At 50.8% G+C, this 142,799-nt stretch overlaps 2 protein-coding genes and 2 pseudogenes across 2 annotated transcripts; 1 reads left to right on the top strand and 3 right to left on the bottom strand.

Annotated features, from left to right (window-relative positions):
- Nucleotides 1–25,539: 25,539 nt before the first annotated feature.
- LOC144247286 (uncharacterized) lies at nt 25,540–67,131 on the bottom strand (annotated as a pseudogene).
- A 3,244-nt stretch (nt 67,132–70,375) lies between these two features.
- LOC144247285 (olfactory receptor 14A16-like) lies at nt 70,376–71,308 on the top strand. Its single transcript, XM_077787699.1, has one exon. It carries the CDS (start codon nt 70,376–70,378, stop codon nt 71,306–71,308), a length of 933 nt encoding a protein of 310 aa, XP_077643825.1.
- Nucleotides 71,309–82,614: 11,306 nt separating this feature from the next.
- On the bottom strand, nt 82,615–127,661 carry LOC110479977 (uncharacterized). The gene is made up of 3 exons (XM_077787698.1): nt 127,631–127,661; nt 125,132–125,887; nt 82,615–83,093 (listed from the first exon to the last, which is right to left on the bottom strand). Exons 1-3 carry the CDS (start codon nt 127,659–127,661, stop codon nt 82,615–82,617), a joined length of 1,266 nt encoding a protein of 421 aa, XP_077643824.1.
- Nucleotides 116,134–116,899, bottom strand: LOC144247302 (olfactory receptor 14C36-like; annotated as a pseudogene).
- Nucleotides 127,662–142,799: the final 15,138 nt, after the last annotated feature.

Below are 142,799 nucleotides of genomic sequence, written 5' to 3'. Positions count from 1 at the left end.
CAGTCCCGATCCCACACCCTCAAATTTGGATCTCACTTCTTCTGATCTCCTTCCAACTACATCTCATCCTGGAGGCTGTGGAATCATGTAATTTTGGCATGGGAGTGAGGTGGGAACCAGCCATTTTGAGGTGGGTTGTAGCCAGTTTGGGGTAAGACTGTGGGGCTTCCAGGGGGATTGAGTCATTTTGAGGTGAAAGAGCAACCCACCTTGGATTTTGGAGTGCAAAGATATGGAGAATACTGCCATATATCCTCCAAGAACACACAAATCCTCCAGAATACATTTCCAAACAGTAAATTCCACCTCAAATACCTCTTAATTGGTGGGACTTTTGACATCTCTGGTCAATACTCTTGTTAGTAATTTTTCAGGTGTTTTTAAGTAATAAAGACAAATCAGTAGAAAATTAGGGCCAAACCAAAACCAGAGACCCCTTGAGCATCCCTCGGGCACTGGACAAAACAAACTCAGCAGAAATGAAACTTAACCCTCTATAAAATGCCTTGAGGAAGATTTGCTCTTCCCACAAGTCTCTTGTGATGGCAGCACAAACAAATCCCAAACATTAATAAACCAAAAGCAGAAGCAACTCTGTGGCAATTCCAAATTCTGTCAGTTCCAGCAGAGCTCCAATTCAGATGCTGGCAGATTCCAAAGAGGAAACGTGGAAATTTGGCCCCATACAGATTATTAAAAGAAAAGGAAAGGTCGTGTAGCTGTCACAAAGGTGACAGAGACAAAGAAAATAATGATTCTCATATTTGGAAAAGCACCCAAGCCTCTGAAATCAGGAGTTATTTGAGATTTAGCTACTTGAGCTGGGCTTCCTGTAGGACTTTTGGTAGCCTTGTATTTCTCACCTTGGGGTGAATCATCCTTGTCAGTCTTGCTGGTATTATTTGGCTCCTTTCTTCCAGTGATTTTAACAGACTTTTCAAGGTATGACAAGAAAATACTTCCTTTACACTGGCCACCCATAACAGCCATTTTCCTCATAAGTTCTCCCAAAATTTGCTCAGAGGAAGCTGCATCCAAGTTTCCAAGAGTTCCTCCAGAAAGAGGCAGAACCTCCTCAGAGGAGGGAACCAGGCTGTTGTCAAAGACACTTGGGGTCAGACAACAGTGCCCTGAACTCACTGTGCAAAATAATATTGCAATCTGGGTAATAAAATTGTTAAAGAGATGCCTCTGCCCCAATTAAGGTGCTCAGGCGACCAAATCCAAAGTGGATTTTATTGAACAGTAAATGTGAGGTAGAGAGAGATGCAAAGAAAGAGAAAAGGGGGGAGAGCAAGGGAGTGACATGGACAGAGATGTCCCCTGGGGCAGGGCAAGTGTGACATTGTCCCCTGTGTGCGTGGCCTTCCCAGGGTGGGGGTTTTATACAGGAGTCAGTTTGGGTAAGGGGGGTGGTGTTCACCCCCCACCCCGAGCAGGGATTGCCTCACTGTTTCAGGTTACAGTGTCAGATGTAACCAAAAGTGTTTTCAGTCCCCATCTCCAAAAACTGTTATCAACAGGTGGGGCAGTGTTCTTTATCTCTTCCATGGCTCAACCCTGATAACGCTCTCCAGGGGCCATCTTTTCTTAATGGGCCATTGAGTGTCACTGCAGGACTGATAAAATTACATCATCCCATTGTGGGATGCTCCGCCCAGGGGGAGGAACCAAGCATTCCTACCTGGATATAATCTCACCATTTGCAATACCACAACCACCTTTTCAACTGCATTCCCAGAGGACAAGAGCTCCATAACCACCACTGGACCTTCAGAGGAAGACCAGACCCTTCTACAGGATCACTGCTTTGACAGAATCACGTTCATCACTCCAGCTGGACTGCAGCCACCATTTCATCAGACTGCTACCACCACCCTGAGCAACGGGGTGTCAGGTTATATCCTGACTCTGTGAGTTTAAAGCAGGGTTTCTGTATCATTGCCTTGATCTTAATTTTCTTACTCAATTGTCATTCTGGCTTAGACTCTCTCCCTGGTTTGCCTTCAAACCAGTACAAAACTCACTGTGCTCATCCCTTGTTTTCCTCCCAAAACAGGATTTCCCATACCCAAATATTCACCAGATAGAGAAGAAGGTTGGAAGGAAGAGGAAGATGCCCTGGGACACCGAGGCAGGTGAGGAGGAAGTCAGTGCCCCTTTCCCCCTCTCTCCTGCTCCATCTCCCAGCCCAGCCTGCCCCCCGGCTGCAGGACAGCCCCGCTGCCGGTGCCCTCCTGCCGGGGACGCACTGGGGGGATCTCCTTGCCCTTCCCTGTGGCATGGAGGCAAATCCCATCCTCTCCTTGTCCTTCCTCCTCCAGACAAGGAGCTGAGAATGGAGAGCAGGAAGGAGAAATCCCCACGGCAGAACCTCATGGAAGAGGCCATTTTGAGCAACTCCACAGCGCAGGAATCCAACAGGGAGGAAAATCCCTGGAGATCTCACAGGAGGAGGGGCTGCAAGCCCAGTCCAGGATGCTCTGAGGAGGAAAGACCCACTCTGTGTCAGGAAGGTGGGCAGAGCTTCAGCCAGAGCTCGGAGCTGGTCGTCCCTGTGAGGCTTCCTGATGGGGAGAAGCCCTACAAGTGCTTGGAGTGTGGGAAGAGCTTCAGGAAGAGCAACAGTCTGAAACTGCACATGATGATCCACACCATGGAATGGGCCTACGAGTGTGGGGAGTGTGGGAAGGGATTCAGCTGCAGCTCTGCCCTTATCAAGCACCAACGCATCCACTGGGGAGAGGCCCTATGAGTGTCCTTAGTGTCAGAAGAGGTTTCAGACCAGCTCCAATCTCTTTGTACATCATCGGATTCACACGGATGAATGGCCCTTCCGCTGCCCTGACTGCGGGAAGGGCTTCAAGCGCAACTCCGACCTCATCACACACCAGTGCATCCACACTGGGGAGAGGTCCTACATGTGCCCCACTTGTGGGAAGAGGTTTCAGAGCAGCTCAAATCTCCTCCTCCATGAGCGGATTCACACCGAGGAGAGGCGCTTCCTCTGCCCCGACTGTGGCAAGGGCTTCAAACACAAGTGCAACCTTGTCAGCCACCAACGCATCCACACTGGGGAGAGGCCCTACTTGTGTCCCCAGTGTGGGAAGAGCTTCACCCAAAGCTCTCACTTGACCAAACACCAACAGAGCCACCAGTAAAGGAGGCCCTGCAAATTCCCCAGCTGCAGGAAGAGCTTTGTGCACTGCTCCAGCTTCATCCCCCATTGGAGGACCATGTTGGGAAGAGCCCTGGTGATCCATGTTCCCTGTGATCCATGCTGGGAAGACACCTGTCCCTTTTCCTGCCCCTGCCAATGACCTGATGTGGGATTGAAGGACATGAGGGTATGGCCATGGCCCTGTCACTACATTCACTCCCACCTCAGGTCATTGCCAGGGGCAGGAAAGGGACTCTCCCCCTGGGGAGAAGGGTGTACTTTCCATGCAGGAGGAAACACGTGGCCAGGAAGATACAATTGATGGTGATGTGGTTTTCTCTGTAAATAGTTTTTCTTATCCCTTCTGTTGCCAATATTTTTTCTGTTTCTGTTTGTTCCTTATCTCATTGCTGTTCCCAGTAAATTGTTCTTATCCTAGCCTGGGATCTTTCCCTTTTTTCCTTCAATGGATGGTGGGAAGGCAACAAGCGCCAGCAGGGTTTTAGTGAGAGCAGGAAATTGGGGAATCCCATTCCTGAACCCCGGCCCCTGGAAATGGAGCATCCCAGCTGGTGCCAGCCCTGGTGGCCATGGCAGCAGCCTTGGGAGCGGGTCCCTGGCTGGGGCTGAGGGAACCTCTTCACTCTGGTGCCCAGGGACAGGAGTGGAGGGAGCGGCTGCAGCTGAGTCGGGGCAGGCTGAGGTTGGATCTCAGGAAAAGGTTTTTGCCCAGAGGCTGCTGGGGCACTGCCCAGGCTCCCCAGGGAAGGGTCACAGCTCCAGGGCTCTCTGAGCTCCAGCAGCGTTTGGACAGCGCTGCCAGGCCCGGGCTGGCTGTGTTGGGGTGTCCTGTGCAGGGCCAGCAGTTGGACTCGAGGATCCTGATGGGTCCCTCCCAGCTCAGCCAATTCTGTGGTTCTGGGATCCCATGAGCCTGGGGATGGGAGTGCCAATGGTTTCCATGGCAACGGGCTCCAGGCCTGAGCTGGTGTCCATGGCAACCACCCCTGGCATGGGGTCTCCATGGAGCTGCCCAGGGACTGACCATAGCAACAGGGGCCTGGGGATGGTTGTCATGGAAACTGACCATAGCAACAGGGTTTCCTGGTGATGGTTGCCTGCTTAGGATGAGATTTGTCACTGGACCTCAGAGGGGTTCCATGGGGACTTTCCAAGAGTCTCCAGGCTGTTCAAGAGCTGGAATGTCACACACAGAGCCAGGGGCTCCATGGAGACCTCCCAAGGGTTTCTGGGGATGGCAAGAACCGTGTGGTCAGAGGCAGTCACAGTCATTCCATGGTGACATCCCAGGGCACCTTGGGCTGCAAAGGCACTGATCTGTCACAGGCACTCATGGAAGCTCCACAGTGACATCCCAGGAGTCCCCAGGCTGCCAAAGAGCTGGGATGTCACAGGTACTCACAGGGGTTCCTGTCATGTGCAGAGTGGGAGCTTCAGGCAAAAGCTTTATTTCTTTATTGGAGAAACTCCTGCTGAGTCATGAGATGGAGACACCCAGCAGCCACCATGGGTTCTAAAAGCCCTGAAGAGCCCCCAGACTTCTAAAATTCCTTTTAAGAGAGGAGACTGGGAGTGACTGGATCCAATCCCGGCCCCAGAATTTGTCAAAGGTTTATGTATAAACGATTGGACAGGTAGAATTGAACAATTTGTCAATGCAATTTTTCCTACAGGATAAATGATGGAATACCAGATGTATTTATATAAATACAATCAGATCATGACTGGACAGTAAGCTCTAAACCAGAGTTATTTACTCCCCAGTCCAGAAGCTACAACACCTATAGGATATTCTGCTCTAGGAAGCAATTTTGAAGTCAAGAGGTCCTTGGTGGAGTGGTTTGAGCCCATTGCAGGCAGAGCCTCCTGCTCCAGCAGGAACTGCTTTTCCTGTGCCAGGAGCAGGGCAGGTCCCGCTGCAGGAACAGCCCCAGGCCAGCCCCAGCACAGGGAAGGCCTCGGGCACAAGGGCAGAGTGCCGTGCTGGGAGCTGTGCCAGGGACAGCCCCAGGCACCAAAGGCACCTTGGCAGCAGCAGCTGCTTGCAGGGCATGGCCAGAAGCCTCCCTTGCAACCCGGCCTGGTGGCCAGCGCTGCAGAGCTGCTGCCTCAGGGCTCATTTCTGGCTGGGCTCTGAAAAGCCACTTCTGCTCCAGGAGCCTGACGGGGAAGCCATTGGCCCAGCACCTTGGGGACAAGATATTATCAACAAAACTCTTCATGCCAGCAGACACAAGGCAGGGGCAGAGGAAAGGGGAGAGCCAGGCCCAGGGGACAGGGCTGCCATGGTGATGGCTGTGAGGTCACTGCCCCTGCAGCAGCCTGGCTGCCCTCAGCAGACATTCTGGCCAGAAGTGTTGTGTGGGTACCCAGCACATCCGAGATCCCACACAACAGGAATTCCAGCCTTGGGGAGGGGAGGGGATTTCACTGGGTCAGGTTGCACACACTCCCTGATTTTTGAGCATTCCTGGGATGGGAAATCCACTTCTCTGGAAAAACAGTTGATGTTTTGTTCCACTCTCATCACTGTAAAATATTTCCTCCTTCTGACAAATTTAAATCCACTCTCATTCAGTTTAAAGATATTGACCATTGTTCTGTCACTGCTAGACTTGGGAGAAAATAACTTTGATAACTATTTTTCCATTTTCACAGATCTTGGGGAGGACCCAAATATCTCCCAATATGGGGTTTGAAGGCTTCATCACATAACCAGCAGGTAGAGGCTGCAGGCTCTGGGCTCAGTTGTGTGCAGACTGAGGACAGAACAGAAGTAGCCCGGGAGGGATTGAAGGGTGGTTCCACAGATGCTGGAGTTTTATTTCATTGTATAAAACAGCCGGAGAAAGAAATAATGGCACCAAAGGTGTAGAGTGCCCCTGCCCAATGAGGTGGGGATTCTACCCAGACACAGCATCCGGTGAGAGCGTGACTTAAAGAAGATTCCACCCCTCCATGCTGTGGGGTGTGCCCCTGAAAGCCTGGGAAAAGACACTCCACCCTATCTGATCAAATGAGGAATGGCCCCGGAATGTTCTTCTTTTTTCTGTAACCTTATTGGCTTAAATTGTGCTGCAATTCCCCCACTGTAGTTTTTTCCATTGATTGTCCTCCTCGATCCACCCCTTTGCAGTCTCCTTCTCTTAATATTGGACCTTGATCTTAAACTCCACCCCTACCCTGTAATATAAAAGTCTTGACCCTACCACCTTGTTTCTTGTGTTGGTCCCTGGGAAAATGAAGAATCCTCGGTTTTCTAAACCAAGACCTGTCCTGTTGCCTTCCTTTCCCTGTTGGTCATTGGTGTCTGCCTGAGGTCTGAGACTCTGGGGCCTGGGGCAGTTGTTGTGCCCTTTGCAGTGGCAGAACACAACAGTGCTTTCCTCCCTATGGAAAAGAGCCGTCCTTATCTATGCAGAAATTGCGGGAATTGGGCTTCCAACTCCCAAATTCCCTATTGTGGAGTTGTGTTATTTGTATGTTTTATTATCCCTGTATTATGTATTGGTTTATTCCTTTGTACCCCCATATACAACTTGGTTTACCCCCAGTTTTCCTGCCTTGTCCCCCCTTCCCGCCTTTCCAGTATCTATCCATCACCCTGGAAGGGGCACTTTACCCCCCCCACCCCCCCCCCCCCGGTGCCTTGTCTGTCACTCGGTGCCCCTTCCCATCCATCCAGAAGCTTCCACTCAGGGCACCGGGTGATTGGGCGAGGACCTGGGGCTCCCCCCATATCCTTCCCCCATTGGACCCCATCATATCCCCCCATCCCGGAGCCACCCCCTATCCCTATCCCCATTGGTTGTTGAATACCCCTCCCTTACAGTTTATAAGCCAGTGCAAGCACCTTGTGCTTGTTCCTGTTGGCTGGCACCGTTCTAGGATATTTGGCCCCGTTGGGCTACAATAAACTCGGACTTAGCCCCCGGCAGGATCCGCTCTTCATTTACCACTGCGAGGCTTGCTAGCGCTGCCCGGAACCCACAAAGGCACTCTCCAAACCCCAGCTGGGAGCGGCGGAGGGTGCCTCAATCGCCCACTCTCGCCCCAGACTGAGAGCTAGCCGGGGTGGAGGAAAAGGGAACCGGGGCGGGAGCGCGGCACCCTATATCCAAGGGTTGCTTTCAGACAAAAGCTACCAGGAAAGAGAGGTCTGGCTGCCATTGGCCTCTGACGGCCGCCTTTCATCTGCCCCTCAAACACCGGTATTCCGTCTTTTCCTTCCTATGGAAAGAACCATCCTCCTTCAACAGTCCATGTCTGAAATTGGGATTTCACCTCTAAAATTCCCTATATCCAAGGGCTGCTCCCAGCCAAAATCTTCCAGTACTGTCAAGTCTGGCTGGCCTTGGCCTCTGGTGGCTGCCCCTGCCACACTGGGGCTCGGTTCTTTCCTTCCCATGGAGATCACTGTGACACTGTGGGCACCTCATGGAACCAAGGGGATCCTTGTGGCACCACTGGAGCCCATGGAACCAAGGGGCCATGGTGACACCACCGGGCTTCATGGACTCAGAGACCATTATGACTCTGTGGGGCCTGATGGAACCATGGAGACCATTCCAACCCTTCAGGGCCTGGTGTCACCAAGGGGGCATTGTGACACCTCAGGGCCTCCTGTAAGCAAGGGACCATTTGGACACACTGGGGCCCCATGGAAGCGAGGTTTACATGGAACAGGTCTGTCTGGCTTGGCCTCCCAAGGGCCACCTGACGGGTCTGGCTGACTTTGGGATGTCAAGGGCTGCCTCTCATCAGCTCCTGGAGCAAAGGGTCTCCCTGCTTTCCTTGGTATGGAAAAGAACTGTCCCTCTCTTAACATGCCCATTGTCAAAATTGGTACTCTCCATAAAAAATTTCCTATATGCAAGGTATCTTGCAGAAAGAAACCTGCCAGTTCTGGCTGGCCATGTCCTCTGGTGATCATCTCTCATCCACCCAGGGAAACACTAGGGCTCTGTTCCTCTATTCCTATGGAAAAGAATGGGGTCTTCATGTCCAGGAACCATGGCCAAAATTAGAATTTGCCTCCCAAATTCCATATATCCAAGGATTGCTCCCAGACAAAAGTAGCCAGGACAGACAGGTCAGGCTGGCCCTGTCCTCTGGTGATTTTCTTAGACTCTGAGCTGAATATTTTCATTTCAAAACACCTTGGAGAGGGCCCAGACATCTCCCAAGGAGGGGTTCTGAGGCCTCGGGCACATGACCACTACATATGGACAAAGGAGCTCTGTGCTCTGTGCTGCTGTGGTGGTTTTGCATCACAGAAGTGATGTCCTGAGAGAAGCTGCTAGCAGTTTCCTCCGTGTCTGACAAAAACCAATCAGTAATTAGCTTTGAGAGCTGACAGTCTGTTAAAGCACTAAGGAAGCTGCAGACGCCTCTGTGCAGACACAAGTTCCAGATGAGAAAGCCTGGCTGGGTCTCTCTCCCTTCTGGCCCCACAGAGGTGCCGAGGCCGGCCCAGCCCCGTCTCGGCCGTGGGGCCGGGCGGCTCCTGCCGTGGGGCCGGGCCCCTTCCCAGGGAGCCGCCAGGCACCATCGGCTGCCGGGCAGGGCAGGGGAGGCCACGGGGCCGAGGCCGGGCTATGGCTGCGGGGGCTGACATCTGGCCCTGCCGAGCCCTGCCCCGCCGCCAGCCCGGGCCCGGCCAGGATCCGCCGGGCCCCAGGAGCAGCCCCGGGCCGGGCCGGATCGGCCAAGGCTCTGCCGCCCTTGGGCTTCGCCCGCAGCCGGCGGGCAGGGCAGGAGAAGCCATCGGCCCCGGCCGTGCTGCTGCTGGGCTCTGGCCTGGCTGCTGAGATCCTGGCCCTGCCCCAGCACGGCCCAGCCTGACACAGCCCCAGCGCAGCCGCTGCAGAAACCTCCATGGGAAAACAGCTCCGGCCGCAAGCACCGAGCCCGGCCGGGCTCATGGAACCATCTGCAGCCCCGGGGGATATTGACTCTGCCAGTGCTGCCATCCTCCCTCCAGTGAGAGAAAAGGACACAGGGCAGGCACACAGAGGAGTAACATGAACACACCGAGGGCAGGGAAGAGGAAGTTGAGTCCCAGATGGGAGGGATGAGGAGATGCCTTGATCTTGGGGCTGAAATCCTCTGGTAAAGCTGTGGAGAAGGATGTCACTGATGCATCAGACTATCTTTTTCCCTATAATGCATTGAAATTACGGGGAGATGACTTGTTTCAGCAAAGGCCTCCATGCTAAAGTGAGCAAATGTTGCAGTAGCTGTGATCCAATGAGAGGTTTGAACAGAGAAAGGGAGAACAGTGATGAGACCCTGTGCGCTCACGGAGAGAAGAAGACCTCTGTTCCCAGAGATGAAGATGATTTCAGAAACATATGAAGAGAACCTTTGCTCTTAAACAGCTCATCTTGAAACTAATACCCCATAACTTGGCCTGGCCAATAAACACAGCTGTGGGAAAAAGTGGGAAAAGATGGGAGGGAGTTCACGATTGCAGATTTCTCCAGGCCACTGCTATTTGTGAAAATGAAAACTCATGAGATAACTGTTTTCTTGTGGATAAGTCCCATAACATTAACAAGAGGAACTTCTCTCCCTAAGTGAAGTGAAAAAAGACTATTTTAGAGGTGGTAAACTGACTGAAAATTTTAGGTTTTGTCTCTTTACATTGTCAGGTTTTATGGAGAGAGGAAGTGTTCTGAAAGTTTTGTTCTGATTCTTATTACTATTTCTTTAGTTATTGTTAATACAATTTTATTTTTACCCTTTTAAAATTTTGAAACCACTTTCCCTTTCTTCTAATCCTATCTCACAGCAGGAAATGAGTAAGTATATTCTAGTGAGTGCACTGGTAATTAGCCAACACTGAATACAACACACGCATTGAAGCATTGGCTGAGAAATCTCAAAATGGTGAACCAAAACCACTACAGAAACTTCCTGACAAACTGCACGAGAGCAGAGAGAAATTGAGGCAGAGCCATGGTTTGTCAGGACTTGCTTGATCCTAATGAGCCCCGTGGTGCATTTGGAGCTGAGCCCTGGAACCTCAGAGCCTGAGAGGAGATTGCACAAACCTTTCCAGGAGTCAAAGTCAGAGGAAAACCCCAAAGTGGTTGGAGTCTAAAGCATTAATGGGAACCACAAAGGTCCATCTATAACACAGGCTCTTCATGGAGTCCTTGGAGGAGAGAATTGGAGGGCAGGATGGCACAAAAACTTCTCAGAGACTGAAAATGGCACAAATAACTCTCAATGTGGAAAGGAAAATCCGAATTAAGATAAGTGGAAAATAATTTGTTCACTGTGATATACTCGCTTACCTTGGTTTGCATAAGAATGTACTAGTGTGTCTTTGAAATGCTTATTTGCTTACAAGGTGATAAGGAGGTTGAGATTAGAGCCCTGGGTGTGTGTATCTGGTCTGCTCGCTGTATCTCAAAAGAAGAGACTTGGAAGCTATCACAACGACCAGACTCAGACTACATCTGGAGAGTCACGCCTGCAAGGAGAAGGGGGGGGGATAAAAGGAAGGTTGGGACAGAACATTTTTGCGCGCCGTTAGTGGAGCAGGAGACTCCCCGGCCGCCCAGCGCTGTGCTTTGCCTGCCTTACTCGCTTGCTATTTTCAATAAAATTGCTTTATTAGATTAAGACACTTCAAATTGTCGTGTCACAATTTATAACAATTTGGTGCCGTGACTCGGATGGAGAAGTAAATCAGTCGCTACGGGACGATCGGGAGGCGCCCCGCCCTTATGGCGGCCCGGCTGCCCCAGGCTTTCTGATCACTCTCCACCGACGAACCTAAATTGAGTAACGGGCAAAGGAGAACCGGTTACCCCTGTAATCTTTGTGCACAAAGAACCAGCGAAGACGCAGGACGCGTGAGTATAGGCCGGTTTCCCGCTCGGTTTGGGGTGGTTTTCCCGGAGTGCTGTGTGTGAGAGGTCTCGTAGAGACCAAGTGAGTGCGGACTCTGTATTAGTGCGTTTTCCATTCCCCGCGAGGGGCTGGGCCACGAACCAGGGGAGCACGTGTGTGAGAAATTGAGTGCACTCCGGAAGATGGGACAGAGGAAAAGCAAGCCCTCTGGTCCCATGGGAGAGGGGACCCATGCTAAGCTTCCCCAGATTCCCAAGCCCCTTGGGTTTGATGATAATTAATTGGGATGCTTTCCCATCTAGAAAAGGGAAAGACAAAGTTAAAATGATACATTATTGTATGGAAGTGTGCGGGAAGGGCCTAACCCTAATTCCCATGCAAGGAATGTAGAACAAAGGGAGAATCGGGAGCAGAGTTATATTTCTAGGGAAGGAAAAGGAAGAGGTCGTGAAATTGTCTGCTTCTACTGTGGAAAGAAGGGACATATGAAGAGGGGATGCAGACAACCGATAGTGGATGAGAAGGCCTTTAAGGAAGATTAGGGGTGTGAGGCCCCAGGCCAGCAGAGAAGCAGCAAGGTCCCTTCACTGCCAGCCCCAGAGGTGGCAGTGGGGTTAGAAATGTCAACCTGATGGAGCTTATGGTGTAAACCACCCTTGTTTGGACAGCTGCACTCTTGCATTACTCTCCAGTGCCAAAATTTCTGCTTCCACCCACACTGCAGTGTAGCTGCTCAGCCTTTTCAAGATTTTGGAACATGCTGTGGAGCCTGTATGGGGTGAGATGCTGGCAGTGCTTTTATCTTGCCCTCCTTAAGAAGCCTTTTGCTTCTGCAGCTTCAATTCTTAAATGCAAAAGTATTGTTATTGTCATTTACAGTTGTCACATAACTTACTGTTCAAACATGGTCCTACCTCCACCCTTTCAGGACACTTCCCACACTGCTGCTGCTACTGTCTGGGGGAACAGAAATTGAGGTTGGGAAGCCGCTTTTTGAAGTTCTTAGATTAGTCAATTCATTCTGAGCTCTGCTTAACTTGTTTTCTTAGGTACACAGTGAAGTAAGTATTGAGGTAAGTCTCCCTAGCAGGGAGCATAGTCCAGGGAAGTGTACTATAGAAAGAGCTCCCTTTCAATAACCAGTACTTTGATATCATCACTGGAAATCACTGTCTGCTAATGACAGATGATGGGGTTTTGTGCCTAGAGACATTGTAAACAACTGTTAGTTACAGCACAAATAACTTCTTCTAAGCAGTTCTTCCTTATTACTTTCAAAATACTGAAATTGCTATCAGCCAGAGCATTATGTCTATTTTAAGTAGGTCTGAGATTCAGGGAAACAATGTGTGCAAGAATAGTTTTCACAAGTAATTGCAGACATTGTCAGAACTGCATGTGTTGAAGCCTTGGTGCCTGCACTGGTAAAATCAGCCGGAGTGCAAAACATAACCTGAGTAATTCAGCTCATTTGCTTCTGAAAGGCAAAAAGCCCTTTCCTTTCAATGCATTTTGGATGTAAACACAGTTAATGAGCTTGTAACAACTTCTTAGTAAGGCTGTTCATTCGTTTAATACTTATTTTCTGCATTTAAGGGAAGACACTAAAAAAAAAAGTGTTCTTAATCAGAAACTGGTTGATCCTTTGTATGATCTTCAAATGCGGTCTCTGCTTTCCTGCTGTATGCTGTGAAACCTCGTGCATTTAAAAATGACAGCAGCCACATCAATGATGTTGTGGACTCCATCCTCTCCCCCTAAGCTGGAATAATGCCAGGACAATCTAAACTCAGAAGAGTGAATTCCTGCCTCAGCTTATACAAATTCAGTTTGGTGTGCAGTCATTTTATGAAATGTCTACTACAAAAACTATTCTTCCCCCTTGCATTTCTGTGGAAGTAATTTGAAATCATTGTGTACACACTATTATTTAAGCTATGATATTTTAAAATAGGTGGGTTATTTACGTATGTAAAGAAACATCATAAGGAGCCCTTGGTAAAGCTTAAAGTGGGACCCCAACAACAAGAGATGGAATTTTTAGTGGATACCGGGGCTGAAAGATCCACGGTGCAAGCCTTGCCGCTTAGATGTAAAAAGTCATCTGACACTGTACATGTAATTGGGGCAAAAGGAGAGCCCTTTGAGGTATCTGTTATCAAGGATGTGATGGTAGAAACTGATTCCAAATGTGGTATAGGTTCTTTACTACTGGTACCTGAAGCAGATTACAATTTATTAGGGAGAGATCTGATAATAGAATTGGGTATTAATTTAGAAGTTGTAAATAAAGAATTACAGATAAAGCTCTGCCCTTTAAGGGTGGAGGATGAAAAGAAAATTAATCCTGAGGTGTGGTATACCCCAGAAACGGTGGGGAAATTGCAGATTAAGCCTTTCTCAGTGGAAATAAGTAATCCTGGCAAACCCGTAAGAATAAAACAATACCCTATCCCTAGGGAGGAAAAATTAAAACTAAAACCTAAAATAGATAGGTTATTGGAAAAAGGGCTTTTTAGAGCCCTGTATGTCTCCCTTCAATACTCCCATCCTGCCTGTAAAGAAGTCAGATGGGTCCTACAGATTGGTGCACGATTTAAGAGAAATAAATAAGAGGACTTTGGCCCGGTTTCCAGTAGTTGCAAATCCATAAAAAGATTTAAAGGTAATTGAATCCGGACCACTAAGTAACTCCTGGTCTGCACAAGCTTGTAAATTATATGCAGTACTCAGGGCTTTAAGGTTATTAAAAAGAAAAATTGGAACAATATACACAGACTCTAAATATGCATATGGAATAGTGCACACATTTGGAAAATTTGGGAAGAGAGGGGACTTATAAACTCACAAGGAAAAGATCTAATTCATCAAGAGCTAATTGTCCAAGTTTTAAATGCCTTAAGGGGCCCGGCTCAAATTGCTGTGGTCCACTTAAGGGGACACCAGAGAGGATTAGACTTTAGAAACAGGGGAAATAATTTAGCTGACCAAGAAGCCAAGAAAGCAGCCCTACGAACTCGCGGGGACATGGGGCAGAGCGACACTGTATCTGTGGACTCCCCCAAAGAAAAATAGCAAATATATAGTTTTACCACTCAAGAAAAGGAAAAATTACAAAAGATGGGAATTGAGGAGGGGTCTGAAGGGCAATGGAAGCTCCCAGATGGGAGAACTGTTTTACCTAAAAGCAAGGCCTCAGAAATTTTGCAAAGATTGCATGATCAGACTCATTGGGGAACTCAGGCATTAGTAGATCAATTTGCCACTAAATATATGAGTATTGGAATCTATGATTTGGCTAAAAGAGTAGTGGGAGATTGTCTGATCTGTCAAAAAGTAAACAGAAAACATCTTAGGGAAAGGCCCATGGGAGGAAGGGAATTAGCTCACAGGCCTTTTGCCAAAATAAAAATAGACTTCACTGAATTGCCTAAAGTGGGTAGATATAAATATTTGTTAGTAATAGTAGATCATCTCACCCATTTTGTAGAGGCTTACCCCACTACTCGGACTACTGCTCAGACAGTGGTCAGAATATTATTAGAAGAAATAATCCCTAGATATGGGATAGTAAAAACAATAGATTCTGATAGGGGACCCCACATGCCATATAATTTGGAGGAACCCCGAGACCACCCCCAGTTGAAGGACTATAAAATAACCTCATATATTATTGCCTTAATGAAACGCCGCAATGAACTTTGGGAAAAAGGAATCATTACGCAAAGACCCCCTTTAGATTTAAAAATACATAAAATATACCCAGGAGACCATGTGTTAATAAAATCCTGGAAAGAATCTACACTAACCCCACAATGGGAAGGTCCTTATCTTGTGTTACTCACTACAGAAACTGCAATTCGGACTGCAGAAAGAGGATGGACACATGCCAGTCGAGTAAAAGGACCAGTTAACAACACTGTGTGGCAAGTAACCAGTCCTCCCGGGAACCTGAAATTGAAGTTACAGAGAAACTAATGGATTCTTATCAGATTGAATACACATCAGACTTATATTACTTAGATAGTGGACTAATTAGTAATTCAAGTGTTAGAGTAAAGTGTAAAAATCAAAATTGTAATTACTATCCTTTTGTATGCTATATCTGTAAGGTGTGTGGGGAACGGTGGTGGTCACATTGCAACAGAGGGTATCCTCCACGAGGAACTTGCAATTCCTGTTGGAACGTACAAAGAGAGATTACAGCTTGGGTACTGACCTGTAAAGTGACTAGAGGGGAAATCCGATTGGAATCTAAAGAGTGGTGAGAAATTTTCTCAAAGGGCATTCACCTAGACTATTACTGCTACCATACAAATGAGCCGAGCCCATTTGTGGCAGAGATCATAGAAGGCCTTTGTAGGAAAGACCTAAAAGGGGTCAGTTATACCGCACCAGAGGTAAAAGATCAGAATTGGCGTTCTTATTGCATGCGGCAAGGCACCAGAGGGCATAAATCCCCTCCTGAAGAATACTCTTGCTGCCGAGAAGATGGTACACCCTGTGGCTCGAAGCACCCGAGTCGACGGGCGAGGCAGAGGAGTAAACAGCTGTGGAGGAAGGAGCCCTCAGGATGGAATACGCAAGCAATATTTGCGGAACTACCCCGGGACTGGGAGTAACAAAGGCAGAAATAGTTTTTGGGCTCAAGGGTATTTTGGTGATAACCAGCTAATAGAGGGAAAGAAGTCACAAAAGTATAATTGTTGCAGTGTGAGAAACCAGACCCCACATGCCATTTGCTTACTGCTTGTGATTTTCCTTTGTATATCTTGTAATACTGCGGAAATAACAACTCATGAACCTTTCAAGTGGACTTTAGGAAGATGGGAGGATTCACGAGTTATAAGGAGCAATACTACAGCTGGAGCTCCCACTTTCCAGTTACCTGTAGCATCCTTAGGTACTCGTTGGGGTTCCCATTGGGTTTCATCGTTTTATATGTGTCCTGCTTCGAATCTTGGTAAAGGGTATTGCAATAGTCCTGGACAATATTACTGTGCATATTGGGGTTGTGAAACAATAGCTGGTACATGGGACCCCCCCACTCCTGATCCATACATTAAAGTGGTCTGGAAGCCAGATGGTTGTATTCCTCCCGGCTACTGGACAGGTCATAAACCCCCAGAAAATATTTGCAAGAATATACAAATTACTGCATTAAGGCCAGAGGATAGTATATGGTTAATTGGAAAAACTTGGGGCGTTCGTTTATATTCGGCTGATTTTGGCAATTTTAGTAGCTTAATATTTATAAAGAAGGAAATTGTGCCCCCTGATCCTGAACCTGTAGGGCCAAACCCAGTGTTATTAGAAAAGGAGGTTGTTTTAGCCAACCAAACAAAAGAAAGGGATCAGACCCAGAATAAAATTCAGAATGAAAACACTTCAGGAGACAAACAGGAAAAAACCCAGGAGCGTAATATACTCTAGAAGATTATGAAAGCGAGTTATGGTGTCCTAAATAGAACCAACCCAAAACTGACGGAAGACTGTTGGCTGTGCTATAATTTAAGACCCCCATTTTATGAAGCCATAGGGGTCACTGCAAAGCCCAGAAGAGTGAATGGAACTAATCCGAATCAGTGTTTGTGGAAAAAGGGTAAAGAGACAACACCGGGGCTTACCTTGGCTCAGGTAACAGGGAAAGGGAGATGCATAGGAAAAATCCCAACACAAAGAGAATACCTTTGTGGAGTAATAGAAACAGGTGGGAAGAAACCGGCTGACTGGCTATTGCCAGCAGCTAACACTAAGTGGGTATGTAACACTCTGGGTGTCACACCGTGCATCTCACTGAAACTGTTTAATCCAAGCCAAGACTACTGCATCCAGATAACGATTATGCCCAGAATTACCTACCATACAAGTGACTACATATATGAACAACAAACTGTGCCAGAACACCATCTAATGAAAAGGGAACCCCTCACTGCCTTAACTATTGCAACTCTCCTTACCATCGGGGGAATAGGAGCTAGAACTGGGGTGGCATCCCTAGTAAATCAACAAAAGAAATTTAAAGCATTAAGAATTTCAGTAGATGAAGATCTAAGTAAAATTGAGCAGGCCATCGATGGATTGGTAAAATCATTAAGGTCCCTATCTGAGGTGGTGTTGCAGAACAGAAGGGGTTTAGACTTGCTATTATTACAACAAGGGGGATTGTGTGTAGCCCTGAAGGAGGAATGCTGTGCATACGCTGATCATACTGGAGTTGTTACAGACACCATGGCAGAATTAAGGAGAAGATTAGAGCAGAGAAAGAGGGAAAGAGAGGCACAGCAAAGTTGGTATGAATCATGGTTCAATCAATCTCCTTGGTTAACTACCTTGCTATCCACCCTTGCAGGACCTCTGATACTGATAATATTGGGACTGACCTTTGGGCCATGCATCTTCAATAAAGCAATAAAAATAGTAAAAGGACGATTAGAAGCAGCACATTTAATGCTCATTAGGGCAAAATATGAACCCATACACAATGTAAATGAGACCCTAATACTAAGTCACCAAGAGTTACAAAGATTCAGTGAACAAAATAAAGATGAACAAGAAAAAGGGGGGGAATTAAGATAAGTGGAAAATAATTTGTTCACTGTGATATACTCGCTTACCTTGGTTTGCATAAGAATGTACTAGTGTGTCTTTGAAATGCTTATTTGCTTACAAGGTGATAAGGAGGTTGAGATTAGAGCCCTGGGTGTGTGTATCTGGTCTGCTCGCTGTATCTCAAAAGAAGAGACTTGGAAGCTATCACAACGACCAGACTCAGACTACATCTGGAGAGTCACGCCTGCAAGGAGAAGGGGGGGGATAAAAGGAAGGTTGGGACAGAACATTTTTGCGCGCCGTTAGTGGAGCAGGAGACTCCCCGGCCGCCCAGCGCTGTGCTTTGCCTGCCTTACTCGCTTGCTATTTTCAATAAAATTGCTTTATTAGATTAAGACACTTCAAATTGTCGTGTCACAATTTATAACACAAAGAACCTTACAAAAGTTAAGAATCTCATAGTATTCACGAGCCCAACTGAGTGCCTCTACAAAGCTCTCAAGGGACTCATTAAAGAAAATAATTGGGGCCATGATTGCACAAACCTCTCACAGAGTCTGTAGCAAAAGGGAAACACCAAGTACCTTAAAACAACTGAAGTACCTTGAAGCATTAATGAGCCCCTATGAGTGTTGTTCCTGACAAAGCCTCTCCAGGGACTAATTACAGCAGAATATTGGAGGCCAGGATTGCAGAAAGCTCTCAGAGACCGCAAGGCAAAAGCAAAAGCCAAAGTCCTTTGAAAAACCTGCAGTCTCTTGGAGCATGAAGGAGCCCCCAGGGCCATTCCTGACCAAGGCTCCCCAAGGACTCCTTCCAGCAGATCCTTGAGGCCACTGGGATGTGGGCTAGGGGGGGATGCTGAGGGCAGGACCAGGGGCTGACAGTGCCCAGCCTGGCTGGGGCTGTGCCAGGAGGCCCCAGGGCCTCAGGACAAGGTGTCTCCTCACAGCCCTTGGTGGCACAGACCCTGCTGTGCCCCAGGGCACCAAGACTCGGCTTCTCTTTGTCCCCACCTGGCATAAGTGCCTCCAGTTCTCTGCTCTGTCTGGGGCCTGGGGACACTTTCTCAGTCGTGTCCCTCAGTGGGACCCATTAAAAGTCCAAGAAACTTTGGAGTTGGATTCTGACTTGGAGTTCTGAAGAGGTTTCTGCACCTCCTTCTCAGGGCCTGATGTTCAGGGCCTGAGCACAAAGCCCCAGAGGGTCATTAAAGTCCTTGTGCTGTGTCTGTGCTGCTGAGCTGGGCCGGGCTCCTGGCACAGAGGGTGATCCTGGTGTCGACTCACTTGGTGGAGACAATTTATCATCTGGTTACATGAGGTCAAAGAGTGGGCTATGACATCACATGAGTGATCTATGACAGAATGGTCCATGACATCACAGAGTGGTCTATGTGAGGCCATCAAGGGGTTATGACATCATAGGCCAGCTCTGTGACATCCCAGAGCAGGCTTAGAGATCACAGGACAGAGCTCTGAAATTGCAGAGCAGACTGTGACGTCACAGAGTTGGCTGTGACATCAGAGACAAGCTGTGTGACATTACAGATTGGGCTGTGATATCTCAGAGAGGCTGTGTGACATCCCAAAGGGGCTCTGTGACATCCCAGGCGGGCTCTGTGAGGTCACTGGGTTGGTCACTCAGCCCCAGATCCCCCTCACATTTTCTCCCAACAGGTCCAATGCTGTTCATCCCCAGCAGGGTCCCTGTCCCCCAGTATCCCCCTGGTCCACCTGGAGCCACAGCCTCCACCAAAGGATGTTCCACAGGATCCACCCCAGAGCCTGACATGAGGACAAGGGGCCAGGGCTGTGTGACCAGGAAATCAAGGACGTGGATTATCCAGGTCCCTGTGGCCTGGGTTGGGTTCCCCAGGGCAGGAAAGATGTCTGGCAGCTGGAGCAGGGTTAGGGAAGGGCCTCCAAGGTGGGGCTGGAGCCCTTGGGCTGTGAGCAGAGGCTGAGGGAGCTAGGCTTGTCCAGCCCAGAGCAGGGAAGGCTGAGGGGCTCTTAATCCCAGCCTGACAGTGCCAGCGAGGAGGGGATGGAGAACACAGAGCCAGGCTCTTCACCAGGGTGCCTGGTGGGAGACAGAAGCCAATGGGTGGAAGGGGAAAGAGGGGAGATCAGCCAGGGCAGGAGGAGATGAAATGAGTCAGGCGGGTTTCAGCATTTCCTCAACACCAAAAGCAACCTGACCTCCCTTCTTCATCCACCACTGACAGCTTTGCACATCAGGAATTGTTTGAGCTATTTTTCCCCCACTTCAGGATGAGCATCCTGATACAAGAATGTAATTGTGTTTATATCTATCACAGAACCACGTTTGTCTGAAATTAATTCTAACATGGAAATCATTAGTGGATGGTGGACTCATCAGATGCTGCTAGAACATCGCACATAGCTCATGGCAGAGCATGGTTGTTATTAAATTGTGTCCTGTTCAACTATGGTCCTTTGGCCATGGAGAGAAACTTTCTGTGCCTCTGACTCTGACCAGTTCCTGACCCCCAAAGGGCACAAGCCTGATGAGTTGTGGTTCCCACTCCAGTGGTGGCACTTGGAGCTCCCTCCATAGCCAGAGCAGAGCTCCCTTGTCCCAGAAAGTCCCTAGTAATGCAGGGATGAAGGAAACAGGACAGGCTGTGGGGATCAGGGGCAGGGCATTGCCAGGGATTTGGGGTGGTTGTGAGCCCAGGGCAGGACCCGGCCCTTGGCCTTGGTGAACCTCATCCCATTGTCCTGGGCCCATGGCTCCAGCCTGTCCAGATCCCTCTGCAGAGCTTCCTGCCCTCCAGCACAGCTACACTCCCACCCAGCCTGGGCTCACCTGGAACTGCCTGAGGGTGCCCTCGATGGCCTCGTCCAGATCAGCAATAAAGAGATTTCACTGACCTGGACCCAGTCCTGTGCCCTGGGGACACCCCTGGATGTGACTCCATTCCTCAGCTGCTCTGAGTGCCAGGGCTTGGATGGGGGAATTGGTAGGTATGGGGTAGGGACAAAGTGTGATTGATTGTCAGCTATGAAGGGTCTTGATTTTCATGTCTATTCCAACTGCATGCGAAGTTTGATTCAGTGTCATCTGGACATTGAACATATCAATAAATTAACAGAAAAAAACCCCATCTAAACAGGACCTACAAAATATTTTTTCACTGTCTTTTTAAATATAATGTATTCACTTTGAATAGGCTTCTGAAACTTGTCTAATCAACCACAAAAAATTTCAAAACTTAAATTATTCCTTGAGGCTTAGCTTGTTAAGGTGTTCTGAATGTTAATGAGCCCTGGAGCACTGAATTCCTGAACTGAAGAGCTGAAGGCTGAAGAAGCCTCAGGAGCTGTAAAATTCAGCAGCAGCCTCCAAGTTGCTGAGGATGTCAGCAGCCCCCACTGAGGCCATCCCTGCCCAGAGGCCCTGGAGGAATGGGCAGACAAGGAGAGCATCCCTGGGTTTGGGGCAGCAGAACTCAGAGGCACCAGCGGCTCCAGCTGGGAAATGGAGTGTGGGATGGGGCTGTGAAAGCCCTGCCTGGGCTGTGCCAAGTAGGACACACAAGCCCTGATCCCCAACCACTAAAAAACTCTCTCAAGAAGATATTTAAAAGGAATGACAATAACTGGTGTCCTCTGAGTTGGATGCACTGCAGCAATACTATCAAGAGATACTCAGGAGCTCTAAACAACAGAACAGCCTTTACCGGGAAATTTAGAAAAATCAGAGAAACTTTGACAAACGTTTTAATACGGCATTCAATCAACAAAAAAAACTTCTTTAACTTGGCCCATTCAACTTCACAAACTCTAAGCCTGTTCAATTTTAAGTTAATCAATATTTGCAAGAGGACAGAAACAGAAGAAGTAGATACAGAGAGAGAGAAAAATAAGATACAGAGAGAGAAGCACACACTCAGCTACCACCTCCTGGATTCCAGCAATGTTCAGATGGAAATTCCAAGAGGAGGAAGGGTCAAGATGTGTGCTTGCCTTGTGGTCAGCCTTAAATACCCCTTGGTCCTCCTGGGCCCTTCCCCCAGGTGGGACTTGGGGTCATTTGGTCACTCAGGAGCTGGGCTGGGGCTCCAGAGGTGGCTGTGCAGCATTGCCTGTGCTGTGCCAGGGACTGGCAGACACTGCTGGGCTGGGATAGAGGCTCTGGGGGGATTGGGGTTCCAGGGCAGGGCAGTGCTGGGGTTCCAGGGCAGGGCAAGGCTGGACCTGCCCCTTCCTCCCCCACACTGAAATGTTTCCAGCCAGCAATCTCCTCCAGTCTGTCACAACAGTCAACATTGGTGGTGAAATCCCAATATGGCCATTGACACCTGCAGGAGAAGGACAGTTGTTTTCTATAGGAAGGAAAACCCCAAGCCCCAGTGAGAAGAGACCCTGCAGGTGCCAAGCTGTCAGGCAGCCCCTGGAGGTCAAACCAGCCAGACCTGTTCCATGTTCCCTTGGATCCTTGGGACCCCACAGTGTCCCAGTGGTCTCCGTGGTTCCCAGGCCCCACAATGTCAAGTGACTCCTCTGTTCCATGAGGCCCAAAATGTCATGATGGACCTTTGGACCCTGGGGGTTTGTGGTGTCACAATGGCCTCCTTTGGCTCCACAGGGTCACAATGGAACACTGATGACACGAGACCCTGCAGTGTCACAATGGACCTTTGGTTCCCTGCAACCCTGCAGTGCCACAAAGGCCTCTTGGTTTCACGAGGCCCCACAGTGTCACAATGGTCCTCTTGGTTCTGTGGGGACCTCCAGGGTCACAATGGTCTCACTGGTGCTGTGAGGCCGCACAGTGTCACAATGCTTTGCTTATTCCGTGGGGCCTCATAGTATCCCAATGGTCTCCATGATTCCATGGTGCCCCACGGTGTCACAATGGGCCCTTGGTTCCATGAAGCTGTGAAGTCTCTTAATGGTGTCTCCATGATTCCATGTGGCCTTCCAATGTCACAATGGACCTTTGGCTCCCTGGGGTCTCACCATATCACAACTGTCCCTTGGTCCCATGACACCCCAAAGTGTCATAAGGGTCTCCACGGTTCCATGAGGCCCCACGGTGTCACAATGGCCCCTTGGTCCCACAGGCCCCACAGTGTCACAATGGTCCCTTGGTTCCATGGTGCCCCACAGTGTCACAATGGTCCCTTGGTTCCATGGTTCCTGTGCTGGTGCATTCCCCCCTCCCCTTCTCAGGCCGCCCTGCCAGATGAGAAATGCTCACTGGGCCTCGGCCTTGGCCAGCAGCCTCTGGGCTCAGCTCCTCTGGAGCTCAGCACAAACACGCTCTGCTCCAGGCACTGCTGCTGCCCAGCCAGCTCCTGGCTGCTTTAGGAGCAGCCCTGGGAACTGTTTGTGTTCCCTCAGTGGCACAACATCCCTGTTCTCACCCTGCCAAAGAAAGCTGCTGATGCCAAGTGTGGCCAGGATGAAACATGGCTGGGACTGCAGCCCCTCTCTTGGGGCCCTACAAAGAGTGCTCCAAAAGGAGCCCTTGGAGTTCTCCTGGGCCAGCGACTCCCTCTGAGTGGGGCCTCTCCGAGCCGGGAACTCTCCCGTTTGCTGCACTCGGGGATCCCCAACAACGAGGGAGCCTGGGCCGATCCCCCCACTCCTCCAGGCTCAACCCTTCCCTGCTGGGGAGATGCCAAAGCATCTCCAGGGAGCATTTCCCTTTGCTCAGGGGAATTTCTCACAGGTGCCCTGCACTGACTCTCTGTGTCTGTGTGCACACAGGAGTGCCTGTGCTGGGGAAATGTGGCAGGAATGCTGCTCCCTGAGGGGTCTGACTGCCTTGGATAGCAGAGCCAGTCAGGCCTGTAGGTAAGGCTAAATCACGAGGTCTAAGCTAAGTTAAACGCTGCTAAGAGTTGTTCTTTTGCTAAGTTCATATGTTTAATATAAGTTATATGTTAAGTTAAATATTGTTAAATGTTATTCCTGTTTTAAATTGCATAGTTATAGGTTATAAGTTAGGTTAAATACTGTTAAGCTCTGTTCTTTTGCTAAATTGTTAAGTTTAATGTAGAAATTAAGGTAAAGGTATAAGGTAACTCCTATTAGGTTTTAGGTCTGTTAAGGTTTTGGGCCATATTCCTTTTATCCTTGCCCTCATTTTTTTTGTGTCACACACACAGGGACAGTTCTTGGTTCATTTCTGGTTTGATTGCCTGGATTTTGTTTGGTTTTGTTGTTGCTTTGTTTCCTTGCTGTGTCTGAAGTGTCCAGTCAGGAGCAGAGTGACTCTTGCCAAGGAACTTTGTGCTGCTGTCACTTTAATATTAAATCTGGTTTTGGCTGGGGATTTTTTCAGCGCTCTCAAACCCCCATTGGTCACAGGGTGAAGGAGCCCTGGCCCAGGCTCTGGCCCTGGGGGACACGGGGACACTGCCGGGGGGTCCCTGTCCCCCTGTCCCACCCCCCCGGGGCTCCCAAAACACCCCACGGCCAGGCTGGGCCCAGAGTGTCACAATGTCCCCTTGGATCCATCAGGCCCCGCAGTGTCACAATGCTCCCTGCGCTCTCTGAGGCCCCACATCACCCAGCCCAGGCCATTGCTGTGGTTCCAGTCCCTCCCAGTATGATCCCAGTGATTCCCAGTCTCTCTCAGTATATCCCACTTGATCCCAGCATGCTCCCAGTCACTCCCACTTCCTCCCAGTTGCTTCCAGCATAATTCCAGTTGCCCAGAACCACTTCTAGCCACCCTCATTGCAGTACCAGTTGCTCCCAGTATATCCCAGTTGCACTGACCATGGTCCAAACTGCCCTCAGAATGTTCCTGGTCACTCCCAGTATGATTCCAGTCCCCCTCAGTGTTGTTCCAGTTCCACCCAGTATGTTCCCAGTTGCACCTAGTCACCCCTAGTACAGTCCCGCTCACTGCCAGTATGACCTCAGTGGCCCCCATTACAGACACAGTCACTCGCAGTTGCCCTCACTTGCCCCCAAAATGGTCCCAGCTGTTCCCAGTGTTGTCCCCTCCAGTATGGTGCCAGACACTTCCAGTATATTCCAATTGCCCCCAGCATGCTCGATCCCAGTCACCCCAGAGTCCCCAGTATGGTTCCAGTTGCCCCCAGGATGACCTCACTCATTCCCAGTATATCCCAGTTACCTCCAGCAGGCCCCCAAACCCCCTCCCAGCACCACAAATGGCCCCAAGAGCCACAACAGCCTCTCTCAGTCCCACCAGGAGTCCCTAAAACCCCTCCCAGCCCTCCATGGAGCTGAGCGGGAAAGGTTGGTGGACAGGAACATCCCCAGCAAGGGTCAGCTAGGACACTTCAGCAGCAATTTGGGCATTTTGTGGGGAACACTTGGACTGGGCAGACGCAGGCCAGGGACTGGGACAGACAGCCGGAATTCCGGGAGAACAGATGAGGTTAGATGGACCCGTTCTGCTGGAACAACTACAAGAACATGGCCATGTCCCTTGGCTTGGATGGTCCCAGAAGAACCAAATCCTCCCCTTAACCTCAAATTCACATTCAAATCCCAGTAAAATGATTCAGCTTTAGATCTCTTTACTTGATTTCTTTATTTTTACCCCAATTCTAGGTGTTTTGATGGGATAAATAAGGAGATTATTCAGGTGGGAAAAGATCTCCATGATCATCCATTATTGCTTGATGCCACCAGAAGAAAAAGTGACACAGCAGGTAAGAATTTCTTGGGCTTTAAAGTCAAAGAAACAGCTCTTCCCAATTAATTTTCAATGTTGATCAGAGTCCCGATGGATTTTCCTGGTCTGTGTTCATCCAGGTGTCTATGGGCATCCAGGAGGATTTGAAGACCACTTTCCAGGTGTCTTCTCATCAGAGATCACAAGGAATGTGGGTCACCAAGGCTCTGACCAACATGGGTCTTCTAAAGGGGGATGGAGTGGGAGCAGCGCATGAAGCTCTTCCTGCAGTCGGGGCAGTCACAGGGCTTCCCTTACCTGTGCCTAAGTTGGTGTCGAGTCAAGTGAAAGCTCCTGGAGAAGCTCTTCCCACACAGGGGACACTCATAGGGCCTCTGCCTGGTGTGGATGTGCCGGTGCCGGACAAGGTGGGAGTTTTGCTTGAAGCCCCTCCTGCAGTCAGGGCAGCGGAAGGGCCTATCCCCGTTGTGAATCCGCTGGTGCTTGCAGAGAGCAGAGCTCCACCTAAACCTCTTCTGACACTCGGGACACTCATAGGGCCTCTCCCCAGTGTGGATGCATTGGTGGATGATGAGTTCTGAGCTCCAGCCGAAGCCCTTCCCACACTCCCCACACTTGTAGGGCCATTCCCCGGTGTGGATCATCTGGTGGCGGATCAGGTGGGATTTCCGCCTGAAGCTCTTCCCACACTCCGAGCACTTGTACGGCTTCTCCCCATCATGAAGCTGCTCATGGACCACCAGCTCTGAGCTCTGGCTGAAGCTCTGCCCACCTTCCTGACACTGGGTGTGTCTTTCCTCCTCAGATGACCTTGGGCTGGTTTTGCAGCCCCTCCTCCTGCGGGATCTCTGGGGCTTTTCCTCCCTGTTGGGTTCCTGTGCTGTGGAGCCAGTCAAAATGGCCTCTTCCATGAGGTTCTGCTGCGGGGATTTGTCCTTCCTGGTCTCCATCTGCAGCTCCTGCTCTGGGGGAGGAAGGACAAGGAGAGGATGGGATTTGCCAGAGGGAAGGGCAGGGAGATCCCCCGAGTGCGTCCCCAGCAGGAGGACACCGGTAGCAGGGCTGTCCTGCAGCCGGGGGCCAGGCTGGGCTGGGAGATGGAGCACGAGAGAGGTGGAAAGGGGCACTGACTTCCTCCTCACCTGCCTGGGCATCCCAGGGCATCTTCCTCTTCCTTGCAGCCTCCTCCTCCATCTGGAAGATATTTGGAGATGGGAAATCCTGTTTTGAAAGGAAAACAAGGGATGAGCACAGTGAGTTTTGTACTGGTTTCAAAGCAAACCTGGGAGATAGTCTAAGCCAGAAGGACAATTTAATAGGAAAATTAAGATCAAAGCTATGATACAGAAAGACTGGTTTAAACTCACAGAGTCAGGATATAACCTGACACCCCGTTGCTCAGGGTGGTGGTAGCAGTCTGATGAAATGGTGGCTGCAGTCCAGCTGGAGTGATGAACGTGATTCTGTCAAAGCAGTGATCCTGTAGAAGGGTCTGGTCTTCCTCTGAAGGTCCAGTGGTGGTTATGGAGTTCTTGTCCTCTGGGAATGCAGCAGGCAAGGTGATCGTGGTGTTGCAAGGGTGAGATTATATCCAGGTAGGAATGCTTGGTTCCTCCCCCTGGGCGGAGCATCCCACAATGGGATGATGTAATTTTATCAGTCCTGCAGTGACACTCAATGGCCCATTAAGAGAAGATGGCCCCTGGAGGGCGTTATCAGGGCTGAGCCATGGAAGAGATAAAGAACACTGCCCCATCTGTTGATAACAGTTTTTGGAGATGGGGACTGAAAACACTTTTGGTTACATCTGACACTGTAACCTGAAACAGTGAGGCAATCCCTGCTCGGGGTGGGGGGTGAACACCACCCCCGTTACCCAAACTGGCTCAGGTGTAAAACCCCCACCCTGGGAAGGCCACGCACACAGGGGACAATGTCACACTTGCCCTGCCCCAGGGGAGATCTCTGTTCCTGTCAGTCCCTTGCTCTCTCCCCTTTTCTCTTTCTTTCCATCTCCCTCTCTACCTCACATTTACTGTCAATAAAATCCACTTTGGATTTGGTCTCCTTAGCAGCTTAATTGCGGCAGAGGCATCTCTCCAACAATTTTGTTAACCAGATTGTGACATTATTTTTGCACAGTGAGTTCAAGGCACTGTTGTCTGACCCCAAGCGTGTTTGACAGCAGCGTGGTTCCCTCCTCTGAGAAGGTTTTGCCACTTTCTGGAGGATCTCTTGGAAACTTGGATGCAGCTTCCTCTGAGTGACTTTTGGGAGAATTTATGAGGAAAATGGCTCTTGTGGGTGGCCAGTGTAGAGAAAATATTTAGTTTTCCTTCTTTGAAAATTCTATTAAAATCACTGGAAGAAAGGGATAAAATCATACCAGCAAGACTGGCAAGGATCATTCACCACGCAGTGAGGAACAAAAGGTTACTAACGTCCCACAAGAAGTCCTGCTAAAGTAGCTAAATGCCAAATAACTCCTGAATACACAAGCTTTGGGGCTTTGCCAAATGTGAGAATCATTTTCTCTTGCTACCTGTCTCCTTTGTGACAGCTACACTGAGCTTTCCCTCCCATTTAATAACCTGTATTGGGCGAAATGTCCACTTTTATCACAACCTGCCAGCAGCTGAGCTGGAGTTGTGCCGGAAGTGGTGAAATTTGAAATTGCCACAGAATTGCTTCTATTGTCAGTTTATTAATGTTTGGGATTTGTTTGCATTTTCATCACAAGTGACTTGTGGGAAGAGCAAATATTCCTCAAGGCATTTTTTGTAGGGTTAAGTTTGATTTTTGGCAAGTTTGTTTAATCTGGTCCCCAGGGGATGCTCGAGTGATCTCTGTGCTTCTCACCCTGGGGGATGCTTGGGAGGGGCTTGGATGGGTTGTCCCTTTCCCTGTCACTCCAGGCCATTCCCCAGGGGTGTCCCTGGCCCTGTTACCCCAGGGCATTCCCTGAGGGGTTGTCCCCATCTCTTTCACCCCAGGCTATTCCACAGGAGCTGTCCCTGTCCCTATCCCTGTTACCCCAGGCCATTCCTGAGGAGGTGTCTCTCTCCCCGTCACCCCAAGCCATTCCCCAGGGGGTCTCCATCATTCTCACCCCTGTGCCAGGGGAGTGCTCTGTCCCTCTCAGCCAAGATGTGCTTGGGCGTTGAAACAGGGTATTTTACAGGTTAAATTTAACAGGGTAGAAATCCATTTGGATTTAGGTGAAATGTGCTGTTTTGAAGTATTAGCAGCTTGCTAACATAGGTAAAATGTGCTGTTTAGTCTGCTGAAACGCAGATAGAAAATCAATCCCCACAAATCCTGTAAGGAGTTGCAGAGATGGTATGTTTATTGCAGCGCTGGACGCATGTGGGGATCGTTCCCCTTCAAAGGACATCAGCACCCTGTGTAAGAGACGGTCCCAAGTTCCCCTCATTTTTGCCTCATGTTTGCCGCAATGGCAGAGACTGAGATCCTGGAGACCCTGATTGGAGTTCCGGCTTGGAGAGGTTATTTTTGCAGGTGTATTTGCTGTACCACCACAGACCACTGCTTCGAGCAGGGCCTGCCAAGGACCTGGCAAGGAGTGGCTTATTCTACGCACTCACACCGGCTTCATGATACCTGCTCAACCCACGGATTTTCCCACCTCTTGGCCAAATGAACTTTGGGGTAACTCTGGTGATCTCTCATGGAAGACCCCTCATCTCTCTCGTGACCACTGTGACAGACAGAGATCGAAGCCCCTCCCAAGGACTGAGACTGAGACCACCACCACAGGGAGGAGGGCTGGCCTGATCAATGTGAGATGTTTCCCAGGTGTGGTTGATGGACTAAGAAGACAATGTCTCTCTTTCACAGCTGAAAACATGACCTGTTCCTCCTCGGTGGCTTCAATGGACTTATTCTTCATTCTACCTGTTCCCCCTCAATGACTTCAATAGACTTTCATTTTCTTTTGCCTGTTTCCCCCACTTAGACAGAGGACCATAAAAGACCCCTGAGATTACCAAGATTTTGAGATTCTCCCTGACACAAGAAAATAGATTGTCATTGTCTGGACCAGAGAGGATTTTGTCTGCCTTGGAACCTATAATCCCCTTTCCCCTCCTTTTCTTTCTATCCTTTATTTCCTTTCTGTCCCCTCCATTGCATTTGCTGTTGGCACTCTATAATAAAGGTGCATTTGTTGTGATTAAAGTGATGGTCCCTTGCTGTTTGCCTTTTTGCATTTTGGGGATTAGTAAATGAAACATCATGACACCCTGCTCCTCCAAACAGATCTTGACACTCCCTCACGGGATTGGGACCTGCAGGCAGGGTCCCTTCCTACCCCAATAGTTCCGGGATTCTGTCAGGGACTCGCTTCCTTTTCCTTCTTCCCTCTGCTTCCAGCTGTGAATGTGCCAGAAAATGCCCAGCAAATCCACCTTTGCTGTGTGCTTTGGGAGCTCACACAGCTGCTGCACCTTGTCCCCTGCCCTGCACAGCTCCTTGGGAGGCACAGCAGGAGCAGCACCCTGAGAGCCTCAGAAATGCCCCTCTGGGATCCATGTCACACACTCCCAGGGGCTGGAATTCCAGTTCCCAGCCAGGAAAAGATGTTCCTGCCCTTGAAGGAAAAGCTCTTAACAAGGACCCAAAAGCCAAGTGGAGCAAGATCCTACAGTGACATTTCACTGCCAGCCTTCATAACTTCACCCATGGTTGTTGTAGCTCATGGATTGGGAATGAAATCAGGGCATGGTCTATGGTGGGAGCTGCCCTAGGTCAAGGGAGACACTGAGAGAGAAACAGAGCAGGTGAAGGAAGGCAGGAGAGAAAGGAGGACACAAACACAATCAACTGAGAAGGTAGCACTCTGAAAACAGAAATGCCATGGACTGAAAATGAATGGGATGAAAATAAATAATTTTGTATCTTGTATTTCCAATCAAAACACAATTTCCTCATTTTTTCACCAACCTCCTCCTGGTGTCATTCAGCAGGGCTTTCAGAAAGTTCTTCATTCTGAGAGGATGCTCCAGGCTGCAGCCACAAGGAAACAGGGAATGGGGATTTTCCTACTCCTGGGGAGTTTGACATCCTCAGCTGAGGAGAGAAGGAGGCAGCAGCAGAAAAGGACAGCTGGGCTTCACCCTTCCACAAGAAAGAGGAGGGGAAAAATCTCTCATCATGTTTGCAGCTGCTCCCACAGAGATGTGAGGGCTGATCCCAGAGCCCCAAGGATCACATTCAGGGCAGCCCTCAGGGAATGTTCACCTGGTATTGGGGGGCTGCATGGGAGCACCTGGATCTTGGAGCACCCAGCTGCCCCCTATGTTTGGAGGTGCCTGAGGAGGGCTGGGACGATGCCAGGGACATCCTGCAGTGACATCCCCCCTGTCCCACTCTGTGTGTGCTCAGTCCCAACCCTGACCCTGATCCTGGTCTCAATCTCACTCCACGGTTAGACACACTCAGAGTTCCGTATTTAATCTCAGCCCAGTGCCAAACTTATCTAGGCCCAGACCCAATCCCAGCCTCAGCCCTAAAGCCAATCCCATGTTTTGCCTTAACCCCAATCCCAGCTCTAATCCAAATCTCAGCCCCAACTCCAACCCCAGACCCAATTCCAGCCCTTTCCTAAATCCTCGGCCCCAAACCAAATCCCAGGTTCAGCCCTTCTGGGGGTTTGGGGGTGTCTCTGTCCCTCTGATCCCAATGATGTTTGGGTGGGGTCACACCAGGGCTGAGAGGGACAGAGACCCCCCAGCCTCCCCAAGGATGAGAAGGTCGGAGAGCCCCCCCAGCCCTGAGCACCCTCAGCGGTGAGAGGGACACAGAGCCCCTGGTCCCCAGCCCTGCACAAACTTTCCCGGAGGTCAGAGGGATGAAGACCCCCTGAGCATCCCCCAGGGTGAGGGGACAGAGACCCCTTGAATATCCCCTGGGAACCAGACAAAATAAACTTGCAGAAATCAAACATAACTCTGCATAAAGTACTTTGATGAATATTTCATTTTCCCACAAGTCACTTGTGATGGAATTGCAAACAATTCCCAAACATGAATAAACCAAGAATAGAAGTGATTCTGTGGCAATTCCAAGTTTCATAAGTTCCCATGCAGCTTCAGCTCAGCTGCTGGCAGGTTCAAATAAAAGAAAAGTGAAAATTTGGCCCAATACAGATTATTAAAAGGAAGGGACTGTGCTGTGTAGCTATGACAAAGGTGACAGGGAGGAAAAAGATATTGATTCTCATATTTGGACAAAACATTCAAACCTGTGAATTTGGGAGTTATTCAGGAATTTAGTTAGAGCTGGGCTTCTTGTAGGACTTGTCAGTCTTGCTGGTATCATTTGTTACCTTTCTTTCAGTGATTTTAACAAACTTTGCAGGGAAGGACAAGAAAATATTATCTTTACACTGGCCACCCACAAGAGCCATTTTCCTCATAAATTCTCCCAAAAGTCACTCAGAGGAAGCTGCATCCAAGTTTCCAAGAGATCCTCCAGAAAGAGGCAAAACCTTCTCAGAGGAGGGAACCACGCTGCTGTCAAACACGCTTGGGGTCAGATAACAGTGCCCTGAACTCACTGTGCAAAAATAATGTCACAATCTGGTTAACAAAATTGTTGGAGAGATGCCTCTGCCGCAATTAAGCTGCTAAGGAGACCAAATCCAAAGTGGATTTTATTGACAGTAAATGTGAGGTAGAGAGAGAGATGGAAAGAAAGAGAAAAGGGGAGAGAGCAAGGGACTGACAGGAACAGAGATCTCCCCTGGGGCAGGGCAAGTGTGACATTGTCCCCTGTGTGCGTGGCCTTCCCAGGGTGGGGGTTTTACACCTGAGCCAGTTTGGGTAACGGGGGTGGTGTTCACCCCCCACCCCGAGCAGGGATTGCCTCACTGTTTCAGGTTACAGTGTCAGATGTAACCAAAAGTGTTTTCAGTCCCCATCTCCAAAAACTGTTATCAACAGGTGGGGCAGTGTTCTTTATCTCTTCCATGGCTCAGCCCTGATAACGCCCTTCAGGGCCATCTTCTCTTAATGGGCCATTGAGTGTCACTGCAGGACTGATAAAATTACATCATCCCATTGTGGGATGCTCCGCCCAGGGGGAGGAACCAAGCATTCCTACCTGGATATAATCTCACCCTTGCAACACCACGATCACCTTGCCTGCTGCATTCCCAGAGGACAAGAACTCCATAACCACCACTGGACTTTCAGAGGAAGACCAGACCCTTCTACAGGATCACTGCTTTGACAGAATCACGTTCATCACTCCAGCTGGACTGCAGCCACCATTTCATCAGCCTGCTACCACCACCCTGATTATCAGGGTGTCAGGTTATATCCTGACTCTGTGAGTTTAAACCAGTCTTTCTGTATCATAGCTTTGATCTTAATTTTCCTATTAAATTGTCCTTCTGGCTTAGACTATCTCCCAGGTTTGCTTTGAAACCAGTACAAAACTCACTGTGCTCATCCCTTGTTTTCCTTTCAAAACAGGATTTCCCATCTCCAAATATCTTCCAGATGGAGGAGGAGGCTGCAAGGAAGAGGAAGATGCCCTGGGATGCCCAGGCAGGTGAGGAGGAAGTCAGTGCCCCTTTCCACCTCTCTCGTGCTCCATCTCCCAGCCCAGCCTGGCCCCCGGCTGCAGGACAGCCCTGCTACCGGTGTCCTCCTGCTGGGGACGCACTCGGGGGATCTCCCTGCCCTTCCCTCTGGCAAATCCCATCCTCTCCTTGTCCTTCCTCCCCCAGAGCAGGAGCTGCAGATGGAGACCAGGAAGGACAAATCCCCGCAGCAGAACCTCATGGAAGAGGCCATTTTGACTGGCTCCACAGCACAGGAACCCAACGGGGAGGAAAAGCCCCAGAGATCCCGCAGGAGGAGGGGCTGCAAAACCAGCCCAAGGTCATCTGAGGAGGAAAGACACACCCAGTGTCAGGAAGGTGGGCAGAGCTTCAGCCAGAGCTCAGAGCTGGTGGTCCATGAGCAGCTTCATGATGGGGAGAAGCCGTACAAGTGCTCGGAGTGTGGGAAGAGCTTCAGGCGGAAATCCCACCTGATCCGCCACCAGATGATCCACACCGGGGAATGGCCCTACAAGTGTGGGGAGTGTGGGAAGGGCTTCGGCTGGAGCTCAGAACTCATCATCCACCAATGCATCCACACTGGGGAGAGGCCCTATGAGTGTCCCGAGTGTCAGAAGAGGTTTAGGTGGAGCTCTGCTCTCTGCAAGCACCAGCGGATTCACAACGGGGATAGGCCCTTCCGCTGCCCTGACTGCAGGAGGGGCTTCAAGCAAAACTCCCACCTTGTCCGGCACCGGCACATCCACACCAGGCAGAGGCCCTATGAGTGTCCCCTGTGTGGGAAGAGCTTCTCCAGGAGCTTTCACTTGACTCGACACCAACTTAGGCACAGGTAAGGGAAGCCCTGTGACTGCCCCGACTGCAGGAAGAGCTTCATGCGCTGCTCCCACTCCATCCCCCTTTAGAAGACCCATGTTGGTCAGAGCCTTGGTGACCCACATTCCTTGTGATCTCTGATGAGAAGACACCTGGAAAGTGGTCTTCAAATCCTCCTGGATGCCCATAGACACCTGGATGAACACAGACCAGGAAAATCCATCGGGACTCTGATCAACATTGAAAATTAATTGGGAAGAGCTGTTTCTTTGACTTTAAAGCCCAAGAAATTCTTACCTGCTGTGTCACTTTTTCTTCTGGTGGCATCAAGCAATAATGGATGATCATGGAGATCTTTTCCCACCTGAATAATCTCCTTATTTATCCCATCAAAACACCTAGAATTGGGGTAAAAATAAAGAAATCAAGTAAAGAGATCTAAAGCTGAATCATTTTACTGGGATTTGAATGTGAATTTGAGGTTAAGGGGAGGATTTGGTTCTTCTGGGACCATCCAAGCCAAGGGACATGGCCATGTTCTTGTAGTTGTTCCAGCAGAACGGGTCCATCTAACCTCATCTGTTCTCCCGGAATTCCGGCTGTCTGTCCCAGTCCCTGGCCTGCGTCTGCCCAGTCCAAGTGTTCCCCACAAAATGCCCAAATTGCTGCTGAAGTGTCCTAGCTGACCCTTGCTGGGGATGTTCCTGTCCACCAACCTTTCCCGCTCAGCTCCATGGAGGGCTGGGAGGGGTTTTAGGGACTCCTGGTGGGACTGAGAGAGGCTGTTGTGGCTCTTGGGGCCATTTGTGGTGCTGGGAGGGGGTTTGGGGGCCTGCTGGAGGTAACTGGGATATACTGGGAATGAGTGAGGTCATCCTGGGGGCAACTGGAACCATACTGGGGACTCTGGGGTGACTGGGATTGAGCATGCTGGGGGCAATTGGAATATACTGGAAGTGTCTGGCACCATACTGGAGGGGACAACACTGGGAACAGCTGGGACCATTTTGGGGGCAAGTGAGGGCAACTGCGAGTGACTGTGTCTGTAATGGGGGCCACTGAGGTCATACTGGCAGTGAGCGGGACTGTACTAGGGGTGACTAGGTGCAACTGGGAACATACTGGGTGGAACTGGAACAACACTGAGGGGGACTGGAATCATACTGGGAGTGACCAGGAACATTCTGAGGGCAGTTTGGACCATGGTCAGTGCAACTGGGATATACTGGGAGCAACTGGTACTGCAATGAGGGTGGCTAGAAGTGGTTCTGGGCAACTGGAATTATGCTGGAAGCAACTGGGAGGAAGTGGGAGTGACTGGGAGCATGCTGGGATCAAGTGGGATATACTGAGAGAGACTGGGAATCACTGGGATCATACTGGGAGGGACTGGAACCACAGCAATGGCCTGGGCTGGGTGATGTGGGGCCTCAGAGAGCGCAGGGAGCATTGTGACACTGCGGGGCCTGATGGATCCAAGGGGACATTGTGACACTCTGGGCCCAGCCTGGCCGTGGGGTGTTTTGGGAGCCCCGGGGTACCCAGGGCAGCAGAGCAGAGCCTCTGGCTCAGGGGCAGCAGCTCCTCGGGAAAACCTGGGCGGGCAGCAGGGGATGCCCAGGGAGAAGAAGCCATAGCCCAGAGCCCCAAGGGTGGCACTGGCTGAGGGACGGGGCAGGAGGGAGAGGCCACTGCTGGGATGGCGCCGGAACTGCCCAGCATCACAGGGCCTGTATGACATTACAGACTGGGCTGTGTGACATCACAGAGATGGCTATGTGACATCTGAGAGGCTGTGTGAGTTCACCGGGGAGGTCACTCTGCCCCAGCCCCCTCCCAGTTCCCCTAGAGAAGTCCAACGCTGCTCGTGCACAGCGGGGTCCCCTGTCCCCCCAAGTCCCCCTGCCCCTGGCGCCGCAGCCTCCCCCAGAGGATGTTCCACGAGATCGACCCCAGAGCCTGACACGGGGACGGGGGCTGGAGCCATGGGGGGTGGGACAGGGGGACAGGGACCCCCCGGCAGTGTCCCCGTGTCCCCCAGGGCCAGAGCCTGGGCCAGGGCTCCTTCACCCTGTGACCAATGAGGGTTTGAGAGCGCTGAAAAAATCCCCAGCCAAAACCAGATTTAATATTAAAGTGACAGCAGCACAAAGTTCCTTGGCAAGAGTCACTCTGCTCCTGACTGGACACTTCAGACACAGCAAGGAAACAAAGCAACAACAAAACCAAACAAAATCCAGGCAATCAAACCAGAAATGAACCAAGAACTGTCCCTGTGTGTGTGACACAAAAAAAATGAGGGCAAGGATAAAAGGAATATGGCCCAAAACCTTAACAGACCTAAAACCTAATAGGAGTTACCTTATACCTTTACCTTAATTTCTACATTAAACTTAACAATTTAGCAAAAGAACAGAGCTTAACAGTATTTAACCTAACTTATAACCTATAACTATGCAATTTAAAACAGGAATAACATTTAACAATATTTAACTTAACATATAACTTATATTAAACATATGAACTTAGCAAAAGAACAACTCTTAGCAGCGTTTAACTTAGCTTAGACCTCGTGATTTAGCCTTACCTACAGGCCTGACTGGCTCTGCTATCCAAGGCAGTCAGACCCCTCAGGGAGCAGCATTCCTGCCACATTTCCCCAGCACAGGCACTCCTGTGTGCACACAGACACAGAGAGTCAGTGCAGGGCACCTGTGAGAAATTCCCCTGAGCAAAGGGAAATGCTCCCTGGAGATGCTTTGGCATCTCCCCAGCAGGGAAGGGTTGAGCCTGGAGGAGTGGGGGGATCGGCCCAGGCTCCCTCGTTGTTGGGGATCCCCGAGTGCAGCAAACGGGAGAGTTCCCGGCTCGGAGAGGCCCCACTCAGAGGGAGTCGCTGGCCCAGGAGAACTCCAAGGGCTCCTTTTGGAGCACTCTTTGTAGGGCCCCAAGAGAGGGGCTGCAGTCCCAGCCATGTTTCATCCTGGCCACACTTGGCATCAGCAGCTTTCTTTGGCAGGGTGAGAACAGGGATGTTGTGCCACTGAGGGAACACAAACAGTTCCCAGGGCTGCTCCTAAAGCAGCCAGGAGCTGGCTGGGCAGCAGCAGTGCCTGGAGCAGAGCGTGTTTGTGCTGAGCTCCAGAGGAGCTGAGCCCAGAGGCTGCTGGCCAAGGCCGAGGCCCAGTGAGCATTTCTCATCTGGCAGGGCGGCCTGAGAAGGGGAGGGGGGAATGCACCAGCACAGGAACCATGGAACCAAGGGACCATTGTGACACTGTGGGGCACCATGGAACCAAGGGACCATTGTGACACTGTGGGGCCTGTGGGACCAAGGGGCCATTGTGACACCGTGGGGCCTCATGGAACCGTGGAGACCCTTATGACACTTTGGGGTGTCATGGGACCAAGGGACAGTTGTGATATGGTGAGACCCCAGGGAGCCAAAGGTCCATTGTGACATTGGAAGGCCACATGGAATCATGGAGACACCATTAAGAGACTTCACAGCTTCATGGAACCAAGGGCCCATTGTGACACCGTGGGGCACCATGGAATCATGGAGACCATTGGGATACTATGAGGCCCCACGGAATAAGCAAAGCATTGTGACACTGTGCGGCCTCACAGCACCAGTGAGACCATTGTGACCCTGGAGGTCCCCACAGAACCAAGAGGACCATTGTGACACTGTGGGGCCTCGTGAAACCAAGAGGCCTTTGTGGCACTGCAGGGTTGCAGGGAACCAAAGGTCCATTGTGACACTGCAGGGTCTCGTGTCATCAGTGTTCCATTGTGACCCTGTGGAGCCAAAGGAGGCCATTGTGACACCACAAACCCCCAGGGTCCAAAGGTCCATCATGACATTTTGGGCCTCATGGAACAGAGGAGTCACTTGACATTGTGGGGCCTGGGAACCACGGAGACCACTGGGACACTGTGGGGTCCCAAGGATCCAAGGGAACATGGAACAGGTCTGGCTGGTTTGACCTCCAGGGGCTGCCTGACAGCTTGGCACCTGCAGGGTCTCTTCTCACTGGGGCTTGGGGTTTTCCTTCCTATAGAAAACAACTGTCCTTCTCCTGCAGGTGTCAATGGCCATATTGGGATTTCACCACCAATGTTGACTGTTGTGACAGACTGGAGGAGATTGCTGGCTGGAAACATTTCAGTGTGGGGGAGGAAGGGGCAGGTCCAGCCTTGCCCTGCCCTGGAACCCCAGCACTGCCCTGCCCTGGAACCCCAATCCCCCCAGAGCCTCTATCCCAGCCCAGCAGTGTCTGCCAGTCCCTGGCACAGCACAGGCAATGCTGCACAGCCACCTCTGGAGCCCCAGCCCAGCTCCTGAGTGACCAAATGACCCCAAGTCCCACCTGGGGGAAGGGCCCAGGAGGACCAAGGGGTATTTAAGGCTGACCACAAGGCAAGCACACATCTTGACCCTTCCTCCTCTTGGAATTTCCATCTGAACATTGCTGGAATCCAGGAGGTGGTAGCTGAGTGTGTGCTTCTCTCTCTGTATCTTATTTTTCTCTCTCTCTGTATCTACTTCTTCTGTTTCTGTCCTCTTGCAAATATTGATTAACTTAAAATTGAACAGGCTTAGAGTTTGTGAAGTTGAATGGGCCAAGTTAAAGAAGTTTTTTTTGTTGATTGAATGCCGTATTAAAACGTTTGTCAAAGTTTCTCTGATTTTTCTAAATTTCCCGGTAAAGGCTGTTCTGTTGTTTAGAGCTCCTGAGTATCTCTTGATAGTATTGCTGCAGTGCATCCAACTCAGAGGACACCAGTTATTGTCATTCCTTTTAAATATCTTCTTGAGAGAGTTTTTTAGTGGTTGGGGATCAGGGCTTGTGTGTCCTACTTGGCACAGCCCAGGCAGGGCTTTCACAGCCCCATCCCACACTCCATTTCCCAGCTGGAGCCGCTGGTGCCTCTGAGTTCTGCTGCCCCAAACCCAGGGATGCTCTCCTTGTCTGCCCATTCCTCCAGGGCCTCTGGGCAGGGATGGCCTCAGTGGGGGCTGCTGACATCCTCAGCAACTTGGAGGCTGCTGCTGAATTTTACAGCTCCTGAGGCTTCTTCAGCCTTCAGCTCTTCAGTTCAGGAATTCAGTGCTCCAGGGCTCATTAACATTCAGAACACCTTAACAAGCTAAGCCTCAAGGAATAATTTAAGTTTTGAAATTTTTTGTGGTTGATTAGACAAGTTTCAGAAGCCTATTCAAAGTGAATACATTATATTTAAAAAGACAGTGAAAAAATATTTTGTAGGTCCTGTTTAGATGGGGTTTTTTTCTGTTAATTTATTGATATGTTCAATGTCCAGATGACACTGAATCAAACTTCGCATGCAGTTGGAATAGACATGAAAATCAAGACCCTTCATAGCTGACAATCAATCACACTTTGTCCCTACCCCATACCTACCAATTCCCCCATCCAAGCCCTGGCACTCAGAGCAGCTGAGGAATGGAGTCACATCCAGGGGTGTCCCCAGGGCACAGGACTGGGTCCAGGTCAGTGAAATCTCTTTATTGCTGATCTGGACGAGGCCATCGAGGGCACCCTCAGGCAGTTCCAGGTGAGCCCAGGCTGGGTGGGAGTGTAGCTGTGCTGGAGGGCAGGAAGCTCTGCAGAGGGATCTGGACAGGCTGGAGCCATGGGCCCAGGACAATGGGATGAGGTTCACCAAGGCCAAGGGCCGGGTCCTGCCCTGGGCTCACAACCACCCCAAATCCCTGGCAATGCCCTGCCCCTGATCCCCACAGCCTGTCCTGTTTCCTTCATCCCTGCATTACTAGGGACTTTCTGGGACAAGGGAGCTCTGCTCTGGCTATGGAGGGAGCTCCAAGTGCCACCACTGGAGTGGGAACCACAACTCATCAGGCTTGTGCCCTTTGGGGGTCAGGAACTGGTCAGAGTCAGAGGCACAGAAAGTTTCTCTCCATGGCCAAAGGACCATAGTTGAACAGGACACAATTTAATAACAACCATGCTCTGCCATGAGCTATGTGCGATGTTCTAGCAGCATCTGATGAGTCCACCATCCACTAATGATTTCCATGTTAGAATTAATTTCAGACAAACGTGGTTCTGTGATAGATATAAACACAATTACATTCTTGTATCAGGATGCTCATCCTGAAGTGGGGGAAAAATAGCTCAAACAATTCCTGATGTGCAAAGCTGTCAGTGGTGGATGAAGAAGGGAGGTCAGGTTGCTTTTGGTGTTGAGGAAATGCTGAAACCCGCCTGACTCATTTCATCTCCTCCTGCCCTGGCTGATCTCCCCTCTTTCCCCTTCCACCCATTGGCTTCTGTCTCCCACCAGGCACCCTGGTGAAGAGCCTGGCTCTGTGTTCTCCATCCCCTCCTCGCTGGCACTGTCAGGCTGGGATTAAGAGCCCCTCAGCCTTCCCTGCTCTGGGCTGGACAAGCCTAGCTCCCTCAGCCTCTGCTCACAGCCCAAGGGCTCCAGCCCCACCTTGGAGGCCCTTCCCTAACCCTGCTCCAGCTGCCAGACATCTTTCCTGCCCTGGGGAACCCAACCCAGGCCACAGGGACCTGGATAATCCACGTCCTTGATTTCCTGGTCACACAGCCCTGGCCCCTTGTCCTCATGTCAGGCTCTGGGGTGGATCCTGTGGAACATCCTTTGGTGGAGGCTGTGGCTCCAGGTGGACCAGGGGGATACTGGGGGACAGGGACCCTGCTGGGGATGAACAGCATTGGACCTGTTGGGAGAAAATGTGAGGGGGATCTGGGGCTGAGTGACCAACCCAGTGACCTCACAGAGCCCGCCTGGGATGTCACAGAGCCCCTTTGGGATGTCACACAGCCTCTCTGAGATATCACAGCCCAATCTGTAATGTCACACAGCTTGTCTCTGATGTCACAGCCAACTCTGTGACGTCACAGTCTGCTCTGCAATTTCAGAGCTCTGTCCTGTGATCTCTAAGCCTGCTCTGGGATGTCACAGAGCTGGCCTATGATGTCATAACCCCTTGATGGCCTCACATAGACCACTCTGTGATGTCATGGACCATTCTGTCATAGATCACTCATGTGATGTCATAGCCCACTCTTTGACCTCATGTAACCAGATGATAAATTGTCTCCACCAAGTGAGTCGACACCAGGATCACCCTCTGTGCCAGGAGCCCGGCCCAGCTCAGCAGCACAGACACAGCACAAGGACTTTAATGACCCTCTGGGGCTTTGTGCTCAGGCCCTGAACATCAGGCCCTGAGAAGGAGGTGCAGAAACCTCTTCAGAACTCCAAGTCAGAATCCAACTCCAAAGTTTCTTGGACTTTTAATGGGTCCCACTGAGGGACACGACTGAGAAAGTGTCCCCAGGCCCCAGACAGAGCAGAGAACTGGAGGCACTTATGCCAGGTGGGGACAAAGAGAAGCCGAGTCTTGGTGCCCTGGGGCACAGCAGGGTCTGTGCCACCAAGGGCTGTGAGGAGACACCTTGTCCTGAGGCCCTGGGGCCTCCTGGCACAGCCCCAGCCAGGCTGGGCACTGTCAGCCCCTGGTCCTGCCCTCAGCATCCCCCCCTAGCCCACATCCCAGTGGCCTCAAGGATCTGCTGGAAGGAGTCCTTGGGGAGCCTTGGTCAGGAATGGCCCTGGGGGCTCCTTCATGCTCCAAGAGACTGCAGGTTTTTCAAAGGACTTTGGCTTTTGCTTTTGCCTTGCGGTCTCTGAGAGCTTTCTGCAATCCTGGCCTCCAATATTCTGCTGTAATTAGTCCCTGGAGAGGCTTTGTCAGGAACAACACTCATAGGGGCTCATTAATGCTTCAAGGTACTTCAGTTGTTTTAAGGTACTTGGTGTTTCCCTTTTGCTACAGACTCTGTGAGAGGTTTGTGCAATCATGGCCCCAATTATTTTCTTTAATGAGTCCCTTGAGAGCTTTGTAGAGGCACTCAGTTGGGCTCGTGAATACTATGAGATTCTTAACTTTTGTAAGGTTCTTTGTGTTATAAATTGTGACACGACAATTTGAAGTGTCTTAATCTAATAAAGCAATTTTATTGAAAATAGCAAGCGAGTAAGGCAGGCAAAGCACAGCGCTGGGCGGCCGGGGAGTCTCCTGCTCCACTAACGGCGCGCAAAAATGTTCTGTCCCAACCTTCCTTTTATCCCCCCCCTTCTCCTTGCAGGCGTGACTCTCCAGATGTAGTCTGAGTCTGGTCGTTGTGATAGCTTCCAAGTCTCTTCTTTTGAGATACAGCGAGCAGACCAGATACACACACCCAGGGCTCTAATCTCAACCTCCTTATCACCTTGTAAGCAAATAAGCATTTCAAAGACACACTAGTACATTCTTATGCAAACCAAGGTAAGCGAGTATATCACAGTGAACAAATTATTTTCCACTTATCTTAATTCCCCCCCTTTTTCTTGTTCATCTTTATTTTGTTCACTGAATCTTTGTAACTCTTGGTGACTTAGTATTAGGGTCTCATTTACATTGTGTATGGGTTCATATTTTGCCCTAATGAGCATTAAATGTGCTGCTTCTAATCGTCCTTTTACTATTTTTATTGCTTTATTGAAGATGCATGGCCCAAAGGTCAGTCCCAATATTATCAGTATCAGAGGTCCTGCAAGGGTGGATAGCAAGGTAGTTAACCAAGGAGATTGATTGAACCATGATTCATACCAACTTTGCTGTGCCTCTCTTTCCCTCTTTCTCTGCTCTAATCTTCTCCTTAATTCTGCCATGGTGTCTGTAACAACTCCAGTATGATCAGCGTATGCACAGCATTCCTCCTTCAGGGCTACACACAATCCCCCTTGTTGTAATAATAGCAAGTCTAAACCCCTTCTGTTCTGCAACACCACCTCAGATAGGGACCTTAATGATTTTACCAATCCATCGATGGCCTGCTCAATTTTACTTAGATCTTCATCTACTGAAATTCTTAATGCTTTAAATTTCTTTTGTTGATTTACTAGGGATGCCACCCCAGTTCTAGCTCCTATTCCCCCGATGGTAAGGAGAGTTGCAATAGTTAAGGCAGTGAGGGGTTCCCTTTTCATTAGATGGTGTTCTGGCACAGTTTGTTGTTCATATATGTAGTCACTTGTATGGTAGGTAATTCTGGGCATAATCGTTATCTGGATGCAGTAGTCTTGGCTTGGATTAAACAGTTTCAGTGAGATGCACGGTGTGACACCCAGAGTGTTACATACCCACTTAGTGTTAGCTGCTGGCAATAGCCAGTCAGCCGGTTTCTTCCCACCTGTTTCTATTACTCCACAAAGGTATTCTCTTTGTGTTGGGATTTTTCCTATGCATCTCCCTTTCCCTGTTACCTGAGCCAAGGTAAGCCCCGGTGTTGTCTCTTTACCCTTTTTCCACAAACACTGATTCGGATTAGTTCCATTCACTCTTCTGGGCTTTGCAGTGACCCCTATGGCTTCATAAAATGGGGGTCTTAAATTATAGCACAGCCAACAGTCTTCCGTCAGTTTTGGGTTGGTTCTATTTAGGACACCATAACTCGCTTTCATAATCTTCTAGAGTATATTACGCTCCTGGGTTTTTTCCTGTTTGTCTCCTGAAGTGTTTTCATTCTGAATTTTATTCTGGGTCTGATCCCTTTCTTTTGTTTGGTTGGCTAAAACAACCTCCTTTTCTAATAACACTGGGTTTGGCCCTACAGGTTCAGGATCAGGGGGCACAATTTCCTTCTTTATAAATATTAAGCTACTAAAATTGCCAAAATCAGCCGAATATAAACGAACGCCCCAAGTTTTTCCAATTAACCATATACTATCCTCTGGCCTTAATGCAGTAATTTGTATATTCTTGCAAATATTTTCTGGGGGTTTATGACCTGTCCAGTAGCCGGGAGGAATACAACCATCTGGCTTCCAGACCACTTTAATGTATGGATCAGGAGTGGGGGGGTCCCATGTACCAGCTATTGTTTCACAACCCCAATATGCACAGTAATATTGTCCAGGACTATTGCAATACCCTTTACCAAGATTCGAAGCAGGACACATATAAAACGATGAAACCCAATGGGAACCCCAACGAGTACCTAAGGATGCTACAGGTAACTGGAAAGTGGGAGCTCCAGCTGTAGTATTGCTCCTTATAACTCGTGAATCCTCCCATCTTCCTAAAGTCCACTTGAAAGGTTCATGAGTTGTTATTTCCGCAGTATTACAAGATATACAAAGGAAAATCACAAGCAGTAAGCAAATGGCATGTGGGGTCTGGTTTCTCACACTGCAACAATTATACTTTTGTGACTTCTTTCCCTCTATTAGCTGGTTATCACCAAAATACCCTTGAGCCCAAAAACTATTTCTGCCTTTGTTACTCCCAGTCCCGGGGTAGTTCCGCAAATATTGCTTGCGTATTCCATCCTGAGGGCTCCTTCCTCCACAGCTGTTTACTCCTCTGCCTCGCCCGTCGACTCGGGTGCTTCGAGCCACAGGGTGTACCATCTTCTCGGCAGCAAGAGTATTCTTCAGGAGGGGATTTATGCCCTCTGGTGCCTTGCCGCATGCAATAAGAACGCCAATTCTGATCTTTTACCTCTGGTGCGGTATAACTGACCCCTTTTAGGTCTTTCCTACAAAGGCCTTCTATGATCTCTGCCACAAATGGGCTCGGCTCATTTGTATGGTAGCAGTAATAGTCTAGGTGAATGCCCTTTGAGAAAATTTCTCACCACTCTTTAGATTCCAATCGGATTTCCCCTCTAGTCACTTTACAGGTCAGTACCCAAGCTGTAATCTCTCTTTGTACGTTCCAACAGGAATTGCAAGTTCCTCGTGGAGGATACCCTCTGTTGCAATGTGACCACCACCGTTCCCCACACACCTTACAGATATAGCATACAAAAGGATAGTAATTACAATTTTGATTTTTACACTTTACTCTAACACTTGAATTACTAATTAGTCCACTATCTAAGTAATATAAGTCTGATGTGTATTCAATCTGATAAGAATCCATTAGTTTCTCTGTAACTTCAATTTCAGGTTCCCGGGAGGACTGGTTACTTGCCACACAGTGTTGTTAACTGGTCCTTTTACTCGACTGGCATGTGTCCATCCTCTTTCTGCAGTCCGAATTGCAGTTTCTGTAGTGAGTAACACAAGATAAGGACCTTCCCATTGTGGGGTTAGTGTAGATTCTTTCCAGGATTTTATTAACACATGGTCTCCTGGGTATATTTTATGTATTTTTAAATCTAAAGGGGGTCTTTGCGTAATGATTCCTTTTTCCCAAAGTTCATTGCGGCGTTTCATTAAGGCAATAATATATGAGGTTATTTTATAGTCCTTCAACTGGGGGTGGTCTCGGGGTTCCTCCAAATTATATGGCATGTGGGGTCCCCTATCAGAATCTATTGTTTTTACTATCCCATATCTAGGGATTATTTCTTCTAATAATATTCTGACCACTGTCTGAGCAGTAGTCCGAGTAGTGGGGTAAGCCTCTACAAAATGGGTGAGATGATCTACTATTACTAACAAATATTTATATCTACCCACTTTAGGCAATTCAGTGAAGTCTATTTTTATTTTGGCAAAAGGCCTGTGAGCTAATTCCCTTCCTCCCATGGGCCTTTCCCTAAGATGTTTTCTGTTTACTTTTTGACAGATCAGACAATCTCCCACTACTCTTTTAGCCAAATCATAGATTCCAATACTCATATATTTAGTGGCAAATTGATCTACTAATGCCTGAGTTCCCCAATGAGTCTGATCATGCAATCTTTGCAAAATTTCTGAGGCCTTGCTTTTAGGTAAAACAGTTCTCCCATCTGGGAGCTTCCATTGCCCTTCAGACCCCTCCTCAATTCCCATCTTTTGTAATTTTTCCTTTTCTTGAGTGGTAAAACTATATATTTGCTATTTTTCTTTGGGGGAGTCCACAGATACAGTGTCGCTCTGCCCCATGTCCCCGCGAGTTCGTAGGGCTGCTTTCTTGGCTTCTTGGTCAGCTAAATTATTTCCCCTGTTTCTAAAGTCTAATCCTCTCTGGTGTCCCCTTAAGTGGACCACAGCAATTTGAGCCGGGCCCCTTAAGGCATTTAAAACTTGGACAATTAGCTCTTGATGAATTAGATCTTTTCCTTGTGAGTTTATAAGTCCCCTCTCTTCCCAAATTTTCCAAATGTGTGCACTATTCCATATGCATATTTAGAGTCTGTGTATATTGTTCCAATTTTTCTTTTTAATAACCTTAAAGCCCTGAGTACTGCATATAATTTACAAGCTTGTGCAGACCAGGAGTTACTTAGTGGTCCGGATTCAATTACCTTTAAATCTTTTTATGGATTTGCAACTACTGGAAACCGGGCCAAAGTCCTCTTATTTATTTCTCTTAAATCGTGCACCAATCTGTAGGACCCATCTGACTTCTTTACAGGCAGGATGGGAGTATTGAAGGGAGACATACAGGGCTCTAAAAAGCCCTTTTTCCAATAACCTATCTATTTTAGGTTTTAGTTTTAATTTTTCCTCCCTAGGGATAGGGTATTGTTTTATTCTTACGGGTTTGCCAGGATTACTTATTTCCACTGAGAAAGGCTTAATCTGCAATTTCCCCACCGTTTCTGGGGTATACCACACCTCAGGATTAATTTTCTTTTCATCCTCCACCCTTAAAGGGCAGAGCTTTATCTGTAATTCTTTATTTACAACTTCTAAATTAATACCCAATTCTATTATCAGATCTCTCCCTAATAAATTGTAATCTGCTTCAGGTACCAGTAGTAAAGAACCTATACCACATTTGGAATCAGTTTCTACCATCACATCCTTGATAACAGATACCTCAAAGGGCTCTCCTTTTGCCCCAATTACATGTACAGTGTCAGATGACTTTTTACATCTAAGCGGCAAGGCTTGCACCGTGGATCTTTCAGCCCCGGTATCCACTAAAAATTCCATCTCTTGTTGTTGGGGTCCCACTTTAAGCTTTACCAAGGGCTCCTTATGATGTTTCTTTACATACGTAAATAACCCACCTATTTTAAAATATCATAGCTTAAATAATAGTGTGTACACAATGATTTCAAATTACTTCCACAGAAATGCAAGGGGGAAGAATAGTTTTTGTAGTAGACATTTCATAAAATGACTGCACACCAAACTGAATTTGTATAAGCTGAGGCAGGAATTCACTCTTCTGAGTTTAGATTGTCCTGGCATTATTCCAGCTTAGGGGGAGAGGATGGAGTCCACAACATCATTGATGTGGCTGCTGTCATTTTTAAATGCACGAGGTTTCACAGCATACAGCAGGAAAGCAGAGACCGCATTTGAAGATCATACAAAGGATCAACCAGTTTCTGATTAAGAACACTTTTTTTTTTAGTGTCTTCCCTTAAATGCAGAAAATAAGTATTAAACGAATGAACAGCCTTACTAAGAAGTTGTTACAAGCTCATTAACTGTGTTTACATCCAAAATGCATTGAAAGGAAAGGGCTTTTTGCCTTTCAGAAGCAAATGAGCTGAATTACTCAGGTTATGTTTTGCACTCCGGCTGATTTTACCAGTGCAGGCACCAAGGCTTCAACACATGCAGTTCTGACAATGTCTGCAATTACTTGTGAAAACTATTCTTGCACACATTGTTTCCCTGAATCTCAGACCTACTTAAAATAGACATAATGCTCTGGCTGATAGCAATTTCAGTATTTTGAAAGTAATAAGGAAGAACTGCTTAGAAGAAGTTATTTGTGCTGTAACTAACAGTTGTTTACAATGTCTCTAGGCACAAAACCCCATCATCTGTCATTAGCAGACAGTGATTTCCAGTGATGATATCAAAGTACTGGTTATTGAAAGGGAGCTCTTTCTATAGTACACTTCCCTGGACTATGCTCCCTGCTAGGGAGACTTACCTCAATACTTACTTCACTGTGTACCTAAGAAAACAAGTTAAGCAGAGCTCAGAATGAATTGACTAATCTAAGAACTTCAAAAAGCGGCTTCCCAACCTCAATTTCTGTTCCCCCAGACAGTAGCAGCAGCAGTGTGGGAAGTGTCCTGAAAGGGTGGAGGTAGGACCATGTTTGAACAGTAAGTTATGTGACAACTGTAAATGACAATAACAATACTTTTGCATTTAAGAATTGAAGCTGCAGAAACAAAAGGCTTCTTAAGGAGGGCAAGATAAAAGCACTGCCAGCATCTCACCCCATACAGGCTCCACAGCATGTTCCAAAATCTTGAAAAGGCTGAGCAGCTACACTGCAGTGTGGGTGGAAGCAGAAATTTTGGCACTGGAGAGTAATGCAAGAGTGCAGCTGTCCAAACAAGGGTGGTTTACACCATAAGCTCCATCAGGTTGACATTTCTAACCCCACTGCCACCTCTGGGGCTGGCAGTGAAGGGACCTTGCTGCTTCTCTGCTGGCCTGGGGCCTCACACCCCTAATCTTCCTTAAAGGCCTTCTCATCCACTATCGGTTGTCTGCATCCCCTCTTCATATGTCCCTTCTTTCCACAGTAGAAGCAGACAATTTCACGACCTCTTCCTTTTCCTTCCCTAGAAATATAACTCTGCTCCCGATTCTCCCTTTGTTCTACATTCCTTGCATGGGAATTAGGGTTAGGCCCTTCCCGCACACTTCCATACAATAATGTATCATTTTAACTTTGTCTTTCCCTTTTCTAGATGGGAAAGCATCCCAATTAATTATCATCAAACCCAAGGGGCTTGGGAATCTGGGGAAGCTTAGCATGGGTCCCCTCTCCCATGGGACCAGAGGGCTTGCTTTTCCTCTGTCCCATCTTCCGGAGTGCACTCAATTTCTCACACACGTGCTCCCCTGGTTCGTGGCCCAGCCCCTCGCGGGGAATGGAAAACGCACTAATACAGAGTCCGCACTCACTTGGTCTCTACGAGACCTCTCACACACAGCACTCCGGGAAAACCACCCCAAACCGAGCGGGAAACCGGCCTATACTCACGCGTCCTGCGTCTTCGCTGGTTCTTTGTGCACAAAGATTACAGGGGTAACCGGTTCTCCTTTGCCCGTTACTCAATTTAGGTTCGTCGGTGGAGAGTGATCAGAAAGCCTGGGGCAGCCGGGCCGCCATAAGGGCGGGGCGCCTCCCGATCGTCCCGTAGCGACTGATTTACTTCTCCATCCGAGTCACGGCACCAAATTGTTATAAATTGTGACACGACAATTTGAAGTGTCTTAATCTAATAAAGCAATTTTATTGAAAATAGCAAGCGAGTAAGGCAGGCAAAGCACAGCGCTGGGCGGCCGGGGAGTCTCCTGCTCCACTAACGGCGCGCAAAAATGTTCTGTCCCAACCTTCCTTTTATCCCCCCCCCTTCTCCTTGCAGGCGTGACTCTCCAGATGTAGTCTGAGTCTGGTCGTTGTGATAGCTTCCAAGTCTCTTCTTTTGAGATACAGCGAGCAGACCAGATACACACACCCAGGGCTCTAATCTCAACCTCCTTATCACCTTGTAAGCAAATAAGCATTTCAAAGACACACTAGTACATTCTTATGCAAACCAAGGTAAGCGAGTATATCACAGTGAACAAATTATTTTCCACTTATCTTAATTCGGATTTTCCTTTCCACATTGAGAGTTATTTGTGCCATTTTCAGTCTCTGAGAAGTTTTTGTGCCATCCTGCCCTCCAATTCTCTCCTCCAAGGACTCCATGAAGAGCCTGTGTTATAGATGGACCTTTGTGGTTCCCATTAATGCTTTAGACTCCAACCACTTTGGGGTTTTCCTCTGACTTTGACTCCTGGAAAGGTTTGTGCAATCTCCTCTCAGGCTCTGAGGTTCCAGGGCTCAGCTCCAAATGCACCACGGGGCTCATTAGGATCAAGCAAGTCCTGACAAACCATGGCTCTGCCTCAATTTCTCTCTGCTCTCGTGCAGTTTGTCAGGAAGTTTCTGTAGTGGTTTTGGTTCACCATTTTGAGATTTCTCAGCCAATGCTTCAATGCGTGTGTTGTATTCAGTGTTGGCTAATTACCAGTGCACTCACTAGAATATACTTACTCATTTCCTGCTGTGAGATAGGATTAGAAGAAAGGGAAAGTGGTTTCAAAATTTTAAAAGGGTAAAAATAAAATTGTATTAACAATAACTAAAGAAATAGTAATAAGAATCAGAACAAAACTTTCAGAACACTTCCTCTCTCCATAAAACCTGACAATGTAAAGAGACAAAACCTAAAATTTTCAGTCAGTTTACCACCTCTAAAATAGTCTTTTTTCACTTCACTTAGGGAGAGAAGTTCCTCTTGTTAATGTTATGGGACTTATCCACAAGAAAACAGTTATCTCATGAGTTTTCATTTTCACAAATAGCAGTGGCCTGGAGAAATCTGCAATCGTGAACTCCCTCCCATCTTTTCCCACTTTTTCCCACAGCTGTGTTTATTGGCCAGGCCAAGTTATGGGGTATTAGTTTCAAGATGAGCTGTTTAAGAGCAAAGGTTCTCTTCATATGTTTCTGAAATCATCTTCATCTCTGGGAACAGAGGTCTTCTTCTCTCCGTGAGCGCACAGGGTCTCATCACTGTTCTCCCTTTCTCTGTTCAAACCTCTCATTGGATCACAGCTACTGCAACATTTGCTCACTTTAGCATGGAGGCCTTTGCTGAAACAAGTCATCTCCCCGTAATTTCAATGCATTATAGGGAAAAAGATAGTCTGATGCATCAGTGACATCCTTCTCCACAGCTTTACCAGAGGATTTCAGCCCCAAGATCAAGGCATCTCCTCATCCCTCCCATCTGGGACTCAACTTCCTCTTCCCTGCCCTCGGTGTGTTCATGTTACTCCTCTGTGTGCCTGCCCTGTGTCCTTTTCTCTCACTGGAGGGAGGATGGCAGCACTGGCAGAGTCAATATCCCCCGGGGCTGCAGATGGTTCCATGAGCCCGGCCGGGCTCGGTGCTTGCGGCCGGAGCTGTTTTCCCATGGAGGTTTCTGCAGCGGCTGCGCTGGGGCTGTGTCAGGCTGGGCCGTGCTGGGGCAGGGCCAGGATCTCAGCAGCCAGGCCAGAGCCCAGCAGCAGCACGGCCGGGGCCGATGGCTTCTCCTGCCCTGCCCGCCGGCTGCGGGCGAAGCCCAAGGGCGGCAGAGCCTTGGCCGATCCGGCCCGGCCCGGGGCTGCTCCTGGGGCCCGGCGGATCCTGGCCGGGCCCGGGCTGGCGGCGGGGCAGGGCTCGGCAGGGCCAGATGTCAGCCCCCGCAGCCATAGCCCGGCCTCGGCCCCGTGGCCTCCCCTGCCCTGCCCGGCAGCCGATGGTGCCTGGCGGCTCCCTGGGAAGGGGCCCGGCCCCACGGCAGGAGCCGCCCGGCCCCACGGCCGAGACGGGGCTGGGCCGGCCTCGGCACCTCTGTGGGGCCAGAAGGGAGAGAGACCCAGCCAGGCTTTCTCATCTGGAACTTGTGTCTGCACAGAGGCGTCTGCAGCTTCCTTAGTGCTTTAACAGACTGTCAGCTCTCAAAGCTAATTACTGATTGGTTTTTGTCAGACACGGAGGAAACTGCTAGCAGCTTCTCTCAGGACATCACTTCTGTGATGCAAAACCACCACAGCAGCACAGAGCACAGAGCTCCTTTGTCCATATGTAGTGGTCATGTGCCCGAGGCCTCAGAACCCCTCCTTGGGAGATGTCTGGGCCCTCTCCAAGGTGTTTTGAAATGAAAATATTCAGCTCAGAGTCTAAGAAAATCACCAGAGGACAGGGCCAGCCTGACCTGTCTGTCCTGGCTACTTTTGTCTGGGAGCAATCCTTGGATATATGGAATTTGGGAGGCAAATTCTAATTTTGGCCATGGTTCCTGGACATGAAGACCCCATTCTTTTCCATAGGAATAGAGGAACAGAGCCCTAGTGTTTCCCTGGGTGGATGAGAGATGATCACCAGAGGACATGGCCAGCCAGAACTGGCAGGTTTCTTTCTGCAAGATACCTTGCATATAGGAAATTTTTTATGGAGAGTACCAATTTTGACAATGGGCATGTTAAGAGAGGGACAGTTCTTTTCCATACCAAGGAAAGCAGGGAGACCCTTTGCTCCAGGAGCTGATGAGAGGCAGCCCTTGACATCCCAAAGTCAGCCAGACCCGTCAGGTGGCCCTTGGGAGGCCAAGCCAGACAGACCTGTTCCATGTAAACCTCGCTTCCATGGGGCCCCAGTGTGTCCAAATGGTCCCTTGCTTACAGGAGGCCCTGAGGTGTCACAATGCCCCCTTGGTGACACCAGGCCCTGAAGGGTTGGAATGGTCTCCATGGTTCCATCAGGCCCCACAGAGTCATAATGGTCTCTGAGTCCATGAAGCCCGGTGGTGTCACCATGGCCCCTTGGTTCCATGGGCTCCAGTGGTGCCACAAGGATCCCCTTGGTTCCATGAGGTGCCCACAGTGTCACAGTGATCTCCATGGGAAGGAAAGAACCGAGCCCCAGTGTGGCAGGGGCAGCCACCAGAGGCCAAGGCCAGCCAGACTTGACAGTACTGGAAGATTTTGGCTGGGAGCAGCCCTTGGATATAGGGAATTTTAGAGGTGAAATCCCAATTTCAGACATGGACTGTTGAAGGAGGATGGTTCTTTCCATAGGAAGGAAAAGACGGAATACCGGTGTTTGAGGGGCAGATGAAAGGCGGCCGTCAGAGGCCAATGGCAGCCAGACCTCTCTTTCCTGGTAGCTTTTGTCTGAAAGCAACCCTTGGATATAGGGTGCCGCGCTCCCGCCCCGGTTCCCTTTTCCTCCACCCCGGCTAGCTCTCAGTCTGGGGCGAGAGTGGGCGATTGAGGCACCCTCCGCCGCTCCCAGCTGGGGTTTGGAGAGTGCCTTTGTGGGTTCCGGGCAGCGCTAGCAAGCCTCGCAGTGGTAAATGAAGAGCGGATCCTGCCGGGGGCTAAGTCCGAGTTTATTGTAGCCCAACGGGGCCAAATATCCTAGAACGGTGCCAGCCAACAGGAACAAGCACAAGGTGCTTGCACTGGCTTATAAACTGTAAGGGAGGGGTATTCAACAACCAATGGGGATAGGGATAGGGGGTGGCTCCGGGATGGGGGGATATGATGGGGTCCAATGGGGGAAGGATATGGGGGGAGCCCCAGGTCCTCGCCCAATCACCCGGTGCCCTGAGTGGAAGCTTCTGGATGGATGGGAAGGGGCACCGAGTGACAGACAAGGCACCGGGGGGGGGGGGGTGGGGGGGGTAAAGTGCCCCTTCCAGGGTGATGGATAGATACTGGAAAGGCGGGAAGGGGGGACAAGGCAGGAAAACTGGGGGTAAACCAAGTTGTATATGGGGGTACAAAGGAATAAACCAATACATAATACAGGGATAATAAAACATACAAATAACACAACTCCACAATAGGGAATTTGGGAGTTGGAAGCCCAATTCCCGCAATTTCTGCATAGATAAGGACGGCTCTTTTCCATAGGGAGGAAAGCACTGTTGTGTTCTGCCACTGCAAAGGGCACAACAACTGCCCCAGGCCCCAGAGTCTCAGACCTCAGGCAGACACCAATGACCAACAGGGAAAGGAAGGCAACAGGACAGGTCTTGGTTTAGAAAACCGAGGATTCTTCATTTTCCCAGGGACCAACACAAGAAACAAGGTGGTAGGGTCAAGACTTTTATATTACAGGGTAGGGGTGGAGTTTAGGATCAAGGTCCAATATTAAGAGAAGGAGACTGCAAAGGGGTGGATCGAGGAGGACAATCAATGGAAAAAACTACAGTGGGGGAATTGCAGCACAATTTAAGCCAATAAGGTTACAGAAAAAAGAAGAACATTCCGGGGCCATTCCTCATTTGATCAGATAGGGTGGAGTGTCTTTTCCCAGGCTTTCAGGGGCACACCCCACAGCATGGAGGGGTGGAATCTTCTTTAAGTCACGCTCTCACCGGATGCTGTGTCTGGGTAGAATCCCCACCTCATTGGGCAGGGGCACTCTACACCTTTGGTGCCATTATTTCTTTCTCCGGCTGTTTTATACAATGAAATAAAACTCCAGCATCTGTGGAACCACCCTTCAATCCCTCCCGGGCTACTTCTGTTCTGTCCTCAGTCTGCACACAACTGAGCCCAGAGCCTGCAGCCTCTACCTGCTGGTTATGTGATGAAGCCTTCAAACCCCATCTTGGGAGATATTTGGGTCCTCCCCAAGATCTGTGAAAATGGAAAAATAGTTATCAAAGTTATTTTCTCCCAAGTCTAGCAGTGACAGAACAATGGTCAATATCTTTAAACTGAATGAGAGTGGATTTAAATTTGTCAGAAGGAGGAAATATTTTACAGTGATGAGAGTGGAACAAAACATCAACTGTTTTTCCAGAGAAGTGGATTTCCCATCCCAGGAATGCTCAAAAATCAGGGAGTGTGTGCAACCTGACCCAGTGAAATCCCCTCCCCTCCCCAAGGCTGGAATTCCTGTTGTGTGGGATCTCGGATGTGCTGGGTACCCACACAACACTTCTGGCCAGAATGTCTGCTGAGGGCAGCCAGGCTGCTGCAGGGGCAGTGACCTCACAGCCATCACCATGGCAGCCCTGTCCCCTGGGCCTGGCTCTCCCCTTTCCTCTGCCCCTGCCTTGTGTCTGCTGGCATGAAGAGTTTTGTTGATAATATCTTGTCCCCAAGGTGCTGGGCCAATGGCTTCCCCGTCAGGCTCCTGGAGCAGAAGTGGCTTTTCAGAGCCCAGCCAGAAATGAGCCCTGAGGCAGCAGCTCTGCAGCGCTGGCCACCAGGCCGGGTTGCAAGGGAGGCTTCTGGCCATGCCCTGCAAGCAGCTGCTGCTGCCAAGGTGCCTTTGGTGCCTGGGGCTGTCCCTGGCACAGCTCCCAGCACGGCACTCTGCCCTTGTGCCCGAGGCCTTCCCTGTGCTGGGGCTGGCCTGGGGCTGTTCCTGCAGCGGGACCTGCCCTGCTCCTGGCACAGGAAAGGCAGTTCCTGCTGGAGCAGGAGGCTCTGCCTGCAATGGGCTCAAACCACTCCACCAAGGACCTCTTGACTTCAAAATTGCTTCCTAGAGCAGAATATCCTATAGGTGTTGTAGCTTCTGGACTGGGGAGTAAATAACTCTGGTTTAGAGCTTACTGTCCAGTCATGATCTGATTGTATTTATATAAATACATCTGGTATTCCATCATTTATCCTGTAGGAAAAATTGCATTGACAAATTGTTCAATTCTACCTGTCCAATCGTTTATACATAAACCTTTGACAAATTCTGGGGCCGGGATTGGATCCAGTCACTCCCAGTCTCCTCTCTTAAAAGGAATTTTAGAAGTCTGGGGGCTCTTCAGGGCTTTTAGAACCCATGGTGGCTGCTGGGTGTCTCCATCTCATGACTCAGCAGGAGTTTCTCCAATAAAGAAATAAAGCTTTTGCCTGAAGCTCCCACTCTGCACATGACAGGAACCCCTGTGAGTACCTGTGACATCCCAGCTCTTTGGCAGCCTGGGGACTCCTGGGATGTCACTGTGGAGCTTCCATGAGTGCCTGTGACAGATCAGTGCCTTTGCAGCCCAAGGTGCCCTGGGATGTCACCATGGAATGACTGTGACTGCCTCTGACCACACGGTTCTTGCCATCCCCAGAAACCCTTGGGAGGTCTCCATGGAGCCCCTGGCTCTGTGTGTGACATTCCAGCTCTTGAACAGCCTGGAGACTCTTGGAAAGTCCCCATGGAACCCCTCTGAGGTCCAGTGACAAATCTCATCCTAAGCAGGCAACCATCACCAGGAAACCCTGTTGCTATGGTCAGTTTCCATGACAACCATCCCCAGGCCCCTGTTGCTATGGTCAGTCCCTGGGCAGCTCCATGGAGACCCCATGCCAGGGGTGGTTGCCATGGACACCAGCTCAGGCCTGGAGCCCGTTGCCATGGAAACCATTGGCACTCCCATCCCCAGGCTCATGGGATCCCAGAACCACAGAATTGGCTGAGCTGGGAGGGACCCATCAGGATCCTCGAGTCCAACTGCTGGCCCTGCACAGGACACCCCAACACAGCCAGCCCGGGCCTGGCAGCGCTGTCCAAACGCTGCTGGAGCTCAGAGAGCCCTGGAGCTGTGACCCTTCCCTGGGGAGCCTGGGCAGTGCCCCAGCAGCCTCTGGGCAAAAACCTTTTCCTGAGATCCAACCTCAGCCTGCCCCGACTCAGCTGCAGCCGCTCCCTCCACTCCTGTCCCTGGGCACCAGAGTGAAGAGGTTCCCTCAGCCCCAGCCAGGGACCCGCTCCCAAGGCTGCTGCCATGGCCACCAGGGCTGGCACCAGCTGGGATGCTCCATTTCCAGGGGCCGGGGTTCAGGAATGGGATTCCCCAATTTCCTGCTCTCACTAAAACCCTGCTGGCGCTTGTTGCCTTCCCACCATCCATTGAAGGAAAAAAGGGAAAGATCCCAGGCTAGGATAAGAACAATTTACTGGGAACAGCAATGAGATAAGGAACAAACAGAAACAGAAAAAATATTGGCAACAGAAGGGATAAGAAAAACTATTTACAGAGAAAACCACATCACCATCAATTGTATCTTCCTGGCCACGTGTTTCCTCCTGCATGGAAAGTACACCCTTCTCCCCAGGGGGAGAGTCCCTTTCCTGCCCCTGGCAATGACCTGAGGTGGGAGTGAATGTAGTGACAGGGCCATGGCCATACCCTCATGTCCTTCAATCCCACATCAGGTCATTGGCAGGGGCAGGAAAAGGGACAGGTGTCTTCCCAGCATGGATCACAGGGAACATGGATCACCAGGGCTCTTCCCAACATGGTCCTCCAATGGGGGATGAAGCTGGAGCAGTGCACAAAGCTCTTCCTGCAGCTGGGGAATTTGCAGGGCCTCCTTTACTGGTGGCTCTGTTGGTGTTTGGTCAAGTGAGAGCTTTGGGTGAAGCTCTTCCCACACTGGGGACACAAGTAGGGCCTCTCCCCAGTGTGGATGCGTTGGTGGCTGACAAGGTTGCACTTGTGTTTGAAGCCCTTGCCACAGTCGGGGCAGAGGAAGCGCCTCTCCTCGGTGTGAATCCGCTCATGGAGGAGGAGATTTGAGCTGCTCTGAAACCTCTTCCCACAAGTGGGGCACATGTAGGACCTCTCCCCAGTGTGGATGCACTGGTGTGTGATGAGGTCGGAGTTGCGCTTGAAGCCCTTCCCGCAGTCAGGGCAGCGGAAGGGCCATTCATCCGTGTGAATCCGATGATGTACAAAGAGATTGGAGCTGGTCTGAAACCTCTTCTGACACTAAGGACACTCATAGGGCCTCTCCCCAGTGGATGCGTTGGTGCTTGATAAGGGCAGAGCTGCAGCTGAATCCCTTCCCACACTCCCCACACTCGTAGGCCCATTCCATGGTGTGGATCATCATGTGCAGTTTCAGACTGTTGCTCTTCCTGAAGCTCTTCCCACACTCCAAGCACTTGTAGGGCTTCTCCCCATCAGGAAGCCTCACAGGGACGACCAGCTCCGAGCTCTGGCTGAAGCTCTGCCCACCTTCCTGACACAGAGTGGGTCTTTCCTCCTCAGAGCATCCTGGACTGGGCTTGCAGCCCCTCCTCCTGTGAGATCTCCAGGGATTTTCCTCCCTGTTGGATTCCTGCGCTGTGGAGTTGCTCAAAATGGCCTCTTCCATGAGGTTCTGCCGTGGGGATTTCTCCTTCCTGCTCTCCATTCTCAGCTCCTTGTCTGGAGGAGGAAGGACAAGGAGAGGATGGGATTTGCCTCCATGCCACAGGGAAGGGCAAGGAGATCCCCCCAGTGCGTCCCCGGCAGGAGGGCACCGGCAGCGGGGCTGTCCTGCAGCCGGGGGGCAGGCTGGGCTGGGAGATGGAGCAGGAGAGAGGGGGAAAGGGGCACTGACTTCCTCCTCACCTGCCTCGGTGTCCCAGGGCATCTTCCTCTTCCTTCCAACCTTCTTCTCTATCTGGTGAATATTTGGGTATGGGAAATCCTGTTTTGGGAGGAAAACAAGGGATGAGCACAGTGAGTTTTGTACTGGTTTGAAGGCAAACCAGGGAGAGAGTCTAAGCCAGAATGACAATTGAGTAAGAAAATTAAGATCAAGGCAATGATACAGAAACCCTGCTTTAAACTCACAGAGTCAGGATATAACCTGACACCCCGTTGCTCAGGGTGGTGGTAGCAGTCTGATGAAATGGTGGCTGCAGTCCAGCTGGAGTGATGAACGTGATTCTGTCAAAGCAGTGATCCTGTAGAAGGGTCTGGTCTTCCTCTGAAGGTCCAGTGGTGGTTATGGAGCTCTTGTCCTCTGGGAATGCAGTTGAAAAGGTGGTTGTGGTATTGCAAATGGTGAGATTATATCCAGGTAGGAATGCTTGGTTCCTCCCCCTGGGCGGAGCATCCCACAATGGGATGATGTAATTTTATCAGTCCTGCAGTGACACTCAATGGCCCATTAAGAAAAGATGGCCCCTGGAGAGCGTTATCAGGGTTGAGCCATGGAAGAGATAAAGAACACTGCCCCACCTGTTGATAACAGTTTTTGGAGATGGGGACTGAAAACACTTTTGGTTACATCTGACACTGTAACCTGAAACAGTGAGGCAATCCCTGCTCGGGGTGGGGGGTGAACACCACCCCCCTTACCCAAACTGACTCCTGTATAAAACCCCCACCCTGGGAAGGCCACGCACACAGGGGACAATGTCACACTTGCCCTGCCCCAGGGGACATCTCTGTCCATGTCACTCCCTTGCTCTCCCCCCTTTTCTCTTTCTTTGCATCTCTCTCTACCTCACATTTACTGTTCAATAAAATCCACTTTGGATTTGGTCGCCTGAGCACCTTAATTGGGGCAGAGGCATCTCTTTAACAATTTTATTACCCAGATTGCAATATTATTTTGCACAGTGAGTTCAGGGCACTGTTGTCTGACCCCAAGTGTCTTTGACAACAGCCTGGTTCCCTCCTCTGAGGAGGTTCTGCCTCTTTCTGGAGGAACTCTTGGAAACTTGGATGCAGCTTCCTCTGAGCAAATTTTGGGAGAACTTATGAGGAAAATGGCTGTTATGGGTGGCCAGTGTAAAGGAAGTATTTTCTTGTCATACCTTGAAAAGTCTGTTAAAATCACTGGAAGAAAGGAGCCAAATAATACCAGCAAGACTGACAAGGATGATTCACCCCAAGGTGAGAAATACAAGGCTACCAAAAGTCCTACAGGAAGCCCAGCTCAAGTAGCTAAATCTCAAATAACTCCTGATTTCAGAGGCTTGGGTGCTTTTCCAAATATGAGAATCATTATTTTCTTTGTCTCTGTCACCTTTGTGACAGCTACACGACCTTTCCTTTTCTTTTAATAATCTGTATGGGGCCAAATTTCCACGTTTCCTCTTTGGAATCTGCCAGCATCTGAATTGGAGCTCTGCTGGAACTGACAGAATTTGGAATTGCCACAGAGTTGCTTCTGCTTTTGGTTTATTAATGTTTGGGATTTGTTTGTGCTGCCATCACAAGAGACTTGTGGGAAGAGCAAATCTTCCTCAAGGCATTTTATAGAGGGTTAAGTTTCATTTCTGCTGAGTTTGTTTTGTCCAGTGCCCGAGGGATGCTCAAGGGGTCTCTGGTTTTGGTTTGGCCCTAATTTTCTACTGATTTGTCTTTATTACTTAAAAACACCTGAAAAATTACTAACAAGAGTATTGACCAGAGATGTCAAAAGTCCCACCAATTAAGAGGTATTTGAGGTGGAATTTACTGTTTGGAAATGTATTCTGGAGGATTTGTGTGTTCTTGGAGGATATATGGCAGTATTCTCCATATCTTTGCACTCCAAAATCCAAGGTGGGTTGCTCTTTCACCTCAAAATGACTCAATCCCCCTGGAAGCCCCACAGTCTTACCCCAAACTGGCTACAACCCACCTCAAAATGGCTGGTTCCCACCTCACTCCCATGCCAAAATTACATGATTCCACAGCCTCCAGGATGAGATGTAGTTGGAAGGAGATCAGAAGAAGTGAGATCCAAATTTGAGGGTGTGGGATCGGGACTGTGTGGGGCTGGGTGGGTGTGATTTATTTTGATAGTAAATAAAACTATCAGAATTACTGATTTCTGTCCCATTCATTTTCTGTCAGTTCTGGTTTGCTTTTCAGAGTGCTGCCTTCTCAGCTGATTTTGTTTGTGTCCCCCTGTCCCAGACTGAAAAGGAAGATGTGTTCTATTTGCCATCTGTATGGCAGTTGTCCTGTGTTAAGTGGGCAGTTTTTCCTTATCTCTTCCACAATCAATCCTCCCTCAGGGGAGACATCTGCTGATAATGGGCTATTGTCACTGCATGACTAATAAGAACTGTAACATCCCATTGTGAGATGCTCTGCCCAGAGGGAGGAGCCAAGCATTCCTACCTGCAGCTAGTCTTGAGATTCTGGCCCACCAACACAGCTTTTTCTGGGCTGGATTTCTCAGAGGAACAGCTGCCTCTTCCTCTTTAGAAGAAGATTCCCATTCCTACAGGATCACTTCTCCAACAGAACCACACCTGACACTCCTGGAGGACCGCACCCACAGTTCCAATTAGACTGTGGCCAACACCCTGTCCAACAGGGTGTGAGGTTGTATTCTGACTTTGTCAGTGTTGTTTTAGTTAACTGAAATGTTTATCCTTTTATTTTCTTCCTAATAAAAAACTCTTATTCCTGCTCCCATATTTTTACCCAACAGCCCCCCTTAATTTTCCAATTTATTGCAAATTCAGAAAGAGTCTACATTTTTCCATTTCAGGGGAGTCCCCTGCCTTCCTTAGCAGACACCTGTCATTCCAAACCAAAACACCTCCTTTCTCTCCTGCCTCTCTTTGCCTGCTCTGTTTCTCTCTCAGTGTCTCCTTTGACCCAGGGCAGCTCCCACCAAAGGCCCTGCCCTGATTTAATTCCCAATCCATGAGCTGCAACAACTACGGGTGAAATTATGAAGGCTGGCAGTAAAATGTCACTGGCTTTTGGCTCTTCCACAGGAGCTTTTCCTTCAAGGGCAGGAACATCTTTTCCTGGCTGGGATCTGGAATTCCAGCCCCTGGGAGTGTGTGCCATGGATTTTAGAGGGGCATTCCTGAGGCTCCCAGGGTGCTGCTCCTGCCGTGCCTCCCAAGGAGCTGTGCAGGGCAGGGAACAAGGTGCAGCAGCTGTGTTGGTGCTGCAGTGCCACAACAGTCCCTGGTTCCAGGAGTTTTCGCACTGCCAACAGCGGTTCCTGGGTTCCATGATGCCCTGCTGTGTCCCCATGGATATTTGGTGTCATGAAGTTCTTCAGTGTCACAATGGCCACCTCGCTCCATGAGCTTCCACAGTGTCCAAATGGCCTCCTTGGATGGGTAGTGTCACCATGGACCATTGGCTCCATGCAGCCCCGCTGGGTCACCATGGACTCCTTGGTTCCATGAGGTTCTGGCGGTGTCTCCATGGTCTCCTTGGATCCACAGTGTCACAATGGACCACTGGATCCACGTGGCCCTGCTGTGTCACTTTGGCCCCTTGGTTCCATGGGACCCCAGGGTCACAATTGACTCCTTGCTTCCATGTCACCCCCTCAGTTCCAAAATGGCCCCTTCATTCCATGGGGAACACAAAAGATTTATAGAAACATTGAGCAAATCTGGCTTAACACAGCTGGGAATATCTGTTTGCATTCCAAAGACAGGTTAAAGGTGAGGGTGGCACCACCAGCTTCCATCTGCAACAGAGATCCAGGGAAAGGGCTGGGACAGAGAATTCAGCTGGGAGACTCAGAGAATTCTGCTTCCAGAGATCATTTCTGGTCACACTGTCCCTTGTAGAAAGGTGACACCATTCCAGGCAGCCTGTACTGAGCAGGTGGCTCCTGAGTGGGGTTTGTTGTTTAGGAAACCTGCTCAGGCTTTTCCATTCTTTATTTCCCAACAGGAAAACTTCTCCTGGGCCTGTGTGCAGGCAGAGCCCTGAGGAGAGCAGGTGGGACACGGTGCAATGGGCTGGGACATGGAGCTGCAGAGCTCAGGGACAAGGTTCTGCTGCAGGGCACAGGGATGTCAGTGCCAGGTGGGCGATGTCAGACATGGTAAGGCTGGGGGTGAGGAGCAGCTTGTCCAAACAGGGTCAGCCCTCAAGGGGCTCATTCTTCTACATGCCCAGACATCCTAAGGAGACACTGAGTATCAAGGTCACCAGGGGAATGCTTCTATCAGCTCTTCTCTGAACTGGAAACTAAGAATACTCACTTGATTAAAGAAAAAAATTCAGGAGGTGCACTTGGAAATATTCCTCCTTACAAGGACTCCAAACTGACTCCAATCAGCTGCACAAGCCCTGGAGATTTGCAGACAATTGAATGAAGACAAAGCGGCCCTGAAGGATTCCTGCATTTTGATGATCCCCATGGTGGATTTGGGGCTGAGTCCAGAACCCTCAGGCACTGAGAGAAGGCTGAAGAAGCTGCTCAAGGAGTCAGGGGCAAAACTCCAAGTCCTTTGGAGCATCACTGGGCCCCACTGAGAGCAGGGACTGCCAAAGGCTCCCAGGGACTGGAGAGAGCAGATCCTTGAGGCCAGGATTGCAGGGAGCCCAAGGCTCAGAGCAGGGAACTGCAATGCTGAGCAAGGCCTGGGCTGGCTGGGGGAAGCAGAAAGGCCAAGCCCTGAGCCCAGCCTGGCACAGCAGGGCCTGTCCCTCACGGGTGGCTTGGGGCTGTTTGTGGGGCAGGGGGATGTGAGGGGCAGCAAGGACAAATGTCACAAATCTGTGTGACCCTGCAGATCCTCATGGAGCCAAGGGGCCAGGGTGACACTGTGGGTCCTCATGGAAACAAGAGACCATTGTGAGCCTGCAGTGCTGTAACACCCCAGAACATTGAAATGCTGGGGGTCACCAAAGGTTCCTTTACTTGAGTTTGGTGCACAGGAGAAACATCAACCTGATATTCTCACCATAGCCAGATGCAAAGGATATTCTTGGTAGGAAGGGACCCACAAGGATCATCAAGTCCAGCTCTTAAGTGAATGGCCCACTTTGGAACTGAAACCACAACCTTGGTGATACCAGCCCCATGCTCTAACCGACAGAGCTAAGAGGTCAAAATTACACAAAACGTAACTGGCAAAATATAGACAATCAATGAAATTTGGCAAAGGGTTTCATACAACATCCACTTCAAGATAAAATCTTATCATATCATTAACTTCATTAACTTAGTCCATTTAACCTAAAAACCTTTAACCCTTAGAATGCTAAGTTACCCCAAATAGTTTCCAGGTAAGTAGGATTAGAAAGAGGAGAAATAGAGAACATCAGAAAGACAGAAGATCTATAGAAAGACACACACAGGCACCAACTGCTCAGGTTCCAGCATCGCTAACAGAGGAACTCCAGGAGAAGAGAGGATCCAGACCAGGGGCTGGCCTCGTGCTCCGGCTTTTAACCCCCTGGGCCTCCATGGGCCCGCCCCTGGGGTGGGACTGCCAGGTGATTGACCAATCAGAGCCAGGGTAGGCACCAGCTGCTGGTGTGTGATTGATTGACAGCTCAGCCAATCAGCACTGCCCCTGCTGTGTGATTGACAGCTCAGCCAGGCCAGGCTGGGGGCGGGGCTCTGTCCCACCACAAACCAAGGCCTGACCCGCCCCCAGCCCCACACGGGCATTCCGAGCATCCCAAGGTGTCTCAGGACATCGATCTCATCCAGCCTCTGACAGCGACCACGGTGACACTGGGGAACCTCATGGAACCAAGGGGCCATGGTGACACTGTGCTGCCTCATGGAATCAAGGAGACCATTGTGAACTCAGAGACCCCAAGGAACCAAGGGTCCATGGTGACCTTGTGCAGCCGCAGTGTCACAGAGGAGCCGTTGTGACACAGCGAGGGCACACGGAGCCGAGGGGCCATTGTGACACATCAGTGCTCTGTGGAACCACGAAGCCATTGTGACATTGCAAGGTCTCATGGAAGCACGGGGCCATTGTGACACTGCAGAATCAAGGGGAACACTGAGACACTCCAGGGTCTCATGGAACCAAGGAGACCATTGTGACACTGTGGGGTCCCACAGAACCAAGGGAGCATGGAAGAGGTCTGGCTGGCTGGGGCACCTGGGGACCACCTCTTATCTGCCTTTCAAACACTACGTCTATGTGTGTTTCTGTCTTAAGAAAAAAAAACAGCCATCTTGACCAGGCACCCATAGCCAAAATTTGGCATCTGCCAATTTTGTGTGTGGATTCTCATATTCCAGGAATAGCATATATCCAATGATAGCTCCCAGAAAAAAGCTACCAGGACTGACAGGTCTGGCTGGCCTTGGCTTCCTGAGGGCTGGCACTCATGTGCCTCTGAAACACTGGGGCTCTGTGTTCTCCTTCTTATGAAAAAGAACTCATCTTCCTGTCCAGGTGCTCTTGGCCAAAAGTGAGATTCCCCCTCCAAAATGCCCTGTGTCCAAGGATAGCCTCTAGATGAAAGGTGCCAAGGTCTGGTTGGCTTGTCCGAAGGATGGCCACCTCTCATCTTCTTCCAGAAGACTTGGACTTCACACTTTTCTTTCATATAGGAAAAAAACATCCATCCTGAGCAGGTACCCATTGCAAAAACTGGGATTCCACCTCCAAAACTTCATACATCCAAGGATTGCTCTCAAGTGAAATCATCCAGGAGAGACAGATCTGGCTGCCCCTGACCCCTTGGGGGTCGCCTATCATCTGCTTTTGAAACATTTGGGCTGTGTGCTGTCCTTCCCATGGAAAAGAACTGTCCATCTTATGTACACAGAAATGGCAAAAACTGGGGATCCACCTCTAAAATTCCCTATATCCAAGGGTTGCTTTTAGACAAAAGCAACCAGGACTGAGAGATCTGTCTGGTTTTGGCCTCAGGTGGCTGCTGCTGCCACACTGGGTCTCGGTTCTTTCCTTCTCATGGAGATCACTGTGACACTGTGGGCACCTCATGGAACCAAGGGGATCATTGTGGCACCACTGGAGCCCATGGAACCAAGGGGCCATGGTGACACTGCGGGGCTTCATGGACCCAGAGACCATTATGACTCTGTGGGGCCTGATGGAACCATGGAGACCATTCTGACCCTTCAGGGCCTCGTGTCACCAAGGGGGGCATTGTGACACCTCAGGGCCTCCTGGAAGCAAGGGACCATTGGGACACTGTGAGGCCCCATGGAAGCGAGGGAACATAGACCAGGTCTGTCTGGCTTGGCCTGCCAGGGGCCACCTGACAGGTCTGGGTGATCTTGGGATGTCAAGGGCTACCTCTCATCAGCTCCTGAAGCAATGGTGTTCTGTGTTCTTCTTTCTATGGAAAAGAACGCTCTGCCTATTCAGATGCCCATTGCTAAAACTGATATTCTCCCTAAGAATTTTCCTATATGCAAGGATATCTTGCAGAAAAAAAACTGCCACTCTATCTAGCCTCTGGTGGTCACCCCTGATCTGTCCGTGAAACACTCACTGGGGCTCTCTTCCTTCCTTCCTATGGAATAGAACCGGCCTTCATGTCTAGGGCCCATGGCCAAAATTAGAATTTGGCCTCCAAATTCCATATATCCAAGGATTGCTCCCAGACAAAAGTAGTCAGGACAGACAGGTCAGGCTAGCCCTATGCCCTGATAATTTTCTTAGACTCTGAGATGAATGTTTTCATTTGAAAACACCTTGGAGAGGGCCCAGAGATCTCCCAAGGAGGGGTTCTGGGGCCTCGGGCACATGACCACTACATGGAGCTCTGTGCTCTGTGCTGCTGTGGTGGTTTTGCATCACAGAAGTGATGTCCTGAGAGAAGCTGCTAGCAGTTTCCTCCGTGTCTGACAAAAACCAATCAGTAATTAGCTTTGAGAGCTGACAGTCTGTTAAAGCACTAAGGAAGCTGCAGACGCCTCTGTGCAGACACAAGTTCCAGATGAGAAAGCCTGGCTGGGTCTCTCTCCCTTTGGCCCCACAGAGGTGCCGAGGCCGGCCCAGCCCCGTCTCGGCCGTGGGGCCGGGCGGCTCCTGCCGTGGGGCCGGGCCCCTTCCCAGGGAGCCGCCAGGCGCCATCGGCTGCCGGGCAGGGCAGGGGAGGCTGCGGGGCCGAGGCCGGGCCGTGGCTGCGGGTGCTGACATCTGGCCCTGCCGAGCCCTGCCCCGCCGCCAGCCCGGGCCCGGCCAGGATCCGCCGGGCCCCAGGAGCAGCCCCGGGCCGGGCCGGCTCGGCCAAGGCTCTGCCGCCCTTGGGCTTCGCCCGCAGCCGGTGGGCAGGGCAGGAGAAGCCATCGGCCCCGGCCGTGCTGCTGCTGGGCTCTGGCCTGGCTGCTGAGATCCTGGCCCTGCCCCAGCACGGCCCAGCCTGACACAGCCCCAGCGCAGCCGCTGCAGAAACCTCCATGGCAAAACAGCTCCGGCCGCCAGCACCGAGCCCGGCCGGGCTCACGGAACCATCTGCAGCCCCAGGAGATATTGACTCTGCCAGTGCTGCCATCCTCCCTCCAGTGAGAGAAAAGGACACTGGGCAGGCACACAGAGGAGCAGCATGGACACACCGAGGGCAGGGAAGAGGAAGTTGAGTCCCAGATGGGAGGGATGAGGAGATGCCTTGATCTTGGGGCTGAAATCCTCTGCTAAAGCTATGGAGAAGGATGTCATTGATACATCAGACTCTCTTTTTCCCTATAATGCATTGAAAAGTATGGGGAGATGACTTGTTTCAGCAAAGGCCTCCATGCTAAAGTAAGGAAATGTTGTAGTAGCTGTGATCTCCCATGAGAGGTTTGAACAGAGAAAGGGAGAACAGTGATGAGACCCTGTGCCCCCAGGGAGAGAAGAAGAACTCTGTTCCCAGAGATGAAGATGATTTCTGAAAGAGATGAAGAGAACCTTTGCTCTTAAACAGCTCATCTTGAAACTAATATCCCATAACTGTGCATGGCCCATAAGTACAGCTCTGGGAAAAGGTGGGAAAAGCTTGGAGGGAGTTCACAAATGCAGATTTCTCCAGGCAGCTGCAATTTGTGGAAATGAAAAGCCATGATAACTGTTTTCTTGTGGAGAAGTCTCCATAACATTAACAAGAAGAACTTCTCTCCTTATGTGAAGTGAAGAAAGACTATTTTAGAGGTGGCAAACCAACTGAAAATTTTAAGGTTTGTCTCTTTACATTGTCAGGTTTTATGGAGAGAGGAAGTGTTCTGAAAGTTTTGTTCTAATTCTTATTACTCTTTTTTAGTTATTGTTATTACAATTTTATTACTACCCTTTTAAAATTCTGTGACCACTTTGCCTTTCTCCTAATCCTATCTCACAGCAGGAAATGAGTAAGTATATTCTAGTGAGTGCACTGGTAATTAGCCAACACTGAACCCACCACACTAATTGAAGCATTGGCCGAGAAATCTCAAATCTGTGAACCAAAACCACTACAGAAACTTCCTGACAAACTGCACAAGAGCAGAGAGAAACTGAGGCAGAGCAATAGTTTGTCAGGACATACTTGATCCTAATGAGCCCCATGGTGCATTTGGAGCTGAGCCCTGGAACCTCAGGGCCTGAGAGGAGATTGCACAAACCTTTCCCTAAGTCAAAGTCAGAGGAAAACCCCAAAGTGGTTGGAGACTAAAGCATTAATGGGACCCAGAAAGGTCCATCTATACCGCAGGCTCTTCATGGAGTCCTTGGAGGAGAGAACTGGAGGCCAGATGGCACAAAAACTTCTCAGAGACTGAAAATGGCACAAAGAACTCTCAATGTGGAAAGTAAAATTCAAAGTACCTTACAAAATTTAAGAATCTCAAAGTATTCATGAGCCCCACTGAGTGTCAGTACAAAGCTCTCAAGGGACTCATTAAAGCAGATAACTGGGGCCATGATTGCACAAACCTCTCGCAGAGTGGATCAAAAGGCAAACACCAAGTACCTTAAAAGAACTGAAGTACCTTGAAGCATTAATGAGCCCCACTGAGTGTTGTTCTTGACAAAGCCTCTCCAGCGACTAATTAAAGCAGAATATTGGAAGCCATGATTGCAGAAAGCTCTCACAGACTCCAAGGCAAAAGCCAAAGCCAAAGTCCTTTGAAAAACCTGCAGTCTCTGGGAGCATGAAGGAGCCCCCAGGGCCATTCCTGACCAAGGCTCCCCAGGGACTCCTTCCAGCAGATCCATGAAGCCACTGGGATGTGGGCTAGGGGGAGATGCTGAGGGCAGGACCAGGGGCTGACAGTGCCCAGCCTGGCTGGGGCTGTGCCAGGAGGCCCCAGGGCCTCAGGACAAGGTGTCTCCTCACAGCCCTTGGTGGCACAGACCCTGCTGTGCCCCAGGGCACCAAGACTTGGCTTCTCTTTGTCCCCACCTGGCATCAGTGCCTCCAGTTCTCTGCTCTGCCTGGGGCCTGGGGACACTTTCTCAGTCGTGTCCCTCAGTGGGACCCATTAAAAGTCCAAGAAACTTTGGAATTGGATTGCGACTTGGAGTTCTGGAGAGGTTTCTGCAGCTGCCTCTTCAGGGCCTGATGTTCAGGGCTGAGCACGAAGCCCCAGAGGGTCATTAAAGTCCTTGTGCTGTGTCTGTGCTGCTGAGCTGGGCCGGGCTCCTGGCACAGAGGGTGATCCTGGTAACCAAGCAGAGCTTCAAAAGCACATTTCTCTTGCTGAGCAGCTCTTCTGCCAGCCCAGCAGGGCTGGGGCACTGCCTGCAGCCAGCCCGGGCACAGCACAGAGGCAGAGAGCTTCAATCAGTCAGGGCTGGGAAGGGGCTGAGAAGTGCCTGGGGCAGAATCACTGCCAGCCCTTGGCACAGGAACCTCTGCCTTCAGGACAATGCAGCTGCAGCTCCTGCCGTGATCTCCTAAAGCTGGAACATGCCAATGCCCACAGAGCCTGTGAGTACATTCTCTGCTCATCTCCTGTGCAGAGCAGCCAGGGGTGCCCAGGGCTGTCCTGCAGAGCAGGGTCCTGCAGCCCAGGGCGCTGTGCTGGGCCAGGGACTCTGCTGCCTGCCAGGGACAGCTCTCAGCCGGCCCTGGAGCTGCTCCCAGCGCTGGCCAGGAGCTGTGGGGGGAAGGAGCCACCCTGAGCAGTGCAGGTGCTGCTGCTGAGAGGGGCTGGCTGGGGCAGGGCTGCTCCCAGCTCCAGACCAGCCTGGGCACAGCTCCGGAGGACACTTCCCAAAGAAGGTAAGCCTAGGATTGCTGTAATGATCAGGAGCTTTCCTGAGACTGTTTTCAATTTCCTGGTTGGAGAAAGATGGGAATGTTGGGGTGATGACATAAACATTTTTACTTTTTATACATTTTTCTTATATTTGTACCTCTGTAAATTACTATTTTATAATTATATACTATTATATAGTTATAAAATTTTAATCCTTACTTAACTATTAAACTCTAATTAACTCTATCAACATACTATTTTATAACTGTAATCCTTAACTAACTCTAGTACATTTCCTTACTTTTATCTTCTATTTTAGAACAATAAACTGATAGTCTAAACACATTCCTGAAATACTGCATAGTCTTATTATCAGTAACAGGACCTACAAGAACAACGTTTTTGTTTTTGACCAAAAAATGAGCAGTCACAACAAAAAGTAAAGGCAAAGAAGCCCTTGGACCTACTCCAATAGGTTGAGCCAGGGGTGTGTAACTGGGGCAACTGAATCTCCTATTGGATGTTCCTATTAAATACCCTAATTAATTAACCTTAATAAATTGATTAAATCAGGGTCTGGGTGTGCCCTGGGGACACTTGGAAGCTTCCAATAAAGGTCTGTTTTTACTGTAGTCTTCTAACACTGCGGCAAGGGTTTTTCTTTTTTTTTTTTTTTTTTCTCTCTTTTTGTTATAGGCAGCAGGGGGATAAGAGAAGCAGAACAGGAATTGTAATCGCAGAATGACAGAACATTCTGAGTTGAAAGGAACACATGGGATCATCAAAGGAATGATAGAACATTTACAGAGACTCCAGAACTGTGACTTTCGGTGGTCAGTGTCTCTGCTGGGAGCCTCCCAAAGGGCCTTCAGCCACTCCTCAGCCCTGGGCAGCAGCAGCATCACCTCTGCAGGGCCCAGCAGGGCTCTCCTGAGCTGCCCTTGCCCAGCTGCACACAGAGCCTGCCCCAGCCAGGGCCCTGCACACAGGCAGGTTTCTGTAGGGCCGGGCCAAGGGCACACAAGGTGAGATGGGCTCTGTGAGCGCTGGCAGGGACAAGGCACCTCTCAGGAGGGGATGTCCAGGCCCAGGGAGATGCTCAGGGAAGCAGAGGGGGCTGAACAGAGCAGTGCTGGGGGAACAAGCCCATCCAGCCCCTCACCTGCCCTCAGCCACAGGGAATCCTTTGCCTCTCACATCTCTCAGTGGCAAACTCTGAGTGCAGCAGGAATGCTGGGGATTTCTGATCTCAGAGAGCTAGGAATAGTGAGTGGGTAGGAAAACAATTCCTAAAACCAGCTCCTGCCATCTATTTCCTTTAGAAATAAAGTGAAATTCTTTAGAAGTGTTAAATGCAGATGCTACCAAGCCTTTCTGCTTTCTCCTTGAGAGCCCCCACGCACAGGCCTGGCTGCTCCTGGCACACTCAGCCAGCACAACTGGACCTCAGGCAGGGACCTGAGAGAAGGTTTTCCCAGAGCAGGAACAAGGGTGGGTGAGTCCCAGCAGGACAGGCTGCAGGGAATGGCCCAGGTTTGGCTCCAAGCAGCCTCTCCTGACTTGTCCCTGTCCTTTCTCCATGAACAGGTCCCAAAGGCCAGCCACAGCAAATGTCCAACAGCAGCTCCATCAGCCACTTCCTCCTGCTGGCCCTGGCAGACACGCGGCAGCTGCAGCTCCTGCACTTCTGCCTCTTCCTGGGCATCTCCCTGGCTGCCCTCCTGGGCAACGGCCTCATCATCAGCGCCGTAGCCTGCGGCCACCACCTGCACACGCCCATGTTCTTCTTCCTGCTCAACCTGGCCCTCAGCGACCTGGGCTCCATCTGCACCACTGTCCCCAAAGCCATGCACAATTCCCTCTGGGACACCAGGAACGTCTCCTACACAGGATGTGCTGCCCAGCTCTTTTTCTTTCTCTTCTTCATCTCAACAGAGTTTTATCTCCTGACCATCATGTGCTACGACCGCTACGTGTCCATCTGCAAACCCCTGCACTACGGGACCCTCCTGGGCAGCAGAACTTGTGCCCACATGGCAGCAGCTGCCTGGGCCAGTGGCTTCCTCTATTCACTGCTGCACACAGCCAATACATTTTCCCTTCCCCTGTGCCATGGCAATGCCCTGGGCCAGTTCTTCTGTGAAATCCCACAGATCCTCAAGCTCTCCTGCTCCAAATCCTACCTGAAGGAATTTGGGCTCATTGTGTTTTCGATTTCTTTACTCGTTGCCTGCTTTGTGTTCATTGTTTTCTCCTATGTGCAGATCTTCAGGGCTGTGCTGAGGATCCCCTCTGAGCAGGGACGGCACAAAGCCTTTTCCACCTGCCTCCCTCACCTGGCTGTGGTCTTCCTGTTCCTCAGCACTGGCACAGTTGCTTACCTGAAGCCCCCCTCGATGTCCTCCCCATCCCTGGATATGGCTCTGTCAGTTCTGTACTCGGTGGTGCCTCCAGCCCTGAACCCCCTCATCTACAGCCTGAGGAACCAAGAGTTCAAGGCTGCAGTGAGGAGACTGATGACAGGATGCTTTCAGGAACATTAAACTGCTGGCCAATTTCTGAAAATAATTTGCAATAAAAGTCACTTATGTTCATGCTTGTAGTAGTTTTTTCCTTTGTTTTATTTTTTTCAGATTGTCCACACAGAAATGTCATTATTTGTGCCATTTCTCATTTTGTTTCTCTCCACCTTCTCTGTGCCTGCAGACTGTGTCAATGAGGGGCTGAGCTCTCAGTGGCTTTAAAGAGACTAACGGATGTCCCAGCAGAGTTTTCTGCAGAGATGCCCTTTTGTTTCCTTCTCTGGAGCTGCAGCAGCATTGTCTGTGTGCAGAGCTGGGGCAGATCAGTGCTGGCACACCAGCTCTGGTCCTGCTGGCCACACCATTCCTGATCCAGGCCAGGAGCCATTGACCTTCTTGGCCACCTGGGCACTCTGCTGGCTCATGTCCAGCCTGCTGTCCATCACTCCCTGCAGGTCCCTTTCTGCCTGGCTGCTGTCCAGCCACTCTGTCCCCAGCCTGTAGCGCTGCAGGGGTTGTTGTGGCCAAAGTGCAGGACCCGGCACTTGGACTTGTTAAACCTCACCTTGTTGAATTTGGGCTCTGGATCCAGCCTGTGCAGGGCCCTGTGCAGAGCCCTCCTACCCTCCAGCAAATCAACACACACATCCAGCTTGATGTTATCTGCAATAATGTCCTTGGTTCCAAGGTGCCCCTCAGTGTCACAATGTCCTTTTGGTCACACCAGGCCCTGCACTGTCACACTGGTCTCCTTGGATCCATGGGGCCCCAACATGTGACAGTGTTCTCCTTGGTTCCATGGGCCCCAAAATGTGACAATGGACTCCTTGGTTCCATGGGGCTCCACAGTGTCACAATGCTCTTGTTGGTGCCGCAGTTTCACAGTGGCCCCTTGGTTCCATGGGGCCCCAGGGTGTCACAAAGGCCCCATGGTCACACGAGGTCCCACACTGTCACAATGCTCTCTGTGCTTCCACAAGTCCCCTCAGTGTCACAATGGACTCCTTGTTTCCACGAGGCCACACAGTGTCACAACGGCCTTCCAGATTCCTGGAGGCCCCAGAGTGTCACAGTGGCCCCTCGGTTACACAAGGTCCTGCAGTGTCACAATGTCCCCTTGGTTCCAGGAGGCTCCGCAGTGTCAGAATAGCCCCTTGGTTCCCCTGGGCCCTGGACTCTCCCAATGCTCTCCTTGGTTTGGCAGTGTCACAGTGGTGAAATCCCTCGGTCACAAGAGGCCCCGCATGGTCACCATGGCCTCTGTGGTTCCACCAGGACCCAGTGTCACAGAGACTCCCAGGTTCCATTTGGCCCCAGAGCACCACAGTGGAGCCCTGGTTCTATGGGGCTGCACAGTGTCACCATGGTCCTCTTAGATCCTCAATGCCCTGCAGGGTCACAATGGCCCCAGAGTGTCCCAATCATCACAGAATGAGAGAATCAAACAGGCTGGAAAAGACCTTTGGGATCATCAAGTCCAACCAATGCCCTAATACCGCCTTGTCACCCAGACCATGCCACTGAGTGCCACTGGAGAGGGACAGTGACTCTGCCACCTCCCCCATGGCCTGCCCATTCCAGTGCCCACTCACCCTTTCTGTGAAGAACTTCTTCCTCTTGTCCAGCCTGAACCTCCCCTGGTGCAGCTGAAGGCTGTGTCTTCTTGTCCTGCCCTCCAGCAGATCCACATTCACACCCAGCTTGGTGTCATCTGCAAATTTGGGGATGGTGGGCTTGATCCCCTCACCCAGATCATTAGTGAAGGTGTTAAACAGGACTGGGCCCAACACAGATCCCTGGGGACAGCACCAGGGACTGGACACCAGCTGAGTGCAGCACCATCCCCACCCCTCTCTGGGCCCAGCCTCCAGCCAGCTCTTCCATCTCCCAGCCAGGAGGGAACCTGCCCAAGCCGTGGGCTGCAGCTTTTCCAGGGAATGCTGTCAGAGACAGTGTCCAAGGCTTTGCTGAAGTCCAGATGTACACATCCACAGCCTTTCCCACATCCACAGGTGGGTCACCTGGTTATAAAAGGAGATCAGGTTGCTCAGGCAGGACCTGTCCCTCTTAAATCCACGCTGGCTGGCTCTGACCCCTTGGCCATCCTGTGGGTGCCCTGTGGTGGCTCTCAAGGTGATCTGTTCCATAACCTTGCCGGGCACCGAGGTCAGGCTGACAGGTCTGGAGTTCTCCAGATCCTCCTTCCAGCCCTTCTTGGGGATGGGCTCACACTGGCACCTCCAGTGCTCTGGGACCTCCCTGGTGAGCCAGGACTGATGGTAAATGATGGGGAGCAGCTTGGGGAGCTCATCCCCCAGCTCCCTCATCCCCCTAGGATGGATCCCATCCCATCCACCTGTGTGAGCATCTAAGCGGCTCAGCAGGTCAGGAGCTGCTTCCTCCTGGATTACAGGGGCCTGTTCTGCTCCCTGTGCCCATCTACCAGCTCAGGAGAACTCTTGTCCTGAGGACAGCCTGTCCTAATATTGAAAATTGAGACAGACAAGGTCTTAAGTAGATCAGCCTTTTCCTTATCTTTAGTTCTTATATTCTCCACTGCATCCATTAAAGAATAGTAGAGGTTCTCTTTATCCAATGTTTTGCTATTAATTTAATTATAGAAACATTTTCTATTATTTTTCACAGAAGTGGCCAGGTTAAGCTTTAATTGATATTTCACCTCTTAACTTCTCTTTCTCCGTGACCTAACAACGTCCTTAAACACTTCCTAAGTTGCCTGACCTTCTGTCCAAAGTTGATGCACCCTCTTCTTTCCCCTGAGTTCCCACAAAACCTCCACGGGCAGCCAGGACAGTAATTTTCCTCACCAGCTCATCATTTGCCACACTGGGACAGACTGCTCCATCCCCCTTAAGGTTACTTTCTGGAAATGTCTCCATCCTGCCTGGACTACTTTGTTTTTAAAAACTGTTTCCCTTAAAAAATCAGGACCTGATTCACTACTCCCCAAATCTGCATCCTAAATAAGCCAAAGTCTGCCCTTTCTAATTCCAGTGTGGAAGTTTTGTTGCTGCCCCTCCTTCTTTCACAGATCATTGAAAACTTGATTATTTCATGGTCACTGTGCCCCAGGCAGCCTCCGACCTCCACATCTGCCACCAGCCCTTCTCTCTTTGTGAACAGCAGGAGACAGAGCTTTCCTTGGGAGTGGAGTGTTACCAAAAAATTGGTAAAACAGAAAACTCCTTAACACCAGTGCAGCATTAAGAAGCAGCATTCTTTATTCAGGGGGATGCACAGGGGATAGCTCCTCCCAAAGCCGAGCATGCTGAGTACAGGAAAGTTTCTGTTCATATTCTGTATTTTGCACACATATTCATTGATTGTGCTGGACTAAACACACATCTGATAATCATTTCCCCAAAATCATTAACATATTTCCCCTCCCCTTTTGCATGCCTTTCTCTGTCCTGGGGGTCTCTCTGGTGGTCCCTGGTGGTCGTGGGCCCCAATGTTCCCGTGGGCCTGGCTGAGCTGGCAGGAGACTGAGGCTGGTGAACTTCCAGTTCCCCTTGTCCCACAATGGGCATTGTGTGGTGTCCATAGGCCTGTTGGTTTTGGAGAACAAGCTCCAGGTGTTAGCTCACCTGGTGGAGACAATTTATCACCTGATAACATGAGGTCAAAGAGTGGGCTATGACATCACATGAGTGATCTATGACAGAATGGTCCATGACATCACAGAGTCATTAATGTGATGTCATCAAGAAGTTATGACATCATAGGCCATCTCTGTGACATCACAGAGCAGGCTTTGACATCACAGGAGAGAGCTTTGAAATTGCAGAGCAGACTGTGATACCACAGAGTTGGCTGTGACATCAGAGACCAGCTGTGTGACATTACAGAATGGGCTGTGACATCCCAGAGGGGCTGTGTGACATCCCAGGAGGGCTCTGTGAGGTCACAGGGTTGGTCACTCCACCCCAGCTCTCACTCACAGTTTCTCCCAACAAGTCCAATGCTCTTCATGCCCAGAAGGGTCCCTGTCCCCCAGTATCCCCCCAGTCCCCCTGGAGGCACAGCCTCCACCCAAGGATGTTCCACAGGATCCACCCCAGAGCCTGACATGGGGAAAAGGGGCCAGGGCTGTGTGACCAGGACATCAAGGACGTGGATTATCCAGGTGCCTGTGGCCTGGGTTGGGTTCCCCAGGGCAGGAAAGATGTCTGGCAGCTGGAGCAGGTTTAGGGAAGGGCCTCCAAGGTGGGGCTGGAGCCCTTGGGCTGTGAGCAGAGGCTGAGGGAGCTGGGCATGTCCAGCCCAGAGCAGGGAAGGCTGAGGGGCTCCTCATCCCAGCCTGGCAGTGCCAGCGAGGAGGGGATGGAGAACACAGAGCCAGGCTCTTCACCGGGGGCCTGGTGGGAGACAGAAGCCAATGGGTGGAAGGGGAAAGAGGGGAGATCAGCCAGGCCAGGAGGAGATGAAATGAGTCAGGCTGGTTTCAGCATTTCCTCAACACCAAAAGCAACCTGACCTCCCTTCTTCATCCACCACTGACAGCTTTGCAAATCAGAAATTGTTTGAGCTATTTTCCCCCCACTTCAGGATGAGCATCCTGATACAAGAATGTAATTGTGTTTATATCTATCACAGAACCACGTTTGTCTGAAATTAATTCTAACATGGAAATCATTAGTGGATGGCGGACTCATCAGATGCTGCTAGAACATCGCACATAGCTCATGGCAGAGCATGGTTGTTATTAAATTGTGTCCTGTTCAACTATGGTCCTTTGGCCATGGAGAGAAACTTTCTGTGCCTCTGACTCTGACCAGTTCCTGACCCCCAAAGGGCACAAGCCTGATGAGTTGTGGTTCCCACTCCAGTGGTGGCACTTGGAGCTCCCTCCATAGCCAGAGCAGAGCTCCCTTGTCCCAGAAAGTCCCTAGTAATGCAGGGATGAAGGAAACAGGACAGGCTGTGGGGATCAGGGGCAGGGCATTGCCAGGGATTTGGGGTGGTTGTGAGCCCAGGGCAGGACCCGGCCCTTGGCCTTGGTGAACCTCATCCCATTGTCCTGGGCCCATGGCTCCAGCCTGTCCAGATCCCTCTGCAGAGCTTCCTGCCCTCCAGCACAGCCACACTCCCACCCAGCCTGGGCTCACATGGAACTACCTGAGGGTGCCCTCGATGGCCTCGTCCAGATCACTAATAAAGAGATTTCACTGACCTGGACCCAGTCCTGTGCCCTGGGGACACCCCTGGATGTGACTCCATTCCTCAGCTGCTCTGAGTGCCAGGGCTTGGATGGGGGAATTGGTAGGTATGGGGTAGGGACAAAGTGTGATTGATTGTCAGCTATGAAGGGTCTTGATTTTCATGTCTATTCCAACTGCATGCGAAGTTTGATTCAGTGTCATCTGGACATTGAACATATCAATAAATTAACAGAAAAAAACCCCAACTAAACAGGACCTACAAAATATTTTTTCACTGTCTTTTTAAATATAAAGTATTAACTTTGAATAGGTTTCTGAAACTTGTCTAATCAACCACAAAAAATTTCAAAACTTAAATTATTCCTTGAGGCTTAGCTTGTTAAGGTGTTCTGAATGTTAATGAGCCCTGGAGCACTGAATTCCTGAACTGAAGAGCTGAAGACTGAAGAAGCCTCTGGAGCAGTAAAATTCAGCAGCAGCCTCCAAGTTGCTGAGGATGTCAGCAGCCCCCACTGAGGCCATCCCTGCCCAGAGGCCCTGGGGGAATGGGCAGACAAGGAGAGCGTCCCTGGGGCTGGGGCAGCAGAACTCAGAGGCACCAGCAGCTCCAGCTGGGAAATGGAGTGTGGGATGGGGCTGTGAAAGCCCTGCCTGGGCTGTGCCAAGCAGGACACACGAGCCCTGATCCCCATCCACTAAAAAACTCTCTCAAGAAGATATTTAAAAGGAATGACAATAACTGGTGTCCTCTGAGTTGGATGCACTGGAGCAATACTATCAAGAGATACTCAGGAGCTCTAAACAACAAAACAGCCTTTACTGGGAAATTTAGAAAAATCAGAGAAACTTCGACAAACGTTTTAATACGGCATTCAATCAACAAAAAAAACTTCTTTAACTTGGCCCATTCAACTTCACAAACTCTAAGCCTGTTCAATTTTAAGTTAATCAATATTTGCAATAGTACAGAAATAGAAGAAGTAGATACAGAGAGAGAAAAATAAGATACAGAGAGAGAAGTACACACTCAGCTACCACCTCCTGGATTCCAGCAATGTTCAGCTGGAAATTCCAAGAGGAGGTAGGGTCAAGATGTGTGCTTGCCTTGTGGTCAGCCTTAAATACCCCTTGGTCCTCCTGGGCCCTTCCCCCAGGTGGGACTTGGGGTCATTTGGTCACTCAGGAGCTGGGCTGGGGCTCCAGAGGTGGCTGTGCAGCATTGCCTGTGCTGTGCCAGGGACTGGCAGACACTGCTGGGCTGGGATAGAGGTTCTGGGGGGATTGGGGTTCCAGGGCAGGGCAGTGCTGGGGTTCCAGGGCAGGGCAAGGCTGGACCTGCCCCTTCCTCCCCCACACTGAAATGTTTCCAGCCAGCAATCTCCTCCAGTCTGTCACAACAGTCAACATTTGCCACGCTCCCGCCCCAGTTCCCTTTGTCTCAGCCCCGGCTAGCTCTTGTGGGGCGAGGGCGGGCGATGGAGGCACCCTCCGCCGCTCCCAGCTGGGGTTTGGAGAGTGCCTTTGTGGGTTCCGGGCAGCGCTAGCAAGCCTCGCGGTGGTAAATGAAGAGCGGATCCTGCTGGGGGCTAAGTCCGAGTTTATTGTAGCCCAACGGGGCCAAATGTCCTAGAACGATGCCAGCCAACAGGAACAAGCACAAGGTGCTTGCACTGGCTTATAAACTGTAAGGGAGGGGTATCCAACGACCAATGGGGATAGGGATAGGGGGTGGCTCCGGGATGGGGGGATATGATGGGGTCCAATGGGGGAAGGATATGGGGGGAGCCCCAGGTCCTCGGCCAATCACCCGGTGCCCTGAGTAGAAGCTTCTGGATGGATGGGAAGGGGCACCGAGTGATAGACAAGGCACCCGGGGGGGGTAAAATGCCTCTTTCAGGGTGATGGATAGATACTGGGAAGGCGGGAAGGGAGGACAAGGCGGGAAAACTGGGGATAAACCAAGTTGCACACGGGGGTACAAAGGAATAAACCAATACATAATACAGGGATAATAAAACATATACATAACGCAACTCCACAAACATTGGTGGTGAAATCCCAATATGGCCATTGACACCTGCAGGAGAAGGACAGTTGTTTTCTATAGGAAGGAAAGCCCCAAGCCCCAGTGAGAAGAGACCCTGCAGGTGCCAAGCTGTCAGGCCGCCCCTGGAGGTCAAACCAGCCAGACCTGTTCCATGTTCCCTTGGATCCTTGGGACCCCACAGTGTCCCAGTGGTCTCCGTGGTTCCCAGGCCCCACAATGTCAAGTGACTCCTCTGTTCCATGAGGCCCAAAATGTCATGATGGACCTTTGGACCCTGGGGGTTTGTGGTGTCACAATGGCCTCCTTTGGCTCCACAGGGTCACAATGGAACACTGATGACACGAGACCCTGCAGTGTCACAATGGACCTTTGGTTCCCTGCAGCCCTGCAGTGCCACAAAGGCCTCTTGGTTTCACGAGGCCCCACAGTGTCACAATGGTCCTCTTGGTTCTGTGGGAACCTCCAGGGTCACAATGGTCTCACTGGTGCTGTGAGGCCGCACAGTGTCACAATGCTTTGCTTATTCCGTGGGGCCTCATAGTATCCCAATGGTCTCCATGATTCCATGGTGCCCCACGGTGTTACAATGGGCCCTTGGTTCCATGAAGCTGTGAAGTCTCTTAATGGTGTCTCCATGATTCCATGTGGCCTTCCAATGTCACAATGGACCTTTGGCTCCCTGGGGTCTCACCATGTCACAACTGTCCCTTGGTCCCATGACACCCCAAAGTGTCATAAGGGTCTCCACGGTTCCATGAGGCCCCACGGTGTCACAATGGCCCCTTGGTCCCACAGGCCCCACAGTGTCACAATGGCCCCTTGGTTCCATGGTGCCCCACAGTGTCACAATGGTCCCTTGGTTCCATGGTTCCTGTGCTGGTGCATTCCCCCCTCCCCTTCTCAGGCCACCCTGCCAGCTGAGAAATGCTCACTGGGCCTCGGCCTTGGCCAGCAGCCTCTGGGCTCAGCTCCTCTGGAGCTCAGCACAAACACGCTCTGCTCCAGGCACTGCTGCTGCCCAGCCAGCTCCTGGCTGCTTTAGGAGCAGCCCTGGGAACTGTTTGTGTTCCCTCGGTGGCACAACATCCCTGTTCTCACACTGCCAAAGAAAGCTGCTGATGCCAAGTGCGGCCAGGATGAAACATGGCTGGGACTGCAGCCCCTCTCTTGGGGCCCTACAAAGAGCGCTCCAAAAGGAGCCCTTGGAGCTCTCCTGGGCCAGCAACTCCCTCTGTGTGGGGCCTCTCCGAGCCGGGAACTCTCCCGTTTGCTGCACTCGGGGATCCCCAACAACGAGGGAGCCTGGGCCGATCCCCCCACTCCTCCAGGCTCAACCCTTCCCTGCTGGGGAGATGCCAAAGCATCCACAGGGAGCATTTCCCTTTGCTCAGGGGAATTTCTCACAGGTGCCCTGCACTGACTCTCTGTGTCTGTGTGCACACAGGAGTGCCTGTGCTGGGGAAATGTGGCAGGAATGCTGCTCCCTGAGGGGTCTGACTGCCTTGGATAGCTGAGCCAGTCAGGCCTGTAGGTAAGGCTAAATCACGAGGTCTAAGCTAAGTTAAACGCTGCTAAGAGTTGTTCTTTTGCTAAGTTCATATGTTTAATATAAGTTATATGTTAAGTTAAATATTGTTAAATGTTATTCCTGTTTTAAATTGCATAGTTATAGGTTATAAGTTAGGTTAAATACTGTTAAGCTCTGTTCTTTTGCTAAATTGTTAAGTTTAATGTAGAAATTAAGGTAAAGGTATAAGGTAACTCCTATTAAGTTTTAGGTCTGTTAAGGTTTTGGGCCATATTCCTTTTATCCTTGCCCTCATTTTTTTTGTGTCACACACACAGGGACAGTTCTTGGTTCATTTCTGGTTTGATTGCCTGGATTTTGTTTGGTTTTGTTGTTGCTTTGTTTCCTTGCTGTGCCTGAAGTGTCCAAGCAGGAGCAGAGTGACTCTTGCCAAGGAACTTTGTGCTGCTGTCACTTAATATTAAATCTGGTTTTTGCTGGGGATTTTTTCAGCGCTCTCAAACCCTCATTGGTCACAGGGTGAAGGAGCCCTGGCCCAGGCTCTGGCCCTGGGGGACACGGGGACACTGCCGGGGGGTCCCTGTCCCCCTGTCCCACCCCCCATGGCTCCAGCCCCCGTCCCCGTGTCAGGCTCTGGGGTCGATCTCGTGGAACATCCTCTGGGGGAGGCTGCGGCGCCAGGGGCAGGGGGACTTGGGGGCACAGGGGACCCCGCTGTGCACGAGCAGCGTTGGACTTCTCTGGGGGAACTGGGAGGGGAATGGGGCAGAGTGACCTCCCCGGTGACCTCACACAGCCTCTCAGATGTCACATAGCCATCTCTGTGATGTCACACAGCCCAGTCTGTAATGTCATACAGGCCCTGTGATGCTGGGCAGTTCCGGCGCCATCCCAGCAGTGGCCTCTCCCTCCTGCCCCGTCCCTCAGCCAGTGCCACCCTTGGGGCTCTGGGCTATGGCTTCTTCTCCCTGGGCATCCCCTGCTGCCCGCCCAGGTTTTCCCGAGGAGCTGCTGCCCCTGAGCCAGAGGCTCTGCTCTGCTGCCCTGGGTACCCCGGGGCTCCCAAAACACCCCACGGCCAGGCTGGGCCCAGAGTGTCACAATGTCCCCTTGGATCCATCAGGCCCCGCAGTGTCACAATGCTCCCTGCGCTCTCTGAGGCCCCACATCACCCAGCCCAGGCCATTGCTGTGGTTCCAGTCCCTCCCAGTATGATCCCAGTGATTCCCAGTCTCTCTCAGTATATCCCACTTGATCCCAGCATGCTCCCAGTCACTCCCACATCCTCCCAGTTGCTTCCAGCATAATTCCAGTTGCCCAGAACCACTTCTAGCCACCCTCAGTGCAGTACCAGTTGCTCCCAGGATATCCCAGTTGCACTGACCATGGTCCAAACTGCCCTCAGCATGTTCCTGGTCACTCCCAGTATGATCCCAGTCCCCCTCAGTGTCATCCTAGTTCCACCCAGTATGTTCCCAGTTGCACCTAGTCACCCCTAGTACAGTCCCGCTCACTGCCAGTTTGACCTCAGTGGCCCCCATTACAGACACAGTCACTCGCAGTTGCCCTCACTTGCCCCCAAAATGGTCCCAGCTGTTCTCAGTGTTGTCCCCTCCAGTATGGTGCCAGACACTTCCAGTATATTCCAATTGCCCCCAGCATTCTCGATCCCAGTCACCCCAGAGTCCCCAGTGTGGTTCCAGTTGCCCCCAGGATGACCTCACTCATTCCCAGTATATCCCAGTTACCTCCAGCAGGCCCCCAAACCCCCTCCCAGCACCACAAATGGCCCCAAGAGCCACAACAGCCTCTCTCAGTCCCACCAGGAGTCCCTAAAACCCCTCCCAGCCCTCCATGGAGCTGAGCAGGAGAGGTTGGTGGACAGGAACATCCCCAGCAAGGGTCAGCTAGGACACTTCAGCAGCAATTTGGGCATTTTGTGGGGAACTCTTGGACTGGGCAGACGCAGGCCAGGGACTGGGACAGACAGCCGGAATTCCTGGAGAACAGATGAGGTTAGATGGACCCGTTCTGCTGGAACAACTACAAGAACATGGCCATGTCCCTTGGCTTGGATGGTCCCAGAACAACCAAATCCTCCCCTTAACCTCAAATTCACATTCAAATCCCAGTAAAATGATTCAGCTTTAGATCTCTTTACTTGATTTCTTTATTTTTACCCCAATTCTAGGTGTTTTGATGGGATAAACAAGGAGATTATTCAGGTGGGAAAAGATCTCCATGATCATCCATTATTGCTTGATGCCACCAGAAGAAAAAGTGACACAGCAGGTAAGAATTTCTTGGGCTGTAAAGTCAAAGAAACAGCTCTTCCCAATTAATTTTCAATGTTGATCAGAGTCCCGATGGATTTTCCTGGTCTGTGTTCATCCAGGTGTCTATGGGCATCCAGGAGGATTTCAAGACCACTTTCCAGGTGTCTTCTCATCAGAGATCACAAGGAATGTGGGTCACCAGGTCTCTGACCAACATGGGTCTTCTAAAGGAGGATGGAGTGGGAGCAGCGCATGAAGCTCTTCCTGCAGTCGGGGCAGTCACAGGGCTTCCCTTACCTGTGCCTAAGTTGGTGTCGAGTCAAGTGAAAGCTCCTGGAGAAGCTCTTCCCACACAGGGGACACTCATAGGGCCTCTGCCTGGTGTGGATGTGCCGGTGCCGGACAAGGTGGGAGTTTTGCTTGAAGCCCCTCCTGCAGTCAGGGCAGCGGAAGGGCCTATCCCCGTTGTGAATCCGCTGGTGCTTGCAGAGAGCAGAGCTCCACCTAAACCTCTTCTGACACTCGGGACACTCATAGGGCCTCTCCCCAGTGTGGATGCATTGGTGGATGATGAGTTCTGAGCTCCAGCCGAAGCCCTTCCCACACTCCCCACACTTGTAGGGCCATTCCCCGGTGTGGATCATCTGGTGGCGGATCAGGTGGGATTTCCGCCTGAAGCTCTTCCCACACTCCGAGCACTTGTACGGCTTCTCCCCATCATGAAGCTGCTCATGGACCACCAGCTCTGAGCTCTGGCTGAAGCTCTGCCCACCTTCCTGACACTGGGTGTGTCTTTCCTCCTCAGATGACCTTGGGCTGGTTTTGCAGCCCCTCCTCCTGCGGGATCTCTGGGGTTTTTCCTCCCCGTTGGGTTCCTGTGCTGTGGAGCCAGTCAAAATGGCCTCTTCCATGAGGTTCTGCTGCAGGGATTTGTCCTTCCTGGTCTCCATCTGCAGATCCTGCTCTGGGGGAGGAAGGACAAGGAGAGGATGGGATTTGCCAGAGGGAAGGGCAGGGAGATCCCCCCAGTGCGTCCCCAGCAGGAGGACACCGGTAGCGGGGCTGTCCTGCAGCCGGGGGCCAGGCTGGGCTGGGAGATGGAGCAGGAGAGAGGGGGAAAGGGGCACTGACTTCCTCCTCACCTGCCTGGGCATCCCAGGGCATCTTCCTCTTCCTCGCAGCCTCCTCCTCCATCTGGAAGATATTTGGAGATGGGAAATCCTGTTTTGAAAGGAAAACAAGGGATGAGCACAGTGAGTTTTGTACTGGTTTCAAAGCAAACCTGGGAGAGAGTCTAAGCCAGAAGGACAATTTAATAGGAAAATTAAGATCAAAGCTATGATACAGAAAGACTGGTTTAAACTCACAGAGTCAGGATATAACCTGACACCCTGATAATCAGGGTGGTGGTAGCAGTCTGATGAAATGGTGGCTTCAGTCCAGCTGGAGTGATGAACGTGATTCTGTCAAAGCAGTGATTCTGTAGAAGGGTCTGGTCTTCCTCTGAAGGTCCAGTGGTGGTTATGGAGCTCTTGTCCTCTGCCAATCCAGTAGCCAAGGTGGTCATGGTGTTGCAAGGGTGAGATTATATCCAGGTAGGAATGCTTGGTTCCTCCCCCTGGGCGGAGCATCCCACAATGGGATGATGTAATTTTATCAGTCCTGCAGTGACACTCAATGGCCCATTAAGAGAAGATGGCCCCTGGAGGGCGTTATCAGGGCTGAGCCATGGAAGAGATAAAGAACACTGCCCCACCTGTTGATAACAGTTTTTGGAGATGGGGACTGAAAACACTTTTGGTTACATCTGACACTGTAACCTGAAACAGTGAGGCAATCCCTGCTCGGGGTGGGGGGTGAACACCACCCCCCTTACCCAAACTGGCTCAGGTGTAAAACCCCCACCCTGGGAAGGCCACGCACACAGGGGACAATGTCACACTTGCCCTGCCCCAGGGGAGATCTCTGTTCCTGTCAGTCCCTTGCTCTCTCCCCTTTTCTCTTTCTTTCCATCTCTCTCTCTACCTCACATTTACTGTCAATGAAATCCACTTTGGATTTGGTCTCCTTAGCAGCTTAATTGGGGCAGGGGCATCTCTCCAACAATTTTGTTAACCAGATTGTGACATTATTTTTGCACAGTGAGTTCAGGGCACTGTTGTCTGACCCCAAGCGTGTTTGACAGCAGCGTGGTTCCCTCCTCTGAGAAGGTTTTGCCTCTTTCTGGAGGATCTCTTGGAAACTTGGATGCAGCTTTCTCTGAGCAACTTATGGAAGAACTTATGAGGAAAATGGCTGTTGTAGGTGGCCAGTGTAAAGATAATATTTTCTTGTCCTTCCCTGCAAAGTTTGTTAAAATCACTGAAAGAAAGGTAACAAATGATACCAGCAAGACTGACAAGCCCTACAAGAAGCCCAGCTCTAACTAAATTCCTGAATAACTCCCAAATTCACAGGTTTGGAGGTTTTGTCCAAATATGAGAATCAATATCTTTTTCCTCCCTGTCACCTTTGTCATAGCTACACAGCGCAGTCCCTTCCTTTTAATAATCTGTATTGGGCCAAATTTTCACTTTTCTTTTATTTGAACCTGCCAGCAGCTGAGCTGGAGCTGCATGGGAACTGATGAAACTTGGAATTGCCACAGAATTGCTTCTATTCTTGGTTTATTCATGTTTGGGATTTGTTTGCATTTCCATCACAAGTGACTTGTGGGAAAATGAAATATTCATCAAAGTACTTTATGCAGAGTTATGTTTGATTTCTGCAAGTTTATTTTGTCTGGTTCCCAGGGGATATTCAAGGGGTCTCTGTCCCCTCACCCTGGGGGATGCTCAGGGGGTCTTCATCCCTCTGACCTCCGGGAAAGTTTGTGCAGGGCTGGGGACCAGGGGCTCTGTGTCCCTCTCACCGCTGAGGGTGCTCGGGGCTGGGGGGGCTCTCCGACCTTCTCATCCTTGGGGAGGCTGGGGGGTCTCTGTCCCTCTCAGCCCTGGTGTGACCCCACCCAAACATCATTGGGATCAGAGGGACAGAGACACCCCCAAACCCCCAGAAGGGCTGAACCTGGGATTTGGTTTGGGGCTGAGGATTTAGGAAAGGGCTGGAATTGGGTCTGGGGTTGGAGTTGGGGCTGAGATTTGGATTAGAGCTGGGATTGGGGTTAAGGCAAAACATGGGATTGGCTTTAGGGCTGAGGCTGGGATTGGGTCTGGGCCTAGATAAATTTGGCACTGGGCTGAGATTAAATACGGAACTGTGAGTGTGTCTAACCGTGGAGTGAGATTGAGACCAGGATCAGGGTCAGGGTTGGGACTGAGCACACACAGAGTGGGACAGGGGGGATGTCACTGCAGGATGTCCCTGGCATCGTCCCAGCCCTCCTCAGGCACCTCCAAACATGGGGGGCAGCTGGGTGCTCCAAGATCCAGGTGCTCCCATGCAGCCCCCCAATACCAGGTGAACATTCCCTGAGGGCTGCCCTGAATGTGATCCTTGGGGCTCTGGGATCAGCCCTCACATCCCTGTGGGAGCAGCTGCAAACATGATGAGAGATTTTTCCCCTCCTCTTTCTTGTGGAAGGGTGAAGCCCAGCTGTCCTTTTCTGCTGCTGCCTCCTTCTCTCCTCAGCTGAGGATGTCAAACTCCCCAGGAGTAGGAAAATCCCCATTCCCTGTTTCCTTGTGGCTGCAGCCTGGAGCATCCTCTCAGAATGAAGAACTTTCTGACAGCCCTGCTGAATGACACCAGGAGGAGGTTGGTGAAAAAGTGAGGAAATTGTGTTTTGATTGGAAATACAAGATACAAAACTATTTCTTTTCATCCCATTCATTTTCAGTCCATGGCATTTCTGTTTTCAGAGTGCTACCTTCTCAGCTGATTGTGTTTGTGTCCTCCTTTCTCTCCTGCCTTCCTTCACCTGCTCTGTTTCTCTCTCAGTGTCTCCCTTGACCCAGGGCAGCTCTTACAAAAGACCCTGCCCTGATTTCATTCCCAATCCATGAGCTACAACAACCATGGGTGAAGTTATGAAGGCTGGCAGTGAAATGTCACTGTAGGATCTTGCTCCACTTGGCTTTTGGGTCCTTGTTAAGAGCTTTTCCTTCAAGGGCAGAAACATCTTTTCCTGGCTGGGAACTGGAATTCCAGCCCCTGGGAGTGTGTGACATGGATCCCAGAGGGGCATTCCTGAGGCTCTCAGGGTGCTGCTCCTGCTGTGCCTCCCAAGGAGCTGTGCAGGGCAGGGGACAAGGTGCAGCAGCTGTGTGAGCTCCCAAAGCACACAGCAAAGGTGGATTTGCTGGGCATTTTCTGGCATATTCACAGCTGGAAGCAGAGGGAAGAAGGAAAAGGAAGCGAGTCCCTGACAGAATCCCGGAACTATTGGGGTAGGAAGGGACCCTGCCTGCAGGTCCCAATCCCGTGAGGGAGTGTCAAGATCTGTTTGGAGGAGCAGGGTGTCATGATGTTTCATTTACTAATCCCCAAAATGCAAAAAGGCAAACAGCAAGGGACCATCACTTTAATCACAACAAATGCACCTTTATTATAGAGTGCCAACAGCAAATGCAATGGAGGGGACAGAAAGGAAATAAAGGATAGAAAGAAAAGGAGGGGAAAGGGGATTATAGGTTCCAAGGCAGACAAAATCCTCTCTGGTCCAGACAATGACAATCTATTTTCTTGTGTCAGGGAGAATCTCAAAATCTTGGTAATCTCAGGGGTCTTTTATGGTCCTCTGTCTAAGTGGGGGAAACAGGCAAAAGAAAATGAAAGTCTATTGAAGTCATTGAGGGGGAACAGGTAGAATGAAGAATAAGTCCATTGAAGCCACCGAGGAGGAACAGGTCATGTTTTCAGCTGTGAAAGAGAGACATTGTCTTCTTAGTCCATCAACCACACCTGGGAAACATCTCACATTGATCAGGCCAGCCCTCCTCCCTGTGGTGGTGGTCTCAGTCTCAGTCCTTGGGAGGGGCTTCGATCTCTGTCTGTCACAGTGGTCACGAGAGAGATGAGGGGTCTTCCATGAGAGATCACCAGAGTTACCCCAAAGTTCATTTGGCCAAGAGGTGGGAAAATCCGTGGGTTGAGCAGGTATCATGAAGCCGGTGTGAGTGCATAGAATAAGCCACTCTTTGCCAGGTCCTTGGCAGGCCCTGCTCGAAGCAGTGGTCTGTGGTGGTACAGCAAATACACCTGCAAAAATAACCTCTCCAAGCCGGAACTCCAATCAGGGTCTCCAGGATCTCAGTCTCTGCCATTGCGGCAAACATGAGGCAAAAATGAGGGGAACTTGGGACCGTCTCTTACACAGGGTGCTGATGTCCTTTGAAGGGGAACGATCCCCACATGCGTCCAGCGCTGCAATAAACATACCATCTCTGCAACTCCTTACAGGATTTGTGGGGATTGATTTTCTATCTGCGTTTCAGCAGACTAAACAGCACATTTTACCTATGTTAGCAAGCTGCTAATACTTCAAAACAGCACATTTCACCTAAATCCAAATGGATTTCTACCCTGTTAAATTTAACCTGTAAAATACCCTGTTTCAACGCCCAAGCACATCTTGGCTGAGAGGGACAGAGCACTCCCCTGGCACAGGGGTGAGAATGATGGAGACCCCCTGGGGAATAGCTTGGGGTGACGGGGAGAGAGACACCTCCTCAGGAATGGCCTGGGGTAACAGGGATAGGGACAGGGACAGCCCCTGTGGAATAGCCTGGGGTGAAAGAGATGGGGACAACCCCTCAGGGAATGCCCTGGGGTAACAGGGCCAGGGACACCCCTGGGGAATGGCCTGGAGTGACAGGGAAAGGGACAACCCATCCAAGCCCCTCCCAAGCATCCCCCAGGGTGAGAAGCACAGAGACCACTCAAGCATCCCCTGGGGACCAGATTAAACAAACTTGCCAAAAATCAAACTTAACCCTACAAAAAATGCCTTGAGGAATATTTGCTCTTCCCACAAGTCACTTGTGATGAAAATGCAAACAAATCCCAAACATTAATAAACTGACAATAGAAGCAATTCTGTGGCAATTTCAAATTTCACCACTTCCGGCACAACTCCAGCTCAGCTGCTGGCAGGTTGTGATAAAAGTGGACATTTCGCCCAATACAGGTTATTAAATGGGAGGGAAAGCTCAGTGTAGCTGTCACAAAGGAGACAGGTAGCAAGAGAAAATGATTCTCACATTTGGCAAAGCCCCAAAGCTTGTGTATTCAGGAGTTATTTGGCATTTAGCTACTTTAGCAGGACTTCTTGTGGGACGTTAGTAACCTTTTGTTCCTCACTGCGTGGTGAATGATCCTTGACAGTCTTGCTGGTATGATTTTATCCCTTTCTTCCAGTGATTTTAACAGAATTTTCAAAGAAGGAAAACTAAATATTTTCTCTACACTGGCCACCCACAAGAGCCATTTTCCTCATAAATTCTCCCAAAAGTCACTCAGAGGAAGCTGCATCCAAGTTTCCAAGAGATCCTCCAGAAAAAAAAACCTTCTCAGAGGAGGGAACCACGCTGCTGTCAAACACGCTTGGGGTCAGACAACAGTGCCCTGAACTCACTGTGCAAAAATAATGTCACAATCTGGTTAACAAAATTGTTGGAGAGATGCCTCTGCCGCAATTAAGCTGCTAAGGAGACCAAATCCAAAGTGGATTTCATTGACAGTAAATGTGAGGTAGAGAGAGAGATGGAAAGAAAGAGAAAAGGGGAGAGAGCAAGGGACTGACAGGAACAGAGATCTCCCCTGGGGCAGGACAAGTGTGACATTGTCCCCTGTGTGCGTGGCCTTCCCAGGGTGGGGGTTTTACACCTGAGCCAGTTTGGGTAAGGGGGGTGGTGTTCACCCCCCACCCCGAGCAGGGATTGCCTCACTGTTTCAGGTTACAGTGTCAGATGTAACCAAAAGTGTTTTCAGTCCCCATCTCCAAAAACTGTTATCAACAGGTGGGGCAGTGTTCTTTATCTCTTCCATGGCTCAGCCCTGATAACGCCCTCCAGGGGCCATCTTCTCTTAATGGGCCATTGAGTGTCACTGCAGGACTGATAAAATTACATCATCCCATTGTGGGATGCTCCGCCCAGGGGGAGGAACCAAGCATTGCTACCTGGATATAATCTCACCCTTGCAACACCACGATCACCTTGCCTGCCGCATTCCCAAAGGACAAGAGCTCCATAACCACCACTGGACCTTCAGAGGAAGACCAGACCCTTCTACAGGATCACTGCTTTGACAGAATCACGTTCATCACTCCAGCCGGACTGCAGCCACCATTTCATCAGCCTGCTACCACCACCCTGATTATCAGGGTGTCAGGTTATATCCTGACTCTGTGAGTTTAAACCAGTCTTTCTGTATCATAGCTTTGATCTTAATTTTCCTATTAAATTGTCCTTCTGGCTTAGACTCTCTCCCAGGTTTGCTTTGAAACCAGTACAAAACTCACTGTGCTCATCCCTTGTTTTCCTTTCAAAACAGGATTTCCCATCTCCAAATATCTTCCAGATGGAGGAGGAGGTTGCAAGGAAGAGGAAGATGCCCTGGGATGCCCAGGCAGGTGAGGAGGAAGTCAGTGCCCCTTTCCACCTCTCTCCTGCTCCATCTCCCAGCCCAGCCTGGCCCCCGGCTGCAGGACAGCCCTGCTACCGGTGTCCTCCTGCTGGGGACGCACTCAGGGGATCTCCCTGCCCTTCCCTCTGGCAAATCCCATCCTCTCCTTGTCCTTCCTCCCCCAGAGCAGGATCTGCAGATGGAGACCAGGAAGGACAAATCCCCGCAGCAGAACCTCATGGAAGAGGCCATTTTGACTGGCTCCACAGCACAGGAACCCAACGGGGAGGAAAAGCCCCAGAGATCCCGCAAGAGGAGGGGCTGCAAAACCAGCCCAAGGTCATCTGAGGAGGAAAGACACACCCAGTGTCAGGAAGGTGGGCAGAGCTTCAGCCAGAGCTCAGAGCTGGTGGTCCATGAGCAGCTTCATGATGGGGAGAAGCCGTACAAGTGCTCGGAGTGTGGGAAGAGCTTCAGGCGGAAATCCCACCTGATCCGCCACCAGATGATCCACACCGGGGAATGGCCCTACAAGTGTGGGGAGTGTGGGAAGGGCTTCGGCTGGAGCTCAGAACTCATCATCCACCAATGCATCCACACTGGGGAGAGGCCCTATGAGTGTCCCGAGTGTCAGAAGAGGTTTAGGTGGAGCTCTGCTCTCTGCAAGCACCAGCGGATTCACAACGGGGATAGGCCCTTCCGCTGCCCTGACTGCAGGAGGGGCTTCAAGCAAAACTCCCACCTTGTCCGGCACCGGCACATCCACACCAGGCAGAGGCCCTATGAGTGTCCCCTGTGTGGGAAGAGCTTCTCCAGGAGCTTTCACTTGACTCGACACCAACTTAGGCACAGGTAAGGGAAGCCCTGTGACTGCCCCGACTGCAGGAAGAGCTTCATGCGCTGCTCCCACTCCATCCTCCTTTAGAAGACCCATGTTGGTCAGAGACCTGGTGACCCACATTCCTTGTGATCTCTGATGAGAAGACACCTGGAAAGTGGTCTTGAAATCCTCCTGGATGCCCATAGACACCTGGATGAACACAGACCAGGAAAATCCATTGGGACTCTGATCAACATTGAAAATTAATTGGGAAGAGCTGTTTCTTTGACTTTACAGCCCAAGAAATTCTTACCTGCTGTGTCACTTTTTCTTCTGGTGGCATCAAGCAATAATGGATGATCATGGAGATCTTTTCCCACCTGAATAATCTCCTTGTTTATCCCATCAAAACACCTAGAATTGGGGTAAAAATAAAGAAATCAAGTAAAGAGATCTAAAGCTGAATCATTTTACTGGGATTTGAATGTGAATTTGAGGTTAAGGGGAGGATTTGGGTGTTGTGGGACCATCCAAGCCAAGGGACATGGCCATGCTCTTGTAGTTGTTCCAGCAGAACAGGTCCATCTGACCTCATCTGTTCTCCAGGAATTCCAGTTGTCTGTCCCAGTCCCTGGCCTGCGTCTGCCCAGTCCAAGAGTTCCCCACAAAATGCCCAAATTGCTGCTGAAGTGCCCTAACTGACCCTTGCTGGGGATATTCCTGTCCACCAACCTCTCCTGCTCAGCTCCATGGAGGGCTGGGAGGGGTTTTAGGGACTCCTGGTGGGACTGAGAGAGGCTGTTGTGGCTCTTGGGGCCATTTGTGGTGCTGGGAGGGGGTTTGGGGGCCTGCTGGAGGTAACTGGGATATACTGGGAATGAGTGAGGTCATCCTGGGGGCAACTGGAACCACACTGGGAACTCTGGGGTGACTGGGATCGAGAATGCTGGGGGCAACTGGGATATACTGGGAGTGTCTGGCACCATACTGGAGGGGACAACACTGAGAACAGCTGGGACCATTTTGGGGGCAAGTGAGGGCAACTGAGAGTGACTGTGTCTGTAATGGGGGCCACTGAGGTCATACTGGCAGTGAGCGGGACTGTACTAGGGGTGACTGGGGGCAACTGGGATCATACTGGGTGGAACTAGGATGACACTGAGGGGGACTGGGATCATACTGGGAGTGACCAGGAACATGCTGAGGGCAGTTTGGACCATGGTTGGTGCAATTGGGATATCCTGGGAGTAGCTGGTACTGCACTGAACGTGGCTAGGAGTGGTTCTGGGCAACTGGAATGATACTGGAAGCAACTGGGAGGATGTGGGAGTGACTGGGAGCATGCTGGGATCAAGTGGGATATACTGAGAGAGACTGGGAATCACTGGGATCATACTGGGAGGGACTGGAACCACAGCAATGGCCTGGGCTGGGTGATGTGGTGCCTCAGAGAGCACAGGGAGCATTGTGACACTGCGGGACCTGATGGAACCAAGGGGACATTGTGACACCCTGGGCCCAGCCTGGCCGTGGGGTGCTTTGGGAACCCGGGGGTGCCCAGGGCAGCAGAACAGAGCCCCTGGATCAGGGGCAGCAGCTCCCCGGGAAACCCTGGGTGGGCAGCAGGGATGCCCAGGGAGAAGAGGAAGCCAAGGCCCAGCGCCCCAAGGGTGGCAGCAGCTGAGGGATGGGGCAGGAGGGAGAGGCCACTGCTGGGATGGCACAGAACTACTCAGCACTGAGCCACGGCTGTGTAATATCACAGGGCCTGTGTGACATTACAGAGTGGGCTGTGACATCACAGGGGCTGTGTGAGGTCACTGGGGAGGTCACTCTGCCCCAGCCCCACCCAGTTCCCCTAGAGAAGTCCAACGCTGCTCGTGCATAGCGGGGTCCCCTGTCCCCCCAAGTCCCCCTGCCCCTGGCGCCGCAGCCTCCCCCAGAGGATGTTCCATGAGATCGACCCCAGAGCCTGACACGGGGACGGGGGCCGGGGATGTGGGGGTGGGACAGGGGGACAGGGACCCCCCGGCAGCGTCCCCGTGTCCCCCAGGGCCAGAGCCTGGGCCAGGGCTCCTTCATCCTGTGACCAACGAGGGCTTGAGAGCGCTGAAAAAATCCCCAGCAAGGGAGCAGCAAAAACCAGATTTAATATTAAAGTGACAGCAGCACAAAGTTCCTTGGCAAGAGTCACTCTGCCCCTGACTGGACACTTCAGGCACAGCAAGGAAACAAAGCAACAACAAAACCAAACAAAATCCAGGCAATCAGACCAGAAACAAGCTGAGAACTGTCCCTGTGTGTGTGTGAGACATAAGGCCAGTGAGAGCAAGGATAAAAGGATTACGGCCTAAAAGCTTTACTGTATGTCCTGGTTTGAAAGAAAAACCAGTGAGACACTCCAAGTCAGAAATACAATTTATTGGGAAAAGGGGAAAAGGTCAAAAAATACATGCAATAATACAAAGGGAAAGGCTACTGACAAAGTCAGAATACAACCTGGCCCGCGTGCTGGTAGCAGTCCGAATTGGAGTAGCTGCAGTCCTCTTGGGATGGCAGATGTAGTTGCTGTGTCTTCTCAGAGAACCTGTGGAAAGGCTCCCCTCTGTGTAGAAATCTCCAGTTTTATCCAGGTGGGAATGCCTAGCTCCTCCCCTTGGGCAGAGCATCTCACAATGGGTCATTATGAGTCACAAGGTGTGTCCTTAATCACCTCCTCCTCCTGGATGGTGTTATCTCTCAGGCATTGATGGGGCCATTAACAACAGATAAAGAAAACTGCCCCAAGGCAACTTCTAGTCAGATGGGAATTGGAAAACATTTTTTTTTTTTTTTAAACTTGGACATTATCCACCCCTTTTTCCTATTTCCATCTTCTTCGTGATGAAACCTTACACATAGTTCTCACTTAAGACCAAGTTTCCCTGTGGTACAGAACGGGTTTGCCCATCCTTCTGCATTACCCACTAAGTATAACCGGGTCCTTGAGCAAAAACAATCCCACGGATGGGTTTGTCTTTGCCTGGGGTGGGATTAATCCAAACAGTCTTTCCTAAAATACCTTTCATATGTACCACAGGGACTTTATCTCCATCCACTGTCTGCAAGGGTTCAGATTGGGCAGGACCAGCTCGATTGATGGACCCTCGGGTGTTGACTATCCAGGTAGCTTTTGCCAAGTTCAGTTCCCAGTTCCTGAAAGTTCCCCCACCAAGTGCCTTTAGGGTGGTCTTAAGCAGTCCATTACATCGTTCAACTTTCCCGGCAGCTGGAGCATGATATGGGATATGATATATCCACTCAATCCCATGTTCTCTGGCCCAGGTGTTGATGAGGCCATTCTTGAAATGTGTTCCATTGTCTGACTCAATTCTCTCAGGGGTGCCGTGTCTCCACAAGACCTGTTTTTCTAGGCCTAAGATGGTGTTCCGGGCAGTGGCATGAGGCACAGGGTAGGTTTCCAGCCATCCTGTGGTTGCTTCCACCATGGTCAGTACATAGTGCTTGCCTTGTCGGGTCTGGGGAAGCGTGATGTAGTCAATTTGCCAAGCTTCCCCATACCTGTATTTCAACCATCGCCCACCGTACCACAGAGGCTTCATCCATTTGGCCTGTTTGATTGCAGCGCAGGTCTCGCAGTCGTGCATGACCTGTGAGATGCTGTCCATAGTAAGATCCACCCCTCGGTCTCGTGCCCATCGGTATGTTGCGTCTCTTCCCTGATGACCAGAAGCGTCATGGGCCCAACGAGCTAGGAATAGTTCTCCTTTATGCTGCCAATCTAGGTCTACTTGTGATATTTTCACTTTGGCAGCTCGGTCTACCTGTTTGTTGTTGTGATGCTCCTCAGTAGCCCGACTCTTGGGTATGTGTGCATCCACGTGTCGAATCTTCACGGTCAGCTTCTCTACTCGGGAGGCAATGTCCTGCCAGATCTCGGCGGCCCAGATGGGTTTCCCTCTGCGCTGCCAGTTAGCCTTTTTCCAGCGACTTAGCCATCCCCAGAGAGCATTAGCTACCATCTATGAGTTGGTGTAGAGATAGAGCCTCGACCACTTCTCTCGCTCAGCAATATCTAAAGCCAGCTGGACAGCTTTAAGCTCTGCAAGCTGACTTGATCCACTTTGTCCCTCAGTAGCTTGTGCCACTTGTCGTGTGGGGCTCCACACTGCAGCTTTCCATTTCCGGCTAGTGCCTATGATTCGGCAGGAACCATCCATAAAAAGGGCATATTGTCTTTCAGTTTCTTGTAGCTCATTATATGGTGGGGCCTCCTCAGCACGTGCCACTTGCTCCTCTTCTTCAGAAGACAATCCAAAAGTCTCCCCCTCAGGCCAGTTTGTTATAATTTCCAGAATCCCAGGGCGATTCAGATTTCCAATACGGGCATGCTGAGTGATGAGGGCAATCCATTTACTCCATGTGGCATCAGTGGCATGATGTGTAGAAGGAACCTTTCCTTTAAACATCCACCCCAGCACTGGTTGTCGGGGTGCCAGAAGCAGCTGTGTTTCAGTGCCAATTACTTCTGAGGCAGCTTGAACTCCTTCATAGGCAGCCAAGATTTCTTTCTCTGTGGGAGTGTAGTTTGCTTCAGAGCCTTTGTAGCTCCGGCTCCAAAATCCCAGTGGTCGACCCCGAGTCTCCCCAGGCACTTTCTGCCAAAGGCTCCAGGACAAACCATGGTTCCCAGCTGCAGAGTAGAGTACGTTCTTGACCTCTGGTCCTGTCCTAACTGGGCCAAGGGCTACAGCATGAGCGATCTCCTGCTTGATCTGAGTGAAGGCTTGTTGCTGCTCAGGGCCCCAGTGGAAATCATTCTTTTTTTCGGGTGACCAGGTAGAGAGGGCTCACAATCTGGCTGTACTCGGGAATGTGAATCCTCCAAAAGCCTATGGCACCTAGGAAGGCTTGTGTCTCCTTCTTGTTGGTAGGTGGAGACATAGCGGTGATCTTGTCGATTATTTCTGTCGGGATCTGACGACGTCCATCTTGCCACTTGACTCCTAGAAACTGAATTTCTTGAGCTGGTCCCTTAACCTTGCTTCATTTAATGGCAAAACCAGCTTTCAGTAAAATCTGGATAATTTTTTCTCCCTTTTCGAAGACTTCCCCTGCTGTGCTCCCCCACACAATGATGTCATCAATATACTGTAGATGTTCGGGAGCCTCGTTCTTTTCCAGTGCAGCCTGGATCAGTCCATGGCAGATGGTGGGACTGTGTTTCCACCCCTGGGGCAGTCGGTTCCAGGTGTACTGCACTCCCTTCCAGGTGAAGGCAAACTGAGGTCTGCATTCCGTTGCCAAAGGAATGGAGAAGAAGGCATTTGCAATATCAATGGTCGCATACCACTTTGCTGCCTTGGACTCCAGCTCATACTGAAGCTCCAACATGTCTGGCACGGCAACGCTCAGTGGTGGTATAACCTCATTCAGGCCGCAGTAGTCCACCATCAGTCTCTATTCCCCACTGGACTTGCGTACTGGCCATATAGGGCTGTTGAAAGGTGAATGGGCCTTGCTGACCACCCCTTGGCTCTCCAATTTACGAATCATCTCATGGATGGGGGTCACAGAGTCTCTGCTGGTACGATATTGCCGACGGTGCACTGTTGTCATGGCAATTGGTACCTGCTGTTCTTCAACTCTCAGCAGTCCCACAGCAGAAGGGTCATCTGAGAGACCAGGCAAGGTATTCAGTTTCCAGATGTCTTCTGTCTCTACAGCAGCTATCCCAAAAGCCCAGCGATGTCCTTTTGGGTCTTTGAAATATCCATTTCTGAGATAGTCTATGCCAAGGATGCATGGGGCCTCTGGACCAGTCACGATGGGGTGTTTCTGCCACCCGTTCCCAGTTAAACTCACTTCAGCCTCTAATACAGTAAGCTGCTGGGATCCTCCTGTTACCCCAGAAATAGAAATTGATTCTTCTCCTACATATCTTGATGGCATCAGGGTACATTGGGCACCGGTGTCAACCAAAGCTGTATATTTTTGTGGTTCAGATGTGCCAGGCCATCAAATCCACACGGTCCAATAGATCCGATTGTCCCTGTCCTCTACCTGGCTAGAGGCAGGGCCCCTCTATTCCTGGTCATGGTACACGTTGCTCTCTTCTGGTAAATAGGTTCTTGAGGTTCCTTCAAGAGGATCAGTTCTATCATTATTCTTATATTGTCTGGAACTCTGTGTTTGAGAGACTGGAGCAGCATTGACTCTTTTTGTGTTAGGTGTTCTTTTTAGTTCACGTACTCGGGCTGCTAAGGAAGAGGTGGGTTTTCCATCCCACTTCCTCATGTCTTCTCCATGCTCCTGAAGAAAAAAACAGAGGTTTCCTCGTGGAGTGTATCCTCTCTCCTTGGCTTGGGAGCACTGGCTCCTAATGGCAGAGATTCTTCTTGGTTCTGGTGAAATATGGTAGCCTTCTTCCTTAAGTTCCTTTTTTAGTTTCTTATGACTCTCTTCAATCAAGTCCCAGACTTGCTCAGCCAACCTTGTTTCCATGGACGAGACATGGGTATGAAATTGGGCGGTGACCGTATCCTCGTAAATTCTTAATTTATTGGCTAAGACGCCCACCCTGTCCTCTCCTTCTCTCCACTGTAGTGTTGCCAGGTAACGAGAGTACATCTCTGGTCCAAGCCGTGCAAATCGCAACCACATTTGTGATGTGCACTGGACACAGTCTGGACTCTTAGGAAATCTCTCATCTTCTGCGAAAATTATCTCCAACACAGCCAATTCCCTCAGGTATCCGATACCTTGTTCCATGGTATTCCATTTTCCTTGGAGCACCTGGAGGTCTTCTTTACAAAGGTATCTGTCCCTCACACTTGCGAGCAGTCGCCGCCAGAGGCTGAGAGTTTCCTGGGTTCTCCCAATCCCCTGGTCAATGACCACATCCCGGGATAGTGATCCCAGTTGTCTGGCCTCACTTCCATCCAGAATGGTGTCATTGGCTGCAGCGTCCCAGATGCGGAGAAGCCAGGTCAGGATGGACTCATTTGTCTGGCGGGTGAATTCTCTCCGCAGGTCACGTAGCTCACCCAGGGATAGAGAGCGAGTGATGATCTCTGGTTCCGTCTCTTCCGCTGGGTGCGAGGGTCCTGCAGTGTCCTCATCAGTCACTATGCGGACTGATTTGCTCCTCGATTTCTTCTTCTGAACGGGGGCAACTACTATGGGTTCAGGCTGCTCTGGTTTGGTGATGGTTTGTGTAGAGATGCTGATGGCGCTTTCGGTTCCTTCCTCCTCTGTGCCGGTCTGTGTAGGCATAGACACTTTTGCTTTGCTTTTTGTTTTTTCCTCCATGACAGTCTGCGTAGACACGGACACTGTTGTTTTCCTTTTGGTTTCTTCTTTCTCTATGGCAGCCTGCATTGACATGGATGCTGTTGTGGTATTCTGTACAGGCACGGACACTGCTGCTTTCCTTCTTGTTTCCTCTTCCTCAAGAAGACGCTGCACCACACTATCTATGTTTTGCTGCACCACACTATGTAGTGTTTTGTTTCTAAGCATGTTGCAGATTGTGCACAGAAGACAAAGAAGAACTAACAACAACATTATGCTGTCCTTGGCATCCAGAGGGAACTTAACATTTTCAAAAGCTGCTGTGTCAAGCCTGAAAGGTTTGAAAACATCAATCTTTACCCCTCCCCCCAGGGGCTGGGTGAGGTTGCTGAGGCCCCAAACGTAGCAGCCTAGATTAGGACAAGCAAACAGAATTGAGTACGTATTCCAAATCATGTTCATTGCCTCAGAGGTCATAATGCAATAGACATAGTAGACCAATAAAGCAATTCTCATACCATACCCTGGTCTACACATGAGCATTACAATTGCCAAATAATTCCCCACATTCGGGAAAATATAGAGAGCTAGGTATAAGACCCAAAAAAGCATGTTAAGCATCATAGTGAAGAGGTACCCTCTACAATACAAGATTGTAATTCTGACTTCTCTCAGTAATTTCTTGCCTCACATTGGGCGCCAAAAATATGTCCTGGTTTGAAAGAAAAACCAGTGAGAGACTCCAAGTCAGAAATACAATTTATTGGGAAAAGAGGAAATGGTCAAAAAATACATGCAATAATACAAAGGGAAAGGCTACTGACAAAGTCAGAATACAACCTGGCCAGCGTGCTGGTAGCAGTTTGAATTGGAGTAGCTGCAGTCCTCTTGGGATGGCAGATGTAGTTGCTGTGTCTTCTCAGAGAACCTGTGGAAAGGCTCCCCTCTGTGTAGAAATCTCCAGTTTTATCCAGGTGGGAATGCCTAGCTCCTCCCCTTGGGCAGAGCATCTCACAATGGGTCATTATGAGTCACAAGGTGTGTCCTTAATCACCTCCTCCTCCTGGATGGTGTTATCTCTCAGGCATTGATGAGGCCATTAACAACAGATAAGGAAAACTGCTCTAAGGCAATTCCTACTCAGATGGGAATTGGAAAACGTTTTTTTTTAAAACTTGGACACTGTACTCAAACTTAACAGGACTTAACTTATACCTTCACATAAACTGATACTTTCAATTTCACAATTTAGCAAAAGAAGAGAGCTTAAGCGTATTTAACCTAATTAATAACCAGTGACTTTGCAATTTAACAAAGGAATAACATTTAACAATATTAAACTTAGATTATAACTTATATTAAACATTGGAACTTGGCAAGAGAACAACTTTTACCAGTATTTAACTTAGTTTAGACCTTGTGATTTAACCTCACTTACAGGCCTGACTGGCTCAGCTATCCAAGGCACTCAGAGACCTCAGGGAGCAGCATTTCTGCCACATTTCCCCAGCACAGGCACCCCTGTGTGCACACAGACACAGAGAGTCAGTGCAGGGCACCTGTGAGAAATTCCCCTGAGGGCAGGGAAATGCTCCCTGTGGATGCTTTGGCATCTCCCCAGCAGGGAAGGGTTGAGCCTGGAGGAGTGGGGGGATCGGCCCAGGCTCCCTCGTTGTTGGGGATCCCCAAGTGCAGCAAACGGGAGAGTTCCCGGCTCGGAGAGGCCCCACTCAGAGGGAGTCGCTGGCCCAGGAGAGCTCCAAGGGCTCCTTTTGGAGCGCTCTTTGTAGGGCCCCAAGAGACGGGCTGCAGTCCCAGCCATGTTTCATCCTGGCCGCACTTGGCATCAGCAGCTTTCTTTGGCAGTGTGAGAACAGGGATATTGTGCCACCGAGGGAACACAAACAGTTCCCAGGGCTGCTCCTAAAGCAGCCAGGAGCTGGCTGGGCAGCAGCAGTGCCTGGAGCAGAGCGTGTTTGTGCTGAGCTCCAAAGGAGCTGAGCCCAGGGGCTGCTGGCCAAGGCCGAGGCCAGCGAGCATTTCTCAGCTGGCAGGGCGGCCTGAGAAGGGGAGGGGGGAATGCACCAGCACAGGAACCGTGGAACCAAGGGACCATTGTGACACTGTGGGGCACCATGGAACCAAGGGGCCATTGTGACACTGTGGGGCACCATGGAACCAAGGGACCATTGTGACACTGTGGGCCCTGTGAGACCCAGGGACCATTGTAACACTGTGTGGCACCATGGAATGTCGGGATCATTGCGACACAAAGAGGCCCCATCAAACCAAGGTTCCATTGTGATACCACAGGGCCTCAGGGAACTGTGGAGACCATTATGACTCTTTGGGATGTCATGGGACCAAGGGACCATTGTGACATGGCAAGACCCCAGAAAGCCAAAGGTCCATTGTGACATTGGAAGGCCTCATGGAATCATGGAGACACCATTAAGAGACTTCACAGCTTCATGGAACCAAGGGGACATTATGACACTGTGGGGCCTCGTGAAACCAAGAGGCCTTTGTGGCACTGCAGGGCTGCAGGGAACCAAAGGTCCAGGGTGACACTGCAGGGCCTCGTGTCATCAGTGTTCCATTGTGACCCTGTGGAGCCAAAGGAGATCATTGTGACATCGCAAACTCCCAGGGTCCAAAGGTCGCTTGCGACCTTGTGGGCCTCATGGAACAGAGGATTCACTCGACATTGTGGGGTCTGGGGAGCCACGAAGACCATTGGGAACTTCAGGGCCCCAAGGAACCAAGGGAACACGGAACAGGTCTGGCTGGTTTGGCCTCCAGGGGCTGCCTGACAGCTTGGCACCTGCAGGGTCTCTTCTCATCTGCGATTGAAGCACTGAGGCTTGGGGCTTTACTTCCTATGGAAAAGAACTCTCCTTCCCCTCTAGGCACACATGGCCAGAATTGGGATTTCCCTCCATTTCCTTATATCCAGGGATTGTTCCCATGGACATATTGCCAGGACAAATCTGGCTGGCAGTCGTTTGGTAAGGGTCACTGCTTATCTGCCTCCAAAACATGGGGGAAGGCTCCACGCTTTCCTTCCTTTGGGAAAGAACTGTCCTGCTTCTCCAGGTGCTCATGGCCAAAATTGAGATTGTCTCCAAAATTCCCTATCTCCAAAGACTGCCCCCAGATAAAATCTGCCATTCCTGAAAAGTCTGGCTGGCCTTGCCCTAAAGAGGCTCTCACCTGCCTTCCAAACAGTGGGGCTCTGTGCTTTCCTTCCTATGGAAAAGAACTGTCCTTCTCCTGCAGGTGCCAATGGCCATATTTGGATTTCACCTCCAACACTGCCTATTGTGAGAGCCTGGAGGAGATTTTTGGCTGGAAACATTTCATGTTGGGGGGTGGAATGGGCAGGTCCAGCCTTGCCCTGCCCTGGAACCCCAATCCCCCCAGAGCCTCTATCCCAGCCCAGCAGTGTCTGCCAGTCCCTGGCACAGCACAGGCAATGCTCCACAGCCACCTCTGGAGCCCCAGCCCAGCTCCTGAGTGACCAAATGACCCCAAGTCCCACCTGGGGGAAGGGCCCAGGAAGACCAAGGGGAATTTAAGGCTGACCACAAGGCAAGCACACATCTTGACCTTGCCTTCTCTTGGAATTTCCATCTGAACATGGCTGAAATCCAGGAGGTGGTAGCTGAGTGTGTGCTTCTCTGTATTTTTTTTTTTTTTCTCTCTTTCTGTATCTACCTCTTCTATTTCTGTACTCTTGCAAATATTGATTAACTTTAAATTGAACAGGCTTAGAGTTTGTGAAGTTGAATGGCCCAAGTTAATACTTTGAGAAGTTTTTTTTGTTGATTGAATGCCATATTAAAATGTTTGCCAAAGTTTCTATGATTTTTCTAAATTTCCCGGTAAAGGCTGTTTTGTTGTCTAAAGCTCCTGAGAAACTCTTGATAGTATTGCTCCAGTGCATCCAACTCAGAGGACACAAATTATTGTCATTCCTTTTCAATGTCTCCTCGAGAGAGTTTTTTAGTGGATGGGGGTCAGGGCTTGACTGTCCTGCTTGGCACAGCCCAGGCAGGGCTTTCACAGCCCCATCCCACACTCCATTTCCCAGCTGGAGCTGCTGGTGCCTCTGAGTTCTGCTGCCCCAGCCCCAGGGACGCTCTCCTTGTCTGCCCATTCCCCCAGGGCCTCTGGGCAGGGATGGCCTCAGTGGGGGCTGCTGACATCCTCAGCAACTTGGAGGCTGCTGCTGAATTTTACTGCTCCAGAGGCTTCTTCAGCCTTCAGCTCTTCAGTTCAGGAATTCAGTGCCCTGGGGCTCATTAACATTCAGAATATTTGAACAAGCCAAGCCCCTGGGAATAATTAAAGTTTCCAAATCTTTTGTGGTTGATTATACAGATTTCAGGAGCCTATTTAAAGTGAATACACTATATTTACAAAGACCATGAGAAAAGATTTCTTAGCTTCTCTTTAGATATTTTTTCCCGTTAATTCATTGATAAGTACAATCTCCAATTGACACTGAATGCAAATACCTCCTCATGCAGTTGGAATAGATATGAAAATCAAGACCCTTTGTGGCTGACAATCCATCAGACTCTGTCCCTATCCCCACCCCACTGTTTCCCCTATCCAAGCCCTGGCACTCAGAGCAGCCTTGTGGAAATCTGAGCTCCCTCCAGCCCAGGCTGCACCTGCAGGTTTCAGCTCTTTGGCTCCCACTCCCACCTGCTTTCCCTGGAGAAGGAGCTGTCCGAGACACAGAGGGATGTACATTTCTTGCCAGCCAACAAAGCCAAGGGAAGGCACAGCTCCATCAAATACAAAAGTCATTCCTCTGCTGGATATTAAATCCACTTTGCACAGCAGAGAGTCTCAGAGCAATGGAAAACACCTTCTGTGCCCAGCACAGATCCCAAGGTCCCCCCAAACCCTCCCTGCCCCGATTCTGCCCAGATTTGCTCTCTGCACACCCTAGTCACAGGCTGAAGGCAGGAGCTGCCTCCATGCCCAGAGGGAGGAAAAGAGGGAAAGTGGATGAAGAGCTCTCCTGTGCAGAGCCAAGGTCCAAGTGCAGCCCCTGCAGTGGGAACCACAACTAATCAGGTTTGTGTCCTTTGGGCTCAGGGACTGGTGACACTCAGAGGCACAGAAAGGTTTCTTGCCAACGAAAAAAAGTTAAATATTTGAACAGTTTAATAACCATCACAGCTCTTCCCTCAGCTCTCTGTGATGTCCCAGCAGCATCTGACATGTCCCGCATCCCCAGGGGATTTCTGTACAGGAACAGTTTTAGACAAAGACATAAGAAATGGTAATTCTGTGATGGATATAAACACAATAAGATATCATCCATATTTATTCGAACTTCAGAAAGATTGGGTCACTCCCTGTTGCTCAAAGCATGAAACCAGTCAGTTGAGAGGTCCTTGAATGACCAGAGAGCACCTAGAGGAAGAAATCTGGGGGCAACAGTTAGGACATAGAACCAGCTGGTCTGGTGAAGTGATGCCCATGACCATTTCAACTGGAGAACTGGAAACCCCTGAAGAACGGGGGAGATGTTACAAAGAGAATATTGGTGACTCAAGAAGATGGGAAGATCAGTATTTCTTCTCTTTCCCAAACAGTACACCTCCAGCAAATTCCTGTTACTAGTGGGGAAAACTTTGATACTTCTTAATAGTAGTGAACTAACCCAGATAATAAAAATGTCCTTGTATAACAAGATATCTTAAAACTATGCCCATTTCCAGGCAGACATCAGCTGTGTGCACATGGACAGGCAGTGCCACTTGTGCCCTGAGGTGCCGAGCTGGGATTGGATCTCTCAGAGAGGAGCTGAGGGAGAGCAGAGCACCTTGCAAGCTGCAGGTCCCTGCCAGCCCCACAGGGCTCCTGTGCCATCAACATCTGCTCTGCTTCAGTCTGGAACAGGGCCCAGCACGGTGCCAGGACCATCAGAGAGCTGAGGTGTGTGCTGGAATTCCATGCCCTCCCCATGGCGCAGCAGCCCTGCATTTCCCTGCTCTAGCCTTGGTCTCCAGCACAGCCATGGAGGCTCTTTGGGCTCCTGAGTGTTCCTGCAGCCCCCAAGGGCAGCTGAGCTCTGCCTTGGGCACAGGCAGCCCTGGCCAGTGCAGGCCATGCTCAGCAATTCCTTGTCTGTGCCCGGCCTTGCTGCCAGCCCCGGCAGCGGCTGCGTGGCCCCTCGGTGGCCCTGTGCTGGCCCAGCCATGGTGCCACAGCCCCTGTGCAGCCCAGCCCAGGACAGGAGCATTGCGGCTGGGAACGGCCCCTGTGCCGTGGGGCCCTGGGCAGCCTTGGGGCTCTGTGCCCCATGGCCTCCCTGCTGGGCAGCCTCTGCCAGCTCCTGCAGAGCCCGTGGCACCTGTGGGGCTGCACAGACAGCCCTGCCCGGGCTCTGCTGGCCTCGGGGCCAGCAGAGAGGCGGCCAGGGCTGGCCATGGCCGGGAACAGGCCCTGAGCCCCGCAGGAGGATGGAGCTGGGCCACAGCCAAACTCAGCCCAGGGCAGAGCTGGGCTCAGCAGCCAGGGCTGCCCAGGGCTGGCACAGACAGAGGCTGGCGCTGACAAATGTCCTGGGCCCCTCCCTGCTCTGTCCATGCCCCAAGGGCACAGAGCAGCCTCCTCTCTGGGGCTCTTGCCTGTTTTCAATGCCTGCCCAGGCGCTGGCCCTGCCCCACAAGGCCTGGGCTGAGTCCTGCCCCTGCCCGCTCAGCCAGGCTGAGATGGACACTGATGGTTTCTGTGCCAGGCTCTCCCAGCCCAGCCCAGCTCCCTGCCAGCTCTGCCAGCTGCCCTGAGCTCTGGGCAGCACCAAGGGCCTCTCCCCAGCACAGCCCAGCCGGCTCTGGCCCCACAGCTCTGCTCAGCCCAGGCTGCTCTGGGCACTGCCCCACGGCCTCAGCCCCTGCCAAGGGCACAGCAGCAGCTGCAGCTCAGCCAGGACTCAGCCCCACCATGGGGGAAGGGGCTTGGCCAAGGCCAAAGGAGCTCCCTGGCTGCCCTGCTCCCCTCTGCCTGAGGTGCTGAGAGCTCTGCAGCCCCTCCTGCCATCCCATCTGCCCAGGTCAGCACAAAAGCCCCAGCCCTGGGGCCCTCCAGAGCTGCTCCTGCTCCAGGCCCAGGGCCCATCCCAGAGCTGGGGCAGCCACAGAGCTGTGCCCATTTCTGCTCGTTGCTGCTCTGATGGGGATGCATCCTCAGCCACTTGGAGTTTGCTGATGAAATTTCCGACTCTGGAGACCTCTTCTTTCTTGAGCTCTTCAGTTACAGAATTCAGTGAGAAAAGCTTATAAATATTTGTTCAAAATGCACAAAAAAGAAAAGCTGCTGGGAATATATTAAGTTTTCAATACTGCTCTGTTTAATGAAACAGATTACAGAAGTGTATTCAAAGTCAATATACTGTATTAAAAACAATGCAGAGAGGACTGTTTTGTCCTGTTTTCTTTTCCTGTATATAGAATGATATCAGCAATGTCCAATTGATATTCACCCCCAGCACCTTATAATGCAGCCTGAAGTGATATGAAAATCAAGACTCTTCATGTCTGACAATCAAAAACACTTTGTCCCCACTCCCTCCTCACTATATTCTGAGGCATTTCTGAGACCGACAAGAATCAAGGACTCTGAGAATGAAAGGAAATACTGTTATTCTGTGGTGCCCCATGGAACCAAGGGTCCCTCATGACTTGTGTAACCAGGGCTCCATTGTGACACTGCAGCACCAAGGAATTCATTGTGGCACTCTAAGGCCGCATGGAACCAAGAGGCCACAGTGACCCTGCAGGGCCTTGTGGAACCATGCAGAGCTTTGTGACAGAGCAGGACCTCGTGTCATGATGGGGCCATGGTGACACTGCAGGGCTCCATGGAACCAAGGGGCCTGATCTGCTCCTCATGGACTCCTGAATGAAGGAAACATGTTTGACACTGTGGTGACCCTTGGGACCAAGAGGCCATTGTGACACTGAGGGACCAAGGAGAGCATTGCTGCCCTGCCAGACCTCATGGAACCAAAAATCCACTGTGACACTGCAGGGCCTTGGGGGACATGGTGACATTGTGACAGTGCAGGGCCCAAGGATCCAAGGGACTTTGTGACACCAAGGGGTCCCATGAGAGCAGAGGGACACTGTGACACTGGGAGGCCTCATGGAATCATGGAGACCATTGGGACACTCTGGGGCCTCATGGAACCATGGTGACACCAAGCTGGCTGGGAGTGTCGATCTGCTGGAGGGTAGGAGGGCTCTGCATGGGACCTGGACAGGCTGGATCCAGGAACCAAACCCAACAAGGTGAGGTTTAACAAGTCCAAGTGCCGGGTCCTGCACTTTGGCCACAACAACCCCTGCAGTGCTACAGGCTGGGGACAGAGTGGCTGGACAGCAGCCAGGCAGAAAGGGACCTGCAGGGACTGATGGACAGCAGGCTGGACATGAGCCAGCAGAGTGCCCAGGGGGCCAAGAAGGCCAATGGCTCCTGGCCTGGATCAGGAATGGTGTGGCCAGCGAGAGCAGGGCAGTGATTCTTCCCCTGAGCTGGGTACTGGTTGGGCAGCACCTTAAGTGCTGTGTCCAGTCCTGGGCCCCCAATTTAAAAAGGACGTGGAGGGGCTGGAGCATATCCAGAGAAGGGCAACAAGGCTGATTGCGGGTCTGGAACACAAGTGCTGTGAGGAGCAGCTGAGGGGGCTGGGGTTGTTGATCCTGGAGAAGAGGAAGCTCAGGTGAGACAAGGTAGTGTCAGGGCAAAGGTTGGACTTGATGGTCTCCAAGGTCTTTTGCAGCCTTGCTTTGCCGCGCTCCCGCCCCGGTTCCCTTTGTCTCAGCCCCGGCTAGCTCTTCTCTGGGGCGAGAGTGGGCGATGGAGGCACCCTCCGCCGCTCCCAGCTGGGGTTTGGAGAGTGCCTTTGTGGGTTCCGGGCAGCGCTAGCAAGCCTCGCGGTGGTAAATGAAGAGCGGATCCTGCTGGGGGCTAAGTCCGAGTTTATTGTAGCCCAACGGGGCCAAATAACCTAGAACGATGCCAGCCAACAGGAACAAGCACAAGGTGCTTGCACTGGCTTATAAACTGTAAGGGAGGGGTATCCAACGACCAATGGGGATAGGGATAGGGGGTGGCTCCGGGATGGGGGGATATGATGGGGTCCAATGGGGGAAGGATATGGGGGGAGCCCCAGGTCCTCGGCCAATCACCCGGTGCCCTGAGTAGAAGCTTCTGGATGGATGGGAAGGGGCACCGAGTGACAGACAAGGCACCCGGGGGGGGTAAAATGCCTCTTTCAGGGTGATGGATAGATACTGGGAAGGCGGGAAGGGAGGACAAGGCGGGAAAACTGGGGATAAACCAAGTTGCACACGGGGGTACAAAGGAATAAACCAATACATAATACAGGGATAATAAAACATACAAATAACGCAACTCCACATTTCCTCCTTTTTTTGTTTAAAAAGAAAGAAAGGTGAAGAGGATAAAGTAAGTCTTTAAACGGGGGCTTCACAGTTATTGGGCTCATTTTGAAACCAGATGTTTCCTTTTTCTGGAAATTCTTCTTCTTGAAACCCTTCTTTGTTCAAGGGTTCCAGGTCATCGCTACGCTAAAGCCTGTAATAAACACAATGAGTCCCAGCAGCAGCAAAAGTCCTGTTTTTTTTAGAAAGCAACTGAAATTAATAGTCGAGGTAGGGGAGGTCTAACTCAAAGGGGAACAGAGAATCCCAGGAGCCAGGGAGGGAAGAGGGGGGATCAGGTGAGGGGGACTTTTTCCGCCATCGGAGGGCGGCGTACCCAACTTGAGGACTGTCCGGTTTTCTCTTCTGGGTCTTAGGGACATATGGTCTGATGAATTTGGAAGGGACCCATCTCAGGCCTGAGGGCGTGGATACGGAAGCGTACCCCCGTCCCCAGGTGACCAAGTCATAGGGTCCTTCCTGCCGCCAGGTCTCAGGGTCTTTAATGAGAACTGGTGGCTTTTCCCTGACCTTGCTCTGCTTGTAGGAATTAAAGTGCCTCGCGATGGGGGGGTTGAGGCACTCGAAGGAACAGTTTAAGAAATTGATGGTAAAAAGGGCCCGCGCCAACTGAACCTGGGGGGACTCATTTTTAGCTGACGACTGTTGTTGTTTAAGCATCCTTTTTATGCTTTGATGAGTCCTCTCCACCACGGCTTGACCTGTCGGGGAATAGGCGATGCTAGTTTTATGTTCTATTCCCCATTGCTGCAGGAAGCCTGCGAATTCCTTGGACGTGTACCCAGGGGCATTGTCTGTTTTTATCTGTTTTGGGACGCCCAGCATGGAGAAGGCTTGTATCAGGTGTTTCTCTACTTCCTTGGCCTTCTCCCCTGTGTGGGCAGAGGCGAAAACTGCTCCAGAGAAGGTGTCCACGGAGACATGGACGTACTTCATCCTCCCGAAGGAGGGGATATGAGTAACGTCCATCTGCCACACCTCACAGGACTTCAGACCTCTAGGATTAGCCCCTGCGCTCACTGATGGTAGTGGGAGCGACTTACAGGACGGGCATGTGGCCACAATGGCCTTGGCCTGGTCCCGGGTTAGATGGAACTGCCGGACCAGACCAGGCGCATTTTGGTGGTAAAGCTGGTGGCTTATTTTTGCTTGCTGGAACTTGTCCGGGAGCGGCGCCAGCTGTGCGGGGGCGGCAGCGAGGGAGTCGACACGCCAATTGCCCTCCGCCAAGAACCCCGGCAGGTCGGTGTGTGACCTGATATGTATCACATAAAACGGTTGCTCTCGGTGGGAGACTAGCCTTATCAGCTTAGAGAGCAACCTGTTAAGGGCATCGTTGGAGACACCTTGCAGGATTGCATCCTGTGCTCTAGACACTACACCTGCTACATAGGCTGAATCGGTTACCAAATTAAAAGGTTCAGAGAACCGCTCAAAAGCTCGAACGACTGCGGCCAACTCAGCTACTTGAGGGGATCCTTCCACCTCAACAACATCTGTCTCCCACTGCTGAGTTTGAGGATCTTTCCAAGTCACTACTGACTTGTGGGACCTTCCGGACGCGTCCGTAAAAACTGTTAGAGCCTTTAAGGGTTTTTTACTCTGAATTTGTTTTGTTGACAGAGTGAATTGGATTTCTGAATTGAAAATTTTGTGGGCCGGTCTCAAAACAGATATTTTTCCGGTGTAGCTGTCCAGTGCAAACTGCAATGATTCATTCTCTTGCAGCAGGTGTTCTAACATTGCCTTTGTGAATTGGCCCGATTCCAATTTCAAAGGAATGTGGATGTGATCAAAGTCACACCCCGCCAGCTCCCGGATCCGCATTCTCGCTTTGCGGATTAGCTCTGCCACCAGCTCCTGTGGCCGTGTCAACCTTTTGGATCGTGAATGACTCAGGAATACACACTCTATGATGGAGAGTGGGTCCCTTTTGTCCTGATCCTTGCCCTTTCCTAGGGTGTCTGCCCATTGGAAAATGACACCGTGGAGGTGTGGCAGTCTGCCCAATATGATGAATCTGAAGGGCAGGCCCGGATCGTACCTGTGGGCCTGCCTGGCAGACATTGCCTCCTGAACCTTCTGCAAAGCAGCTTTGGCCTCTGGAGCGAGTTCCCTGGGAGAACTAGGCTCTTCCCCCCCTTTCAATAAATTGAAAAGAGGGGCTAGGTCTTCGTTGTTAATACCTAACCAGGGTCTCACCCAATTTAAAGACCCACACAGCTGCTGCACGTCGGCTAGAGTCCGAATTGAATTTTTTATGGCCAATTTCTGTGGAACAATGGTCCGCTTGTTTATCTCCAAACCCAGGTACTTCCAAGGTGGCATTCTTCGAATCTTATCCTCTCGCAGCTCGAACCCTACAGCAACCAACGCACTGGTTGTCAGTTCAAGCGCGTGTGTAAGTAAATCGCTGTTGGGGGCACAAATAAGAATATCATCCATATAGTGGTGGATGATCACGCCCTCGGTGGCTGCACGCACAGGGGACAGCAATGAAGAGACGTACCACTGGCAAATGCTTGGGCTGACTTTCATGCCTTGGGGAAGAACTCTCCAGTGGTATCTCTCCATTGGGGCTTCTCGGTTGATGGAAGGAACCGAGAAGGCGAACCGTGGTGCATCATTAGGGTGTAGGGGAATTTGGAAAAAACAATTTTTGATGTCAATGACAGCCAATTCCCAATTTTCTGGTAACATCGTGGGGGACGGCATCCCTGGCTGGAGAGGACCCATGTCTTCTATTACATTGTTGATGGCACGAAGGTCATGAAGGAGGCGCCACTCGTCTTTGCCAGGTTTTTTCAGGACAAAGACGGGGGAATTCCAGGGGGATGTTGTTTCCTGGATATTCCCTTTGGCGAGTTGTTCCTTCACGAGCTCCCGAAGCGCTTTTAATTTCTGTTTATTGAGCGGCCACTGCTCTACCCACACTGGTGTGTCTGTGAGCCAATTAAGTTTCCGGGTAGGACGCTCCTCAGTGACCGCTGCCCGAAAAACCTGAGGGGTCGGGATGTCAATTGTGACCCCCCACTGGGCCATCAGGTCTCTCCCCCACAGGGGTTCCGTATAGTCTAAAACGAACGGGCGTAAATAAGCCGATTGTCCGTTCGGCCCCTCAAATTTTACGATGTTTTTTGATTGCCTTGCCAATTGAGAACCCCCTACACCTTGAATTTTCTCCGCTACGTTTTGCAATTCCCAGCGTGATGGCCAATCCCATGCGGGGATGACCGTCACGTCTGCCCCTGTGTCCAGGAGACCGCTTAGGTGTTTGTACTCCCCATCCTTCCGCATATAGCAGGAGAGCTTTGGTCTTTCCTTCCCTATGACCTGGGCCTGGCACACCTGGTAGCTCTTCTTCGCTGACTTCTTCCATAGATCCTCAGGGTGTGCCGGAGGCCCAGATGCTGGAATGGCCTGGGCGATGATTTGGCCCTTGGGAAGGAAGACTGGAGGATGGGAGCAGTGCAGCCACACCACTAATCGCTCGGTGTTCCTAGATGTTAAGGATGGTGCAATAGTGACTTCGAGAGGCGTGAATTTTGTGTCCCCAAGAACGATGTACTTACTGTGGAGGTTCCTCCAGGTTCCCGGGTCCTCTGTGTCGACAGCGATGGAGTGCCAGTCGCTGTCCCTTAGGTGCAGAGCCTCAGTCAGGGCCAACCTATATGGGGAGAAACCAGATACGATGTTAAGTATCGGCTTGGGCTGGTTCGGGTCTCGACCCAGCCAGGCAGTGGGAATGAAATCCACATCTTCCCTCATATAGGCTGGTTTGTCAGCCATAATCCGGTGTGTCAAGTCCAGTGAAATGTCCTCAGGTGGGCATTGCAGGTAGTCGTCCCTCTCCTCCTCTGATGTTATAGAATCCACCATATTTATGTCCTCGCGCAAGGAGGGACTGCGCTGATGACTCAGTTTTTTTGTTTTCCCCCCAAGTTGGGGGCACTCTTTTCTTGTCGCTGCTGTTTAAACCTAAAAAACTCGTCCCTCAGCGGGCATTGGGAAGGCCAATGTCCCTTCTGCCTACATAGATTGCAGGCCTGATGGTGCTGTTGTCCCCTCGGGGGTGCTCCTGTAGGGCGGCGATCTGGAGAAGGGGTGGCTGGCGGTGTCACGGCTGCAGCAAAAGCCACTCTCCTTGTTGGTGGTTTAGGAGTCTCTAGAATGTCTTTAGCAGGAACTGTCACCTTCTTTGCACAGACTTGCAGCATGCTTTGAAGGGTAGGCTCAGGATCCAGGGGCAGACTGAGGATGGCTTGCCGGCACGCGTCGTTAGTGTTCTGCCTCGCAACTGTGGCAAGCATCCCCTCTCGCAGCCTCTCGTCCGGGACCTGAGCCTCCATCGCGTAATGCAAGCGATTCACGAACGCGACAAAAGGTTCTAGGGGTTCCTGCTTTAGGGACAAGAAGTTAATAACCGTACCGCTGGGTCTTAACTTAAAAAACGCCTTTTCTGCTGCCCTAGTGCTGACTTGCAGCGCCTCTCTGGGGATTTTTTCTGCCTGCTTGGTCCCCATTTTCCAATCCCCCTCCCCGCACAAGTGGTCTAGCGATATTACAGCCCCATCCTCATCCCTAGAGCTATCTGCATTGGCCCAGAGGTCAGGTAACACCTCTCTGATCTCCCGCTTCCACTCTGACTCCCAGATGAGGAGTTCTCCGTGGGTAATTAAACAGGAGAAGAGAGTTTGCATGTCTGCTGGGACATATTCTTTGGAGGAGAGGGTTGCTTTTAATAAGCCTCAGAAGTATTCGCTTTTTATTTTGAACCCCTTCTTGGCCTTGCAGAGCTCTTTGATGGTCTGCTGGGGGATGGGGGACCACTGTGCAAGGGGCCCACCCCCCCGCCGAGGGGTACAGGTGACAGGTGCGGCCGAGAAGGCAGGCAGGGATTGGGGTGGATCGGGGTTCCCACGCTCCCCCCCCCGGAACCGAAAGCGTGGGAACCGGAAGTGGGGTCGTGGGAACTAGGGGACGAGGCGTGGTCTGGAGCAGGGGGAGTGGTATGGTGGGGACTCCCCTCCCCGGGGGTGGAGCTGAGGGGTGGGGTGTTGAATAATTCAAGGGAGGGGGAGTTGACGGGGGGTGGAGGAGGGAGGTGGGCGGAGAAATCCGGGGAGCAGAAGGGGTTGGTCTGCTGGAAGGGATTATGGGAGGGGGGAGGACAGGGATCATGGGAAGAAGGAGCACGAGTGGCGGGAAAACCCACGCAGTCACCTCCATCTTGTGTCCTGGGGAAGGGGGGAGAAGGGGAGCCATTCTGTGGGGTTTGGGGATGGAGGATGGGGGATGAGGGATCTTCGGGGGTCTGGGATAACTGAAAACAAACGGAGTCTCTACGGGACGGGGCTGTATAGTGCGGGGAAGAAGGGGAACGGGTAGAAGCAGAGACAGTGCCTGCACCGCTTTGCGGGGTGTCTAGGGTATTCTCAGAGGGGCCAGAATCTGCCTGCGGGCAATGCCGGGATGCCTGTCTGATAATACCCGACTTCGGGAGAGAGGGAGGGTTTTGCTGCAGTTTTCCCGCAGCGCCCGCCGCAGCCGCAGCCGGGGGAGCAGCGACAGCAGCTGCCCCGCACCCCGCTGCAGCCGTGAGCGCTGCATCGTACTGCAGAGACCGGGCTGAGGGACAGGGAAGCGGAGTAGTGTTATTTGAACTACCTGCCGAACTGGGGATCGGTTTGTTTGCGGCTGGCTGTGGCAGACTTTTGTAGCGATATTTAATTATATCGCGAATTTGGAGAGCCAAATGGGTGAATATGGAGAGAGAGAGATCCGACTGTCGCAGGATCTTTTTCCCTACCTGGTCCCAAAAGGGGGCTTGGTATAATTTAGCTGGCGAAATGTCAGGGAAAGTTTGCGACAACCACTGAACAAACCGTTTTACTTCAGATTTTTTAACCTTAATTCCCCCTACTAAAAGGACACCCACAACTTGGGAATAAATGCTCTTCTGCAGCACGGACAGCCTTGCACCCATGGCTGTTAGATGTTAAATCGTGCCACAGAGCCTACGATTGGGAAAACACGAACGAAAAACAAAAGACCACACTTCCGGCTTTGTCGTGGTCCTTAAGCTTCCCTCCCGGAAAGGGAAGCACCAAAACCAGGAATTTTTTCCCCGAACCCCGGGGAAAAAGAAACCCACAAAAAAGGGATCCTTCCCCTAAACCCTAGGGGAAAGGAACCAACCAAAAAAAGGACCGGGAAAGCCCCAGGGGCCCCTATACTCACAAACCACAGGGGTCCGAGAGGGAAGGGTGGAAAAGAAAAACCAATCGTAGAACTCCTCCGCGAGAGGATGGACTCCGGAGGTGCTTTCCGGAGCTGCCGATCCTGTCCCCGAGAGCGCCACCCACTAGAACGTGGGTCTGCTCTCGCCGGGGAAGCTGACGGCCAGGAGGACGATTCTTCGGGTCCGCACGACCCTATAATCCTCAAACGAGGGGTCCAATGCCGCAAAAACGGGGCCCCACATTGGGCACCAGCTGCCACGCTCCCGCCCCGGTTCCCTTTGTCTCAGCCCCGGCTAGCTCTTCTCTGGGGCGAGGGTGGGCGATGGAGGCACCCTCCGCCACTCCCAGCTGGGGTTTGGAGAGTGCCTTTGTGGGTTCCGGGCAGCGCTAGCAAGCCTCGCGGTGGTAAATGAAGAGCGGATCCTGCTGGGGGCTAAGTCCGAGTTTATTGTAGCCCAACGGGGCCAAATAACCTAGAACGATGCCAGCCAACAGGAACAAGCACAAGGTGCTTGCACTGGCTTATAAACTGTAAGGGAGGGGTATCCAACGACCAATGGGGATAGGGATAGGGGGTGGCTCCGGGATGGGGGGATATGATGGGGTCCAATGGGGGAAGGATATGGGGGGAGCCCCAGGTCCTCGGCCAATCACCCGGTGCCCTGAGTAGAAGCTTCTGGATGGATGGGAAGGGGCACCGACTGATAGACAAGGCACCCGGGGGGGGTAAAATGCCTCTTTCAGGGTGATGGATAGATACTGGGAAGGCGGGAAGGGAGGACAAGGCGGGAAAACTGGGGATAAACCAAGTTGCACACGGGGGTACAAAGGAATAAACCAATACATAATACAGGGATAATAAAACATACAAATAATGCAACTCCACATTGGTGATTCTGGGATTCTCTGAAACCACCCTTGGAGCAGTTGCAGGAGGAGCCCTGGGCCTCCTCTTCAGAAGCTCCAGCAGCCCAGGTCCCTCAGCTTCTCCTCACAGCCCCAAAGCCCATCCTGTCAGTCCTGCAGAGCCTCTGCAGCTCCTCCTCACTGCCCAGAACAGGGAGCCCCAGAGCCAGACACAGCAGCCCAGATGTGTCCCCCTGGCCTGGGGTACCTGCAGGAGCCTGCAGACAATTCCAGAAGCACCTGTGGGATGATCCTGCTCCCCAAGGGACGTTCCCATGGTGCCAAGTCAGGAACTGCAATGGGGAGTGGGGCCAGAGAGGAAAGGGAAAAACACAGATGGACTGTTTGCAGGGGAGGGAACAGGGGTGGGCAAGAGGAAGAAATTGTATCAGAAAGAGTAAAGAAAGCAAAGGTGAAGCCAAGGAAATGCTTAGGGCAGTTTGGGGGTGGCTGCCAGGCAGACCTGGCTCTGAGCAACAGCGTCTGCAGTGGGACAGGAAACTCCCAGATGATGGGAACAAACTTTCTAGCTGACTGCAGAGGCCAGGACAAAGCTGAGTGGTTTCCCTGGCATCCCCCAGCCCTTCCTGGCCCCAGGGGCTGATGGCATTTGTGCTGCCTCAGGTTCATATCCCACAGCACCAGCATGGGGGTGCTCCCGCCTGCTGTGTGCAATGCAAACAGGGGCTGCTGAGCCAGTGCTGCCGTGTCTGTGCCTGCAAGGATGCGGCACGTCTGTGAGTTGGGGGAGAGGCCAGGGCTGCAGAGGGGGGATGTTGTTGGCAGCTCCATGAGGACGCTCTGGGATGCTGCCCTGGGCTGTGCAGCACTGGGGATGCATCAGCCCCTGCTCTGCTGCTCCTTCCCGTCTCCCCCAGGGCCCTTGCAGAGCACCAGCCGTGCTGTTTGCCCCCAGCCTGCCCACGGCCAGCCTGGGGCTGCTCACGGGGGTTTTCTGTGCTGAGCATTGGCCTGGCCGTGTTCTTGAGAGAGCCTGGGCAAGGAGCCTGGAGCCCCCAGGCCCTGGCCTGAGGCGTCAGCGCTGCCCCAGCAGTGCCCATGGGCTGTCCCTGCTGCAGCCCCGGCACTGCCACCCCCAGGACTGTGCCCGGCCCCGAGATCACTCAGGCCCTGCAGCAACACCAGGGCCACCAGGGCAGCGGGGCAGAGCCACGGGAGCAGCACTGGCAGCACCAAGTGCTGCTGCTCCTGGGCACAGCTGCTGTGCCAGCACTGATCTGCCCCAGCTCTGCACACAGACATTGCTGCTGCAGCTCCAGAGAAGGCAACAAAAGGGCATCTCTACAGAAAACTGTGATGGGACACCCTTTAGTTCCTTTAGAGCCACCAAAATGAGAAATGGCACAAACAAGTATATTTATTGTGAACAATATGAAAAAACTAAAACAAACAAAAAACAATTCACAACCAAACCAAAAGGAAGTATCACAGATGACTTTTATTACAAGTGATTTTCAGAAATTGAGCAGCAGTTTAATGTTCCTGAAAGCATCCAGTCATCAGTCTCCACACTTCAGCCTTGAGCTTCTGGCTTCTCAGGCTGTAGATGAGGGGGTTCAGGGCTGGAGGCACCACCGAGTACAGAACTGACACTGACAGATCCAGGGATGGGGAGGAGATGGAGGGGGGCTTCAGGTAGGCAAATATTAGAGTGCTGAGGAACAGGGAGACCACGGCCAGGTGAGGGAGGCAGGTGGAAAAGGCTTTGTGCTGTCCCTGCTCAGAGGGGATCCTCAGCACAGCCCTGAAGATCTGCACATAGGAGAAAACAATGAACACAAAACAACCAAGTCCTAAACAGGCACTAACAGCAATGAGCCCAAGTTCCCTGACATGGGATTTGGCACAGGAGAGCTTGAGGATCTGTGGGATTTCACAGAAGAACTGGCCCAGAGCATTGCCATGGCATAGGGGCAGGGAAAATGTATTGGCTGTTTGCAGCAGAGCAGTGAGGAAGCCACTGGCCCAGGCAGCTGCTGCCATGTGGGCACAAGCTCTGCTGCCCAGGAGGGTCCTGTAGTGCAGGGGTTTGCAGATGGACACGTAGCGGTCATAGCACATGATGGTCAGCAGGAAATACTCTGCTGAGATGAAAAAGACAAAAAAAAAAGAGCTGAGCAGCACATCCTGAGTAAGAGATGGTGGTGATATCCCAGAGGGAATTGTGCATGGCTTTGGGGACAGTGGTGCAGATGGAGCCCAGGTCGCTGAGGGCCAGGTTGAGCAGGAAGAAGAACATGGGCGTGTGCAGGTGGTGGCCGCAGGCTACGGCGCTGATGATGAGGCCGTTGCCCAGGAGGGCAGCCAGGGAGATGCCCAGGAAGAGGCAGAAGTGCAGGAGCTGCAGCTGCCGCGTGTCTGCCAGTGCCAGCAGGAGGAAGTGGCTGATGGAGCTGCTGTTGGACATTTGCTGTGGCTGCACATGGACACCTGTTCATGGAGAAAGGACAGGGACAAGTCAGGAGAGGCTGCTTGGAGCCAAACCTGGGCCATTCCCTGCAGCCTGTTCTGCTGGGACTCACCCACCCTTGTTCCTGCTCTGGGAAAACCTTCACCCAGCTATGTGTGGAGACTCTCGAGGAGCCATCCCTGCCCCACTGCCCTGTGTTTGTGGCCCTGTGGCAGAGGGATAAGGCTGGAAATTCAGGATTTGTTGGGGGAATATCTTCTAAATGCAGAAAGGCTTGGTTCCATCTGCACTTCCATGTCTAACAAATGGCAGGAGATGGATTTAGGATTTGTTGCCCTACCCACACACCATTCCTGGCCCTCTGAGGTCAGAACTCCCCAGCATTCCTGCTTCACTCAGAGTTTGCCACTGAGAGATGTGAGAGGCAAAGGATTCCCTGTGGCTGAGGGAAGATGAGGGGCTGGATGGGCTTGTTCCCCCAGCACTGCTCTGCTCAGGCCCCTCTCCTTCCCTGAGCATCTCCCTGGGCCTGGACATCCCCTCTTTGAGACTGACCAGCCAAAGTCACAGTTCTGGAGGCTCTGTAAATGTTCAAACATTCCTATGATGACCCCGTGTGTCCCTTTCAACTCAGAATGTTCTTTCATTCTGAGATTACAATTCCTGTTCTGCTTCTTTCATCCACATGTGTCTGTAATCAAAAGAGAAAAAAACCTCCTTGCAACAGTGGTAGAATAGTAAAGTAAAAACCAGACCTTTATTGTAAGCTTCCAGGCCTCCCAATGGGGATGGGGCACACCCAGCCACTGATTTCAACAATTTATTAAGGTTGATTAATTAGGATATTTAATAGGAACATACAATAGGAGATTCAGTTCTCCCAGTAGCCCACCAATAGTTCAACCCATTAAAGTAGGTCCAAGGGCTTCTTTGCCCCAATTTTTGCTATGACTGCTCACAATCTGGTCAAAATGAAAACTGTTCTTCTTTCAGGTCCTCTTCATGATAATAAGACTATACATTATTTCAGGAATGCATTTAGATAGTCAGCTTATTGTTTAAAAAACTAAGAGAAAGATTAGAAAATGTACTCGAATTAATTAAGAATTATAGGGATAGAATTATGTAATAATAGTTTAATAGAGTTAATTAAAAGTTTAATAGAGTAAAGTAAGGATTATAGCTTTATAAGTATATAATAGTTCTTTACAGAACTATGGATACATGAAAAATGTATAAATAGCAAATATTTTCTGTAAGTAACCTCATTTTTCCCATCCTTCTCCGACCAGGAAATTGAAAACACTTTCAGGAAAGCTCCTGACCTTTACAGCAATCCCAGGCTTACCTTCTTTGGGAAGTGTCCTCTGGAGCTGTGCCCAGGCTGGTCTGGAGCTGGGAGCAGCTCTGCCCTAGCCAGCCCCTCTCAGCAGCAGCACCTGCCCTGCTCAGGGTGGCTCCTTCCCCCCACAGCTCCTGGCCAGCGCTGGGAGCAGCTCCAGGGCCGGCTGAGAGCTGTCCCTGGCAGGCAGCAGAGTCCCTGGCCCAGCACAGCGCCCTGGGCTGCAGGACCCTGCTCTGCAGGACAGCCCTGGGCACCCCTGGCTGCTCTGCACAGGAGATGAGCAGAGAATGCACTCACAGGCTCGGTGGGCATTGGCATGTTCCAGCTTTAGGAGATCTCTCCAGGAGCTGCAGCTGCACTGTCCTGCAGCCAGAGGTTCCTGTGCCAAGGGCTGGCAGTGATTCTGCCCCAGGCACTTCTCAGCCCCTTCCCAGCCCTGACTGATTGAAGCTCTCTGTGCCTCTGTGCTGTGCCCGGGCTGGCTGCAGGCAGTGCCCCAGCCCTGCTGGTCTGGCAGAAGAGCTGCTCAGCAAGAGAAATGTGCTTTTGAAGCTCTGCTTGCTTACCAGGATCACCCTCTGTGCCAGGAGCCCGGCCCAGCTCAGGAGTACAGACACAACACAAGGACTTTAATGAACCTCTGGGGCTTTGTGCTCAGGCCCTGAACATCAGGCCCTGAGAGGGAGCTGCAGAAACCTCTCCAGAACTCCAAGTCACAATCCAACTCCAAAGTTTCTTGGACTTTTAATGGGTCCCACTGAGGGACACAACTGAGAAAGTGTCCCCAGGCCCCAGGCAGAGCAGAGAACTGGAGGCACTGATGCCAGGGGGGGACAGAGAGAAGCCAAGTCTTGGTGCCCTGGGGCACAGCAGGGTCTGTGCCACCAAGGGCTGTGAGGAGACACCTTGTCCTGAGGCCCTGGGGCCTCCTGGCACAGCCCCAGCCAGGCTGGGCACTGTCAGCCCCTGGTCCTGCCCTCAGCATCCCCCCTAGCCCACATCCCAGTGGCTCAAGGATCTGCTGGAAGGAGTCCCTGGGGAGCCTTGGTCAGGAATGGCCCTGGGGGCTCCTTCATGCCCCCAGGGAACTGCAGGTTTTGCAAAGGACTTTGGCTTTTCCTTTTGCCTTGGAGTCTCTTAGAGCTTTCTGCAAACATGGCTTCCAATTATCTGCTTTAATTAGTCCCTGGGGAGGCTTTGTCAGGAACAACACTCAGTGGGGCCCATTAATGCTTCAAGGTACTTCAGTTCTTTTAAGGTACTTGGTGTTTGCCTTTTGCTACAGACTCTGTGAGAGGTTTGTGCAATCATGGCCCCAGTTATCTGCTTTAATGAGTCCCTTGAGAGCTTTGTACTGACACTCAGTGGGGCTCATGAATACTTTGAGATTCTTATCTTTTGTAAGATAATTTGGATTTTCCTTTCCACATTGAGAGTTCTTTGTGCCATTTTCAGTCTCTGAGAGGTTTTTGTGCCATCCTGGCGTCCAGTTCTCTCCTCCAAGGAGTCCATGAGGAGCCTGTGGTATAGATGGAGCTTTGTGGGTCCCATTAATGCTTTAGACTCCAAACACTTTGGGGTTTTCCTCTGACTTTGACTCCGGGAAAGGTTTGTGCAATCTCCTCTCAGGCCCTGAGGTTCCAAGGCTCAGCTCCAAATGCACCACTGGGCTCATTAGGATCAAGCAAATCCTGACAAACCATGGCTCTGCCTCAATTTCTCCCTGCTCTCATGCAGTTTGTCAGGAAGTTTCTGTAGTGGTTTTGGTTCACCAATTTGAGATTTCTCAGCCAATGCATCAATTAGTGTGGTGGGTTCAGTGTTGGCTAATTACCAGTGCACTCACTAGAATATTCTTACTCATTTCCTGCTGTGAGATAGGATTAGGAGAAAGGCAAAGTGGGCTCAAAACCTTAAAAGAGTGTCAAGAAAAGTTTGTTAAGAGAAACTAAATTAAAGAGTAATAAGAATCTGAACAAAATTTTCAGAACACTTCCCCTCTCCATACAACCTGACAATGTAGAGGCAAAACCTGAAATTTTCAGTTGGTTTACCACCTCTAGAATATTCTAATCTTTCTTCAGTTCACATCAGGAGAGAAGTACCTCTTGTTAATGTTATGGAGAATTCTCCACAAGAAAACAGTTATCTCATGGCTTTTTATTTCCACAAATAGCAGCTGCCTGGAGAAATCTGCAATCGTGAATTTGGGAGGTCAAATTCTAATTTGGGCCATGGTCCCTAGACATGAAGGCCAGTTCTATTCCATAGGAAGGAAAGAAGAGAGCCCCAGTGAGTGTTTCACGGGCAGATCAGGGGTGACCACCAGATGCCAGATAGAGTGGCAGGTTTTTTCTGGGAGATACCTTTGGATATAGGAAAATTCTTAGGGAGAATACCAGTTTTGGCAATGGGCATCTGAATAAATAGAGCGTTCTTCTCCATACAAAGGAGAACACAGAACCCCATTGCTCCAGGGGCTGATGAGAAGCAGCCCTTGACTTTCCAACATCAGCAGACCTGTCAGGTGGCCCCTGGCAGGCTAAGCCAGCCACACCTGGTCCATGTTCCCTCGCTTCCATGGGGCCCCACTGTGTCCCAATGGTCCCTTGCTTCCAGGAGGCTCTGAGGTGTCACAATGCCCCCTTGGTGACACCAGGCCCTGAAGGGTCGGAATAGTCTCCATGGTTCCATCAGGCCCCACAGAGTCGTAATGGTCTCTGGGTCCATGAAGCCCCAGTGTCACCGTGGCCCTTTGGTTCCATGGGCTCCAGTGGTGCCACAATGATCCCCTTGGTTCCATGAGGTGCCCACAGTGTCACAGTGATCTCTATGGGAAGGAAAGAACCGAGCCCCAGTGTGGCAGGGGCAGCCACCAGAGGCCGAGGGGAGCCAAACTTGATGGTACTGGCAGATTTTGGCTGGGAGCAGCCCTTGAATATAGGGAATTTTAGAGGTGGAATACCAATTTCAGACATGGACAGTTGAAGGAGGATGGTTCTTTCCATAGGAAGGAAAGCACAGAACACTGGTGTTTGAGGGGCAGATGAAAGGCAGCCACCAGAGCCCTAAGGCAGCCAGACCTCTCTTTCCTGGTAGTTTTTGTCTGAAAGCAACCCTTGGATATAGGGAATTTGGGAGTTGGAAGCCCAGTTCCCACAACTTCTGCATAGATAAGGATGGTTCTTTTTTCCATAGGGAGGAAAGCACTGTTGTGTTAGACCGCAGCAAAGGGCGCTGCCCCAGGCCCCAGAGTCTCAGACCTCAGGCAGACACCAATGACCAACAGGGAAAGGAAGGCAACAGGACAGGTCTTGGTTTAGAAAACCGAGGATTCTTCATTTTCCCAAGGACCAACACAAGAAACGAGGTGGTAGGGTCAAGACTTTTATATTACAGGGTAGGGGTGGAGTTTAGGATCAAGGTCCAATATTAAGAGGAGCAGGAGACTGCAAAGGGCTGGATCAAGGAGGACAATAAATGGAAAAAATTACAGTGGGGATATTGCTGCACAATTTAAGCCAATAAGGGTACAGAAAAAGAAGAACATTCTGGGGCCATTCCTCATTAGATCAGATAGGGTGGAGTGTCCTTTCCCAGGCTTTCAGGGGCACACCCCACAGCATGGAGGGGTGGAATCTTCTTTAAGTCACACTCTCACCGGATGCTGTCTCTGGGTAGAATCCCCACCTCATTGGGCAGGGGCACTCTACACCTTTGGTGCCATTATTTCTTTCTCTGGCTGTTTTATACAATGAAATAAAACTCCAGCATCTGTGGAACCACCCTTCAATCCCTCCCAGGCTACTCTTGTTCTCTCCACAGTCTGCACACAACTGAGCCCAGAGCCTGCAGCCTCTACCTGCTGGTTATGTGATGAAGCCTTCAAACCCCATGTTGGGAGATATTTGGGTCCTCCCCAAGATCTGTGAAAATGGAAAAATAGTTATCAAAGTTATTTTCTCCCAAGTCTAGCAGTGACAGAACAATGGTCAATATCTTTAAACTGAATGAGAGTGGATTTAAATTTGTCAGAAGGAGGAAATATTTTACAGTGATGAGAGTGGAACAAAACGTCAACTGTTTTTCCAGAGAAGTGGATTTCCCATCCCAGGAATGCTCAAAAATCAGGGAGTGTGTGCAACTTGACCCAGTGAAATCCCCTCCCCAAGGATAGAATTCCTGTTGTGTGGGTTCTCGGATGTGCTGGGTACCCTCACAACTCTTCTGACCAGAATGTCTGCTGAGGACAGCCAGGCTGCTGCAGGGGCAGTGACCTTACAGCCATCACCATGGCAGCCCTGTCCCCTGGGCCTGGCTCTCCCCTTTCCTCTGCCCCTGCCTTGTGTCTGCTGGCATGAAGAGTTTTGTTGATAATATCTTGTCCCCAAGGTGCTGGGCCAATGGCTTCCCAGACAGGCTCCAGGAGCAGAAGTGGCTTTTCAGAGCCCAGCCAGAAATGAGCCCTGAGGCAGCAGCTCTGCAGCGCTGGCCACCAGGCTGGGTTGCAAGGGAGGCTTCTGGCCATGCCCTGCAAGCAGCTGCTGCTGCCAAGGTGCCTTTGGTGCCTCGGGCTGTCCCTGGCACAGCTCCCAGCACGGCACTCTGCCCTTGTGCCCGAGGCCTTCCCTGTGCTGGGGCTGGCAAGGGGCTGTTCCTGCAGCGGGACCTGCCCTGCTCCTGGCACAGGAAAGGCAGTTCCTGCTGGAGCAGGAGGCTCTGCCTGCAATGGGCTCAAACCACTCCAGCAAGGCCCTGCTGACTTCAAAATTGCTTCCTAGAGCAGAATATCCTATAATTGTTATAGATTCTGGACTGTGGAGTAAATAACTCTGGTTAAGAGCTTATTGTCTAATCATGATCAGATTGTATTTATATAAATATATCTGGTATTCCATCATTAATCCTGTATGAAAAATTGCATTGACAAATTGTTCAATTCTACCTGTCCAATCATTTATACATAAACCTTTGACAAATTCTGGGGCCAGGATTGGATCCAGTCACTCCTAGTCTCCTCTCTTAAAAGGAATTTTAGAAGTCTGTAGGCCCTGCAGGGGTCTGAGGATCCATGGTGGCTGTTGGGTGTCATTTTTCCATCTCATGACTCAGCAGGAGTTTCTCCAATAAAGAAATAAAGCTTTTGCCTGAATCTCCCACTCTGCACGTGACAGGAGTGTGTGTGAGAGTGTGTGTGACATCCCAGCTCTTTGGCAGCCTGGGGACTCCTGGGATGTCACTGTGGAGCCCCTGTGAGTGCCTGTGACAGATCAGTGCCTTTGCAGCCCAAGGTGCCCTGGGATGTCACCATGGATTGACTGTGACTGCCTCTGACCACACGGCTCTTTGCCATCCCCAGAAACCCTTGGGAGGGCTCCATGGAGCCCCTGTCTCTGTGTGTGACATTCCAGCTCTTAAAAACAGCCTGGAGACTCTTGGAAAGTCCCCATGGAACCCCTCTGAGGGCCTATGACAAATCTCACCCTTAGAAGGCAACCATCACCAGGAAACCCTGTTGCTATGGTCAGTTTCCATGGCAACCATCCCCATCCCCTGTTGCTATGGTCAGTTTCCATGGCAACCATCCCCAGGCCCTGTTGCTATGGTCAGTCCCTGGGCAGCTCCATGGAGACCCCATGCCAGGGGTGGTTGCCATGGACACCAGCTCAGGCCTGGAGCCCATTGCCATGGAAACCATTGGCACTCCCATCCCCAGGGTCATGGGATCCCAGAACCACAGAATTGGCTGAGCTGGGAGGGACCCATCAGGATCCTCGAGTCCAACTGCTGGCCCTGCACAGGACACCCCAACACTGCCAGCCTGGGCCTGGCAGTGCTGTCCAAACGCTGCTGGAGCTCAGAGAGACCTGGAGCAGTGACCCTTCCCTGGGAAGCCTGGGCAGTGCCCCAGCAGCCTCTGGGCAAAAACCTTTTCCTGAGATCCAACCTAAGCCTGCCCTGACTCAGCTGCAGCCGCTCCCTCCACTCCTGTCTCTGGGCACCAGAGTGAAGAGGTTCCCTCAGCCCCAGCCAGGGACCCGCTCCCAAGGCTGCTGCTATGGCCACCAGGGCTGGCACCAGCTGGGATGCTCAGTTTCCACAGGCCAGGGTTCAGAAATGGGATTCCTCAAATTCCTACTCCTGCTAAAACCCCGCTGGCACTCATTGCCCTCCCATCTTCCGTTGAAGGAAAAGAGGGAAAGATCCCTAGCTGGGATAAGAACAATTTACTGGGAACAGCAACAAAATAAGGAACAAACAGAAACAGAAAAAATATTGACAAAAGAAGGGATAAGAAAAACTATTTACAGGGAAAACTACATCACCATCAATTATATCTTCCTGGCCACATGTTTCCTCCTGCATGGAAAGGACACCCGTCTCCTCAGGGAAAGAGAGAGAGAGTCCCTTTCCTGCCCCTGGCGATGACCTGAGGCAGGAGTGAATGTAGTGACAGGGCCATGGCCAGACCCTCATGTCCTTCAATCCAATATCAGGCCATTGGTAGGGGCAGGAAAAGGGACAGGTGTCTTCCCAGCATGGATCACAGGGAACATGGATCACCAGGGCTCTTCCCAACATGGTCTTCCAATGGGGGATGAAGCTGGAGCAGTGCGCAAAGCTCTTCCTGCAGCTGGGAAACTTTCAGGATTTCCCTTACTGGTGGCTCTGTTGGTGTTTGGTCAAGTCAGAGCTCCAGGTGAAGCTCTTCCCACACTGGGGACACAAGTAGGGCCTCTCCCCAGTGTGGATGTGTTGGTGGCTGACAAGATTGGACTTTTGCTTGAAGCCCTTGCCGCAGTCGGGGCAGAGGAAATGCCTCTCCTCGAAGTGAATCCGCTCATGCCGGAGGAGATCTGAGCTGCTGTTAAACCCCTTCCCACAGGTGGGGCACATGTAGGGCCTCTCCCCGGTGTGGATGCGCTGGTGTGTGACGAGGGTGGAGTTGTGCTTGAAGCCCTTCCTGCAGTCAGGGCAGCGGAAAGGCCTCTCATCCGTGTGAATCCGCTGGTGTCTGAGGAGACCAGAGCCGGTGTGAAACCTCTTCTGACACTCAGGACACTTGTAGGGCCTCTCCCCAGTGTGGATGCGTTGGTGGATGATGAGGTCGGAGCTCCATCTGAAGCCCTTCCCACATTCCCCACACTCGTAGGGCCATTCCCCGGTGTGGATGTGTTGGTGGCTGACAAGGTGAGAGTTGGAGCTGAATCCCTTCCCACACTCCCCACACTTGTAGGGCCTCTCCCCAGTGTGGATGTGTAAGTGGCTGACAAGGTGGGAGTTGCAGGTGAAGCCCTTCCCACACTCCCCACACTCGTAGGGCCATTCCCGAGTGTGGATCATCAGGTGTTGTTTCAGATTGTTGCTCCGCCTGAAGCTCTTCCCACACTCCAAGCACTTGTAGGGCTTCTCCCCATCAGAAGGCTGCTCAGGGACCACCAGCTCCGAGCTCTGGCTGAAGCTCTGCCCACCTTCCTGGCCCAGAGTGGGTCTTTCCTCCTCAGAGCATCCTGGGCTGGGCTTGCAGCCCCTCCTCCTGTGAGATCTCCAGGGCTTTTCCTCCCTGTTGGATTCCTGCGCTGTGGAGTTGCTCAAAACGGCCTCTTCCATGAGGTTCTGGTGCAGGGATTTGTCCTTCCTGGTCTCCATCCTTAGCTCCTGATCTGGGGGAGGAAGGACAAGGAGTAGGTGGGATTTGCCTCTGTGCCACAGGGAAGGGCAAGGAGATCCCCCCAGTGCATCCCCAGCAGGAGGGCACCGGCATGGGGGTCAGAAGTTCTAAGATGGAGTGTGAGAACCCCAGCCTTGCTTTGGGGCCTCATGTGGTGGTGAAATTCCTCCTCCAACCCATGCTTCCAAAGAAAAACTCCGCAGGCTTAGCTGTTCGGTCTCAAGGCAGTTTATTGCTAGTTATCTAACAGATTATCTTCTTGGACTGCGGCTATTTGATCAGCGGCCTGGGTAGAGGCACACACACACACTGACATCCTCTCTATCTGCTGTCTTCTTCGTCTCCCTCTCCGCCCAGGGCTGCTGCTCTCTTTTATAAGATATATTACGTATAACATGTTTACAATTATTCCCCAATACCTACTACCTACGTTGCCAAGTGTTTTTCTACTCTAAACCAATCTGTGAGTGCCAACATCACCAAGAACATGAAGGTAAGGAAAAAGAAGGAGGAAGAACAGGATCAGCCCACTTTCCTCCATCTTAGAACTTCTGACCCCCATGTACAAAGTGAAAACCCCCCTGTACATGTGTTAAAACCCCCCTGTACAATACTAAAAAAATTTCCCCTCTACTTTGTAGTAGGTTAGATAGTATAGGTTAGATAGTATAGTAAGGTTAGATAGTATAGTAAAAGTAGTTCTTTTACTATGCTATCTAACCTTTTGTGATTGCTTGTTCCACCTCCAAAGTTGGCAATTCATTCCATGGCTCAAACTCAAAATCACAGTTGTTTTTCAGTTGTCTGCCAGGGTCTAGAATGCTTCTGACCAAGGCCTGGAACCTCTAAAAATGCCTGAGAGACATTTTGAGTTCCCACAATGGAGGAAAGTGGGCTGATCCTGTTCTTCCTCCTTCTTCTTCCTTACCTCCATGTTCTTGGTGATGTTTGCACTCACAGATTGGTTTAGAGTAGAATAGGACTTGGTAATATATGTAGTAGGTATTGGGGAATAACTGTAAATATGTTATACGCAATATATCTCATAAAAGATAGCAGCAGCTCTGGGCTGGTAGAGAGAAGAAGACACCAGACAGTCAGGGTGTCAGGAGTGTGTGCATCTCTGCCTGGGCCGCTGACCAAAGGGCCGCAAACAGAGAACCTAATCTGTTAGATAACTAGCAATAAATCATCTTGAGACTGAACAAGAAGAGGGTGCGGAGTTTTTCTTTGGACGCACGGGTTGGAGGAGAAGCTTTACTACCACACGAGACCCCAAACCAAACCCGGGGTTCTCACATCTGGCGTCCCTGTGCGGGCATCAGCAAGAAGAACAAAAAGAAACATCAAGTAACCTCACACCTTCATCAGCGTAGAAGAAAAAGAAAAAAAAAAAGAAGAGCAGAGCACACACACTCGCCGCGTATTCCAAGAAGAGAGGGAGCGGACACCTCGAGATAAGAACCTGACCTTCACTGAAACAACTCGTCTCAGGGACTTTCCAGGGAGGAGACGACCCAGAAGTGTGCCTGGGATCTCTCACCTGTGACCTGCTGGACGGTGATCAGTGCCATCTCCGGACTGACCTCGAGCCAACACAGCTTTTGGTGAGAACGTTCAAAATTAAGAACATGGGGGGGAAATTCTCCCAAGAGGAAAAAGAAATAGTATCTGCCTTCCAGGGCATCATCTCTGCCCATCTGGTGGAGATTGCTCAAAAGGAGCTGAAAGATTTATTATTGTGGGTGAGGTGTAACTTCCCACACTCAAATCCAGATTTATTGTTTGAGCCAAATTTTTGGCAGGAAATTAATAAGCAATTATATTATCAGGCTATAAGAAATAATAAGCTTGCAGCAAAACTTTTATCTTCAGCAAGAACAGTTTTAGAGTCACTCTCACAACGCGGCAGCTCAAGCCAGGCAGCTACGGCTCCTGGTGACAAACGGGGGGGGGACAGTCCGGCCAGCAGCTTGGGACAGCCCCTCTCAACACAGACACAGGACAGGCAGGATTTCTTCCTGTGGAAAATCAAGGAGATGACACCCCATCGTGTCCCGTGTCCCCAGGCTCTCACTGTTCCTCAGTTTCCCAAGAGTCCCTAAGCTCCTCCGATGCAGAAATTCCCCAGACAGAGGCGGGCGAGCCAGGCACAGCCGCGACCCTCGGTGGGAGGAAGGCATTGCCCAAGTCCAAACCCACGGTGGGGGCGGCAGCGGCGGCAGCAGCTCCGGTGGGGGAGGATGCGAATGTGAGTGCAGAGCAGGGGGAGGAGGGAGAGGAAAGCGCCTCCACATCTGCGCAGGCTGGGAGTTCAAAACAGCCCGTGCAGAAAGCGAGGCCGGGGAGAGCGGCGGGGGCGGGACGGATCGTGGTGAAAGCGGGGGGTGCAAGTGCGGCAGTGGTACGCTCGGAGCGCCCGGGGACCCGTTCAGGGTCGATAATCCGTGAAGCCGCAGAAGCGGCCGCCCAAAGGGCGCGATTACTTGGCTCCATGACCACAGCAGCCAGGGCTGCTGAGGAAGCGGCAGAGGGACAGCGGGAGGCGTTCCTCGCTGCAGCTCAGGAGGCGGGCACGTGTGTGAAGGTCGAGCAAAACCCGACAGCCACGGGTGGAGGGGATTTCTCACATTTCGAACACGCGGGACAGGCACACAGGGGGCAGAGCCGGTGTGTGCAGGCTGTGAGTGCTGGCATGGAGTTAGGAGATGGGCAAAGCGAGACGGACACATCAGGGACGGAGTGGGAACAGGAGAGCGTTTACATCAGCCTTGGGGGGGATGGCAGTGGCTCTGATTCGGAGGCGGTGCGGGGCGGAGCGAGGCCAAAGCATAGCCAGGGTCAGAGCAGGGGCATCCACACCCCCATGATGGCGCAGGCAGGGATGGGGCGTGGCCAGGATGTAAACATTCCTCAGGGCACGGTTCCATCATCGTTTCCATGGCAACAGGCAGCCCAAGCCCACGGCTAATCCCTGTCAGCTTCAGACATGACGAAATTTGAACAGTTATTACAACAAGAGTCAGTTTCACCAACTGCAAGGATTGCAAACGTGAATCGGTTATTAGGAGAAATGCTCAAAGGTTTATCGGGAATTAGTGCGGGATTTGCAAATGTAAATCAATTGTCAGAAGAAATGCTCAAATGTTTATCGAAGTGCAGATTGAAGAGCAGAGTGCGGTTCCCACCTCAGCTGGTCAGGCGGCAGCACCATCTAGCGGCGGAACCACAACATTGCAACAGGCGGCACAGAACTTGTCCGGTCAAGGCACTGCGCCACCCAGTGGTGGGACTGTGACATTGCAGGACTTTTTTCCAGTCTCTTGTAAGAAAAACTCCAGGGTGAAAAAAGTCACATCTGCACGGCAGCAGGAACCTCCACTGACACCAGAACAGTGCGGGACTCAGGACACTTCTGCTGAGGTGCAGCAACGGGAGGAAACGATACGCATCACCGCTTCGGAGGGTGTCCCAGCTTGGACAATTCCAAAATCAAGGTCTGCCAAACTTTCAGGGCAGGGAGAGTCAATTTTAATATCAAAGGGGGTTGTTGAATTTCTTTTATGATATTTAAGCACAGCCTTGGAGTCACAGCCAGAACTGTTGGTTCATCTTCCAAAAATTTTCCAAATAATGCAGGGCAGTCATGTGTTCTCCTCCACAGCAGATGCTTCACTTTTCTCCAGAGACTCCCAGCCTTCATCTTCGCAGATGCTGCAGACGCCGTTGGTATCGGTGAGTGCTGCTACACCAGAACTGCAGCCACAGCAGATGACTCCACTCTACAGGCAAGTACCCACTGAATTTACAGCTTTGCAGAGCGCAAAAGTGGACTGGCAGGACATTCGAGCAGAGTTGGAGAAGGAGAAAGGTTTATTGCAGGGCTCAGGAAATATAATGATGCCGGTGAACTATGACGCTTAGGGCCAAAACCCGAGATGGGAACGTGTGGATCGTGGAGCAATCAAAGATTTATCTAAGGCCATTCAGGACAATGGGTTGTCATCACCATATTTCAAGCAGATGTTAAAAAGCATTTTTGGCATGTATGATTTAACACCATATGATCCTAAATATCTTGCAACATCAGTTCTTACAGACACCCAAGCTCTTGTGTGGCAGAAGGTGTGGAGGAGATCCCTGGAGGAGCTGAGAGCCAGATACCAGGGCGGACCGAATGCGAACCTCACCATGGTGCAGCTTGCTGGTGATCCTCCTGAGGACAATCCAACTCAACAGTCAGTGAGGCTCCTGTGTCACGTGCTCAGCGACATCAAAGAGGCAGCACGGAGGGCAATTCTTCAAATTGCTCCAGCGGGGGTCCAGGACACCATCTACACCGAGATCAAACAGGGTCCTTTGGAGCCGTTTTCTTCATTCATGGATTGTCTTTCTCAGGCAGTGGAGCGGCAGGTGAGCGAGGAGGGAGCGAAACCACACCTGATCAAAAGCCTCACGTTCTCCAATGCCAATCCAGAGTGCAGACGGATCATCAGCATGATGCCGCACCAGGCCACCTTGGCAGACATGATCGAGGCGTGCAGCAAGGTGGGGACACCACAACATGTTGCTTCCATCATGGAGAAACACTTGGGGGATCAAATTGAAAAACGTGTTAGGGAAGTTCTTGCAAATTATACAAAGGGCAACTCTAATGCAGAGAGACGGTGCTTTGGGTGTGGGGCACAAGGACATATTAAAAGGAACTGTCCACAACTTGCAAAGCCCAACAAGCCACCAGACCTTTGCCCTTGATGCAGGAGAGGGAAACATCTCGCAAGTGAGTGTCACTCACAGACAGATGTGGATGGGAAACTTCTTCCGATTCCGGGAAACAGGAAAAAGAGCGCGAATCAACGCCAGCGCACTCAGACACAAATCCTGGCAGTGACACAGAACCAACAGGAACAATCCTCGGGGAGCAACAAACAGAACCCCTCAGCAGAGCAATCTCCAAAATCCCCAGCGACCCAGACTTGGTACCACGTGGATTCCAATGCGTCTTGGCAACCTCCAAATTGACATGTCTTTTGGACAATAGCCATGCAGTGATACCTACAGGTGTCACAGGGACTTCTTGGAAAAGGCAGGATTTTTTAATAATGGCCATGGACAGAAGCAGCATTCTTGGACTTGTTGTTTATCCATCTTTGATTTCAGCAAACCATAATGATGAGTTGATGGTCACGGCAAAAGCCTTGTGACCACCTCTGACAATTCCACAAAACACACCGATTGCTCAAGCTATGGCTTTGCCATCTCATCCAGAAAGGCAAGCCATGCCGGTGTTCAACAAACGGGATTCTTTTCCTGGTGATCAAGCAGAAGTGCATGCATCTTGGGTGAAACATTTGAGCCGGGATCGGCCCATTGTTACTTGTCAGTTGACTTGTAACGAGAAGACAATTGCTATTACAGGGATGCTTGACACAGGAGCGGATGTTACAGTTATTTCATACATTTTTTGGCCTTGGGAATGGGACTTGGTTGCACCTTTGGGTTCTCTCACAGGCATAGGGGGGAGTTCCCTGTGCATGCAGAGTGAGAACGCAATTGTTGTCACAGGCCCAGGAAAAAAAGTCCTTTCATCATGCAAAAGCCCATCACAGTATGGGGAAGGGACCTTTTGGCACAATGGGGACTGAAATTAGAATTGGATTTTTAACAGGGGTCACTGTGGCACTTTGAAACTGACCTGGAAAACAAATGATCCTGTTTGGGTGGATCAGTGGCCCCTGGAGCGGAAAAGATTGAGTGCATTGAAAAAGTTGGTCCAGGAACAGCTGCAGAAGGGACACATCAAACCAACAGACAACCCATGGAATTCCCCAGTGTTTGTCATTCACAAGAAAACTTCAGGGTCTTGGAGACTGCTTTATGATCTCAGGAAAATCAACGAGGTCATCAGGACATGGGGCCACTGCAGCTTGGGCTTCCATCTCTCTCGATGATCCAGAGGGACTGGTCGCTTGTGATCATTGATCTCAAGGACTGTTTTTTCAGCATTCCACTTCATCCAGATGATGCTTCACGCTTTGCATTTTCTGTCCCAAGCATCAACAGAGAAGAACCTTTGCAGAGATACCACTGGACGGTTCTTCCTCAGGGACTCAAAAATTCTCCAAGTATTTGCCAATGGTACGTGGGCCAAGCTTTGCATCCAGCACGAGAAAAACATCCAAAACCAAAAATTATCCATTATATGGATGATTTTCTCATTGCAGCACCAACAAAACAGGAGGTGCAAGAGGTTCGTGACTGTGTGATTGTGCAGGTGCAAAAATCAGGACTGGAAATTAGTACACCAAAAATAGAGGAAATTGCACCTTGGAAATACCTGGGATGGAAGATCACAAAACAAACAATAAGGCCACAGAAACTGAAAGTCAACACAAAGGTCACCAATCTCCAGGACTTGCAACAGCTTTTGGGGGAGATAACTGGATGAGACCGATCCTGGGAATCACCAATGATGACATCTCGTCGTTGCTCGACCTTTTGAGAGGGGACAATAACATCAAATCTCCCAGAACTCTGACGCCTGAAGCAAAAAGAGACCTTGAAAAGATCACAGACATTATTCAGCAGAGACAAGCACAGCGCTTTGTAGAATCATTGCCTTTTCATTTAGCAGTGTTGGGGGAAACAGCACAGTTATATGGGTTGATTTTTCAATGGGATTTGTCTCAAATGGACCCTCTTTTGTTGACAGAATGGGTTTTCTTAGCTTACAGGCCCTCAAAAACAATTCTCACAGATCTAGAAATGGTAGCACAGATTATTATTAAGGCGAGAACCAGGTTGCTGACAATGTCAGGCAGAGATTTCTCAGTTATTCATGTTCCTTTGAAAAAAGTGTATTTTGAATGGGCGATGCAGAAATCACAGGATTTTACAATTGCTTTGTTAGGTTATCCGGGAATTTGTACAGTTCATTTTCCAGCTCACAGGATGCTGAATGCAAAAGTAAGTTTCAGGGAAAAGCCAAAAATAAGCCAGGAACCAGTGGATGGGGTGACAGTATTCACTGATGGTTCGGGAAAAACTCACAAATCAGTAGTTACATGGCAAAATTCAAAAACAGGGGAGTGGGAATCAGACATAAAAATAGTACAGGGTTCACCACAAATTGTGGAATTGGCAGCAGTGGCCAGGGTTTTTCAATTGTTTCAGGAACCTCTCAATCTGGTCAGAGATTCAGCATATGTTGCAAATGTGGTCAAACGGTTAGAGGGATCACTTTTGAAACACACTGACAATGAAATTTTATATTCATATTTGTCATGCATGAGGACAATTCTGGAAAATAGAGAACATGAATATTTTGTTACACATATCAGGGCACACTCATCACTCCCAGAGTTCTTAGCAGAGGGAAATGCTCAAGCAGACAGACTTACAATGACCATATCTCAGACATTGCCGGATATTTTTGAGCAGGCAAAATTGAGCCATGCTTTTTTCCATCAGAATGCACAGGCATTGATGGAATCCTTTTGCCTCTCCAAAAGTCAGGCGAGGGAGATCATCAATGCTTGTCCAGACTGTCAGTTTGTGCAGCCTCCTGCGTCTACAGGAGCTGTCAATCCAAGGGGATTGCAGAGTCTTCAGCTCTGGCATGCTGATGTCACAAAATACCCATCTTTTGGGAGGCTCAAAAATATCCATGTCTCAGCTGACACATTTTCAGGGGCGATTTTTGCATCATTACATACAGGGGAAACCGCAGAACATGCCTGCAGACACTTTTTGCAAGCATTTGCATCACTCGGGATGCCACAAGAAATAAAAACAGATAATGGTCCAACTTATACAGGCAAGGTGCTTGACAAATTTCTGAAAAAATGGGGAGTGAAGCACATTTTTGGTATTCCTTATTCTCCCTCAGGTCAAGCAATCATTGAAAGAACACATCACACCCTGAAATCCCTTTTGGATAAACAGAAAAGGGGAGAGGCAGGCTCAACACCTTATATGCGGCTGAACAAAGCTCTGTATGTATTGAATTTTTTAAATGGTTCTTTCTCAGAGCCCACACCACCAATTGTCAGGCATTTTACAAACAGTACACAAGCAAAGTTAAGGGAAAATCCTTTGGTTTTGATCAGAAATCCAGAATCAGGACAAATTGAAGGTCCATTTACATTAATAACTTGGGGCAAGGGTTTCGCTTGTGTTTCCACAGAGCGAGGACCGAAGTGGGTGTCGGCGAGGCACGTGAAACCTTTTCGGGTGCAGACACAGGTGGACACAGACCCGAGGAGCAAAGAAGAGAGCACGCAGACGGAGGCAGACAAGGACGCTGCAGACGTCTCGTCGGACAACGATTGATTATTCAGAGACTTGGGGTTTTTTCAGGGAAATTAAGTGTCATTTGAACATTGCTGCATTGAGGGGTTTTTCACAGAGGTTGGGGACATGGACATGGAGTTTAGACAGGCAGTGTTCATGTGTCTCATTCTCTTGTCTGTTGCTTTGGACAATGAGACAGACTTTCCCATGAAACAACTGAGGGAAAATGTGTGGGAAACTTTGGCAAAGGCAGCGGGTCTGGACAGTATTTGTCTGACTCATTCAAAGCCAGGGAAACCATTTTCAACATGTTTGGTAGGTGTGCCAGTGAAGGAGTGGCCAATTCCAAAAAATATCCCTCCAAAGGTTTTGAAAACCTTTTCAGATCCTATGGAAGGGTGGCATGTTTGGACACAATACCTTCCTGTGGCTCACCTGGAACCCCCAGAGTTAGACATTTTTGGGTCAACAAAAATGAAATACTGTATCAAATTTAATCCAGTGGGAGTGGCAAAGACAGATAATCATACAATAGATGTCACTTCGAATCAGTCTTTTTATAAAAATGCATCATCCTGGTGCAATTACACCAAGGTGACAAGCAAAGCATCCCTTCAACACCCAGTCACTTTACCGAAGGGAGTGTTTTTGATTTGCGGGGACAGAGTTTGGCCTGCTATCCCTGCAAAAATCAAGGGCGGTCCATGCAGCATTGGGGAGCTCTCATTGATAACGCCTGATTTGAAAACTTTAAAGGAACTGACACGCAGGAGAAAAAAGATCCCTTGATCAATATAGTCCGAATTGTGATGATGATGTTTATACCTGGGACAAGGCTCAGAGAATTGCAGTTGCAATTTTCTCGCCCCAAACAGCATCGGGGGTGGCCTTGACACAATTGGACCACATAGCTTGCTGGTTGAGCAAACACAGTCGTGGCATTTCGTCTGCACTGAGTGACATGTTAACAGACATCAGCAGTGCAAGACAGGCAGTGCTTCAAAACAGGGCGGCAATTGATTATTTGCTGCTGTCACATGGGCACGGATGTGAAGAATTTGAGGGGATGTGCTGCATGAATTTGTCCGATCATTCAAAATCCATTCATGAAAATATAAAACAAATAGAAAGTAGTATCACCAAGTTGAAAAAAGTAACAGGGTCCTGGTGGGATGATTTCTTTAACCTTTTTGATCTCTCACCAGTGTGGAAAGAAATTTTGAAAATAATATCTTACATTCTTATAGGGCTTGTAGTTCTTCTGCTTGTCATGCCATGCATTTTCATGTGTATTCGAAGGGCCTTGAACAAAGTGGCAAAGCAGGTGTTTTTGGTTCAAACAGGGAGGGGAGATGTGGGAACTCAAAATGTCTCTCAGACATTTTTAGAGGTTCCAGGCCGTGGTCAGACGCAGTCTGGACCCGGCAGGCAGCTGGATTTAGCTGTGATTTCGAGTTTGAACCATGGAATGAATTACCAACTTTGAAGGTGGAACAAGCAGTCACAAAATGCTAGATAGCATAGTAAATGCAGTCACAAAGTAGAGGGAAAAATTTTTTGGTAGTGTACAGGGGTGTTTTAGTGCATGTACAGGGGGGTTTTTACTTTGTACATGGGGGGTCAGAAGTTCTAAGATGGAGGAAAGTGGGCTGAACCCATCCTTCTTCTTTCTTCTTCCTTACCTCCATGTTCTTGGTGATGTTGGCACTCACAGATTGGTTTAGAATAGAAAAACACTTGGTAACGTAGGTAATAGGTATTGGGGAATAATTGTAAACATGATATATATAATATATCTTATAAAAATAGCAGCAGCCCTGAGCGGAGAGAGAGAAGAAGAAGACACCAGACAGTCAGGGTGTCAGGAGTGTGTGCCTCTCTGCCTGGGCCGCTGACCAAAGGGCCGCAGCCCGAGAACCTAATCTGTTAGATAACTAGCAATAAATCGTCTTGAGACCGAGCAAGAAGAGGGTGCGGAGTTTTTCTTTGGGAACACGGGTTGGAGGAGAAGCTTTACCACCACACGAGACCCCAAACCAAACCCGGGGTTCTCACACATGGGTCCCACTGAGGGACAGGACTGAGAAAGTGTCCCCAGGTTCCAGTCAGAGCAGAACACTGGAGGCACTGATGACAGCTGGAGACAAGCAAGGGAAAGGTGTCTCTGGTGCTGAGCAAACCTGGATATGTTTCAGGAATGCAAAGGGCCCAGGCCTGAGCCCCAGCCCCTGGCAAGGCAGATCTTGTCCCTCCCTCATTGCTCAGGGCTCTTCCCGGGTTGGGCACTGGCATGTGGGGATGTGCAGTGCCAAGGGCAGGACCATGGGGCGGCCCCTGCCAGGCTGCTGAGCAGGGACAAGGAGGCACTGAGGCCCCAGGGCTGCAAGGGTCACTTGTCCCCTCGTGGCCTCAGGCCCAGGGCCAGCAGCCATGGCCAAAGGGCTGCACAGGTTGGCTCTGTCAGGGCCTTGCAGCTGCTGCACATCCCTGTGCCCTCTGCAGCCCAGGCTGTCCCACGGTGTCCCTGCCCTGCGCCTCTGTCCCTGCAGGCTGTCGTCACCCCCGGCTGCCCCACCTCGCTGGCCCTTCCTTTGCTGGCAGCTCTGCCTCCTGCTGCCCCTGCCTGGCCACACAAAGCCTTGGGCTGCTCCAGGCTCCTGCTGGGGACGTGCTGCACCACAGCCCTGCCCTGGGAGGGAAATTCCTTTCTCCTCCTGTGTCCAGTCTGGATTTCCCCAGCTGCATTTGTGGCATAATTTCTCTCCCTACCTGATTCCCACTATGGAGAAAAGCTCCACCATTTTGGAATCCACCTTTCAAGCCCTGCCAGGCCACTCCTGATCTGTCCTCAGTCTCTTCACAGCTGAGCCCAGGCACATTAGCCTCCATACATGGGTTATGTTCTTGAGGCCTGCAAAACCCAGCTCGGGAGATCTCTGGGCCCTGTCCAAGGCGTTTGCAAAGGAAAACCTTCTGCTCATATCACCAGAGGCCAAGGCCAGGCAGAACTGTCTGTCCTGGCAGCTTTTGTCTGGGAGCAATCCTAGGATAGATGGAATTTTGGCGGCCACATTCCAGTTCCTGCCATGGCCCCTGGACAAGAGGGTCAGTTCTTTTCTGCAGGAAGGAAGGCACAGAGCCCCAGTGCTTCTGAGGCAACTGAGATGTGACCATCAGAGGCCAAGGCCAGCCAGAGCTGGAAGGTTTTTTTCTGGCAGATACCCTTGCATACAGGAAATTTTTTAGGGGAAATACCAATTTTGTCCATGGGTGTCTGAAAAGAGGGACAGTTCTTTTCCATAGCAAGGAAAGCACAGAGCCCCAGTGGTTCATGGGCAGATGAGAAGCAGCCCTTGACATTCCAAGATCAGCCAGACCTGTCAGGTGGCCCCTGGGAGGCCAAGCCTGCCAGACCTGTTCCCTGTTCCCCTCATTCCATGGAGCCTGGTCCCTTGTTTCCAGAAAGCCCTGAGGTGTCACAATGCCCCCTTGGTGACACCAGGCCCTGAAGGGTCGGAATGGTCTCCATGGTTCCACAAGGCCCCACAGAATCATGGTGGTCTCTGGGTTCCATGGAGCCCCGCGGTGTCACCATGGCCCCAGAGTGTCACAATGGACTCCATGGTTCCTCCAGGTCCTCACCGTGCCACCATGGTCTCCACAGGAAGGGAACAACCCAGCCCCAGTGCTGCAGGGGCAGATGAGCCACAGCCACCAGAGGCCAAAGGCAGCCAGAGCAGATGGTGCTGGCAGATTTTGTCCTTGGATATAGAGAATTTTAGAGGTGGACCCCCAGTTTCAGACCTGGCTGCCTGGAGGTGAAGGACGGTTCTTTTCCATAGGAAGACAAGCACAGAACACCGGTGTTTCAGGGGCAGATGAAAGGTGACCATCAGAGGCCAAGGGCAGCCAGACCTCTCTGATGTGGTATTTTTTTGTCTGAAAGCAACCCTTGGATATAGGGAATTTGGGAGGTGGAACCCCAGTTTCAGCCATTTCTGCATTGTTAAGAAGGATGGTTCTTTTCCATAGGAAGGAAAGCACCGAGCCCCACTGTTGCAGGGGCAGAAGCAGAGAGAGAAGGCTCCTGGGAGGCCGGGCCAGCCAGACCTGTTTGTCCTGGCAGCTTTTGTCACTGAGAAATCCTTGGACCTAGGGAATTCTGGAGGAGGATTCCAAACTTTGGCCATGGGCATCTGGTCGAGATGGATGGTTTTTCTCATAGGAAAGAGAAGCGTGGAGCCCAGGTGTTTTGGAAGGAGATGAGAGGTGGTCACCATAGGCCAAGACAGCCAGACCTGTCTCTCCTGGCACCTTTCATCTGGGGGAAATCCTTGGATATTCAGAATTTTGAAGGTGGAATCTCAGTTCTGGCCATGGGCACCTGGGCAGGAAGAAGAGTTCTTTTCATCAGAAAGGAAAGCACAAAGCCCCAGTGTTTCAAAGGCAGATAAGGATCAGCTCTTTGGAGACCAAGGCCAGCCAGACTTGTCTCTCCTGGAAGCTTTCACCTGGGAGAAATCCCTGGATATAGGGAATCCTGGAGGCGGATTCCCAACTTTGGCCATGGGTGCCTGGATGTGAAAGGTGCTTTTTTCCCATAAGAAAGAAAAGCACAGGGTCCCAGTGTTTCACAGGAAGATGAGAGGTGGCCCCTGGGTGCCCAAGCCAGCCAGGTCTGTCTGTCCTGGCAGGTTTCATCTGGGAACAATCTTTGCATAGAAGCAAACTAAGAAGAGGAATCCAAATTTTGGCCATGGGCACCTGGAAGAGAAGGACAGTTCTTTCCACAGGAAGGAGAGCACCGAGCCACAGTGCTCCAGGGGCAGATGAGCAGCAGCCCTGGACATGCCAAGGTCAGCTGGACCTGTCAGGTGGCCCCCAGGTGGCCCAGCCAGCCAGGCCTTGATGCCTTGAGAGGCCACCTAGAGCAGAGGCTGGACAGTGTTACAGGAGTAAAGTGGGGATTTATTAAAAAGGCCTTCAAAGGATTCACCTGGGCAGTACAAGGGCCTGGCTGAGGGTACACCCAGGATGGACGCCAGGTCACGTGTTTACACACTTTTTTAAGATTTGGTTCATTTCCATATTGGGGTTAATTGTCCAATTATACCTTCAGGTTATGCAGCCCCACCCTCCCAGTCTGCTCTCCTCAATTCGCTGCTGTTTTCAATTTTTGCGCCCGAAGCTGCAGCAGTGTCTATGGTTCTCGGGCAGGAAAAGGATTGTTTTGTCTGACTACACTGTAAAAGAACTTGCCTACACTCTGCATGAAGTTCAGAGTTACAGACTGATACAGGACAGAATTGGGAAAATATGGAAGCTAAAACTTAAGGCATCAGCCTGTCCCATGTTCCCTTGCTTCCATGGGGACACACAGTGTTAAAATGGCTCCTCCATGACACTCTGGGCTCCACAGTGTCACCCTGGGCCCTTGGATCCATGGGAGCTTCCCAATGGTCCCCTCTGATTCTACGAGGTCCCCACAGTGTCACAACTGATCCATGGCTCGATGAGGTTCCCCAGTGTCACCACGGTGTCCTTGGACCTGCCTTGTCACAACTGACCCATGGCTCCATGAGGCTCCATGAGGTTCCCCAGTGTCACCGTGGTCGCTGTCAGAGGCTGGATGAGATCAATGTCCCCAGACACCTTGGTCTGAGCTGTCAATCAGTCACACAGATGGGATAGCACTCACCCAGCTCTGAACACCTGAGATATCAGAAGTCCCAGCTGGGGGGAGGCCCACGAAGGCCCAGGGGCTTAAAACCAAGGAGCAGAAGGTCAGCCCCTGGTATGGACTCTGCCTTCTCCTGGGGTTTGTGTCATGCCCACACTGGAGCCCCAGGAGCTGGGAGCCACATGTGTGTAAGAGAAGGGTGACCTTTTTGTTCGATGCAGCTGCAGATAGTAATTTGTTTCAAAGAAGTTTGTTTTTACAGCGGTAATAGGCAACAGGCTGTGAATTGCTGATAATACGCATTCCTAACCTTTTACAGCGGTAGTAGTCAGTAGGCTTTGCAGTGCTTAACTGATAACATGCATTTCTAAGATAACACGTATACTTGAGACTGTGAGAATCCCCAGATCAAAGGACACCTGTGAGGAAGACAACCAGCCTTCATCCCACGACCACCAGGAGGCAGAAAACGACCACCTAGCAACAGAATGGGATTGCGCAGAAGAAACGAGTGAACTAAAGAAGGAGATAAAAACAGTGAGCTAGGGGGATCACAGGGCGGCAGTTTGGCGGAGCGGTTGCTCCCCTCTGTCGCCGCAGCGCTGCTTTTTTGCTTTGCTCTCATATACTCTCTTAAATGAATTAAATAAATTCTGTTAATCGGATCAGATGGCCTCTTGTGCTCAATCATAACAATTTGGTGCCGTGACTCGGATCGCGGATTTGGAGGACCCCTCTCTGGGAGAGGCGCCACAACTCCGCTCTTTTGAGTGGACTCAGACTGGGGTCTTGTCCTCATCCCGACCGACGAACCCAAAAGCCGTGAGAGGAAAGCAAAGAAAGGGAAGCGGGCCCAAGATACCCCTTAAATTTTGTGCACAAAGTCCGAACGACGACGCAGGAAGCGTAAGTATAAGAGTTACGTTCGGGCGGGGTCGGGATCCCGGAGTGTGGCGAGTGTGTGAGTTGCATGAGAGGGGAGCCGGCAGCCGGACGCCCCAAGTGAACGCGGACCCTCAGTAGTGCGGTTCCCAGAGCCCGCGAGGGCCTGGGCCACGAACCAGGGGAAGTGACTGTGATTCTTTGATTATTTGTGTGTGTTAGAAAGCACTCCGGAGGAATGGGGCAGGGGAAGAGTAAATCCCCCTCCCCAGTGGGGGTAAAACTCCCTTCCGTTCCTAAGGACAGTCCCCTGGGATTCATGTTGACCAATTGGGAACACTTCCCAGGAACGAGGGGAAAGGATAAAGCAAAAATGATACATTACTGTATAGAAGTGTGGGGAGGGAAGGAAGTTTCCAAAAATGCATTCTGGCCCATATTCGGGTCCTCAGAGGAATGGGTTAGACAAGCTCTAAACATCTGGGTGAGCACTAAACAACCCCCTAACCCAGAGGAGAGTGACTATGCTAAGATCTGGGTGAGTCGACCAGAGGTGCTTGTATTCAAACTTTCCGAAAAACCTAAGGGGAAAAGAAAGGGACGACCAGAGGAACTGATAGTAGCCCCACCTCCTTATGTTCCTCCTGTACCACGAGCACCCCCCCTCCCCTCATCGGATGATGAGTCTGACTCAGATTCTGAACAGACTGGCCCAGTCACCCGGAGCAGGGCAAAAGGCAAACTGTTTCCCTTGAGGGAAATGCCCATGGGGGGGCCACAACCAGGAATAGAGTTCATTTCTGTTCCCTTGAGCTCGGGAGATGTGAGAGATTTCAAGAAGGAGATGGGAAGCCTATTAGAGGATCCTTTAGGTGTGGCAGAAAGAGTGGATCAATTTTTGGGCCCCAATATATACACTTAGGAAGAACTGCAGTCCATACTGAATATCCTATTTACGGTTGAAGAAAAGAACATGATTAGGGCAGCTGGGATGCGGGTCTGGGATGCCCAGCCGGCACATGCTCAACACCCAGCTGACACTAAGTGGCCTCTTCAAAATCCTAATTGGAATAACCAAGACCAGGATCATAGGGCCAATATGCGGGACTTCCGAACCATATTAATTGATGGTATTCGGGAATCGGTCCCCAGGGGTCAAAATATCAATAAGGCATTCAATGACAGACAGAGGAAAGATGAAACACCCACTGAGTGGCTGGAGAGGCTGCGAAAGAACTTCCAATTATATTCAGGATTAAGACCGAATGATCCAATGGGGCAGGCAATATTAAAAGTGCATTTTGTATCCAAGTCTTGGGACGATATTAGAAAGAAGATACAAAAGATGGAGGATTGGCAGGATAGGGATTTGGCAGAGCTGCTGCGGGAGGCACAGAAAGTGTACGTCCGGAGAGAGGAAGAGAGTCAGAAGAGGCAAGTTAAAATGATGGTTGCTGCGGTAAGGGAAAGTAGGAGCATAGAGACAGGACAGAAGAAGTTTACTCGAGACAAAGCGGGTAATAAAGAAAGGGGGGGGGGAACGGAAGAAAAGACTTGTTATTATTGTGGCAAAAAGGGACATTTCAAGAGAGAGTGCAGAGTGCGGCTTAGAGATGAGAAAGAATTCAAGGCCGACTAGGGGGGTCAGGGGCTCTACTTTATGGGGACCCGGAGACATCAAAAAGAGCCCTTGATAAAATTAAAGGTGGGTCCCCAAAGCCAGGAAATAGAATTCTTGGTCAATACAGGGGCGGAAAGATCTACCATTCAATTCCTGCCCCAAGGCTGTACCCTGTCAAAACAGACAGCTATGGTAGTAGGGGCAAAAGGGGAACCATTTGAAGTACAAATTATTAAA

Source organism: Lonchura striata, chromosome 21 (assembly GCF_046129695.1).
Source record: "Lonchura striata isolate bLonStr1 chromosome 21, bLonStr1.mat, whole genome shotgun sequence".
Taxonomy (NCBI): Eukaryota; Metazoa; Chordata; class Aves; order Passeriformes; family Estrildidae; genus Lonchura; species Lonchura striata.
Note: the sequence above shows the minus strand (reverse complement) of the source record. Positions and strands in the feature narration are given on the sequence as shown.

What these genes read in the sequence shown, in the direction of transcription:
- LOC110479977 (XM_077787698.1), bottom strand. Translation starts at nt 127,661, where the DNA reads ATGGCACTGATCACCGTCCAGCAGGTCACAG. An exon ending in CACCGTCCAGCAGGTCACAG is followed by an intron (nt 125,888 to 127,630) that starts GTGAGAGATCCC and finishes TGGGCCAGGAAG; the next exon opens with GTGGGCAGAGCTTCAGCCAG. An exon ending in GCCCTACTTGTGTCCCCAGT is followed by an intron (nt 83,094 to 125,131) that starts GTGGGAAGAGCT and finishes AGTGTCAGGAAG; the next exon opens with GTGGGCAGAGCTTCAGCCAG.
- LOC144247285 (XM_077787699.1), top strand. Translation starts at nt 70,376, where the DNA reads ATGTCCAACAGCAGCTCCATCAGCCACTTCCTCCTGCTGGCCCTGGCA.